The sequence below is a fragment of the Aythya marila genome (assembly GCF_965140915.1).
Source record: "Aythya marila genome assembly, chromosome: 1".
NCBI lineage: Eukaryota > Metazoa > Chordata > Aves > Anseriformes > Anatidae > Aythya > Aythya marila.
The window spans coordinates 81442371-81575267 of NC_139042.1; the positions used below are offsets into that span (position 1 = coordinate 81442371).

General features: G+C 41.0%; 2 protein-coding genes across 3 annotated transcripts; both read right to left on the reverse strand.

Annotated features, from left to right (window-relative positions):
* Nucleotides 1-1059: 1059 nt before the first annotated feature.
* Nucleotides 1060-35479, reverse strand: BCLAF3 (BCLAF1 and THRAP3 family member 3). 2 transcript variants are annotated; one of them, XM_082781908.1, is made up of 13 exons: nt 35360-35467; nt 35025-35076; nt 27319-27392; nt 24767-25345; nt 23755-24423; nt 21368-21546; nt 20667-20781; nt 20404-20467; nt 19445-19563; nt 17508-17622; nt 11816-11911; nt 7633-7788; nt 1060-6168 (listed from the first exon to the last, which is right to left on the reverse strand). In XM_082781908.1, the coding sequence occupies exons 3-13, from the start codon at nt 27357-27359 to the stop codon at nt 6139-6141; spliced, it is 2163 nt and encodes a 720-aa protein (XP_082638034.1). In that variant the 5' UTR covers nt 27360-27392; nt 35025-35076; nt 35360-35467; the 3' UTR covers nt 1060-6138. The 2 variants fall into 2 exon arrangements, with proteins under 2 accessions (XP_082638034.1, XP_082638033.1); XM_082781907.1 differs by lacking the exon at nt 35025-35076 and having other exon boundaries at nt 35360-35479.
* A 7647-nt stretch (nt 35480-43126) lies between these two features.
* MAP7D2 (MAP7 domain containing 2) lies at nt 43127-118788 on the reverse strand. The gene is made up of 17 exons (XM_082757363.1): nt 118654-118788; nt 79864-79941; nt 76571-76734; nt 68795-68909; nt 65977-66087; nt 64520-64642; nt 61633-61781; nt 60446-60573; nt 52565-52797; nt 52053-52179; nt 50569-50773; nt 50338-50442; nt 49027-49080; nt 48129-48207; nt 47218-47404; nt 45334-45613; nt 43127-44730 (listed from the first exon to the last, which is right to left on the reverse strand). Exons 1-16 carry the CDS (start codon nt 118694-118696, stop codon nt 45364-45366), a joined length of 2151 nt encoding a protein of 716 aa, XP_082613489.1. The 5' UTR covers nt 118697-118788; the 3' UTR covers nt 43127-44730; nt 45334-45363.
* Nucleotides 118789-132897: the final 14109 nt, after the last annotated feature.

Consider the following 132897-nt stretch of genomic DNA (forward strand, 5'->3'; position numbering starts at 1 on the left):
AGTGAAGTCCTGTCCTGGAAACCAGAGGAAAAGAAAATCAAGACAACTTCCCATTGTTCCCAAGCCAGAGAATTTCTACAGGACCTTGTGTTCCTATGAAGTCTGCACCAATAATGGGCACCCCTCAGTCAGGACAGGACATCAAAGTAACATTAGAGATGATTTCAGTACCTTATCCTTGTGGGAGAAGAGAGGTGAGTGAATACGCTGCAGAGATAGAGACATTTAGAAAAGGAATGGATCTTAGAGAAGATGGAAGTTGCAAATTTTCATCAATATCACTTTTAAAATAACTACCTAACCTGAAATCCTTTACAGGTCACGATCAGGCACGTGCATTTTTGAAGACTAGAGTCTAATGGTTGGGAAGCATCACTATTACATCCCCCAAGCATTACTGGGATTTTTGCTTTGCTGTTTTGTCAAGGATAGTAGGATTAGGAGTTGTTAAAAAAAAAAAAAAAAAAAAAAAGGTGACTTACATACAGTGAAGGCTAATATTATTTATATTACACCAAGTTTATGTGAGCAATGGGGGGTGGAGGAGTTAATATTTCCTTAATAAAACCTCATTCCTGCTTCTCTTTGTTAGCGAATCCTAGCATTAAGAGACAACATTGTTATTCTTACCTACTACCAATGATATTTATGTATTACAGAAATTCTTAAAAAATGTGCACTGGTTTATTAAACGCAAAATTTGGTAAAGTCCACCAAGTGTGTGCTTTCACCCATACTGCCCCTTTACTGGACATGAATCAAACTTTGACAGAGGTGCTAAGGGTTTTGAATGCCATTGAGAAAGAGAGAGATGTAACTGCTTTCAGAGCTTTTTTTTCCCCTCCTTCCTTAAATAACATTTATTTTTGTGGTAGCCCTAAAGGGAGATTCATGTTTTATGTCCACAAATAGGGAGCTTCTTTTAGGCAAAAAGATGTACATAGGAAGTGGATCAAAGCTTCAAACTCAAGCAGCAAGTTATATAAATAACCTTCCAACAGCTACACACATCAAGTAAAACACTGAAAATGATGCCAAGTACTAAACAACTACTGAATCAAATCATTGAATGTATTTATAAGTAAAAATCTTGTTACAACATTTATTGTCTGTAGAAACAAAATTTACAATGATTTTATAGAAACTATGTTAAACATACATATAAACATACCTACATCTTAATATATACTTATTAACATGAGACTTTTAGGTATGGGATAACATTGTCAAAAGCACCATTGTGGACTCCGAGGACTACAGACTTGAAATGCTTTTGCATTTAACTCCATCTTCAGTAGTTTAAAAATGTTACTTTTCATCCACATTTAGAAATAATTACATTAAAGGTTGCTAATCATGTTGTGTATATGCGTGTGTACATTCATGTGCACATACACTCAGAATCCTTGTGGAAAAGAAAACTACAGAATAAATAAAGTGAATATTAATATATTTCTTAGAAATGGACATTAGCCCACATCCTCATTCAATTGTTAAAAACTGTCCTGCTATTCTTAAAACAAAACAATGAGACTTTTTTTATTCCATGAAGAGTGTACTAAAAACAACTGTTTCCACCCTGTCTCTTCCTTCAACAATAAAGACATAAGAGGAGCCAGTCACAAAATAAAAGCCATCTACTGCATTATTTACAGAAAATGAAATATTAAAAAGACAACATGAGATTTAGACAAAATTCAGAGCAGCGAACAGAAGAAAACCACGTTAAAGTGGTAGGCAACATAAAACTATTAAACCACGTCTAAATGCCTACTCAAAAAACCCTCCACCAACAAAAAACTACTGGGGCAGGGAAGGGGGCAAGGAAGGGGTTTATGGACAATGGTTTTCTCAAACCTAACACTGAAAATGTATGCCCACCAAGCTTAAAACAGAACACATCTAAGTGTTCATTGCTGTCCTTGATGTCAAGGGAGCCAAGTGTTACAAGTAGGCTTTCAAAGATCTCGAAATGGCTTTCTATTGCATTTCCCCTTTGTATGGAGAGCCTCCGATCTTCAAATCCTGCAGCAGGGGAACGAAGTCTGTCAAGGGCCAGATATGTGCGGAAACATCCAGTTCTGGCAGATTCATTAGGATGCAAGCCTGAAGTCCTTCCTTCAGAGAGCTCTCCTGTAGTGAACTTTGCAGATGGCTGTTCAGATGCTTAAAGAAAGGCAAGAGGCATGTTTCTACAGTGTACGGGAAGAGATTTCTTCAGAGAAAGCAAGGAAGCTGAAAATCTCCCTCTGTTTACAGTCTTCTGAAGTGACTACTGAGAAATCAAGTCTCCATAGCTTAATCTTTGCTATAATCATTAATCATCTTCTCCAAGCAACTCTATCAATTTCTAAGACATGACAGAAAAATGACTTTCTAAAGCACAAAAAGCACTTTTGAAAACCCAGCCTTTTTTAATGCCCAGAAGCATAATCTTGTTTTGTTTTTTTTTGAAGCAAGTTCATACAAAGAAAATTCAGCATTTCGTACCGAGGCTGTGGGAGAGAAGGCAGCAGGTTCAGATAGCCAGACAACTGGCTATCAGCTGGATTTACTCCCACCCCCTGCTATTAGTTACCTGAGCAGAGATGGTCACACTGAGGTCTCGAGACCATCTAAATTCTTCAGGTAAGGTGACTTGAAACATTTAAGTCACTATTAGAGTTAAGGCAGACTTGTATATACCTTGCAAAAGTGTTGCTTCTTACTAGCCCCAGAACTGTTAACCCTGTGAACTTGATCATTACATTAAAAGCTGCGAATCATAAGATGAGGCTTCTAACCCAATCAATTAATCAATTTAGAGATTAAACTGATCAGCAATGTAGGTGCTAACATCACAACTTATTACTTCAGACACTTAAGGAAGACTCTATTAAACAATTGCATTTTGGATATCAATAAAAAAGTTTCACATGTGAACAACTGCGTTGTTCACATACAAACAACGAGATTTAGCAGTCATTTCAAGTTGATTAACAGAAAGGCAATTCACATTTACAGAAGTATAAAACAAAAGCTAACTAGCTCTTAGATAATCCCATTCTTAACTTGCCCTTCCAATGCAAACGCAGTGACAGGCTTTACTAATACAAGGAACACTGTTTCCCTTTGGAGCTGAGGATGACCCATATCCTTAAAGCAAGCAGTTATATTAAACAACTGTACCCAAGTCCATGCTCCTGTTGGAAACAATGCAACAATTAGAGTATTACTTAAGTCTTCGTACAGAGGGCATTTTATACAATGCAGTCACAATATAGAAAGGCACAAAGTTATTTAAGTAAACTGACCTTTCTTCTGCTTAATACTATTTTTCTCATCTCATGTCTTCATGAGCCATCAGTAACTTCAATATATTATTCTCAACTAAACACTCTATATCCTTAAAATATTCTGTGCAGAAAAAATAAATGGGCTGATTTGTGTATGAGTATACAGACATAAGCCTGCAATTAAAAGAAGATACAAAGCAGAGTAAAGTCACACACTAGATAGACTAGATAGTTTGGCTGTCTCTACCACTTAACTCAGGCACAGAACTAATTTTCTGTACGAAATTTATGTGAAATAGGAAGTTTTGTCATGACAAAATCCTGAATTAGTAAAGCAATGTTATAGGTAAAGAATGTAATTGGGGCAGATGGAATCTCCTCAGAAAAAAGCTAAAGCAACTGCAACGGGGGCTACATTTCATCATATGGCATTTATCTTGGGACCAATGATGGGCTGGGGAAGGGGAGGGTGTCAGTAAACTTGCCAAAAATACCATGTTTGCAATACGTTGCTCACATTTACAGAAATAATTAAGCTAAACTGTTAAGGTAACAAAACCATAGTGAAGCTAATTGTGCATGAGTAAAATAAAGCACAAAATCAGGAGCCATTCACATTTCCAAAGCTGCTTTTCAATAGAAGATAAAAATGGAAGAGCAGCATTAACTGGCTGAAGTCAGGCTACTTCAGTTACTTCCACACAACGTTAGCAAAACTGGCATGTCAGAAGTTTCTTCACATATCTTTTCCCATTTCCTCAACAGCGAGTTCTCTTCCAAGCTTTAATAAGAACACTGCAGGAAGCTTACAGAAACAGTAACATCCTGTTGAGTGAGACAATCAGTAGTTTGTCCTATACCATGTACGGTTTCACCTGTGTTTTACAATGCTTTAGCACATTCAGGAGCAATGTAATAGAGCCTGTCAGCTTTAGGAAGAACCTGCCCCAACCTGCAGGGGCACACGCAATGCTCCTCTGACAACGGATTGCCTAACCATGGCTACTCCACGTTCACTTTGTGTTGACTCAATCTCTTGCTTCAATTCCTTATTTCCACCTCCCAGTAAATCTACACAGCGAAATTTTGCCAGATTCATCACCAACAGCATAATTTCTTAACTGCAGAATGTTAGCTGCATTTGACCAGGGAATCTCCTTCCTTTAGCTTCCCATTTTGTGTATGTATGGGAAAAAGTTACTGAAAAACTAGTTGAATCATTTAGTAATTACTTCAGTTGAAAACCTGGGTTTTAGAAACTTAAGCCATCTGGTGTTATTGTTGAATCACCGTAAAAATCAATGAATCTGGCACGCTTCCTGCCTACTTATTTCCTCTGAACACTAAGCAGTACACCCCATGAATTGAAGATTAAGTGACACTATTTTAGCAGTTCTGAGCCATACTTACAGTTCCAATAGACAGTCCCTCTACTGATGGTATTTTAGGAAAAAAAAAAAAAACAAACATGAGAAAAGCATGCAAAAAAAAAAAAAAAAATCACATCCTGACTTTCCACCAAAACCAAATTTCATATCTCTGCACTTACCTCTACCCACTACCAGAGCTCTGATCGGTTACCCACAACAGAGATTAGCCTGCATTCTCTACGGCTAACACTCAGATTGTGAAAAAAAAAACGTTTCTTAAAACAAATAAGAACATTTTTTTCCTTTGAAAACTACTTGTTATGCATCTTTAATTTACCTGGAATAAGAAGTCTTAAATCTGTAAGACACAGACAAAACCCTACTATACACTATATATTAAGGCAAAAGCTATAAACAGGAAATAAGCACAATATTGTTTATAGCTGCTTAGAAAAACACGGCAAGCTATTTGAGTTCTGTGTACAGTGTAACAATATGCTCTTCTCTGAAGTATGGTGACCCAGAGAATTACTGGGATTTTGAACAAAGTTACAAACTATCTGCATTTAAAGCAGTTTCAATTACAAACAGCGTTGTTAGAATACATGCTTATAAAAACTTACATTTTTTGCCCTTTTTTTTTCTTCTTGCAACTAAATATTTCAGGCCCCAATTTCAGAATCCACAAAACCACCAAATCATTTATGACCAAAAAAAAAGATTAGAAAACATGTGGCTTGGTTAAGAATGTCACACACAGAAAAATATAATGGGACAGAATAACTCTGAACACAGACCAACTAATCCTCTAACAAACCCAAGCATGCTTTCAGTGCAGTTATAAGCTACTGCTACAACACATTACATACCTGCCTGCTCGTTCATTTTAATCAAATACTGAAAACTGTCTCAACATCCTAACAATTCACTAGTGTATATACACATCAGAAACCCAATAATATTATTAAATTAAAATGAAGTAATACAAAACACTTTTACGGAAACGACTGAACAGAGGTGTAAGATCTACTGCACAACCTAAAAGGTCATTACTTGGAAAATCCTGAGCTAATGTGCTATTACCAAACAATTCAGGCACTTTTTTCTCCTTTTTCTTTTATTACATAAGCAATAAACTTCCAACATATAAACTTCTGGGTATAACAACTCAAGTTCCATCTGTAACATCATGCTTAGAAGAAAAGGTATTCAATAAATAAAGACTCCCTTCAATGACTTCTTTACTTGAGGCCGGTATGCAAAAGGAACTAAAGGTACAATGTTTCATTCAAATACTGTAATTTAAAAGCAATTATTAAAACTGTAAAAAAAGTTCCGCAGCATTCCACTACTGAAAAATAAAGTTATTTTTAATCAAGAAAGTTACAGGGTTAGTTCCTTTATCCTATTGTAGGTCTTGACAAAGTTGCAAAAAATGAACAGGTGTTCCCTTTGCTGTGTTAGGTGTTTCAACTTCAGGATCAGAGCTCAGTTCAGGTTTCTGTCCCAATATTTAAATTTCCCTACAGAGAAAAGTAAAACAATCATTACCATCAAGTAGTAACAATAAAAAAAAAAAGCAAGCTCCCAACCTTCCTGCAGGTACTGTATTATTGTATGTAACAAATTCTTTCAATTACAGATTGGAACAGCAGAACTGTAAAGACTGCAAGTGACTACACAATTATTTCAGAATGGTGAAGTAAACCATGAAGGTGTTCTGACCAGTTTAACAAATCTTAAGGACATAGTTATTATACTACACAAAATAAAGGAAATGCTAGAATCTAAGGAATATTTGGGTTTTAAACAGTTAACTTAACGAGCAATCACTATGCTATTAAGATAATGGCTGTCCTTATTCTTCAAGATTCTACCTCAACTCAACAATACTCAATTTCTTCATTGGTCAAAAATCAATATTCAGATCTTATTATGCTTCTCTAATTCAAATCGTGATCTCCAGGAGCCAGATTTTGTTAAGATTGTTTTAGTAAGTTCCAGACAAAACCTTAATATCCAATTAAAGGAACAGCATCGGAAATTAATGGGGGAAAAGCTCACTACAACAGAATTACATTATGGCACTTGATGCCCATTTTCCTGGTTTGTTATTTTTGGAAAAAAGCCCTTCTCCATCTATTTTCCACTAATTCCAATTCTGTTCACCCTTCAGAGATCAAGCTTCTTGGAGTCCATACAAATTTAAAAGCAATTCACTTGTATACTTGAGCAAGATGCAACCTGTTTAGCAGGTAGGGGGCTGTGTAGGTCACCTAATCCAATTCTCTGATGTCCAAGAAACCCCACACAACTTTGATCATACTTAAAACAAATCCTTTATTAGAACTGATCAACTGCTTGTCCTCCCATAAGCTGTAACATTTCATGCTGTTCGAAACTTCTTCTGCACCTTAACACTATCACCATCCCATGCACACCCCAAACCAGAAGGTGTAGGACAGATGTGCCTAATTGCTTCAGCTTGAGCTTAAACCATTTTACACAGACAGCACGTACTGCAGGATGCTTTATTCAGAACAGTACTCCAAGTGTGTAATTCAAAGCACATGATGAACTCTTAAGGCAACAGAACAAGAGATGAAATACAGACCTAATCAGAAAGTGTATTAATATCCTTCAAGTTAATTTAAAACTGTAGCCTGAGAGGATGTAATGTTTCTACAGAGGGCCACTTTCTCTTATCAGTAACAGATCAAGGAGAAAATACTAGAACAGAAGTAACTACAGAATCTCGGAGGCTACCTCTGATTTGCAACTATCCAAAACAGATTTCAGCAAGTTCCTATGGCATAATCATGAAGAAAATAAGTGCAAAATCAAGTTTGCCTGTGAAAGTGCAAAGAGACAACACTCCAAGAAATCCCCTCCAAGTTATTCCATGGGGATTTAAAAACTGGAGCAGATCAACTGAATATTCACATTTTCTAAAAGGACTTAGTGAAAAATAAATTAAGCCAACTCACCTTTTCTTTCCTCAAAAATCCATCTCTGAATTTATTAGTGGTAAATCCCCTTACACCAACAGAACGTAACCGCTGGTACTTAGCTTGAATATATAAACCCTTCTGTACTAAGCCTGATTTATAATGGGATTGCAAACGACCATCTGCAAAGTTGCTCTGTAAGGATAGGGAGAAAAAAAATGCACAAAATGAGGGCACCGAAACTCAATAGTTTATATTTACAGTTATATACACATGTAAAACCTACAGTTCTGAGCAAGAATCCACATTTGCAAGTGCTGAGCCTCTATTTTCAATTTTCTGTTCTTCAGATTACTAGCTACTATGTGGATCACAGAGCTGCCACATTGTATTTACTGTTTAAAACATATGAAACCATCTTCCTCATTGAAAATGAAAAGCATTAAAGCATTGTACAATCTATTTACTAACATCACTTGCTACTAAATTCACTGATGTTAGACTGCAGCAAGCAAACCTGTTGAGCCAAAAACAGTTATGCTAAACAGAAGTCAGTAGGGCTATTTTTCATACAGTTCTACATTATCTTATGGTCTGAACATAAATTACTCCGTGCTGTTATCACTTCCAGACTGAAATAGTGTACATCAACCTAGCATGGGAATAGGAATGAAGACCAGAGGTAACAAAAAGCTTGCAGGTGAGTGGCATTACACATACACAGAAAGAATAATATTGCAAGACCTACACTGATAGTTATAGTTATAAAAATGTTTCTGTCCTTAGGCACTCAGACCTCCAACAAAACACACTGTGAAAAACTTTAGCACAAGAAACCCCCCGTTCATCATCATTTCACTTAGTTTTCCAGTAACACAGGTCAGTTTTCAAATACAGTACTGACAGAAAAATTTCCCATATGCACTCATTCTTGAAATTTAAAAAAAAAATTAAATTAAAGACAACCAAACAATGGTCTTTTAGATACAGAAAAGAGGAAACATTCTGGCAACATAGAATACTTGTCAGGTTTTACAAACAGCTTTGACATATAGAAGAGAAAAAGAGAGCCCTTTCTGAGCACGACACAATTACTCTGGTGAAATCTGTGTCCTTTTAACAGAGTAAGGATCACTTCAAGAAAAAAAAAATCATGTACTCTTAGGCTGTGGTAAGTTTGGTACCAGTTTTTCCACTGCTTTCCACTGTGTGGAAGATGTACAGCTAAGAAGGGACTGTACAGAACAGAGGCTCCTTTATGCACAGTTCCTGTTATTTCAAAAATCATTTCACCCACCTACTGCATAGGAGCTAACTGAGAAGCTGTCCCCATCAGTTCCCCAGGGTTACTCTTAAGAGTGTTTGTGGGCAGAGGACATACTTGCAAAAGGCCACTAAATGCTAACTAGCTCCTCTGCTCAAAAGGTACCTGAGTCTCAGCACAACACAATTAGGTGCAAGTCAATTCCTTAAGTAGATATAAGCCTACCACAGGGAGAGCCGAAGGGCATTTCTAATGCTATATTAAGCCAGTGAACGCAGTTAACATTAGAAGTTCTCGTTTCTCCCACAACTGCTGTGGTTCTCTGCTCTGACGTAGGTGGAGGCCTTAGTGGTCTGTCTCTGCATTTGTGCAGCAACAAGCGAAGGAGCAGACAATGGGAAAGGGAGAAAATGTACAAGATACTGAAAGTGAGATTATACACGCACTTTAGTTTCAACTCCAGTATCTGCATAAGCAGGAAGAGAAATCGAGGTATTATTAACACAGCAGAATCAGCTGTAGAGGAAGTTAACAGGCCATACATTTGGTATGTAGGTACTGCAGTCACACACAGGTCAGAGGAATATGAGGTAGTCTAAGGTGTGTGAGAAAACAGTTCACTTAGAGTCTAAAAATATGCTAGAGTGACATCTATTTTTACATTAAGACTATTTTACAAATAACGCTAATCCCAGTGCCTAAGAACTGATGGCTTCCAGCTCTGTAAGAGCAAACATACACCAACGTACTGCTGGGGTGGAGTCAATGTTCTTCATAGCAGCCTACATGGTGCTGTATTTTGGATTTGTGACTACAACAGCACTGCCACCACACCAGTGTTTTGGCTAAAAACTAAGGGAAGGGAGCTCTTGCTTGGGCACTGGCTGGGCAGTCAGTTTGTGGGAGGTGGTGAGCAGCTGTCCTTGCATCATTTCTTTATTTATCCTCTTTCCTTTCCTTAACTCTCTTCATCTCATCCCATGAGTTTCTTGCTTCTGCTCCCCCTATTCTCTTGCTCCCACCTCCAAAAGGACCAGGGAAGAGGAGAGAGAGCTACATGGTACCATGTGCTTGCTCTCCACAGCCATTAATACACCAAACCATGCAAAACAGAACAAAAGTTTAGTTCAAAAAGATAACCACGCACATACCACTTAAATGTGGCTTAGTGATTCATTTCAAAGTGTTACTACAAAAAAGACCTTTTAAGTTTTATAAGATTTGTCCAGATCTTTTATGAAACTGCTGCTCTAAAAATATTTTTGTACTATGTTAAACTCTTGAAAAACATATGGTCTTGCAAAAATAATCTAAATAAACCCCTGCTTTTGCTTATTCAGCTAGAACTCCTCCGTTTTATGTATCCGGAAGGAGCATATTTATTTGTTTTTAATAATCAGTGGAAAGCTCTTGAGTATAGAGGAATCAAATTGCCTTCCTCGAGCAGGTTTTAGCAACAGAAAGGGTTTTCCCCTCCCATGATGTTATGCGGGAGGAAACTCAATGTGAGAACTTGATGAAACTAATGTCAAATCAGCAGTGCTGTTTCCATGGCAGTGACAAAGGTAATGTACACATATGGAAACCGCAATACCAGTGAAAACGCTGTTTTCCCTACAAGTTTAAAACACCATGGGACAGATCACTGGATACAGCAGTGTTCAGGTTTCGTATACACAGGCAATGACAGTTTAAGCAGGCACTTTCCTGTCTGCATAATCTCCAGCAGGATTCTTGGCTGAAGTAAATTAAGGAAGCCGTTTGTTTTCTTTATATTATGAGGCAATGTAGGTAGTTGATATAATGATACAGCAGCCAGTGCTAATGATCCATCCGCCCCCTACAAACTGGCAATACAGAGGGGATACCAATTAAGAGACTGTGATGTCCTTACATGTTAAAATAGAGATATGTCAGGCTGACATTTTAAACTTACTGGTTTCAGATTGGAAAAGTCCCTCCCCCCGAACATTACCAGAATAGAGTTAGCCCTTTTTGAGACTGTTAGCTTCACTATTTGGCAGATTGACTGGCAAAGCATACCTAAACAGGAGCACCCCAAAAACTTTTTCATAACTATTTGCTTATGTTTAGTCTGAGGGAGGGGAAAGGGAGGAACCTCCTCACCCTTCAAAGTTTCATCCAGAACACCAGCTACTCAACTTACCCAAAGCCTTATTTCAATTCCCCTATCTACAAAATCAGATCACTACTTAGTCTGTGTGGTATTTTACTCCTGTTAAATAATTAGTAGGGGTACTTGTAGAGTAGAAAATGAGTATAAGTTGTGTTTTTCTGATATAAATGCGTCTAATTCAATCCATGCATAGCAATGCCACTATCAGCAGGAGAAAGTGCTTGTTTTCTGATCCCATAATACATTTTACAATTAAATGGTTTTAGGAAGAAACTGCATTATCACAGGACGCAATACACCTGTTTGCCCCTTTATCATCTTGAGACCCTGAAAATAAACTTTTACTTTTTTTTTCTCCCCAAAATGAAGATACCAACATGCAGGGTTCACAAAAGCCATTAGTTCCCCAGAAATCCCTATACGAAAAAGCAAATAAAATAATAGCATTAATACACGAATTGTACTGCTTTCAGAATATCTGAATTTCAGGAAACGTTTCAGGCTCCCATACATATTCGGAGAAGGACAGAAAGCTGCTCAGCTTGGTTTTGAACAGATGAACTTTTTAGTTGTTCTTCACTTTCTGAACTCCAAAGTTGAGAATGGGAAGTGAACTTGGCTTTCAACTGTATGGATACAATCCTGGAAAACTCATCTCTGTTGACCTTCTTACTTCCAACTAGTTCAATGGAAACAATTAGGCAATGATGCCATTATTTCCATGTCATTTAATACTTTCAAATCTGTCTCTTTACTTAACTCAGCAGGATCAAAACCTTAATTTTATTTAACAAATGCATCTGATAAAAGCTGATCTGTACCTTAAAGTGTCTTCTGATGGGTCCTGTATTTTCAAGATGTCCTCTAATGCGTCTATGAGGAAAAGTATCACTTGTTTTTGAAGAATAGTATGAATTCTAGTAGGAAAACAGACAAAGTTATTAGCTTAATGTTAAATTATGAAGGAAAACAGTCAAAACCAACAAAAGTTTCAAGATTATACTAACACACAGCAATCTTTTCAGTCTTACAGTGTTTGACACTATGACACTGTTTGAAGGCACCAGAATAGGAGAAAATGGCCTGCAGTCCAGGTTGGCTGAAGCAATGGCAGAGCCCATGGAAACCAAAGATGACACAAACCATCACGTTGGAATATCATTCTCTTGGGTCATTACCTGCTCAGATCTCTTCAATTAAGGCTCTGCACCCCTCTCCCCCCAGAACAGATGCCTCAATTTGCATGCAGCAAATTGTGTAGTGGAATAGCATTCATCCCTTGAGTCAGGAATAAGAATAGGATTAGTACTCTGGACATCCTTGGGTAGCATATGGACATCGTTGGTTTGCGCGTTTTACAGCAGACACATGCAATGCTACCACAGACACCACCAGAGCAACCAGACAACAAGTGTGTACAACATTACATCGGTCCATAGAAGATCCTACTTTTAACTTTGCATTATAGAATAGTGTTTCAGAAAACACTTGCCTGCCACAGAAACATACTGTTTTCAAAAACAAGTGGAGCAGACAAGGGGTACTGAAATTGTTTGTGTCAACGCGCCGAACAGCTGCAGTCAAACAGCCACAGTTGCATGAAACAGAGCACGCCACCCAGCCACTGTTCTACCTGGTTATTTTGGCCCTTTTCCAGCTTTTCCCACAAGAGCTACCTTGAGAAGATCCATACAGCTAGGATATGACTCTCTCCAACCACGGTATACAATTGTAAGCGTTACATTTACATACTAACAGGTACTAATGTCATCTAATGCAGACAGACCTGAACAGCTAATGAACTCTTGGCCAAATTCAATTCTTTTTGTTCCATTTAAAAGTCCTCTTGAAGAACCACAAAAATGTTCCAGTGCTGTTATTTTGTTCCCCAAATAAATTTTATTTTTCTAAATAAACTATCATTTTATAATAAAATGCAAATGCAGGCTTTGCTGTTTATAGACTTTCTGTACTATTAACAAAATATTAAACCTTTCCGGTGGCAGAAGCTTTTTGGATGTTTTCTAACACTTTGCAATTTGGGGTGGCTAATAAATGCAACAGTGCAGTATTGCAATGCAATTCAACTCTAACAGGAATTTAAGCTATCTTTTTTTTTTCTTAAAAAAGAACATTATTGCCTACAACTCAACTATTTAGCTTCTGAAAAGCACTTTGAAGAGAAGCAACTCAGCAGGAAACAAGAAAAGAGGAAGAAAGTTTATGAAGTGAGATCAAGATAGTCAAAATGGCTTTTCAAAAAAAATTAAATACCCAGAGGAAAAAGCATGTCAGGAACTTCCCAGCTCTCTTATCAGCATCTGAAGATACTCCATGAAATCAAGTTATTTCCCCATGCACTACATAATTAAATAAGGAAGCTCCCCACTGAAGTTTACTCTTCTTTAAAGCTGAGAACTCAGCAAAATTAAAAGAGAAACCATTCAAGAACATTTCTTGTTATAGTTAAAAATAGAACTTTGGGAATTAAAGAAAGCCTGTCTTCATTAAATATGGACATCCTCACTCTACACTCCCCCCCATCCCTCCCCCAGATTCAAGCACATTCATAAAAACCCCATTAGAACTACTTGATCTACACATCTCTAGCAACCTACTGTTCAGGAGTTTCCTAAGACAGACTTAATTTTAAGAAAAAAATGCAAAGTACAAGTAGGTGCTTATTCTGATCTCATATTCTTTAGCCTTTTGGTCAATAACATGCAAGGCTAGGCAGATATTTACATCTGCAAGGCAAAAGTTATTCTCAAGATTAAGCTCATCTCCCACTTATTAAATACTAACATGAGAAGCACATTCCCTTCACTGGCCTGCTGTTAAAGGTTCTGTCATACCTTGCCCTGAAAAGATATTGGTAACCAATCGAAACTGGACACTAGAAGTAGGCAATAGGAGATTTACTTGTTCAATTTGGATCCAAATATTGCCCATTTAACAAAAACCCAACAGAACCAAAATGATGTTAATATCACATTTTGATAATTTACTCTAAGTATATTTTAACAGGACTGACACAGTATCTGTCTCTACGTGAGGCAACATCCTCACATCAGATGTTGTTATCTGCTTATCAGGCTTTGAATTTAAGCAACCATCTTTTATCAGTACTGATACACACGCCTTCTTACACAACAGAGTGAAATTTCATTGTGGTTTTTCAAACAAAACCAGAAAGTCTTCGTTAGTAAATTCAGACAAAAAAATTTAAATCCTGTATTACAACTTATGATGAAGTATTTTATCCTGTCAAATACTATTTTTAAACATTTTTTTTTTTTTTAGTCTTGGCACCGTTATGTTCGTCATTGGAAGCCTGGCTCTCTGATGTACCTTCTCTCTCTATATATTCACCTGTAAGCAAGAGCAACCAAGCCTGGGAGGAGTGCTGAAGGTTAGAGTTCTTCTTGTGCATTTCCTGGTACAGGTGCAACACTTTGAAATATAAGTGGTAAGAGATGCCTGCTGCATACTTTTGCATGTGTTTTCCACACCTTTACAATTTTGCTGACACAATATGCTATCACTACATCTCTTCTGCGGCATAAGACACCTTCCCACAAAAACTGGAGAGCTCTGCTTATATTGTGGAGCTCACTGAAACGATTCCTACCCACATTTCTAAGCGTAAGCAAAACCACAGTTACTTTCTTATCCAGCAACTACTATCTTAGCTCTTGCTTACATTTCAATCCCTTCCTCAGTATTTCCACAGATTTTTGCTTCCCACAGTTTATGCTCCATTTTAGGATGTTTCCTATTTCCTAAATGTGGTTGGCCCAACATCAATATTCTGATGTTGCATCAAACCATTTCTTAAATCCAACGCACTCTTCTCTGAAGGTCACTTTTTAGTCACAGTCCCTACACTTTTCAACACATATGGCAGCATTCACATCTGAGCAACTCTATTCTAGTAGAAGACTGAATCTCAAACTCCAGACCTCTGTCCTCTTGTAAGAAACAGGAGTGAGTGGTCTTTACCTTCATTCATTGCTTTAAGGATGCTTTCAACTGCATTAATATTGCATTTCTGAATAAAGCAGCAGTGGACACAGCTCTGAATTTATTACAGAAACCCTGCTCAGTTCATAAGTTACACATGGCTGAAAATGTGACCGAACACTTAAAAACTACTCCAGTTCTCTACTCCCACAATAAATAGTAGAGCAGTGCTAGCACCTTACATACACAGAGGATACGCGGAGGTCAAGTTTGAGCTGCTGCCCAGCAGGATAAGCTCTGCTCCCATAGCACCCAGTCCTGAAGCACTGCTCCTTCAGGAAAGGACCCTACATTCTCATATAACGTGTCCGCACACCACAGGAAATGCCATGCTACTGAAGCTGGCTTGTTAGCTGAACTGTTTATATTGTCTCAGATATGAGAGTTCGGGTATTAGTGATCTGCTCTGCCTGGGAAAAGATGACTTTCTTTCTGCATTACTTCACATATTGAGCATCAGATGTAGCAGATAACAGGAAAACAAACAACGGGAGCAGCATACGAACTAAAAGCAAGAACAAAGAACAAAAACAGAAGAGAAGATGCAATTAGGAAGTGCCAATTAGCATACTCTGGACACATTTGCCAAATGCCTGTAACCCCTCTATGCCAGGTGGCAAGCATTGATTCATTTCACTTCTACTGGCACACGTGAATGGCAAACCAAAGTGTTTTAACTTCCCACTTTGTCTGAAAACTTACGCACGGCTGACATAATGAAGAGTCATCCCTTGCATTTTTAATACCTATGCTTTCACAGATAACGCTGTTCTGAGCGATACGCTGCACCGAGGAGTTATCCAATCTCCCCTAAGGAAGATAAGCTACCTAAGAACTGCATGTTTGCAGTTTGCTAGCAGATATCAAAATGCAGTCTTCAGAATCATCAGCAGATCTAATAGTAAGTCAGTTTTTATTTCAAACTAACAGCTAACACCCTGTAAGTGATACAGTCACTGCAAACAAAATGAGCAATCAGGATGTGTTTTGGGGGCTTCAATCTCAACGTCCCTCACTCTTTAAAATTGTTGTATTGCATTGTTTTGCGATGAAAGACACTTACACTTGCCAAGCAGCTACATTTCAGTGACAATCACTACTTTGACTAAATAAAAGCTACTTTTGGTGGACTTCAAAAGTTGTATGGTCTTCTGGAACCTTGTCCATTGGGTATTAACTATGATGTATAATAAGTTGTCATTCATTAGTTTCCTTGTTTTGTGCCCAGCAGAAAACAGGTTTTAGAGTTATACCATATAAATAAAGCTTTTCTAGTCCCACCAGTTGCCCAAATTAAACAAGCACAAGCACTCAGAAACAGCACTGCACTTGTTTACAAGGGATTTTCCAGAAGGGAAAAAATTATTACTACTGTACTTAATATAACTCCTTCCCATTTCAATATTAAAATACATTACAAAGAGAGCCTAAGAAAGAGTAAGTGCCCAAACTAGCTTTGATAAACTCAGTATCAACACGGACAAACTATGCCACTGTATAGCATTCCATCCTTAGGAATATAATTTCAGGCATTTCTGATTATTTCTGCAACATGTTCTTCATTTTTGCTTTTAGAATAAGAGCTTCCCATAACTTCTCTCATAAGGAGAAACATTGTTTTAATAATAATGCTGGACACAGTCCTGGAAAACCTGATTGAGGAGGGCTTTGGACCAGATGACCTCCAGAGGTCCCTTCCAACCTCAGTCACACTGTGATTCTGTGAATGCTACCTACACAAACCAAGGATTCAGACCTTCCCTTCCAGCTGCTGACAGCTAGTTTTGACAACTATTCCACGTTACCTCAGGTTATCTGCTCAGTAACAAGGCCTTCTAATTTGTGTTTAAGTATCATATTATGAACTAGGAGAAATGCAATATATAGAAACTTATATTGTTTGTAGCTTTATAAAAGAAGCTTGTACTGTCTCACAGTACAAATCAATCGCTTAATCAATTTCTGTAAGTCATTATGAATCTTAAGTTAGTTTGACCTGCTCCTGCTACTCAGTAAGAATTTGAGTGTTGCACACCTTACTTCCAGACTTTTTTCTGAAAAAATATTTTAATTCTACTGTAGTTACACCCAATATCACCAATTTCTGACAACTTCCCTGCTAGGTTATAAAAAAAAAAAAAAAAAAAAACAATAGCAAAGTGGTTTTAGAGTACTACAGAGGTGTTCTAAAGCAAAAGCACCGTTTGTTATTTTTTGTTTTAAATCAGAATTTGGTCATAAGAGTGATTTTAGCTCACTTGCATTATTCTATGCTGCAGAAGTCTAAGGAAGTACTGTTGCACTATAACTGAAATTATGACTGTTTTTATTGTTGAGCAAGTCTGAAAATAAAGCCTCACTGGGAACTTAAAGACAAGAGTTCACAGATTGTTCAAGTCACATCAGCCTAAACAGTGCAGCAGAAACCGAATCATGAATAAAGATTAAAAAAAATAATGCAGAAGCTACTACTTCTATATTTAGGCTTACCAGGTGAGGTTTCCCAATAAATTTCCTGAAAGGTGGTTTAATGAACCTCATCGGTTTTTGGAAGCCATCAAGTTGAGAGTTTTGTAATTTTGAAAGACTGCAGCTTTGCTGATTCCTGATGTGCGTGAGACAGAGAGAGAAAGAGAAAGAACAATTAAAACCCCAAACCATAATATAGCAACACCTGGTAATTTAAATTACCTTATTCTAACATCTGTACCACTTAGACGTTGTAAAGTAATGGTTTTCAAGCGATCTAAATCTAAGACACTTGAAAAATTACTAGGGCTTAGCATTAGCGTACAAGTTGCACAGTAAGCTGTATTCTCTTAGGCAATGATAATTAATGGAGATATCTGGCTTTCTCAAAAGCCTCACTATCAAATCAGGTTTCCCTGGCTCACCCAGCTACACCTGCACAGCTGGTTGTCACTGCCCTCTGCCGGTTGACCTGCTTTCTGCATTTCAGCAGTTTTGTAATGTACTATCTTTAAAAGTTGTATAAAACTCTCAATTTTGCAAAAATTCCACACCAGACAGAAGCTCTGATAAATCACTAGATGTGAACTTATGCTCATTTCATCGTCAACAAGCAGGTTTTTTGTTTTTGTTTTGTTTTGGGGGGGTGGGGATGTTTTATTTTTTACTGGGCACTTTGTTAATACAGATGTGCATAAAACCTCTAAATAAAACACATACCATGAAAAGTGATCACCAGAAATACAAATGTATAGTTCCCAAAACATACAGGAATGGTTATCACAGATGTGAAATAAATTAATAGCTGATTAAGTACTACCAGGATCTCACATGTGGACTATGAAAAAACCCTGATCTCAGGAAAATTTTCCTCCTCATCCAATTGCTGCCTTCTGCTCACAATATGCTATCCACTAGGGTTGACAGCGTAATTTTCACACTTCCCCACCCCAGGACAGCCACACTTCTTAAAGCAGCTTGAGCTTCCTTCTGTAAGTGGTGGATATGAAAGGTAGGGAAGACAGCAGCTGTGGAAATAGCAGAAGCAGCCTTCCCAGACAACTGGGCCAAACGTATACTAAAAATACAACCCCAGGCTGATAAAAGGCTATCAGCAACTGTCCAGTAATTTGGTTTATTTTCCTTTTTTTTTTCAAAAAAAAAAAAAGTATAAGATACAAGAAGTGTTTCCTTTGCAGCTTTACATGTCAGTTTTCCTAAGTACACATGTATTGCTGCTATTTGCAATTTACAGACCATATTTAAAATGAACAAACAGCAATATATTAAGAGGTATCTGCAAGTCATGACTGCAGCATAGATGCATTTCATTACACTCTGGCAAATCTTCAATCAACATTTCTAGCACTAATAAGTCAAGTCAGCCAACCTCACAACATCAAAGCAAAAAAGGATGACTGAGGTTTAGCAAACACCTCTGGGCCACCCATCTTTAATAAACCTGCTGCAGGAATTCAGAGCAGGAACAAGCAATTCCAAAAATCTAATTTTAGTTCATACAATTCTCCAAGAACCACAATTTCTGACATTCCACAACATTACAAACAACTAGAGCAGCAAAACAATGCAGTCATTCTAGAATGCTTTTATGAAAAACCGAAATATCAAGAGAATGCTGTTATATACCATGTAAAGTAGCAGAAAAATAGTAAAGCATCTTCTGATTTGGTTTTTCCCCTATTCCACTCAGGTCTGCAACTTGAGCTTGCCTTTTTTTTTTTCCCCCCTCCCTACTGCAACTTAACCTCTTTCAAGTCAATACCCCATTACATACTACATTTGCAATGTATATTGGTGGAATTTCAATCCAAATCAAATTCAGAAACTCAGTGGAAAGGAATCACAACAAATTTGAATGCACCTGTGGAAGCGTCAATACAATTAATGCATAAGAGAGACATGGACTTATGCAAACAGGATTGCTATTAGCTAATTACCTTGGAGCTGCACCATCTACATGAAACATTCTCTCATCTTCATTCTTCAATCTCTCTTTTCTTCTCCTTTCTATATCATGCCTTAGATCGTTTGGATCTTCTAAAACTCTCATAATGTTCTAGTTAAAAGCAAGGGTTGAAGCCAAGTTAGCTCATAATAGCTAAACATTAACTCGATTCTGTCCTTCACGGGTTGCATCCCATATATAATCTTGTTAATGCAGTACAACCATCTGGACATAAGACAGATGCACATCAACCCAAAAGATCCCAAATCCAAAACAGTAACAATAATTTGTCCCAAATAACTACCCTCTCTTGTGCCATCTGCCTTGTTACAAGCTTCCAAACAACATTAAACAGAACACTAGAATTTCAGCAAAACAAGTTCCTGCTGAGTTACCACAATAAAAAATATTCACAAATTCCAGTAAACCTTAATTAAGAATAGTAGATCTTAAATTGTATTTTCACATACTTGCACTATAGAAAAAAAGGGGTAACTAAACCACAGAAAATATAGCTTAGAAGTGGAACATAAAATCCCATGTTCCTTGATAAACGCATTGGATAAAACAGCATTCTGAGGACTAATCTATATGTTGGACCAATCTAACATCTGGATGGAAGAACTGTCAATGGTTTTTCCATTTTTCCAACCTCAGATGGAAATTAGGATCTATATGTCAGCCACTTATTTCGTATTTATAGAATTCAAGGACAGAGAGGGGTTTGAGGAGCAGGGATAACCACCCTCCAGCTACTCTACATATTGGCATTTTACTCAGTGAACACATACTGGCACCTTTGTGGTATGTGTCAATATACTTGTGTGCATTTCTTTAAAAATAGTCAATTTCTGATAGTCTTAAGAGAATATAGAAGTGGCTTAAGGGGAAAAGCGTTACTTACATTTATCTAATTTTCACTTAACTGTCAAAAAAAAAATTAAATAGTACCTGAGGAGATTCTGATGGCACAGTTCGCTTGTTCTGAAGTTCTGCGAGAGACATGTCAATCCTCCTGGAACAGAGAAGTTACATAAGAACAAGCACCATCAGGATAAACAGCAAGATTGCTGTTAGCCAACTACAGGATTCTTTTCAGACTACGTATGGAAAATTTAAAGTCAGTTAAAAAACACTCGGGCTATATTGTGCAATGCCTCCTGAAGATTAACCACCTTAATGCAAATAAAGTAAGGCAGAAGCACACCAATTACCTGTGAATTTCTGGATCCAAACTTATTTTAGCTTCATTTGTATTTGGAATTGGTTTGTCCTGAATTTTTGAGAACCGTTCATGCAGAGTTATGTCACAAGATGCGAAATAATTTGCTGTGAAAAGATTAAACACAAGAATATTTCTTTGTACTACTTGAAGCGTTTAGCAGAAAATTGTATATTTTAAAAGATTAACTGTTAAAGATACAAACAACTTCCTAGATTAAATTTGAAACTATTTCCACTTGCAGTTTAAGACTCTCAAGCAGGAGATTAGGTCAGCCTGACTTAGACAACCCCCTTACTAAGGAAGATTAAACTGAAGAAAGTTGACTATTTATTACCTCTCTCATGGCAACTACTGGCATCCTTCAATAGCAGAGTTCCACACTGAACATGATGCAACTGTCTAGGAACTAATCTGAAAAAGTAAAGGAACTATACATAACTAGTAAGCTGTGATTACAATAAGCTTTTCCCCCCCTCTCTCTGTCATTCCTAAACAAGCAGTTTAATCTTAAGCACTTTCAAGAAATCCTTTCTACCTTAACGCTCCACAACAAGGCCTCTGTTAAGGACTGATACTTTCTTAACATCATGCTCCACGCGCCTACTTGATATCCTCAGCCTACGTTTGTAGGTTATACAGTAGTTATAAATACATAAAGGCATACATATAAACCCCCAGTATTACAGCCACCTTTAACTTGATGGATAATTGTGATTATTTCCTGAGTAAATTCTCTTGATGGGTCGTTTTCAACATTGCGTGTTACAGATTCCATGTGCTCAAACACCGGGTGGAAGTTCTCGTTTTTCCTGCCAACAGCAACCAGATCGTGTGACATCTGTCTCTCTGTAGTATGACTAGAAGCAGCCCTAAAATAAAAAAAAAAAATGTAGATATTCACTTGAAGAGAATTCAATATTTGAAAACTTCAAACAAAAAAAGTAGAACAAAATAAAGAAGTTTGCTTTAGGAATAAGTGTCATGAAACAGAAATCTCATTTTGTTGCTTTGAATTTAAAAACAACCCAAAAATTGCAACTCTAAGGGCCATGAGGAAGGAAAGCTACAAAAATGAAAAAACAGCTATGACTACAGTCTTGGGAATCCTTGTTTCAAGAAGTATGCAATACAAAATTGGTAATTTTTAAATTTTATCTAGATTATTACATAAAATAGATAAATGAGGACTGATAGCCTTTTTAGTGTAATTCTGGGAGGCAAACTGTGTCTTTGTTTACAAAGAGCTACCAGACTGTTTTCAAGAACAGCTCACAGATGTCAAAACCACAGCATCTTTGATAACTGCATCACTTGAGCCTAGTCAAACATCTTTCCAGTGGCAGTGTGTAAACTTAAGAACGTGTTTAACGTCTTTTTTTTTTGGTCAGGTTTTACTCATTCTAAATATATTTATGCCTGAAATGGGTGCATTGCTTCCTAAGAGCTATTTTGACAAGGAAGCAAACGCTAAAATTTCTACTGCTTTATTTGCAACAAGAATGCTTGTCAGTTGTAAAGAATTTGAGGACTCAAACACTGCAGAATGGACAGTGAAGTCTTTGTCTTGAAGGTTTTATGTACAAAGTGATTAAGCACCTGTCTGTTCTGTACTTGAGAAGTAGGAGAGGAGAATTTCATGCAAAAATTGCATCAGAAACAGCCTCTAGCAGGTCCCAGAAGTCATCTATTCACCCCCAGTAACTGCATATGAGAGTGAATCCAAACAATCTCATTTTAGGCACTTGTCACAGATGATTTGAATTATCTGCCTTCTTGTGAGGTTTATAAAGAATCAGCTCAGTCATTTGATGTCACGTGTTTAAGTGCCTAAAGTACACAGCATGAATACTCCCAGTTATCAGCTTCTGCAGAATTAGTGTTTTAGCTTGCTGTATTTTTTTTAATTTTGGTTGCAAAACCAAATCTTCTACACAAAATAAACTGTAATCAATACTGTACTTTCTTCAGTCTGCAGAAAATAACCATGCCCACTGAATTACCATGTCCATTGTGCATGACTTTCGAGACCAGCAGCGAGAGAGTACTGCATACAGGAATCATCCTGTGGGCTTGCAACAGAAATCAGCAAGAATTCAGTTGTTTTCCTTACATTATCGTTTAGGAAGGTAAATGCATGTCTCAACAAAAATCCCTTTCCTTCCCTCAGTCTTTTATATTAGCCCCTTACACGCAGACAGTGACTTGTCTTTATAATTCTCAATTGCATTAGGTATTTCTGAAATAGTGAAAAAGGAAAAAAAATATATATAGATGTTGTATCAGGGAAAAAGAGGCAAAGTATTTTTAAAATGAAGGCTGATCAGCTTCCAAAAGGGATTACTGCCATTATCCAACATCTTTGCCTGTAACAGCAAGGCAACAAACCAGAAAATATCTAGACAAACCAAGCTGCTTACTCCACCACATATCCTCTACCTTGATTTTCATATTACCCCTTTTTTCCCCCCCATTAAGCTGACAACAGCAATGCTAAGGGCAACCACAAGCACTACATACAAGACAGAAACATACTCTACTACTTTTCGGTTCCGATGCCTCAGCAGATTGCCACTTCATTCCTTATGATAATAAATAACAATCCAAAAATTTTCAATTTTTTGACAGCTTTATTGGACTTGATCTTGAACATCTGAATGTGTGACTGAGACTTACGCAATTTAAAGGTTACCTGGTTTTCAAAAGAAATGAAGAACTCCTCAGGTAGCCAAAAAAAATGCCATCGCATTCCAGAACAGAGGACTAGGCATGTCTTTTTTTTTTTTTGTAATAATGTATTTGCTTACAATAAGCAACTTTTATTACAGTTTGTATCAGCCATATCTGCTCTTTCCACTCGCTACTACATCTCCATGAAATGAACTACTGTTTTATTTCTTAAATAGAAACAGGCTACGACCTTCCAGTCTGAGCAAGCCAACGTTTTAAACATAGTAAAATTAAAAAGGTACAACCTTAGTTCGTCCTCGTTACCTCCTAAGGAAACACTTGTTTCCTCTGATATTCACGAACTGTAAGCATACAGGAAGAAAGAACAACAGGTGAGGGGAAAGAAATACCTGTACTTTGTCACCATTTTCTTCATATCCACTTTGATTGTGAGATGTTCTCTCCTAGAGTTGACATCTGACATTTTCACATCTGAAACAGTGTGACTTGAATCATGCTGGCTACTGGAGGAATCTACTTTACTCCTGAGTTCCCCTTCTTTCCTTACTCTTTCCTTCTGCTTGTTTTTAAAGGGTCTCAGATCCACATCCATCTTGGAAGAGTTAACGCATGCATTGCAGCCCTTCTTTGAGCTATATTTAACGGGTACTTCAGCATGCCCTCCTTCTTCAGTCTGTCTCGCTCTTCCACCACTAAAGTAATCTAGCTCTTTGCTATTCCAGGCACCCTTAGAAGAACTGCATTTCTGGTCTTCCTGCTTCACATACTTCTGAGCTCTATCATCTGAGAAAGACTTTTCCCCATCTGGATGCCTGCGCCGTTTGTGACTGTATTCATAGGCTATCTTTGTGACAGAACCCTCCGAGTACTCCCTTTCGGCCGAGCGGTGAGACTGGGCACCCAGATTTCTTTGCTCCTCCTTTTCTTGGTAGGGTGGAAAAGAACGTTCTTGCTTCCACTTGGAATTTCTTGCTACTTCTCCACCGTCATACCTCTCCATTTCCTTAGCCCTTTTAGACGCGTGCCCATATTCTCTGTAATCGTGATCTTCAGGATACCTGTGTTGACATAAAGCAATTTACACTTGCACTAGAGAAGAAAGCGAGAACTTATATGTGAAGAATGTTGGACAGCAGAATGCGTGGCAAGTTAACCCAAAATCCCTCACGCCAAGGTACGGATGTGCAGGGGCTCTTAAGAGGGAAATAATATCCTTTCATACTCTAGCCATCAATACGATTTACTTAAAAGACAAATACTTCACTATTACCAGTCGCCCATAATTAAACTACAAAGTGGCAAACGTGTTTCAAGGTGGTTATCTTCAACTATAATGAAAACAGACTTTCACTTGAGGCTTTACACCACAATACCCAGGTTTTAATTATTTTATTCCTATACCTCTTCTGTAAAGAGCTCCTTGACGTAAATTCATCAGACACTCTTCTGGGTGACTGAACATACTTCTCTTCATGTAACCTCTGGTGCCTCAAGTCATCTTCATGCCATTTTCTTTCAAGTTTACATGAAGCCCCTAATGGTCTATGAAAAGGTTTCATTCCTTTTTCGTTTCCAGCGACGTTGTAGTGATCAAACATGTATCTGTCTTCTGTTCTGTGGTGGTAAAATGGCCGATCGTGCTCTTTATACGGCATTTCCGAGTATTTTGGTGGTAACTGGCATCTCCTATTGCCTTCAGTTCTTTCTGATGAGTGTGTTCTGTAGGGTTTATGACCGTAAGCATCTTCCATGAGAATTCTCTTCAGGTTTGGCGAGGGTGATCTACGTTCATATATTCTCTGGTGGTTATTTCCATGAGGTGCAAATCTAGAATTGCTTAGTCCGTATTTTTCATCATCTGTTCTCCAAGGCATAGGTTTCTTTGGGTCCTTACGAAAACTTTTATATTCACAGTCATAATTCATATGAGCATGCCTTTGCCTGTGGTGCTCTGGACTCCTAAATGCTGGAGATAAGGACCTAAAGCAAAAATAAATTTCACTTTAAGTAGTCCCATAAAACTGAATCAGCCTCTTAATGAGAACATCTATTCCCTAAGGACGTATAGTTCAGTACACAGTTTTCATCAACTGGTAAGAAAATTCAAGAACATGACAAGATATTCAGTGTCATTTGTCCAGCTGGAATACCAAGCTTGCTTTCAACCCTGTTGAAATGGTTAATAGGAAGAAATACCCACCCGAAATATTGGTAAGTCAGTCATTTTCCTCTGCTGACATTTTTTCATTTAAAACTAAAATTAGTCTCATGTATATGAAGTTTCCACTACACTGAAAACAACTGTTACACATTTTCACACTTCTCAAGCATTCCCTATCTTTTTTAGTGCCAAGAGAAAAAAGGGGAATGGAAAAAAGCACATGAAGAAATGCAAAAAATTTATAAAAAAAATGCCAACACACACATTTTTCAGGCTTTCTTATCATGCCAAGGGAAAAAAAAAAGGTGTTAAAAACATTATAAAAATATTCTACTTCAAATGTCACACAGGTAGACATTTTCCTGCAGAAGAGACAAAGTTTGAGAAAGACTTCGGTCTTTTTGTGGATGCGTGTGCATGTGTACCTGTATATGCATGAACATATGCACTATTCTTGCAACTTCAGCAGCTGAACTGTTAATAGCAAAGATCCACTCAGTAGCACCCTTCTCACCTTTGAACTTTGACCTACAGTTACAAAAATGAAAGCAACTTAAGCATTTTTAGCCAAAATCTCCCTAAATAAAGACAAGCAGCACAACCCACTAGCAAGAGCCTGAAAGTAATTCCAGTCCAAAACCAGATCAGTGTATTTAATTATTCAATGTACACTCTCGAATAAAAAGATTGAGAACTGGAAGTTGAAAGAATTCAAGTCACTTTCTTTGTACATTTGCAATATGTGCACAATTTGGCATAACTATTTCCTCTGTTCCTGCAAACAGGTTCAAAGCCAGAGTGACAGATCTGCATAAAACTATAGCAGCTAACTACCACTTGCACCCATGCTGGCACCCCAAAATTTTCTTGGTTGTTCTGGTTAAGGCTTGCATTTTTACGAGAGCTCAGGAATTTCGCTCTGTCCTTTGCTCCAAGGACATATTGCCAATTATCAGTCTAGTACGGAAGTAGGTGGGATTTCTCTAAAAGATTATCTCTGTTATTCAAACTCCCTTTGTCACCCCAACCTAATTATTACATCTACTTCAAAAAAAAAAAGCAACCCAAAACCATCAAAACAAAGTAAGGTTTTGAATTACATACCAATAGGTTTTGAAAACTTCAGGTCATATTCCAGCCTTCTAGCTTTAACACCTCACATTCGCATTGCAAGTCCTTAAAACTAGGCAGGTAACTTAACTGCCTGAAGTTGGCTGGATGTGCTTCTGGTGCCTTATGTCAGTGACGCACGCTTCCGTGCCGGTGTTGAAAAACAAGGCCACTAACTCCCATGCTTTTATTCTGCCTTATGCTGCACGGCGTATTTCACTGTGCTAAAGACCAATTAACTGATCAGCCCCAAAGGCTCAGAAAGCCTGAGGTATTTGAACAGAGCATTTTTAGCAATCGATCTTCTGGCCCTCCACTACGGACTAAGAGGAGGAACAGGAGCAAGCTAAAGACAGTGCGCCAGGTGGTGTTTGAGTAAAAATACATTTAACTATTTTGGTGCTTGAGTTCAGTACCTCAGGCAATTCCAAGTCTCAAAACATGCAAGTTGAAAAAGGCTCTTCACAAGAAGAAAACCTCAATATCTCCAGCTTAAAAAAATAGCAATAAAATTCTAATTTGGAAAAAAGGTTGCAGAAACAGTTTGGGAAATCAATTATTATTTTGTAAAACATGATGTTCAGACTGCAGTTCACTTTTGCACAAGTTTTAAGTCTTCATTATAAAGCCCTATACAGAGCTACATTTCAGAACACAAATGGAGTTACAGATAAATATTTACCTTTGTTTCCATCGCGGTGATCTTGATCTAGACCTTGTCATCTTCTCTCATGTGTTTATATGAATTTCTTGAAGCTGTAAAAATGATAGAATTCACTCATGTGACAACAGAATTCGCTACAGTTTGCAACAGGGACACTTGTTTTAACCAGCACAATATTAGATGCTTTAGGGCTGGGCTATGGCTTATTTTTAGCAAGTTTTATTTTTACTTCTAGCTCTCATCATAAAGCAAGTAACTTTTATCCTAATTACTGATCTTAGGAGGCAGTTTATTTTCATTATAAAGAATTTAAATATTTGGCCATTGCTCTCCCTTCTTTAATGCTGTTAACATTCAAAAACAGCAGCGAATAATCCCACAAGCTACAGCAACTGGAAATAATGCTGTATTTATTAGATGCACTGAATGCTACAGATGACAGACTGAGGAGAGACAGCCAGTTTTAAAATCAAATTTATAAGGATAAATGTTTTTTTTTTTTTCCCCCATTATCATCCATACTGAACTACAAGTTTGTAATATACATCAATACTTTTCCATCATTACAGACCTCCTGTAAGCTTTAACTGCTCCATCAAGTGTTAACTTGTATCATCACATTTCACCCTAACAAAACCACGTATTAAAGATTAATTTCTACACTTCACTTGTTATACTACACTACGTAGACACACTGCTCTTGAATCCTGGAAGTAGTTTGGGGCATCCCTTCTCATAAAAGATACAGAGGAATGAGAAAGAGATCAGTACAATCTACCTGTCTTGCTCTTCTTAGCAAAAAGTTACCAGACACTTGGAAAACAAGTAATGAAAGGCTATCCAAGCTCACCAGTAAACGTGACTGGGGGATCAGCATGGAACAGTTATTCATTATTTAGCAAACAGGAGGATTAAAACGGGGTGAGGTTATCATCAGTTAGCTAGGTAAAAGTTGGAATTTGGACCACAAACCCAAGCCTAAAACTCCTAACTACCGCAAGAAATAAATGGATGCAAAAACAAATCCATCATCAGCTCTGAAATTAATGAACAACCAGTCACTTGGAACTGGAAAAACATGCACAGGTCAGTGTCATTTTATACATGCCCTGGTATTTGCCATAAAAACTTGCTCACAGACCCTTGTGGAGGCAGAGAACTACCCTAGACTGGCCAACAAGGCCTTTTTGACACTCACAGGCACTCGGATCATTTCTCGTATAAAAATATTTTACCAGAACAACTGAAATTGAAAGGACAGGGAAAAAAACAACATGCTTTAAGGCTCGTAAGAAACACAGAGAAGTAGGCATGTGCCCACATGCCTGTTCTCTCCCACCCCACACTGATAGGTCAAATTAAATACTAGGCCTTGCTATATCTTATTTTTGTCTGATTAGATCCTGGCTAGAACAGCACTACCTTAGAAGAGAACATACAGCCTGTTTCTGATGCCTCCCACCACAGATGGATGTTAGACAAACCATCCCTAACCCACTACATTTCAGGCTGATTCTGGAAACATTCACTTCCTACTCATAAACTGAGCATAATCTAACCAGACAATTTTTTGCAAGACGTAGTAATAGCACAGTTCTAGAAAAAAAAAAAATCTAGGTTTTTTATTATTATTAAGTCTCATGTTCCGTTAGAGTATTTGCTCAGCAATGAGTCTTTCCCTGTGGCAAGGCATGAAGTTGTAAGTGCGAAGGGTTTTTTGGCTTCGCTATCTCTTGCAAAAGTACCCCAAAGACAATGTAATATTGGTTCCTTGAAATTTCAAATATGAAGGTAAGTATTGCCTCTTAGATCCTAAAGGCATGTATTTGAGGACTGTGCAGCATGAATGTACTTTAGACCCTTTGCTTACTCTGTAAGACTGTTACAGCCAAAGCTAAAAGATGCTCCAACACCAGTATTTGTATTAAATACTTTTCAAGAAGTGGTAATAGTGTGGCTGAAATAATTTCCTGTTTCTCACCAATTAAGACACACCCTATCAAACTGAGCAGAAACATGAACCCGTCAGAAACATGAAAAGACACCCCCAGCAACAGAGATACACGTCCCACAAGCTCTGAAGATTCATCGCTACTGTTTTTCCTTATAAGCTGACAGCTTTTAATATGCCAGAGTCCTGTTTTCTATCTTCCCTTCCGTTCTGAAGTTCATCCTTCATTTCAGAAGGAGCACGCAAACACCAAAAACACGCTGTGCCATTAAACCCCACCCAAAGCTTCACACAGAAACTAATATAATGCCAGGACATCATGCCACAAATCAATCAAGCTGGAAACAACAGAAGATTTCTTCTTCTTCCCAGTCCAGCTAAACAACCTCCCTAACAGCACGAGAAGTATTATGACAGCATGTCTAGGTCTCGCCTCCGGATAAACAAGATGACTCTAACTTTCAGCGAAGACACTCCTTTCCCCCAGTGGAAAGAAAGCGCTCACTTGTTTTATTGCACCTCCTAAGAAGTGACCCGGGATTATGAGATTTTCTCACAGCGAGGTTCAGAGCTGCAACACGCGGCACACGAAGGGAGCAGATGCTCAACCCCAAGCAAAACCCCCAGCATAACACCAGAATCCACACAGTGCTAAATTCAGGTTTAAATCGCCTCACCTGGATCAGCAATACAGCTCCAAGCCAAAAGAAAGCTTTCCATAGGAAGGTACCAGGCACCAAGCCTGACTACTGCAGAATGATTTGAGCCATGTGGAGGCCCTACAGCCCCCACGTCAGCCATCCAGATGCGGCCCAAAGGCCAGCTCATTTTGTGCCAGAGATGCCAGGGCCTGCTGTACTCTGGATTCTCAATTTCACAGAGTCCTCCTATCGCTCTCTGTAGGATGCTGTCACTATGAAAGCGTGACAATTTTTTTTTTTTTTTTTAAACTGTGAAGCAAGATTCCCAGGTTCCCAGTGCTCCTCACATTTGTTGCATTCTGACAATAAGTGACTCATTGAAGGAGTTATCACTAACTGTGCTTAGATGGTTTTAACATTAATAGGAAACGCCACCTTTTCCTTGACTTTCGGAATGGAAATCTGACAGCTTCTCTCTCAGGAGAAACTGCCTTAAGCCTGCTGCCAGCCCCCCTTTGATTCTACCTTTTGGAAATCAACACTTTCATGTAGTTTCAGTGACCCAGAGGAAGTATCTGTAGTGGGTTTACGTGGCAAGGTTTTGGTAGCAGGGGGCCATAGGGGTGGCGTCTGTGAGAAGGATCTAGAAGCTGCCCCATGTTTGGTAAGGGCCACACTGCTGACCAGAGCTGAGCCCAGAAGTGATGTTGTTTGTGCCTCTGTGAGAGCATATTCAAGATGGGGGGGGGGGGGGGGGGGGGGAAAAAAAAAACTGTGCTACACAGCAGCTGGGAGCGTGAGAGGAGTGAGAAGCAGCCCTGCAGCCCCCCAGGTGAGTGCAGCAGGAGGGCAGGAGGTGCTGCAGGCAGGCAGCAGCAGTTCCCCTGCAGGCTGTGCAGGGAGAGGCCCCCGGTGGAGCAGGCTGTCCCCCTGCAGCCCATGGGTCCCACACGGAGCAGATCTCCACGCTGCAGCCCCCCCATGGGTGGAGGAGCCCCCGTGGAGCAGGTGGATGTGGCCTGGAGGAGGCTGCGGCCCATGGAGAGCCCCCGCAGGAGCAGGCCCCGGGCCGGAGCTGCAGCCCGTGGAGAGGAGCCCACGCAGGAGCAGGGGTCTGGGGGGAGCTGCCGCCCACCCGTGGGGGACCCGTGCTGGAGCAGTTTGCTCCTGGGGGATGGATGGACCCCGTGGGACAGAGCCGTGTGGGAGCAGTGCTTGAAGAGCTGCTGCCTGTGGGCAGCCCCTGCAGGCTCAGTTGGGGAAGGACGGCATCCCGCGGGAGGGACCCCACAGCACAGGGAACGAGAGTAACCAAGAAGGAGCGGCAGAGAAGAAGCGCTGTAGACTGACCATAACCCTCAATCCCCCATTCCCCCACGCCACTCAGGGGGAGGAGGTGCTTTTGGTTTCTTTCCTTTGTTTCTTGCTTCTCTAGCTTGTTAGTAATAAGCAATAAATCTTACTACCTCCCTATGCTGAGTCTGTCTTGCCCGTCACAATAATTCCTGTGTGATCTCCTCATCCTTATCTCAACCCTCAAGCCCTTTTTATCGTATTTTCTCCCCCATCCTCTTTGAGGAGTGGGAGTGAGAGAGCGGTTGTGGTGGAGCTCGGCCGCCCACTCGAGTAAAACCACCACAGTATCTTGAGAGAGATAACGTGAGAACAACCAGAAATCGTTTGGGGTACATCAGCCAGAACACACATTCTTTTGGAATGGTTATCAACTTTTAAGAACTTTCTTTTCTGAATGAAACCATCTCCAACCTCTTTGGTTTTCTCAGGCAGTAAACAAAAGAGTGACCACAATCATCTAGCTGAATGAAGGGGAATCGGAGCTCTGGCTAATGCAAACAGTCCCACACCAGTGAGCCCCAGAGAGCTAAAACCTTACAGACAGAACACAGCTGGAGTAGAAATTAACTCTTCTGTAAACAGACCGCAAATGCACGGGCTGCTTTACATACTTCTGGATCCTTCCATCATCCACAATACAGATGACAGAAGAAACCCCACGCTGGAAAGGTGAAGAGCAATTTAAGGGAGACATCATCTCTTGTCCCTTTGTAAGGGACTGCCTGTCACTACAACTGCCTCCCAAACCTTTTACAAGAGGGAGGGCTAAGCAAATATTTCCTAAGTTGGGTCACACAGCAGTCACAGACAGACGCTGACCCTTGCTGCAAAACCTACCCAGCTCACCATCCTTCCTCTCTGCTCTAGGAGCAAATGGGAACCTGCAAGCTTTTCATTTGACTATCTTCTAGGCTGGGATCAAGCAGAAACTGCAAGGGACGTGCCAGAGCATGCACTGCTGCGGTGCCTGTCAAGAGAGAAACCAGGGCCTGAGAGCCAACACCAAGACAGTCAAATACCTGCCAGAAATACAATCAAATTAGAAGTCCAGCGGCAATCCAGACAGTTTAAAGAGTGCAGTACAGAAAGCCATTTATCCTATCCTCTAACAAGCATAGGACTGACAACTTTTCTAGTAAGTTACAGGAACAGAGTCAGAGCTTGTCAGATGTGAACCCCACAGCTACTGCCCGAGCAGGACATCAGCCTTGTGTGCTCCTCTTGCCTGCTGGGCTTCCAGGCAAACAAGCTCCCTTGACACTGCCTGTGAAGAAGAAGCTGAGCTGACACACAGCCCTCCTCCCCCAGGCACTGCTGCACCACGTGCCTGGCCGAGGTGCTGGGTATGCACAACCAGCTCAAAACCTTATCTGCATAAACCTCACCTCCAACACCAAGTGCCCAGGGAAGAGCGTAAGAACAGACAGACATCTCCCAGCTGCAGCTTCATGCATCCTTCAGCTCTGTGCTTCCCAGATGGCTCAGGCACCACCACCACAAGCGCTGTGCTGGGCCACAGACACTTATTTTCCCCCAGTTTCTCTGCTGAACACCTCCAACGCCCAACCCCTGATTTGTACCTGCACACACAGACACCAGGGTGTCCCAAGCTGTACCTCAGCCAGGCTGCCTCTCACTCCCTGCCTCAGATCTCTCCCCACAAGTGAAGCCAGTGGCATGGGGACATCACAGCACTGGAACAGGCTGCCTAGAGAGGCTGTGGAGTCTCCTTCCCTGGAGATATTCAAGACCTGTCTGGACGCCTACCTGGGCAGCCTGCTCTGAGGAACCTGCTTTGGCAGGGGGGTTGGACCCGATGATCTTTCAAGGTCCCTTCCAACCCCTACAGTTCTGTGATTCACCGCGTGCATGGGCAACTTGGGGATGGGGCAAAAAGGGACAAAAAAAAGGACAGCTCTGCCAGACCCTGGGGTAAGTCATGGCAGCAGCACACGTAGGGCATGCCGGTGCCACGAGCAGTCACACGCGCTGATTGAGGCAAATGAAACTTGGCTGAGGGATCTCTCAAGAGTTTACTTTTATAGGCAATGTATCTGATAACATATCTAGGCAGAAGACCTAGATACTGATTTCCACCTGCAGGCTTCACACAGGTTGATCCTTAGTATGGAGCTACGTTAACAGATGGCCGGGCCTCGTGCTAGTGCTGAAGCCATCCCATGCAAAATATTGTTCCCCTTCTACCCGCAAGGATGAAGACCTATTACTGGAAGCACAATCCCAGCTAAAGTTTAGAGGCTCATTAAGGAATATATGCATTGCAAGAAATTCCTTGAGATACAGAGGAAGTATTCCCCTGCCCCTGCGTATTTGAACAAAAGAATAAAAATAGCCGAGCAGATCTCACTGAGCATGTAACTTAAGCTCAGTGTGCTCTCATTTAAAACTAACCCATTTAATGACACTAATTAGCAGGCAATGCCTCACCTTTGTAGAAAAACAGATTACAATGCCTACTTGAAAAGACTGAGCCAGGTAAGTCTATAGCACATAATAAATTACGGATTTCAGTCTCAAATCAAAAGCAGCGTGGCCAGCAGGGCGAGGGAGGTGATTCCCCCCCCTCTGCTCTGCTCTCCTGAGACCCCACCTGGAGCCCTGCCTTCAGCTCTGGGGCCCCCAGCACAAGGAGGACATGGAAGTGTTAGAACAAGCCCAGAGGAGGCCATAAGGATGATCAGAGGGTTGGAGCACCTCTCCTGTGGGGACAAGCTGGGGGAGTTGGGGTTGTTCAGCCTGGAGAAAAGAAGCCTCTGGGAAGGCCTTCCAGTACCTAAAGTGGGCTACAGGAAAGCTGGGGAGGGACTCTTGGTCAAGGGGTGTAGGGATAGGACAAGGAGTAATGGTTTTAAACTGAAAGAGGGTAGACTTAGATATAAGGAGGAAATTCTTCACTCAGAGGGTGGTGAGACCCTGGCACAGACTACCCAGAGAAGCTGTGGATGCCCCATCCCTGGAGGTGCTCAAGGCCAGGCTGGATGGGGCTTTGGGCAGCCTGGGCTGGTGGGAGGTGTCCCTGCCCATGGTTGCAATTAGAGGGTCTGTAAGGTCCCTTCCAGCCCAAACCATTCTGTGATTCTGTAAGATAAATACCCATTTTACAAAGACAGCACGATCTATAAGCATATTGGCTAGCCTTTGCTACAGGGCATTTTAGTACAGGTCTTTAACACGTGGCTGTGACAGAGCCTTAATTTTCACAGCACCATCCCCAGCCATTTCTGCCTACCAGGTCCTAAAGAGACGCCAGAAGCAGGTTAGAAATCCATACCTGCATTGTATTAATAGGTAAGCAAAAAAAAAAAAAAAAAAAGTATTAACTTCTTGTCAATTGAATGCCATCCAACACGCACAGACCCTAACAGAGATCTTTGCTTTCTCGCCGTAAATCACGACAGGAGAAAAGCAAGAGCGATCCCCACGCTCAGAGCCACCAATGCCACCAGCAGGAGCCCTCCCGGGGCATCTCCTCCTGCCCCACGGAGCCGCTGCCACCCGGGGCAGGAGCGGGACGATGGGTGGGCACCCAGGAGGCAGGCGGCACCGCGATGGAGCCCACCTCATCTCATCTCATCTCACCTCACCATCTCCTCTCCTCTCCCCTCCCCGCAGGCGGCAGAAATACCAGTTATTTCGCCAAGGGCAGCCGTGGCGGAGGAGGGCACGGCCCCCCGTTGAGACAGCTGTTTACCACCAGGGCGTGCCGGCGAGGGAGAAGGGGGGGGGGGGGGGGGGGGAAGTTTCACGAACCTCACCTCAGCGGATTATAAAACACACCAGGAAAATCCCCACGGCTCCTCGGCAGCCCTGCGGAGCGGACAGGGGCAAAGACTTCACCACGCAGCCCTGCCCAGCCCTCCACCTTCCTCCCTCCTCCTCCTCCTCCTCCTCTTTCTCTCCCCAGCCCCAAACTTCACGGGCAGCCCCGCAGCCCCCGGCGATTTGAGGAGCCTTTGTCTCACCCCCCGCTCCCCCCCGGGCTCGGCTCAGCGCCCCCCTCCCTCTCTCCCTCTCTCCCTCCCTCCTCCCGCAGCCCCGCGGGGCCGGGCCCTGCCGGCCGCTGCCAGCACCGCGCCGCCCCGGCACTCACCGCCCGCCGAGCCCAGCCCGGCCCCGGCCCCGGCCGCTCCCGCAGCCGCCGGGCCCCCAGCAGGTGCCCGGCCCCGAGCAGGCGGGGCGGGTCCCGGCGGCCCTGCGGCCGCTGCTGCTCCCCACGGGCGCGGCGGCGGAGAGAAAGGGCGGGCGGGGAGAGAGGAGGAGCGGGCGGCCCGGAAGGGGAGGGATGGGGAGGGGCGGCCCGCGGCCTCCCCGCCGCTTAAATCGGGGCCAGGCTGAGGCTGGGGGGCTGTCAGTGCCCTGCCTTGTTCATAACCTCAGTCCTTCAGTCCTTTCCGAAGCAGCTCAAACGCAAATGTCTCCTAATGTCTGGCCCAACGCCCCCCTTGTTGCAGCTTGAGGCCGTTTCCCCTCATCTTCGACATACGTATACAATCATTCAGCTTTTAAAAGACCTCTCAGATCATCCAGTCCAACCTTTAACCTAGTGCTAAAGTCCACCTAACAGTCAGTTGTCACACGAAATAGTTCCCAGCGTCTTCAGCAAGATGCTTGGAAATTGTCATGTGAAAAGCATAACGTTATAGGATTATTTTTACATTTGGTAGTAGTCTTCCCAGTTAAATGTGAGTGCAGAAGGCTCACGGAATCACAGAATCATTGTCTAGGTTGGAAGGGACCTCATGATCGAGTCCAACCTCTGACCAAACAATACAGTCCAACACAGTCCAATATAGTCCATCGAGTCCAACCTCTGACCATACAATACAGAAATACGGTCACAACTTTCACTAAACAACTACCTCCTCTGTTCCTGGCTGGGATTTTCCTTAACAGGAGCTCGAGGTGAGAACTGGGCAGAGCAATCTTCAGGTTGAGAAAATGAGACCAATCTGGGCCAGTGCTGTTCACCCACACTTTCCCAAAGAAACCCGGGCCCCCAGGGGCTCCCACCGCCTGCAAGGCTCCGGCAGATCGAGTCTGGCACGCCTCTCATGACACACAAGGTGATGATCACTGCACAGCTTCGTTCCCAAGCCCAAGGAATGGAACTGACACAAAGCGATTTGGTTTTATTCCCTGCTGCAGCTGGCGTAATGGTTTGCCTGCTCTCTAGGTGTAGCAAGGCGAGCACAGCCCTGATACTTAAGCATAGCCAACCCACCGCTATGTGTGCATGGTAAACTTACACATGACGTGCACTGTCCAAGTACTTTGTTACTAACCCCTTGATTTGAATTCCACTCAGATGCTCATGAGCCATCATACACTGGTTGGCGTTAGATGGTCTTCAAGGTCCCTTCCAACCCAAGCCATTCTGTGATTATCCTGATGGGTAACATCAGGCATATACACAAGGGTCTCCATGGTAGGGACCATGTAGTCCAGGAAAATGGGAAATTAAACACACTTTACAAATTAAATTAATATTCAAGCCAGTGACTATTAGGAGCTCCCCAGCATTGTTATTCTCCATCCCTAAATTGTGAAGGCTATTCTATTGCACAAGGCTTGACAATTACTACTTATTAAGACTAATTATTTTAATCTATTTCCATGTTTTTTCTAATTAGGTATCATTAGAATAGAGAATAGCTTTCATATTCCTTTAATGTTTAATTTAGTAAACATTCCCTTTGGAAACAGTACGGCTGTGGTTTGCATGCTAAATGCTTGGAAATTATGGATGGAAGTAAGCTAGAATTTGAAAGCAGAAACTGGCATGAGATAGTAGATAGACCTTACCTATCTGTTCTTTCAAGCAGGCGTTTTGTTTTCCACATAAAACTTTACTATTGGAGCCAAACTTTGCTGAATGATAGGTTAATTTAGAAAAAAAAAAAAAAAAAAAAAGCAGAAATAAAACTTTCCTCGATCCTTGGAGGGTCAGGTCCAGGAACCTGGGCTTTCCCACGCTGCCGGGCTCACCACCACAGCCACCACTTCTGCATAGCTGCTCTCCGCCGAGGTGGACTAGATAAATGAAATTAAAAGCCCTTTGTAGGGAGCGGGTTAGTTTGGTTGCAGTACGCGGTTCATTTTGGTGTGTGTAGACAGAGCCCGCAGATGGTTATACCTGAAGGAGAAACAAAACATCGGAGCGGTGAGGGAGGATCTGCTGGAGCAAACATCTGCAAAGGGAAGATCCACCATCAGGAACTGTACTGATGGTTTTAGTGGCCAACCTCTCTTAATACTTAAAGGGAAATCTTTAGTTCACATTTCACTGTTTTATTATGCCTCCTGATAAGGCTTGCGTGGCCTCATTAACTTTGATCTCTGCTTTTAGAGCAGTTTCATGTTTGTGTTTTCTTTTTCACTTCTCACCTGCCCGTTCCTCAGCACAAACATTCCTTTCTTGTCCTTAAGCTATAACACAATATTTTTGCCAAACCACAAAGCACGTCTGCTGCCTTGGAAAAAAAAAAAAAAAAAGTAAGCTAAGTCTTTGCAGACACACAACACATTTGCTTCTTCCAATAAAAAAATAGGATTTCCGTCATTCAGTGGAACAAAATTAGTTAAACCTCCAAGCTCCCAGCGAAGGAGTGTCAGCTGTTTGTCTTCATAAAAACCTGAGATACCGGTGCTTAGGTCAACTCCTGAGGTTACTTGTCAAAATAACTTTAAATCTAAAACACCTCATCCAGGCAAGAATTTGGTCCAGAATAAAGTAAAAGACCAGATGTGGTGTTGTAGGAGCTTTGTTCAACAGCTTTCTGGAGAACAGTGGTATTTTTTTTCAGTCGGGGCTCAGAGCAACAGATAACAATTCCCTCTTTAACTGAGGAAACAAGCCCCACGTTGTTTAGCTCCGAAACTTAGGGAAAGCTGTCAAGCCATCGTTTAATTAAAACCTGAAGGAAGGCGAGAGGCTGACTGGCTGCACGCCTGGGCTCTGATATTATCACCAAATTACTCTGTAAAGGGAGCCTTTAGCGAGGCTGCAGCCCCACGTGTGATACTTACACGGGCCTCGCGACTTTCCTGTAAGGACACGCAGAAGCTGCGCCGTTGCCTCGGGGCGTGCAGCCTGCGTAAACCTGGCTGGATTTTTGCAACTTAGCAGTGAAAACAATCGCTACGCATGAATTAATACGGACGCGTGACACAAGTGCAGGTAACAAAACCTCAGTGCAGTGGCTTTGAACAAGGCTTAGCATCCCCATGTCGGCTGCAGATGGGCCTGGGGAGGCCACGGAGGCGCAGGGCCCAGGAAGGAGGCAGGCTGAGGAGCCCCTCTGGTGAAGCAGCCAGATGGGAAGTCTGAGGAGGGAGAAGTTTCAAAGGGTACAGCTTGACAGGAGGTTGTGGGGCTACCCATACTCACTTCTCCTAGCAGTTTTAATGATAATCACTTCGATAATACACACACATCATCCGTGCATTTCTTCAGCGACGGGACCTTCAGCCATCCCTCTTCCCTTTCCTGCCTTCCACCAACTCACTCACTAAAGCCACCAAATTTCATTTGTTACGGAGTACTTTCAGCCACAAAACATAAACTAACCTCTTAAAGATTTAGGTTAGAAATGCAGCTTGCTTGCTGAAAGAAATGCCAATGCAGTCTTCAGCTGGGGAGGTTTTATCCACATCCAACCAGGCCCGTGTGGATGAATCGCCTGTGACAGTAGAGCCTCGTTGCTGTCTCAGACACACTACTGCAGATACTCAGTCTCCAAAACAACTGATCTTTTGTCTCTCTGCTAGCGATGGTGTGGACAGTCTTTGTCCAGGAAACTGGAGCACAAACTGCTTGCAGCAGGCAACCACAAGAATTTGTATTCTCTTGTGATTATTTGTTTGAACTGATAAGAGGTTTACAAAAAGAAAAGCGAGAGTGAAAACTTCCTCGTCTAAGATCTCGCAGCAGGAAAATCAGGAGTAACTCCACAGAACTTGTTGGTATTAGACCCTCATCGCTCTGCATGTTTACCATGCTAATAATGTTATTTCAGACAATATTGCCTTCTGTATTTTAAAAGAGAGATTATTCTGAAAGGGGAGGAGTGAACATAATGTTAATATAGTGTTGTCACAGATATTACCCTGGTACTGCTTACTGTGCTGTTCATGTACTGAATTTGGTGAGTGTAGCTGTTATTTATAGAAAAAATGAGGAAATCCTGCCAGAGTAATTTCCTTGATTGTGAACATATTTCACACCCATTACATTTTTTCTCCAGCTATGTAATTGAAGGTTCTCGGGTCCATTCCTGTACAGCGTCAATCACCTACAATTGCCAGTGACTTCAAGCGATGCTAGAAGATGCAGGTGATCGTGGATAACTTGTGGTTTGTTATTCATGTAACTACTTAAAAATCTTAGAGCAAGGACTTCATAGAGAACAGCACGTTGCTTACCTTTTCTTTCTATTCAGTGAATCTCTTCTGAATAATAGTTGTTTTCTTCTCTGGAAATCATTAAGGCTTGATTTCAGGAGGGATACACTTCTATTTTTGTAAAGCTCCCAAGTGAACACCACGCACTAGTTTCCAGAGCATTTATTTTGATCCTGAGAACTGCAGGCGCCAAGTAATCACGCAGCCCACTAGTTCAAAAACATTGCTATCTCAGTCTTGAATCATTAGAAATACTATAAACTGTGTTATTGTACTTTAGTACTACAAGCTGGAGAACGAACAAGGTAACTGAGATGAAAACAAGAGTCAAAAATTACTCAGGTGGTCAAGAAACCATTTTCTTGTATTTTAGGTAATTATTTTAAAAGCTGAAGCATCCTTCCTCTTAGTGTTTCTGCCTGCAATTTTAAGGGCTTTTACACTTAACATGTTGCTACAGTAGATGAATTAAATTGGCCAACTGAGTGAACAATAGCACCTAATTTTCAACTGTGAGAAGTAATAGCAATAAGATAAATGATGGGATAAAGAACTGGGGAGAGAAGAACATTGTGGCTTGCAGTGTCCTGGACTGATTGCTGCCACTAAAAGCATAACAAAAAAGCATTTGAGTATCTTCAGGTTCAGATTATTTTAAAGTGTATGTATATATATATGTATATATTTTGGAAAGTGAATGAACCTAGAAGCTGTTTTTCTTAAGATTAAAAAAAAAGAACATTCACAATATACATTCTCCAGATTTTAGCATAGTGGCTCAGCGGTAATATATTATTCAAAACGTAGTATTAACACTTCAAATCAGCGTCCCAAAGTGTCAGGTAACTAACATTTATATAGGCAGCAGAGGTCAACAACCACTCTTCACATTGGTTTTGGAGGCAACCAACAGCTTGAGCAGCATTCCTCTAAAATGGGAGCAGAGGTGGACAGCTCTTCAGTCTCTGCGTTGTTCTTGCAGAGGGAGGGAGACAGGAGAAGGATGAAGTCCCACGCTTTGCTGTAGCAGGTCAAGCAGCGTGTCCCCACCGATCCCTTTGTGTGCTGCTCAAATGAGAGTCTTGCTCTTGTTTTTCCAGTGTAGGATTTGGGCAGTGGCTTAAAGAAAACAAGAAATAGACCTCACAGAGTAAATCGCTGGCTCCTAAGTATGAAACTGCTTGCATTTTAATACCCTTTCAAGGGGTAAGGAACAAGTAGGTAGTCACAGGAGTGACCTTAGAGGTGCTACTGGCAAACCCTGCTTAGCAGACACCACTGGAAGAGACCAGGGTCCCTTCACCACAGGGTACCTTCTTACCTGCTGTCCTGAGAGCACAGAGCTCCTTCTGGATGTCAGTTAGCTTAACGAGAAGGTACCTACTAGGGATATATTTCACGTTTTGGGTTTGGAAGGGCTTTGGCTGAGATGTGGAAGGGACTGCAGCTTAAGCCCTTGACAAAAGTACATCTGCTGGGGCTTCCAGGCTGCTTCACAGCTCCAGAGCTGCCCTGGCATCCCACGCTCCTCTGACCAGCCATGGCTGATCACTGATCAAAGGCTGCCAACGCCACCTCAGGCACGCAGGTTTGTGGAGAAGCAAAAGAGCTGCAGTGCTGATGCTGTAAATACGAGCCTGGTGGTGGCAGGGGCGCCTGGAGTGGCCAGCCACCCAAAGAAGCTGCATACAGCTAATGAGGCTGGGAGCTAACGAGCAAAGAGTCGCTTTTTGAGAGGTGGCAAAGGGAAGACCAACATCCCGCCAGCCGGAGTAGCAGTCTGTGCTATTCCTGTTGCTTTCTCCAGACTTACCTGTACAATTACAGGCGAGCAGATGATTCCCCCATCCTAGCCCAGTATCACTAGATGAAAATGCAGCCTCGGGGTCCGGATCCACCCATCACTGATGCCGCTTCATTTTGAAGTGAACACACGTGGAAGCCAGGAGGGCTGCTTGAGGCCTTTGCCAAGGCCTGAGACAAGCTTTGGGTGGTGTTTCCCAGAGCAATACCAAGGAAAATGCTCATCCTAATCAGGGAGTTACTGCAATGCCCAATTACCTTACCTTTATTTCTGCTTTAATAGTTATACAAGTTATTGAAAATAAATCTGGGAAAGACAGTAGCAGTGTCAGATTCTTCTTGGTGCTTGAGATAGCTACATTTGTGTTATTTCATCATACTGTATCAGCTCTACACATTACCAGAAAATATTACATGCTAGCCTAACTTTGTTAACAACTTATGTTTTCATTATAATACATAGTTTTAGTGTTTTAGTCTTAATTCTGTTTTGGTTGTTCTCTGACACGCACTCCTGTTTTGCAAATCACTTTTATTAAAGTATACTGAAAGAAAAATCCTTTCATCCATTCATGAAAATCGGTTTAAGGATCATTGCTGTAGTCTTTTTTTCTTGCTGCTTCTTAGAGCTTGATCCTCAAATGCTTTACAGCAGCAAAACTCTACAAAGGACGTGGATGAATCACCAGTGATCTTCCAGCACAGTTCCAAGGCCACCAACAAATTAAAAATAAAGCTCTCTGGGCAGATTTGAATTACAGCAGCAAATATTAATATTGATACAAAGGATTTGTATCACCTAAAGCAAAAGGTGGGAGCAATTTAAACCCCTCAACTAACAGTACTTGCTCCAGATATTCAAACGATTCTTTAAGCTTTCATTTGAAAGCAGATATAAAAGAAAATACACATGGCCTTTCTTTATAACTACAGACCTAGCACACATCCTTTAATCCTAGTAAACAACTGAGTGGGCAGATCACATGAATGATTCAACAGTTAATAAGAGCAAGATGAACTGTCACTATGGAAAATATTAATATACTTCATTATAAAGTACATTTTTTAATTTTTTAAATTTTCACCAAAGTTATGATTTTAAAAAACGTATCTGCAGAATGTTTTCCCTCATGTTTCACAAGAATACTGCAACTCCAAGCAGGTCGCTTTCCAGGTAGCAGCACGTGCATTTAGCTTGGAGAGAAGATGAGCATTTATGTTACAGGTAGGTTACAGAACACATCTCACACACTCAGCAGAACAGTGTCTACTGGCCATGGCTCAAGTTCTCTTTTCCTCATTTTCTTTCTCTTTGCCAAGTAATACCCCAGAGAGCCGAGGCCACACACTGGTTTGTATGCCGTCACTAGTGTTTTGGATGTCATAGTCTGGAAGCACTCACCTTATGGCTTTTCTACCACTGGCCTACATTTCTTCTATGTATTGGCAAGACCTCAGAAAGCGCATTAGTGTATGGCAAAGGAAGCAATGGTGAAATGTTTTAAGGCTCTGAGAATTCCTTTGTTCACTATTTCCGAAGAAGCCTGTAAACATCTCAGCACAAATTAACACACAGGTACTTTTAAAATTAGGCTTATTTTTTTTGCTAGGATTAAAAAAAGCTAAGAAACAAAAGTTAAATTCAGAAATGAAAATGTATTTCACCTTTATACATGCTATACATGTCATGCAAATAAAGAAATCTACAGGTTATACAATGACACCATAAAATATCATGTGACGTTTGTCAAATACAATGTATCACAGCAAACCAATTGGTTTTGTTTGTTTATCGTTTAAGAAATAAATGTAGGACTAATTTGGAAGACACAGTACCATGCTACAGCTTACTGCACAGTCAAAAGAAATTATTTTTCTGAAGTACACCAACATAAATAACTGGATTGCTGTAGGTATGCTTCCTGTATACATCGCACATAATTTCATTGGTTACATCCCCACTGCTGGCTTTAAAGAGCGCAAGAATGGGTCTACAATTGAGCTCAAGCTACATTTTGAACTCCCTTGCACAAGAAAAAAAAAAAAAAAAAACAACAAAAAAACAAGTTTTCACTTCTTTTCATGTTAGTTTCCAAAGAGAGATGTATTTATAATTTATTTTTTATAAGGAACTGGACAAAAGCGTCCTCAAAGCAGCACAGAGTCTAGCATAAAGTTATCATAGTTTACCAACAGAAATAAAGTTAACGCTGTATGACACGTAATGTCTACACATTATACATCTTGATGTGAATTCTTCCATACAGATGCTTACAGGATATTAAGTAGGCTAGCAGTGTTCACCGTGTGTCTCCCAGCCTTTGTATTTCTGCTGCAATGTTTGAATATTATTTTGCTGCTGACTGTACCTTGTTTTGTTGAGCCTCTAAGGAAGACAAAATGCTTCTCCACATGACAGCAAGCCTGCTGGTATTTATCAAATGTCCACATCCTCAAAGGTTAACATGTTATCTGCCCCCCGACATACTCATTTGCATCTACTACAGTTATACTATATGTATTAAAGGATTATACTAGGCATTTTGCCTATGTCGTTCACAGGTGTTACACAAGAATGTTTTTAAACACAACTGATAGTTGCTCCAGGACTATACGTTTTGACCAACAAGTGCCACTAGTGACTAAAACTGCCAACATAACCGCAACGTGATAACTTCCACACTCCACAGTCAGTAAGAAGGCTCTTTCAATTCCAGTAATTCTGTATTTTTCAAGCCTTTTCACTTATAGATTTGAATTATACACCTGCATAAATGTTGCCAGTAATTCCTTATTAAAAAGGAAACAAAAAAAGATAGGCACAAAACTAAAGTACAGTAGATTATTTCATTTCAATGCACCGTGGGCAAATTTCTTCACTATTTACAAGAAAAAGACATCTAAATATACGTATGATAAAATTAAGGAAGAATGATTTTAAAATAAAATGCACAAGTAAAAATCACAGTGAAGTGTTCAGATGGATTTTAAATTAAAAGAAATTTTAAGTGCTTTACTAGCAGCTAAAGCTCAGATTCTAATGCATAGTCTTCCCTGAAACCATCAAGGTTCTAGATCACTGTGTGCCACCAAAAGCAGACAGTTATTCAACATATTCCCTGGGAAGACGAAGTTCTATTCAGCTCCGATTATTTGAGATCCAGTGTTCAAGGACTGCAGAAGCTTTTCCAAGTGACAAGCTCATATTTTACCCTCAGTAGCATCACAGGGATATATATCCTCCACAGATCACTACCTCTGTCAATTAAGAAACAAAAGACGAAAATCAAGTCAGCTATGCAAGTTATATGACCTCAGTTCTGTAATTTAGAACATACACTTAATAAAATTAGCTGTGGAAACGTACTTTGAAATTGCCATTAAAGCCTGCCATTTTTTTTCCCCCATGTAGTTTGTCAGCTTTCCAGGATAAGTGACTCTACACCATGCTGCAAGTCTTTACAGCAGCAGAAAAAAGCAAGCAGCAACAATAACTACTATTTTCTAGGTTGGCCACACTTTTAACTGTTTTCTTTTTGCTAATGTGCTCCGAAGACTTACAGGAAAGGTATTTTATTAATGTTGAAAACGAGCAGCTCTTTTCACACTACATTCTGAATGGAAAAAGGGAAATGTTTCAATTTACCAGATACTTTCAGTTGCTATGATACATGCAGTTTACATATGATGCCCATTTAAAAAGAGCTGCAAATGTGAAAGATTATGCTACATTTAAGTATCTCAGAGACCATATGTGAAGAGAGGAAGAAAGCTGGTGTTTACAACTGCTCTATCTTCTGGGAAGCTCATAAGTAATCACAGCAATTTATCACATCTAAGTTGTTTATCACAATACTGTACCTTTTTTTGTTCTGCTGAAAAGCGAGGTTGTCAACAGATGGAATTAAGTGTATTTTCCTGTCCTGGGCTGTTAAACCCCTCAATCAAGTTTTTGTTACAGTCATCTAGGCTAATGGTATCACTGGACGTCTTGGAGTAAGTAGCTTGGCCTGTGAAATCCAAGAGATCTTCAAGAGCCTTGGCATTACTTGTCCCGTTTTGGTCCAAAGAAACACCGGGCATGAGTTCATTCATGGGTGAATATTCAGGGATAGAGATAAGTTCTTCTTTTGAAACCGGGCTATAGAAAAGATATATGAAAAGGTGATGCAGAATAACAGCTGTGTAAATTTTCATTAAGCAACAAATTAATCTTCTGACCATCTAAAACCTACTACTAATCTTAGGGCCAGCTGCAGTAAGCCTTTACCTAGAATATGTCCCAATCCAAACAAAAAGAGATTATCCTGTTCAGGAAGAAAGGTCACACTTAATTTACACTCCTTAAAGATTAAGGTTTGTGGTACCTGTGGGACATGAACATTCATCCCAAAAAAACACATCTCTGGTAGTTTACTGAACCGAGTTTACTGACCGCTCATTACAGCACCTGCACCCTTTCATTACCTAAATATTAATCACATCTTGCAAATTACTGTCCCGCCCCTGCAAGTATTTACCTAAAGCAATTCACAATTTAAATAAAAGGATATTTCTTAATACTTTATGACATAGGTCAGACATAGAAATGACAATTTAATTTAAGCAGCATTGCAATCAGCTGATGCTTTACAGAGACTACAACAGCAAGTACCTTCCAGTTCAGAGAAGAAAAGGCAGAACTTCTGTGCATCAGGTTCAGTAACACCAAATCTAGGTGGTGCTCAATGATACTGGTAAGAGACTGGGTTTAACACAGCTCAAAGAATATAATTTACCTCAGAGGGACTGAGCTGTAGAATTTGCTGCCAGATGAGGTCATGGAAGCAAATATTATTAGCAGGTTGAAAAAGGAGTTAGATAAACACGAGGAACAGACTGATCTGTTGATATTAAGCATGGCAACACAGACTTCTACCCTCCAGCATCCCTAATATAATACTTCTGTGTGGTATTGGATTGCAGGAAGTGGTTTAGGCTCAGGTGCTCTCCCTAACTAGATTTTCCTATTCATACTTGCTCAGACAGAACAATGGCTTAGGTGGACTTTTGGTCTGACCCAGTAGGGCACTTATGTACTTATGCAGATTTGCTGGAAATATGTAAACTGTATGAGAGGTTAATTTACCTGGTTGGTTAATGAAATGTAGTAAAATTTTAATGTTTAAAATTCAGAGCTAGCTTTCTCATAACAACCTTAAAATTACCAACTTCCTTCTTTCCTGACTCCTTCAACCAAAATCCAACAGAATTTAATACATAGGAACTTACTTACTCATTCTGATAGGTTTGTTCCAATAAAGTACTTAAAACTCTGAATTCATAAATTTACTTTATTCTGTTTGTATGAACAGAGAAAAGCTTGTACTATTCAGTCTTGATACAAATAAAAGAGTAATGGTGGCATCTGAATATTATTTATAGTATCCACTTTCACAGTAAAACATTCTGGGTTCTGGGATCTATCTGAAAGGTTTGGGAAAATTTGTATGGAATCCATACAGAATGATACAAAGGTTTTGAAGTTCCCCTACCCCCAAATATGTGAGAGTGAGATGAGGGTCAGACTCTTGTCTGAAACAACCAATTTGAATCTCGACAGAAGTGGAATATGCCACAGCAGACACCACTATCCTGATGCACTGTGGAGTAGGTGAGAAGTAAAGGAGTAAGTACTAACAAATGAAACAGGAAACTGTGTCTAATATGAATTTCACAAATTCTATTTGTAGATATGGTCTGTACCTCACGTCCATAGACTGAACCTCATCTGTTGAGTCTTCCATGCTGTTAGACTTCCCATCAACAGCTTCCAGCTGAATAAGTCCTGGAACTGACTTTAGTCCATTAGCAACTACATCTTGGGAAGGGACTACAGAGGCAGCACTTTCTAAGCTTTTATTTTTTAGGCAGGTTGCCAGTCCATTGATCTCTATAAAAGAAAGTTAGAAATTATGACAATAGCAATATTTTATTATTATTATTATTTAATCAGAAATGCTTTTAAGTTACAGAGTAGAAAGGAGAACTGACAATGAAGGAGGGACTCAAGTTCATCTATGATTCACACTACACTTTCAATCCTCCTTTCCACTCTAAAATTGTGCTTTATGTTACAACTTTTAATGAAACAGGAAGAGGATGCATCATCTTTTATGCCATTTACTAAAAGCCCTTAACATAGGAAAGTAAACAAAACACAGATAAATGCCACAGCTATTTTTTTTAAAAAAATTAATTCTTAAAAATACGTGTTGTTTTCAACAAGTCAAATTAAATCTTACTTTCATCAAGACTCTGAGCAATGCTATAAAAAGCTTGCAAGCCTGGTTGCGTGCTGAAATTTTTTATTTATTTTTTTACCAACAAAACTCCAACGTAGGTTGCAGCAGCCAAACCAACTAGCAGACTGGAACTTTTCATTTACAGAAATGCTATGTCAGATACTAAATGGAGAAGAAACTTTCTTCTGCTTCTGTTTACGTGGCTAAACAAGGGTGAGTTCCCAGTCTCTAACATTTGTGACTGACATAAACCTAGCTATTCTTTTTGAGATAAAAAGAACGAACCTGTGGTAATACACAGCGTTATGTCTGAGAAAAACTCTGAAAAGAAACAGTTATTAAAAGAGGTCAGAAAAATACAGCAAGCCTCACCTGGCTGGTTGAGAACAAGGACTTTTGGTTGCTTTTCCACATTCAAAGTTGATGGTATCTCCAGTTTTGGCTCTTCCTTCTGTAATCAAGTAACAAATCAACTGTATTAGACAACGTAGTGTAATCTTCATGGAACTGATTGTGTTCCAAACCTGTGGGAGTACCCCCAGGACCAGGGGGTGGTCAAAGTTCATCAACAGTATTAGAGAAGTTTTTTTTTTTCTTTTAATATTGGGCTTTTTTTTAAAAAAAAAAAACACTAAATATTTTAAATATTAAAAAATATTCACAAATATTTATTATAAATATTTATTTAAAATATTTAATATATTTAAAATAGTTAAATATTTTAAATATTAAATATTTTAAAATATTTAAATTATTTATTAATAATATTTAATAATAAATAATAATAAATAATATTTACAAAACAAAAAAAACCTTCAAACATTCTCTGAAAGTAACTGAACAAATTATTTTCTTAGTAGAAAGTTTACATTTTAAGTGAAAACTTAACTGTTCATAACTTTCTAGCTGCACGCACCTGCCTTGTTCTCAAAAACTACATTCCTGATAGGCTTAACATGGAGAGCTTAATAACTAATTCACTGGCTGATACAAAGCAGAAGATACAACACATCAGCAAACACTACAGCTCCAGCATTCAGTACTACCTCCAAGGGATGGGTTCTTCCCACCTCACTAGGAGGTACAACACTTGCATAAAGCTGTGTCTCTGTTGCAGTGGCACAACAGTAAGTCATTCTCAATTCTAAAATGCAACTAAAATTTGGGTGTAGGGCATATCTAAGTATACTTAGTATAAAAGAACAATGCTAGGGTTTAATTTTCACATGAGTTATAAACCAAAACAAATCCTGAAAAAATAATTTCATACCTTTATTTCTGGTGTTTCACTCCTCCTTGTTCTCTTCATTATTTCATCTATTCTCTAGAAATCAAAATAAAATGGTGTATGAGAAGGCAGGCAGAATATTTAACACAAGAGACAAAGGAAGAAAAGAAGATAAAAAGTTGTGTCGTTTCATGATTTCATCCCTGCCTCTTCTGAAAAAGGGAGGATAAATAAGTAAATAAAAGATAGAAAGCAGCTGGTAGCTGGCTTTCACATACCAGAGCTAACAAAACAGGACTTTCTCACTAGATGGAATCTATAGGCAGACAGATATTTTAAATACAAGGTGTTCGTAGTTTTGAGTTATGCTCAGCTTTGGACAAAGAGATTTATTTTAAAACAACAGCTATTATTTTAATCTAGTTGCTTTTCCTATTTCCAAATAGTTGCTTTAAAAATAGTTAGGGTTTTTGGAATGGAGTAAAATGAAACATCTTAAGTTATTCTTGCTAGGAATGTGCAAGTAGCTACCCTAAAACCTCTTTTTCTTCTCTTTTCATTAAAAATAATGAAAACCCACACAACAACAACTCCCAGCAAGCCTTGTTTCTTTACACTACTGTGAAAGGAAACTATTTCAGATGTAAAGACATTTTGCTTTGGTATTCTAATCTGCAACTGCAACATGCCTCCAGCTCAGTGGTAAACTGTTAAAAATAACATATTGGAATAACGTATATGGAAAGAAGGCCTTCTATAATCAGAAAGAGGCTCAGCAGCTCTGCAGCTGTTGTCTCTTGCCACAGAGCTGTAGGTAAAGCTAAGCTATGCAGTTCCAGCCTTGCTTGTGCAAAAACAGTTGCGGAAGACAGCACTGCTGCCTCTGCATAATGTAACCAGAGACAAGGCAGGTGGGAAGAAACCTGTTTATCCTATTAGCTTTCTCAATTAAGAACACAGAGCTTTTGTTGAGTAAGTTTTAAAACAAAGTCACTCATGTTCCTCAATAGTCTGTGATGTCCTGGGCTGGGTGGCAATCAACATTTGCCTTGGCATGCCATTCCCTGTTTGTCTCAGGCATTTAATTTTGTGGGTTGAGGCTAATTCTGTGTTTGTTCACTACTTAGAGGAAAGTCATTTCTTCTAAATTGCCTTAGGCAGCTCCACTTTGTTACATATGCTGATGCAGACATTCCCCTAACCTGTAAGAAGAGAATACTAAATTAAGCATAAACACTAATCTGTAATCCCTCCCCCCCCCAGTGTTATTTCTGGATTCTACTGGATACTTCCCAGGTTATATATTTAAACAAGACCTGAAATAAGCATCTTAAATGAGACACAAATACCTACCTTCTTCCGCTCCAGTCTTTCTTGCTCAATTTGCTGCATGATTTGCTCCCTTTCAAGACGAAGCTGTTCAGCTGCCTCACGGGCTTTGATTTCCGCTTCTTCCCTCTAATCAAAATGTGCAAAACACGATAGGTCCACTATTTATTTCAGGATGATTAGTGGATAGTGTAAAATATTTTATTTCTATGTATATATAAATATATGTATACATATCTGTGTTTGAGATTATACCTGTTTCTCAATTTTGGCCTGGAGCTCTTTTTCTTGCTTTTCTTTCAGCATTTGTTCTTCCTCAGCTCTTCTCTTGGCTTCCTCTTCTGCCTTTTTTCTAGCTGCTTCTTCTTCACGTCTTCTCTCCTCCTCTTTCTTACGAGCCTCCTCCTCGAGACGAAGTCTTTCTTCTTCTGCCTTTCTTTTCTGTTCTTCTCTTTCAAGCCTGCAAATATACATGAGTACATTTAAAAGGTTTCATCTTGTTTAGCATGAATCTTGTGGTATGTATGGCGTACAGTCATCATTAGCTGTCTCTGCATTGGTGGACATCTTCTTGAAAAATACCAAGAATACAAGAAAGAGGTTGAGCACGTGCCCAGAATATCAAAGGTTTATTCCAACCTTAAATATAATAAATATATTAAATATAATGTCTCATAGAAATTATGTTTTTTTTTTTTAAGGGGAAATAAACAGGTTTGATCAAAGAAAAAACAAATCATTTCCATTCTAGTTTCCAATGGAATATAAAGAAATAATGTTCTGTAAGCTTCAATAATAAAAGACATCCTTCTTCCCCAGTACTTCACTTAGCTCCCAGAACACTGGTATCTATACACAAGCATGTATTTCTGTCCTTCATTTTAGCTAAACACATTGGATCAGTAGCAGCAAACAAAATCCACTGACCAGTGATATGCTCAAAAGAGTGGGTCTAAATATTCCACCTGTGTTGTTCACTGGCCCACTCAAGGACAGCATGTTCCTTCACCATCACAATCAAGAGCTGTTTTAAGAACTGAACAATCTTATCCCTGCATATTGGGGATATGGGAAGTATTTCCGCTGGGCCAAACTGGCAGACACTAGTGATTTTTTTCCCCAAACATTCTCAATAAGAACAGGCACAGTTGCATTTAGACATGTAGAGAGAGTTAGAGATTTAGTATTAGGGAAGGAAGGCATGATTAGTTGACATATGCAAAGAGCGTCCAGTATGGAGAACAACCCAAAAACTTGCTCCAGGAACAGAGCCAGAAATCCACTGTTTAGCCACAACAATGTTCATTGTGCCCACACTCTTAAAGCCCTCAAGTGTACTGGGCAGGGAGATGAACTTCAGGTAATTTTTTTGAATATAAGCCTTGCAGTTTAAGGCATAAACTGTTACCACATGGCGATTTCTTCTACATGAACTAGCTCATTTAAAAACTGCCTCAGATGTTTTTACAAGGTACTGCACACTGCAGTGTGGACACACCTGAAGTATTTGGATGAGTGAGTTTCTTCATGCTTCTTGAAGGGGCAAAATTGCTATTTTCTAACTTCACTAGTCATAAAGACTGCATAAAGACACTAATGAATTATGGATCCAAATTTAAATAAATTAACACTTAAATGTAAGCTTCTGCCTTGACTCTAAAAACACCACAGTTTCAAGCACCTTCAGTGATACAAGTCAAATTATTAGCTAATAAATTTTCACAGATCAGCAGTGATACCTTTCCCGTTCTTCTCTTTCCTGTCTCTCCCTTTCTTCTTGTTCTTTTTGCAGTCGGGCCTGTCGTCTTTTTTCAGCTAGAATTTTTGCAGCTTCTTCTGCATCAGTTGTTCCTGCTGTGATCTTCCCTGGAAGAAGACCAAGGGTGGAAATCAAAAAGGGAACTGAGAGAGTGCCCAGTGCTTCCTCACTGGCACAGCAGCTAAAATGGGCCAGGTTCACACTGTTATGCCACCTTTGCTTTTCAAAGCACACATCAGCGTTTTCTGAAGATAGAATATGAGACAGGTAAGGGCATCCCTGTATTGCAACATTTTCACATTCGTGTTAACAGACATTTTTCATACAGGGGCAACCCTGGTGAAAATTATACATTACTGGTTCCAGCACGTACTTTTACACTTATTCATAAACCCATAGCCAAATACCTTCACAAGAACAGTTCTTCACTGCTTGAACGCCCGCCCCATGGACCCGCAATACCTTGCAATGTGTTCTTGCAGTAAAACTCACCTTCACTGCTTTCAGTCTTCGCTGCAGAAGGCACGTGCTTTTCAGAAGCCACTTGGCCTGCCTCATCGGGGCGTGCTCCTGGGGATTTTTGATGACTGGCATTTTCTTTCTCTTTATCTGCTTTCTTTTTAGGAGTTTCCTGGTTGAGATTAGAAGTGGCACGATGCTTCACAGGAGAAGCTGGATATTGTTTGGCATTTTTAGGAGACTGAGGATAAGTCTTTGCAACTGTCCTGATGAGGAAAGACAAAAATCAAAAACTGTCCACAAATTGTGCAACTTCAAATCAAGTTCCATCTTTACACAGATCATTCTTCCTTCTTCTTGGCTCTGGTTACATAGGAGTATCAGCTGTTTTGCACAATGCTGCATAGAAATTACCTGGATGCAAGCAATCAGAACCTGAAATGCAGGGAATTGGCAAGCAAGTGCAAATGACTACAGACTCCTTTAGTAAGACCAGTAATACTGTCTGAGTTGTAGGAAAGCAACCACAGACTACCTAAAAACAATTATTTTCATAATTCCATAATCATTTTGTCAACACTACTGTATTCAAGAGCCTACCTCAACATCTAAAATGAAGCTATGACTACTTTCTGTCTGCAGCAATGATGATGAGCCGCAACGTGCTGCTTTCCTCAGAATACAGCCTTCTCAAACACCACCTTTCACTAAGTAGTATCTTTAAAATGCTTTTTTAAATAGCACCAAATATTATTATATACCAAGGTAAAGCCAGGCAGTGCAAGAGAGACAGAACTGACCAAACCATTCCACAGCCCGTTCCACTATTTCAGCTGGTGCTTTCTTCAGCACCAAAAAGCAGGACTCAAGGCTCAAAGCCCAGACCGTGTAACCTGCTAGATGGCCACACTTGTGGAGATGGGATGGCACAGCAGCAGTGCTGCCAATGGATAGCTCATTTGGCTGCTGCATGCCTTAGATTACCTGATAACCCTGAAGTCAGTTCCAGGAAAATGAAAGGGCAAGGATGCACATTTTCAGTAAATAAGAGAAGAAATTACGAGGAAACAGAACTACACAAAAGAATCGTTCATTATTTATCTAACAGCAGTAACTAGCACTAAACACTTCTAACATTCAGAAAAGCTGGGCTGTGTGGCTAAGTGTTATGGAAGTAATGAGATTCCAATCTTAAAAAATGATTTACGCAAGCCCCATTAGAGGAAGCACTCCTATATTAAAGCAAGCATTACACAAGCAGTTTTAACCTTCCTTATGGATATATACAATTACGATATAAACACATTATCCTCTATCACTTTTTTTAATCTGCACAGTATACAGTTTCATATAGTACAGCCTATTTTCTGTACTATATACTCATTCTGGCAGACCACAGGCATGAAGAGCATGGGCAATGCCTTAAAATTAATGGACTAGAGTGCAAAGCTTTGTATAAACTTAACTATAGTATTGCGTGGCCAGAGACTGTTACAACTGGAACAGGATTTGCATTACAGAGCAGATGATAAAAATTACAAGTCTTTCAACTCCCCCTCAATTTGTGAATTCAGGAAAAGAAATTTATGTTGCACTTGAAAAAGGCTGAGCTACCAGAACACAGGGAGCTCACTTAAAGTTGCCCAGTTTATGAGGGAAACACTGTAGAGCACTGCCTGTACACTCTTGTTCCCATGAAGAGCCACTGCAGACTGCAAAAGCCCTTGGGCTAGCGGAACAGTAGCACCCAACTAAATTTGAAGTTCAGCTCAGGTACCCTCTGCCCTCGGGCCCAGGAACTCCCTGTAAGCTCAGCTCCTTGACCTTGCTCCTCCCGTGAGCTAAGCTGCACAACTGCGCCCAGCCTCCTACCCTGATGATCCTGATGTCCTGGTTTGTCCTTAGACCTGAGTAATTATTAAGGCCTTTGCTGTCCGTCACTGGACTCCTAGCTGACTGGTCACCAACACCTGACATGCCCCGGTCACCTTTTTTGGGTGCTGTGGGATGGGGCCCTGTGAGTGAGCTCCCTGACCCTCCCTGTCCTGCTGCCACCCACAGCTCCTGGATCACTTGCCCTGCAGTGCAGCCCGCTCCTGCTGCTGCTGGACAGAAACGGGCATTGGAAGATGCAGAGAGGCAAGTCAGCATTTCCATCCCTTGCAATAAAGAGCAATGGAAAAAGGTGATTAACATTGGTTCTTGTTAGTCTAGTCTGTTTTTATCATTGCCTTTAGTTTTCTCTTCATGATACAAATGCAATTCCCAAAGAGATGTCAAAGTCCCTACCTACTTACAAACAGTCTCAAAGAAGCGCCTCACCATTACACCATTTTATTTCATAAAAATATAATGTGTAAGTAGAAAGCAAACAACCTTTATGTTTCTCCAGAGCACAGAGGATGCTTCTTGCCAATCAGACACTGTTTCAAAGCACAGCCCCATCTTGCTGTCTTACATTTGACTTTGCCACGTATTTCCTGCAAGGCTTTCTATTTAACTTGTTTTGACAGGAGCAGCAAAACAGTCATAACTAAGGCTGAGTCATTTTCAGTATTAGCACAGAAATAAGTAATTGTTCTCTAATAAAGACGTGACAATCAAATTAAAGAGGCTGGTAGGAAGGAGTCTACTCATGACAGCTACGTATCTTGGACTGCATAGGAATTAGTGCAAACTGACTGTACAACTTACCTGTTGGACTAGAAACGTGCCCTAAATGTATGAAGTAAAACATCTTGAACTTTAAGACCTACAAGATTTTTCCATATAACTGTTTGGCCAAAAGAACACCTATGGCTTCACTTGTTTTAAAAGAAACTAAAAGGGAGAAGCATATAAAAGCCAGATTACTGTAAGGACAATAAGAGCGTACTGTGAGGAGTGAAAAGCTGAGAAAGCCCATCAGGAACAAAAAATCTTTTTTTTTTCCAGAAGCTTAAGATCATTTATTTGATGCCAGAATAAATTATTAAATATAGTTTTTCCCCCTTGTATTTAAACACTGTCAAGTTAGCATTTTTAACATTTCTAAGCACAGGCAGAACTGTTAACGTGTAAAGCTTTCCTACTACTAGTATTTAGATTGATGCCACTCTTTTTTTTTTTCCTCCACCAGAAAGGGACAAACTGATTGTGAAGACAGAGAACAGGATCATTAAGACAAACAGATCAATGCTTGCGCTGGGGTCTGCCCAGGTTTAAAAAACGTTCACTTTTTTTTTGCCTTGGGAGAAAAGGAAGGGAATGGAATGAAATGCTGGTAAGACTGTGGGAGCACAGGAAGCATACCAGGTGAAGATTAATTAATTAAATAGACTCCTGAAAATCCAAGAAGTGGTAACACATCAGTTGTGTAGAAGTTAGCTTATCTAAGCCACAAGATTTTACAGGTGAATGCAAAAGCACAAGAAGCATCTTCCTGCCTCCATGAAGCCTTACCCTTCTCCTCTTGCCCCCATGTTGACGCAGGGGAAGCCATTTGCACCATGACCCTTATGTGCACTGCAAGAATCTCTACTGGGCCTGAGAACCCACTGGTGCTTATGTTACAGGGGCCCTTATTTCAGTTAAAGAGAAGTAGTAGCAGCCTGTAATGCAGAATAATGTCCCATGAACAAGTAAGCCCAGCAGAGGAGTTCTGACCTTATTCTGGCTAAGCACAGAAAACAAAGTACATGTAGCACATGAGTCAGAGGTCACAACCAATTTTGTCCATAAGAGGCATGAGAAAGAACAGCATGCTTTCTTTAAAAGCCAGGTACATGGCAGGTCATCGGTTACGGTAGTTAAGGAGGATATCTTTAAATCAGAGATCAGCAGAGATCAATGCCAGTGCTACTTTTTTTTTTTTTTTTCCTCTCCTATCTCCCTATTAACTCAACAAAAGCTCTGCTGGAACCATACCAAGGACTTTCATGTTCTCAAACTTTTCTTCTTAGATTACTCTGATCAAACACTGTTCCTGGGTTCTGACATTTTTGCTCTATCATTTGCAATGCTTTCTCAAAAGTATTTCCTTTTTACTCTTAATTTTGATCTTTTCTAGCCACAGACAGATTTATTTCTCTTAGGTTCCTTAAAAGAGCATGAACTCAGCATAGGTCTATTAAATATTGCTGTTTGATAGCTGCATTATTACCAGTTTTCAAAACCTTCAGCTGGCCCATCCTTTAGGCTAGCTGCCGAAAAAAGAGCTCCGAATAATCTCAATCCAACGTTTTAACAATTATTTTCATCTTTGCAATGCAAACCAAAGATTGATACAAACATAGTAGGTATTAAATAAATTTAGATCTAGGTTAGCGGGGTCATAGAAGCTACTTCTATAAGGAATTCACCACAAAACAAATATCTTGCTAATGGGCCATTTTAAAAACTTTTAAAAGTCTGGGCATTTTTGTACTACCATACATTCATATTTAATCACTTTTCCGTAATTTGATTGCACAGATGTATTTCTTTAGTCACAGCGATGTCCCAGTGGCTGCAATGGGATGTCACTTACCCGAAAGAACCACCAAGTTACAGGTTCAGTTAGTGAAACTCTCAGCAAAGGGTAGTGGTACAAACAGAGCTGGAAACTAACAAGAATGACTAGCAGGGTTGCATTCCTGTTTCCCTCCCCCCTCCCCTTTTTTCTCCTTCTCACATGAGATAAGGGTTTGGCATAGTGATCTAATGTAGGGGCCTGTCAGAGCTTTCCATTTTTATTTGCTATGGCTTATCTGAAGGCACTTAAAACTAAAACCTACTTCCTCGATTCAGTCAAGTCCCATTGATTTTGAAGGGACTATTTACCCAAAGACATGCGAAGGACACAAGCATTATTGCTTTGCCAATCTATAAGATGGGACACTTACCAATTCTCTGAGGGACGCTGCAAGAATAAACTGATTAATGTATAGATCTTTGAAGATGAAACAACCCGGGGGAAAAAAACACTCTAAAATCCTGGTATTATTGAACTTGTGAATAGATCTGAAGAATAGAAGCATTTTACACAATTGTGTATTCAATAGCAATTGTAAAAATTAAAGATCATTTATCTATTTTCCTAGCTCTCTAATGCATTAACTGTCATCTTTGTCAGCTGATCTACATTGGATTCAAAGCAATAGTTTTGTGTTTCTTTCTTGTGTGGCGCCTCTTAATATCTTTATTAAAGATAAGTTTCTCAAATTTATTTAAAGATAAATTTGTCAAATTTCTCCATCCTTTGAAGTCCTTCCTTGCTTGTAATTATTCTTCACCATATACCTTTTTCTTTCTTTCCTCTTTTTATGTCTGTACTTGTTTACTCATTTTTTCTTGTGTATTATTTTTTGATTTCATCTTTTTTTGCACCTTCACAAACATTTTTATTTTATTTATGCAATTACTGCAAATCCATTCTGCCAATCACTCTCTCTGTTCAAGTTACAGTTTTACTGTCTCGTTTGAGCCTATTTCAGTTACTCTACCACGACAAAGAAAGCTGTTTAATTAATAAATAATGAAACAAGATATCAAGAAGAGAAGACAGGCAACAACCACTCCCGAACCAAGATGACAACTGTAAAGAGCTAACAACTAGCACAATACCAAGTAAACTGGAACGTCAAGTCACATGTTTTTGAGAAGAAAAATGCCTACATCTAATTATCACCTAAATCACTGGCCGTTCTTGATTCTTTACTCAATAACTTTCAAAGTTAAGGTGCTATACAGGATCACTAACTACTAATGCTGTTGAAAACATTCTTGTTTCTTCCACACGTAGCTTTTGGCCATGTGGTGTGCTGGATGGAAAAAGATTAAACTTGTAAAAGTTTTCAACAAGAATGAGTATTTGTCTACATACTTATATTAAAATCATTCTTAAGCTCCACAGTTAGCTTTAAAGGAAAAGCTAACATTATACAATCTAAAAGAAGCTTCCTATGCTTAAATCTGCTGACTAGCCAGATCATCTGGTACTTGAGTTGCATGAAGAACTGCATATCTTTATATAATACTACAATATGCTGAATGGGATACTTTGTTTTGTTTTGTTTTTTAATTTCTGAAGGGACAGTTCAAGAGCACTGAAGCACAACTGTCTTTCTGCAATCAGTAACAAACAGATTTAAACTCTATTTGCTGCATCTCTCGTAAGGTCAAGAAGGGTGTTCAAACTGGGCCATGCTGAGATTAAACTCTCTGTAATACATTGGTAGCAGTGATCAAAATCAGATTCTCTTGAAGAAGAGAGAAAAAAAAAAAAAAAAGGGTAACTATCTGGGGCTTACAATCACAGAGAAACCCACTAGAAGGCATCTTAATTCCTCATATGGCACCTGCTTCTTCCTTTAAACAGCAGAGTCTATATTCCTTATAGGAAAAAAATATTTTCCTATAAAAAAGTTCTCATAATTTGCATTTGCATATCTGAGGAAAAAAAATAAAACACCTTAAATCTTTGCCTAACTTTTTATGGAAGCTAGTTCTACAAATTAAGACTGGATATATTCTTTTCATGGAGAACGAAGCACCTGTTTCACAAAACCTCTTCCCCACCTCCATGTCTCTAGAACGAGCTGTACCAGCCTTTTCAGTATCTGCCCATCACGACACGCTTCACACTCAGCAACCCATTTTCTGCAAATCATTTTAACTACACATGTTTCTTGGTATGTCTTTCATACTGGTTATCCAAACTGAAAAACGCATTCTGAAGAGAAAATATCAGCAACCTCTAGAATAATATACATTTTTAGTGTGACCTTTCATCTGTACATTTTTGAGTGCCAACCGTAGCATGATCTGCTCAAAATTTTACTGAAAAAGCCATTCACCATTAACATTTGCTACCAATTCTTTACAAAATTATATAGTTCAGAATGTGATGATATTCTAGATATAATATTGAAAGTTTGAGCATTTGTGGCCCATAATATGAACCAAGAATTGTAATTTCACATTGCATGCAAGGGGATATCTGAAACAGAAAGAACGTCCATAGTCTGATGATTTCCTGCATTTTGTTTAACACCAGATGCACACACAAAATCTTTTCTCCATTAAATGACTGTGCACACCAAGATGAAGCAGAGAAGGAATGCTAGCTAGCTCTTGAAGCAGAAGAAATTTGTCAGAAAGATCACCAAGAGTGGTCCAGAACATAGCCAGGTTCAGATAGAAAAAATATTTATAACCAGACCTAAGGAGATCATTTCCAACACAGGACCCATGAACAGGGTCTAGAACAGAAAAAAACAGACAACTACTGCTGACGGTTAGGCCTTAGAGACAATTTCTGCATTTGAGCCAGACTTAATATCTTGTTCAAAGAAAGCTGAAGAGACATTTGGTAAGACCTGGGAGTTGTGAGCTGTACGCACAGACTACAGTTTTGAGAGTGTGCAAAAAGAGGACTAAGAAAAGCAACTCAGTTGGCAGTAAGGCCACACATGCCATAGGCCTACAGCTCTGCATGGTGCAGGGTGGGGGAAAGAGGTATGTAAGTAAACAAAGATTAAAACTGATGGTTTAGATGACACACAGTTAAGTATATTGATGGATCCAGATGGTAATGCCAGCAATAGGAAACATTTTAAATGCTGAAATTTCTAGTTAGTAATTGTGCTCTATGCATTTGCTCAAAATCATATAAAACAAAAAGCATTCTTAAAAACAAACGTTTAGTAAAATTTCACAGGAACTATGAATTGGACAAGGATAATTTGAAATGACTGCGAAAAGGCAGAATATCTCCAGTGACCACTAACACAATTTCACATATATTGTATCTGCTCATCTACTTCTCTCTACATAGCAATATATATGGATAAAATTAACTGGATTATATACAATACTACAAAGGAAGTTCCTCAGGAATCTGTCTTTTTTATAGGTAAAAAGAAACTCAAAGTGTATTAGACCAGAGAGGCATACTTAGGTGTTGCAGGTGACGCAGATCTCCTGGACATGGCAGCGGGAGAATCAGACCTTCTCAGAGGAGATCCCATACCAGATGAAGAACTGGGTGTGGAGGGTCGCTTCTCTTTCTTTATTTTCTCAGTCTAGAAACACCATTCATTTTAGTTTCCATAATTATGAGCAACATTTCAAGAACGTATTTGATAGATATAGTAAAAAGATGGCATAAACAGATTTTTGTAACATACATAAGTTTTTTAAACAGCAACTCACAATTGACATGATTTTTTTCCCCATATACAGAAAAAATAATCATGTCTTTTATGGACATAGTATTCAAGTTGCAAATACAAAAAATCATATCAGAGCACTGTGTCTCCAGGAGTTCCTGAGGGTAGAGGGTCTAAACCAAAATCAGACTGCAAGCTCTCTTAGACATGGTCAGTAGTATGACCACATAAATGGTGCTGGATGTAACACTGTGACTTGCACCTAAGTCAGACTACACAAAACTTCAGCTCCCAGCTCTGGTCCCCTCACTTGCACCCAATTCAGACAGCATAAAACCCCTTCCCATTTGATATTAACTATTCCAAGACACAGGATCTTATAAAACACAAATTTACAGCCCTAGCGTAAGTTTTCTAGAATGTGTCTTATGTTGTGTAAACTGAGTGAAGGAGAAGGATTTATTTGCCTTTGGTTTTCTGGAAACTAGAGTGGATCAATAATGCAACTTTTAAGCAAACAGCATCTGAAATGTCTACAAGAGCAACGTGAATAAAAGACAGGCATGGCCAATACTTCTGGCAAGTTACCAAAATATGTGAAGCTTGCTAATTAACCAGCAAGACTGGACTGACTTATAGTCAGTCATATGCAGTAGAGAGATCCTGTTTGTCATCCCCATTTTCAGAGGTTAAAGGCAATTCTAGATGTATGCACTTCAGCGCCAGAAATCTCACTCCCCTGAAAATAAAGGTGTTGTTCCAAATACCATTGTTTAACATTGACTCCCATGAAGAGGAAAACATTAAAATGTAACTAAGCAGGAATGTGAAAACAGCAATGTGAAAACATGCAAGACTTACTTTCTTACAAAAAGGGGCATCACTTTATTTTTATGAACATAAAGTAAAAGCCAACAAGCAGAAGCCACGTCAGTTTACCCAGAAGTGAAATCAAGAACGTTCTAAACCCACCTGAGTAGCTTCAGCTGCAGCCGCCCCTTTCATGGCATCCGAAGTGGAGGGTGAAGTTGCCTTCTTTCTGTCTGTGCTTCGGGTGGGGGAAGGCTTGTAGGGAGATTTAAGAGGACTAGCTGGTGCTACACGAGGACAGATATGGAATACTAAAGAGTTATAGTACAATAGCAAGAGTAAAAGGGAGCACAGACAGAGGAGGCAAGGGAGAGGAGAAAACAGCATACTTCTATGTTATAATATTCAAAGGTTGTTTTAAAGTTTTTAAAAAAGCATTTACAAACATCACATTATGTAACACATTCAACATAGCCCCGTATTTGCTAAAAATGCCTCAACTAAAAGTAACATTCTGTAAGACTTTTAAAAAAAAAATAAAAATATCTGTAACATACCACTCTCATATACTTTTTGAATCACTGTACTGTGACTATGATTCTTTTCTCTTTTGAAAACTCTGGCTTCCTGTCAATATGATAAAAAAGTGTAATAAAATAATTCTAGCTGGGTTGCTTTTGAACAAATACTGTGAAACAGGAAAGGGGATAAAAGAATAAAGTTTTTTTGTTTGTTTGTTTTTTTTTTGTATTTTTAAAAAGCCTAAACGTGGCCAAGGCTCCTGAACACCTCAGTTGCTCTTCAGAATAATACTTAAATTATTTAAATAAATTCTAAATAAATGCTGCTGTAGGTATTTCAGTTATTGTCATTAGTGGCAAATATGAGGTTTGAATAGGACACATGCACTGCAGTTTACAAGGCAACTCTTTCTGGATATTTCTTTTTTACCTGCAATATGAACAGGGTTTTAAAAAAAATGAGATATTTTACTCTTTTTTTCATTCATATTGCTTTCTAAGATGAAGCTTTCACAGACATATAGAACAATCAACAGTCACATGTAACCACGTGACAGTGTTTACAGCCTTACTTTATTCCACTGAGGTCACGAAGGATATTGACTTTGGAAAAATGTTAATTACACACAAATTTTAAGGAGAGCACTTTTTTTTCAAATATCGAGGACATTCCTATATCATCTCTTCTGATGCCTTTTTGCGTGCTTTCAAGTTTAACAGGGCTGTGTTTTCCTTGACTGACTTTCCAACAACTGGACAAAAACTTTGTTAGATGTTAATAAAAATGTTCAGAAACTTGATTGCTGCTTAAGGTATTCCTACTTCAACCATTAAAAAAATGAATTATTATAATCTTCCAATAAAAACTGTTTGCCTGAATATCTTGAGTTATGGTAATAATGCTTTGCCTTAAAGAAAGAGTCTTAAAAGTGAGAACCCTCATTTCTAAACTTATAGAAAATGCAGGAGCAGAGTAATTTTGACCCAAACATGATCTCAGAGGCATGGTATCCACTATGAAAAATAAAGACCCTATTCCCTGTTCTGGAAGTTACTTCTGTTGAGAGAAGTACGCCTCAAATAAGAGATCCTCCTTCACCCTTTTTGCTGACAACTACTGTCAAAACCATCAATGGACACTGGGTATCGATGTTCTTTGCAATCTGTGCTACAGGTCGATCGCCTTGCAAAGAAATGACAAAAGGACGCTGGTTCAGAGTTATTCCCAGAATCAGCGTTCTAATTTCAGCTCAGGGAAAAGGCGATCTGCAGGCCAAATTGCATCCTTGTCAGACATGCCAGCATGCTACTTTAAAAACTCTGTGATGACGAGGGAGATAAGGCTGAGAGTTTACAAACAAAATGACTGGAGAAGGACAAAGAAAGTCCCTATTGATTTCTTCAATATCAAACAACATAGAAAACATCCAAGCAATAGATGGTCCAAGCAATTCACCTGAAAGTTTCCAGCAGACTATTCTGATCTAGTTTTGAGTAGGCTTTTTTTTTTTTTCTTCAGTCTTGGCAGTAGTTGCTCCCTGAATAGTAAGTAAACTGGGAATTTTCTCATGGGCAAAGTACCGTATGACAACATTTCTGCTCCTAGCAGGTGCTACCTTTAATTTAAAACTGAGGGAAGTAATTTCCAGGTCATTCAAAACCAACATCCTTATGCACTACAACAAGAAGTAACGCACAAAGGAAAGTACAATTACTCTGTAATTAATTTTTAAAATGTTTTGTATTAAAAAAAATCACAGATGTAGGACCTGAGCCTACTGCAATTACAACAAATGAAAATATAGAACATGAAAATGGTAATCTATCTACTGTCTAACCAGTTTCATCCTTAAAAAGTTTCCTTTGGCAGACAGCTGTTTTTTTTTTGGTTGCTTTTCTGCTTTTGAATAAAAGTGTGGGAAAAGCTATTAAACCTTTTTCCTTGTTTCTGTGAACACTATGACAGCAGGCATAACTTTTTAACTAGGAATTACTCAAAGTCAGGCCTGTGCCTAAGTATTAGCAGGACCAGAAACATTAATTTTTCATGTTTGCAAAATAAGGATTTTATTAAGACCGCCATTTACAAACAGGAACAGTAATTATCTTCCTCAACTTCTAGTTTCTTAAAGAGGAATATTTTCTAGAACTTACACCTTCCAAATCAATGTGTCTACGTTTTTTCCTTTAAGCAAATATAATTTACTATGTGTATTTGTATGTATATACATACATACAAAAATAATAGACATACACACGGAGTTAAAGACAAAAAGTGATTTAACAGCAAAGAGCTGTAATCCTGATAAAAATAGTAAAGACTCAAATGGTACACTGGGAACTTTGTTCTGCATACTAGTTGGATGTAAAAGATGACAACACTACTAACAAGAACAGCTTAGTTAATAGTCTATTTTGTGCTACCATACAAAATTGTCATTTGGTTCATAGTACTCCACTTTCTTTAGACAACTACTCAAATGCAACCCAAAACACACCTTAATGGTTTCAAAAATTCACATTTTTACCTGGATTATTGTACTGCTCAGAAAGCACTAATGTACTTCTGCTTCTGGCTAAAGACGACTGTGTGGGAGTCAGCAGCCGAGAAACAATAAAGTTTTCCATTGGACTAAGATGCATGCGGTGAGCTGAAGGATGGGAGCAAATAAAATAAAATTTAAAATGCAACAAAACAAAAACTATGTTAAAGTAACAGAAACAAAACAATGAAATGATTAAATGAAATGAAAGTCTTGAAGTGTTTGAGATTTTACGTATTTAAAGGTAATTCTCATTCCCTCTGAAAAGGGGATTCTTGTTTCTCCACCACTTTAAATTATTTTTCAACCTGTACAATAAATACAGTAAGGTTAAGGCTATGTAGCATTTTGTTCTCACACAGAGCAGTGTTCCATTCCACAAAATGGTGGCTTTCGTGACTCAGCATGAGAAACACTTGCTTTCTTCCCCAGTAGAAAGGTGAAATAGTTGGTGTAACAGCGCAGCTACGCTCTAGTGTGCCAACCATACTGGAATGCATTTAAAATTTGCAGTCTCACTGCATTATATAAATCTTACTTATACAATATGCCTGCATTCCCTTCTACCCTCTAAATATAAGCACCAACTATATAAGAACGATATTTATAGATGTTCTTATTGCATGCATACGTAAAGCCACATATCACAATAATCTCAAAGCTATTGATGAGTTTTCACTAAGCAATTCAGAAACGAAAGCAAATTTATTTTCTCTTTTCATTCTAGAAATGAGCCTTTACTGTCTTTTATTTCAGTCAGCATTTTGTTTCTGAATTAAAAAAAGGCCAGAGAAAAGGTGGGAAGAGAAAAAAAAAAAAGACACACAAAACAAAACAGAAAAAATCCAAACAGTTCAGAGGGATAAATCCTTCAGTCCCCTAGTCAGTGTTCAGCAACCACTAATCCTGCAAGATGATCATCTTTTGCTGAGTGTCTCATGGATCAGGGCTTCAAACCAAATTAAAGGGCTCTGAAACTCTGGTCACCAGGCTGAGGTCTCCCAAGTGACTCATCGTAGGTACTTCTGCCAATAGTATCTATTGTCCAGCTTTGTTTGCTTTGCTTTGTTTTTCATTACTTGGCTAAAAGATTACAAGCTGTAGAGTTATGGGAAATCGCTGCAGTCACAGCATGTACAATCTCGTTTGCTACAGTATCAAAAGTTGAAAAAAGAATCTGTAAACAAAAAAAGAACACCAAAAAAAGCCAAGACCACAGCATTTGTCCCTGGCCTAGGATCTCCAGCAAGGTAGCATAGTCTTGGGACAGGCTATCGAACTGTTTTATTGTATTCCATATCAATAGTTAACTTACAGCCCCCCAAGCGTTTAATGGCTTTTGAATCATAGACATAAGAGAGCTGCATAGATATATGGACAGAAAGAATTGCTTTAAGCAGAAGGAGAGTTTATGCTGGCAGGAGACCAGCATTTTCACTTGCCTCTGTCGGGGGAATGTGTTATTGCCGCTGTGGAAGAGGAGAGGCGCTTACTGATTGGCGATTCCATTTGCTTTGGCAGGTTCATTGTAGAAGCTGAAAGTTTGTCACATGCTGCAGAGAGACGCATTGAAGATATTTGTATTTTTATCACAGCGTTGATAAACTCCCCAAATTAACCTTGCATTTGTACTCATGGCCCTTGCCACTGATCACAGCGCTGGATGACTAAGGCATGAGGTATGCTTCGTCTGACTGCCAAATGACCAGCGTCTTTTAAGACATGCTTTGGGATGCAACTTTTCTGCTTGTGAATTTAACATTTCAGGTACGTAACAGCCTGTGTTTTACAGTGCCACAGGCAAATAGCTATGTATCAGATCTGAATGAGGGAAGCCATTCTGACACAAGATAATCAGTATCAGCACAAGCAGAAAGTTACCTAAAGAGAGGGGGGAAGAACTTTTTGGTTCTTCCAAGTGTGTGTGTGTTTTTTTTTTTTCCTGTTACTTCTTCTCACTGCTTGACAGAGCTTGTTTGAGCACATCCCTTTTCCTACCTTGCCATTTATTCAGCAGAATGACTGGAAAATGCTGTTCAACAAATATTATTACCAGAGTGCACTCCTCTATGATGATCACTGCATGGTGCTCAGAAGCACAGCAAAGCACAAATGCTTTGCCCTTTAAATTTAAATAATTTCTTTCAGAAACAAAAACTTTCAACTAAAGACATATATGTGGCCCCAATCTGCAGCACCTCAATTACTGCATTCCCTATAACATCCCCAGAAACCCCCTCAGTGGGGTCTGCAAGATTTGCCTCCACTTATTACAGTAAACTACAATTCTCTACATTTACAAAGCAGACAATGCTTTGTAAAGCAGGTAGCACACACCAGCTGCACATCCAAATCTTTGTGCATGAACAACGATTAGTACAAAAATTCAAATGTTTGTGCAGAAATAGTTCTGCAAGAGCATGGGCACAGCAATCAATAGGCTGCATTCTGCAGAAGGAATAGTCAATCCTCGCTCCTCCTCCTGGGGGAGAGAAGGAACAGAGCTCTTAAAGCACTGGCTGCATTACATTTTCAAAATGTCATGCACATTTTAAATCAAAATTAGAAGTCCTATACATAATTCGTTCTTAATCTCGGAGTGCTGTCCTTTAATGGGGAATACTTAAAAATACTAAGATAGATAAAATTGAAAGGCACAAAAGAAAACAAAAAGTGATTGCCTAAACACAAAGTCAACTATTGGAGTTTGTTACAAATACCAGCATGGCCAAAACCTACTTCAAGAGGCTGAAAACATAGCATGGCTGTTTATACCATGTGTGCTTTATACCATGAGTGTGCTCATTCTGAAAATACTGCAGAAAAAGGCCCTTGAGATTTGAAAAGAGGACTGCTCTGACGAAACGCTGACTCCGTAACACGTTTTCTCCTACTGATTTTTTTCAAAACAGCACCTGCACACATACATTTGAACTGTAATATATGCATATTTACATTTACACACACACAAAAACACAGAGGACCCACAGAATTAACAGAGATGAGAATCTGGGCTGTAGAAGTCTACAGTTAGTGCGAAAATCATGAAATGCCTCTACTGTGTCGGAATGTGAGGCATGCACTGCTCCACATGAGAAAATTAAAAGGAAATTAAAAAAGACACTTGGTCCACATCACTAAGGGTAATGCTGGAGAGTATCAGACTGAAATAATAAGAAAACAGTGGTTAGGGAGGACAAGATCAGTGGATGGGTTACGGTGATTAGAACAGTTATAAACGAGACACGATGGTACTGTGATTCTCTGAAATACCATTGAAGGAATCAGCAGGAGCGGTAGAGGTCACAGGGTCTGGAGGAAGGGTGTTGGCAGCTAAACCTAGAACAGGGGGTGGGGTATTTTCTGATTCACCTACACAGCAGAAAAATCAGAGCAAAAAGAGGTGAAAGAAATTACTGAATAAGTTGGGGGAGGTGGAAGTAAGCATAAACTGCATCACAAAGACAAATCGGATTCTTTCTCAGAGTATGAAAGACTTTTTATTATCATGTATATTTAATTTCCTGGCTTTTTTGATGGCATTCCATGAAAATTAAGACATGAAACAGTTTGCCATTTTAGAGTTAATTATACTTACACACTGTTTTAAAAAAAGGTCATTGCCACGCAAACATGGATATGTTTCCCTATAACTACAATTTACTAAAACCTGGCAAATTAAAATAAATTATGATTTAAAACAGAAAACATGCATATTTTCAAAATATAAAAGCAGTACATGACTGATCATGAAAAAAAAGTATTTTTTCTGAAGTCAAATCAAAAAGAGCGACAGCAAAAGTATGCGGGAGAAAAAAAAATTGAACTGAAGATGCTGCATAGTCATCTAGAAATTCCCGTTAGGTTTTTAGAAGTACCAAACAATGACAGATCGTCTTTTGCAAGGCTTGGACAGCACTTAGTCCTTTAGTGAATATTAGATTTGCTAACTGTATGCGTGGGAAGAAAACAAGGGAGAAAGAGCACTAATTTTGATTTTAGCATCTGTCATCCTCAAAACAGATTCTGATTACTCTATTAAAAAAGATTTGCATTCCTAAAGTTAGGAGTGACCTTTTTTCCCCAGCAAGTGTTAGAGAGAGGGAACCTGGCGAGCAATTACAAAGCATTTATTCACGCCCCGAGGCAGTAGCCCCTGCAGCACCACACGAACTATAAAACGCACCCTCCCTACCATCTCCAGCACCTCATGCATTTTGCACTTCAGGATCTGCAATGCAGGCAGCCTGTTTCCCTTACCGTCTCTCCCTCCTGAGCCTGCAGCCAGTGCTCCTCCCCACGACCATCGCTTCTGCTTCTGTTCCAGCTGCTGGCTGCGTTCAAGGGACCGCCGCATCATGGCTTCTAAACGTTCCTGGGTACAATTGCACAAAAACAGAGAAAAACTGAAATCAGTTCTTTCAGGGCTTTTTTTTTTTTTTTTAGTTCCTGTTCCGAAACCATGCTAAAAATAAGCTGTTCCTCTGATGCTCGATGGAGGATGTTTGCAGGAGCTTGTTTCCAACAGGAGAAAAAGGGCTGAATAAAGCAGGTATCAGCATGCTACCTACCTCCAGATATGTGTATCCTTTGTCTGCAAGCCACTGAGGTCACTACAGAGGCCTAAGTAAATAACACAGGTTGCATCACTGCCTAGCATCTGCTCCTGCTGGTGATGCTGCTGCTGTGCCCTGGACTTAATTTGTATAAGAATAATGCTCGACAAGCATTAACTCCTTCTTGTCTATGCAGAACTCGGGATTTCTCCCATCCCCTTTCTGAGTACAGCTAAATTGCTGCAATGCCAGTGGCTCCTCCTAGCCACGCGGATAAATGATCCCTTCAAACCCAAAGTAGGTTACTTTGCAGGATGGCCAATTTATTTATTTATTTTGGGGAACACTCCCTCTTTTCTTCCACTATCTTCTTTACAGTCTAGCTGCAGGCATTTAAAAGCTGCTTCTTTTTTCTCCCGTGTATTTTTTTAGTACATGCCCAGATCACCCTGTTCTGAGCTATCTTTTTTCATGAACCTCCATATTCCTCTCCAAGGCTTGATGAGTTAGGATTTTCAGATGGGAAAGAACAAGAAGTCTCCTTCCCTCTCCAAATCCTGCTCTACCTTTAACCAACAGCTAGGTATGGTTTTGTTTCAACTCCACCACCTCCTAACTCTCATGGACCTCTACTCAGTTTTGTTGCCACCTCCTCTCCCTACTAGATTCTCCATGACTTTTTGGGGCAACTCTCTCTGCACCTGTCTTCCTCCTTTCAAGCCCATAAAACCTGGGTCTTCCCCACCCACCCACCATTCCATCACCTACCACCTTCCTTCCTTCCTCCTCCTGGTACCTTGCTCACTTCTGGCAACCTCTTCTTTCTCCTGGTCCAGGAGCAGTCTTTACTCGTGCCTCCAGCTCCTGCCCCAATCATTTTTAACCCTTTGATGCTATTAGTAGTTCCCGTCCTATTGCTTACTTACTACCTTTGCTATGTCCTTCCCATCCTGTATAAAACTCCCATTCTATTTACTTCAAGCTCTCTCTTGCAGGCTTCTCACCCCAGAAACACAGTTTCTGTGGTTACATCACAGCCCCTTCCATTTCTACCAATCCCCTGCGCCACCTCCTGCATCTTTTGATAGCTCAGCCCAACTGCACTGAAAGCCTTTCTGCATCTCTTGGCCAGATTATTTCTTCTCACTGACTCGTGACTTTGGTCTAGGTCTCCTATACCCTTCCCTGACATATTTTAATGACAAAATCTCAGTCATTGTTCAAGCACATCTCCTTCAGTCTGTACAAAAGCCCTGTATTCTCCAACAGACCAGACATCAACACCAGGCACCTCCAGTAACTAGCGTGTTGGGAACCTTTATGTACACCATCCATAAACTTTGTTACCTTCCTGCAATCACCTGTAGTCACTGACTTTCAGTAACAGCTGATACCCCAAAGCTGTTGGGCGTGTATCTGCAACAGCCTTTGTCTCTTCCACGTGTTTGAGGAATCTCTTCTACCACCACGACTTCCAGTATTTTATTTCTGACCAGGATTTCCCACCTCAGCCAACCCCACTACCAACTACCCACTGATTCCAACAACCAACCGCTACCTTTTCGTCCTCAAGTTCTCTTAATTTTCTCACCTATCACTTACACCATAAATTCCATCACAGATTCCTCCAGACAAGGAATGAAAAGAGGCACTCAGCTCTCTGTTACCTTTTGGCCAGTTGACCCACCCTGCTTTTACCATTTCTGGTGCCATCTCCAGGAAAACAATCTTCTGGTCCCCTGTTCCGAACTCACTTTTTTACCTTCCTTCCATATCTTTAGCTTATGGTGTATCAGGTAGAAAGAAAGCAGCTGCTTCCTCCTTTACACCCCCTTTTTTTCTTTCCTCCTATCCAGTCAGTGGCATCAGTGTTCAGGTAGGCAGGAATGCAAATCATTGTCCTTCCTCCCTCCCTCCCTTTTTTTTTTTTTAAACCCCCTTAAGAGAACATGCACGAAGCATCACAAAGCTCAAGCACAGACCTTTCTATAATAGCATAGGAAAAAAAAGAAGAAAACACGCATGGCTTTGAATGCTCTATCACTTCTTGTCCATAGTTTGGACACGTAAAGAAAGTAATCTCCCAGTCTTAGAAAACCAAAGTCACTGCCCTGTAGCACAATCTTTCCTTCCTTGCTACTTAATGATTCAATTTTCACATTTAAAATGTGTGCTGGCTCACTATTTCAACTTCATATTTTCCACTTTTAACTACACACCCTTCAACATTAATTTCATTCTATTTCAGGCCCTTTTCTGTACTCTTTTCAAACCTGTTATTTCAGTACCTGTTCTCTGCAATTCACTTTTTTTTCATTACTTTTTTTTCTACTATGGCTCTTACCCCAAAATACGTTTCTAGCAACAAAATAAAACAACCCTCCCACTCCTTTCCTATTAAAGCATACAATTCTACAGAATCTTCTTTCTTTCCATATCTAATTAATATCATTGCACATTAATAAAAGAGATGGTGTGAAAGCAGACAAGCTTCAATTATCTGGGTGATTTATGACCTTTTTAAATGCTGCTCAGAGCAAAGCCCAGCACTATGTTCCAGCTTGGAAACCACCGAATACACTTACACCACCTACCATGAGGGCATTGTTCTAAGAATCAAACAATGTATATGATGAAATAATATAAAGAAAATAAATGATTTTTCATTTCATACGTATATGAAAGCTCAAACCACACACATCCTGAGGTTGAAATCTTCAATTACTCAACGTGGAGAAGCCATCATTTATTCTCATTTGCAAAGAGCCTTTCATTAAAGTGCTGCAGAACATAATGATTAAGCCACATGAAACCCTGCAGATATATCTTAGATAAAGAACAATATGAAGGCCTTCTGCACAAAGAAAGGTCTGTTATTAAAAAGCATTAAGTTAGCACAAGGCTGAATGCTAAAATTAAGAAGCCAAACAAAGCCAAAAAGACAAAGAGAACAACCGAGATGCACAGAAGCATAGCATAAACAGCTCATACATTAATAATCTTTTTGCGACAAAAACTAAACAGCAAGACAAAGCGTTTCTTCATCAGCAAACACTGTGGAAAACCCCTCCTATGTTATAGACACGGTACCTTCTTAATGACATACCCAACTGTCTGACCCTTGTTTGGGAATTCTAATTGCTATAGATTGAGAAAAATCTCTGCACTGGGTATATAGTTAACTTCCACTAAAAAACATGTAATGTACAAGCTTCACACGTGGGTTAACTTAAGAATGAGTAAAAGCATAAAAAGAGAGCCATCTACTGCTGGTAACTAAACAAACATGTTGCTTTCCAAAGCCCATATAGTTATTCATGCGTGTTTTTCTCAGACTAAACAACAGAATAAACATTTGGGCTGCCTGAATTAAAACACAAAACAAAAAAACCTGAACTGTGAATACAAATAATTTGACTGAAGTACTTTCCTTTTACTTATGTAAAACATGACGCAGATGCGAAAACAAAGAAAAAATAATTTTACAAGTATTATGACTCATTTTGTGCAAACAATTCTAAACCAATCTCCCTTAAACCTGCAATAAAACATCTAAAAGACCCAAATGTAAGATTAGAGAGGAAAAACTCTTCCCTTTCTTTTCTGTATTCATCAGTGCAGTATGTAAGTAGCTGTCTCCTGATCTTATCAGTTGGCCTCATCTTCTATTAGAGAGGCTCCTCCACATAACAACAAAAAAGCTATTGTTTTCTACTTAAAGAAAGGAAATAGATTTTAAAAAATCATTTTTTAACTACCCCTTCTGAATATAACTCATTTCTACCCCCAGCAATTTAAAATTATGGGTGTGTATAAAGAGAAGACTTACACAGAAAAAGGGCGTGTGCATCAGAGAATAAAAGGACGGGACAAATGAAGGCTCTGCGTTACTGTACGTACGTGTGGAGCTAGAGCAGCAATAATGGCAGAGGGAGAGCACACAGCAGCAGAGAGGATGCTCATTATTACACAGAGGACTAAATTCTCCTCATGCCCACTGCAGAGCAATCAAGAGACTGCTTGCATAGCAATCTCAACCAGCTTGCAGCAAAATTTCTGTGTTACTTGTGCAACTGAATTCCACTTGTTATATGAGCTGCTACCAGATGTTTGAAAGGTGTTTATTAATTACATATATTATAATTAGAAAAGTAAGTAATTGTCACTATACCATCCACCTTGGTTTTTCCACCTTGTGTTTAAGTGCATACTTTTTTTCAAATGTAACAAGCACTGGACATACGCCAAAACAAACATCTAACTAAAAAAAATCTTCCCGGTGCTGTAGGATGTTCTTTTCCTTTTAACATTGATCTGTTTAAGTTGGCATGCTGGCCTAGATTTGATGCTGTCTAGCTCTTTACTAGTAGCTGTTCATTTAAACATTAGTATATTGGTAGGATCGGTCCAACATGTTATCAGTTCCCTTCTTAACAATATTTGATTGTTTTATTAAAAACTAATTTTGGGTGCTATATGGGTGCTCTCACTCCTATTCACACTACTACCCTTAACAAACATCACTTGTATGGGCCATGTATTGTTTCATGGACTACATGAGCAGAAGAACACTGCTTCTAAAGAGACTTCCCAATATACTACATGTAGGAAGGCTTTTATTTACAGTGTACTTCCAAAGCACATGGAAGCTTCAAGGTGGGAAAAGGGGAAAAATTAACCAAATGAGGACCAGTTTGCTTTTATTCAGCTGGCTGAACTCCAACTGGCTGCTTGCTGTTTGAAGTAAATCATTGATACCTCCAGTTGAACACCACCACTCTTCTTTCCTCAAGGCTCAGGGATTGCTTACACTAAGGAGAAGGCAGCTTTAAAAAGAACGTGGAGGGAGCAGCACTGCTACTGAGTACCTCTCCAGATATGAAAGTTGCAGTAAATGTAGAGCAAGGACTTTCAGCAAGGATTTTCAGGCACATTTATTCACTTTCTGCCTGAGGAATTGGAAACACTTCCATCTTACTCTGAGGGAGCTCCAGTTGCCCTGGAGAATAACTCTGCTAGAACACCTCTCTTTCCATTAATACAAAATTGCCACCTCTTATCTGGCAGTGGAGAGGGAAAAAAAGCAAAATAAATCAAGTTTTGGTCACCTCCTCTTTGACAAGGCCTTTGCATACAAAGCAGCTGAGCATAGAAAGCTCTAATGTACAAAATGAACCAGAGCCATTCACTTCTCAAGCTCTTACAGACACAACAATATTTTTAGAGTGAGATTTATATAACCTGTTCCTGTCACAGATATGCGCTGCCTTCTGCTGTGCTAAAAAGCCAAAAAAAAAAAAAAAACAACACCCAAGGAAGATATGAAGGATAACCAATAAGGCAGACAGCAAGGAACAAAATCTCTCTATTGGGCACTTCAGACACCTGATGGGCAGGTAACATCAGTGCTCCAGTCCCCACCCAAGTAAACCAGTCTTAAAAGAAGAAACACCAAGCACATGCTGTAGTGTGCTGGCTCACTGGCCAGGTCACAAACCCACAGGGTGTGGGAAATACAGGCTCCAAGCTCTTCCAGTAAAGACAACCTCAAATGTCCAGAATGATTCAGGTGCAGTGAGTGATCTGCAATGCCCATGGAGCTGTGACTTCATCACCGTCCTTACTCAGACCTCCACTACTACTGCATATATGGGATTAGAGGGGAGAAACCCGTGGCTCATCAGAGCTGGGGGGTGGCTTTGGCAGATCCTTTAGTAAAATTCAAGTTTGAGAAATGAAAGAGTGACAAGTAGCTGTGAAGCAATACCAGGATGCGGTGGTGTCTCCTCTTCCCGATCCCTTTCTTCCCTCAACCTCCTCTTCTCTACAGATTATTACTCCATGTACCCTTCCCTCCTTCAGAAACTCCTGGATCTTCCCATCCATCAGGGATAATCCAACCCCAAACACGCACCCACCCTCTCCTGTCCTCCTGCCCCCAGTAGCCCTTCCTCAGCTTCCTCAGCCCATGCAAGGCGTTGGACAGTTTAAGCTTGAAGGATGGGCTGAATCGAGCAGATCTTTGAGCGTTGGTATTCATTCAATGATCACAGACTTGGAGGCAACAACCCTTTCTTCAGTCAATAAAGAAGTCTCCCAGTATGGGAGCTCTCATGTTTCACAACCCACCCTTCCATTTCTCCAGCGTGGGTAAATCATGCAGGCAGGCAAAGCAGGCAAGTTGCTCACTTTGCCCACACCCCTCCCCTTCCCTGCCCCCCTCCAGTGCAATTTTTGAGGACAGGGATTTGGAAGTGTTTGTACTTGCCACTTTCCTCTACATCCCCCATGACGGAGATCGATTTTGCTTAGCTGCAAAAGGTTATCACAGCTGGAAGTACTGGGGAAGGAGAACATCAGGTCAATGATGTTACTGTGGAAGGAGATAGATCTCCTAAGCCTTTGTTTCTGTTTTTGTCATCCTTCATAACAAAATTTTAAACTATTCACATGACAAAACATTTCAAAATGAATTCTCAGCTAATTATGCAGAAGCCAGAAACAGTATGTTACAGTTGAAAGAGGAATGGCAGGATATAATTTACTGTAACCTGAAAAGAAAATTTAAAGAAGAATCAAACACAGGAGGAAAAAAAATACACACTCAAAGAAGCCTGTTATTCTGATCCCACGTGGAAGTGTTTCATCTCTTTTGCAAAGACACTTGATCAAAATGTGTGGGGGGGAAGGCTAATAACTGCAGATTTCTAGGGCATTTTTTCTACAGAAACTAAGGAAATACCTTCTCTTGCTTTTTTTTTTTCCCCTAAACCACTGTCCCCTTTTCCTAAAATCATTAATTCTTTATCAGTTGCAGTCGCAGTGCTGATGTTTTCTACAGAATGTGGTGAAGGCAGAGACACACACACACACTGCAACCAGAGATCAGCATCAGAAATTGGACTCACTGGAGCACAAAAAAAAAAAAAAAAAAAAAAAAAAGGACCTTAAATGATCTCAGTGGAGAGAATAGAAGAGAGGTATTATGATTATTTCTGTTCTACAAATTTAAGTCAGACTAGATTCTTCACTACTTTAAGAATTTCTCATTATATGTTACCGGGGAAAGAAAAATACTAACTTCTTTACACTGCCCATGCAACTGAAATTGCATTTATGGAAGTGTAAACAAAATCGTGCCAATTTATGGAAACTCATCTTTAAAAGCTACCTTCCAGAATGTTGCTGCTTTACCACCTGCCAATCAGAATCCCAGATATATTAGTGTAAGTAGATGACTGTTTTGTGAGATCAGACAAAAATCAAGGGACAAAAAAAGCTTGGGAAAATGTTTTCGATGTACAAGCAGTAGAAGAGTATTTATGGCTGTGGTGATACATGGGTGCAGTTCACAAAGTAATGTCCATACGTCTCTGGGACAAGAAAAAAAGAAAGAAACCTGCTGTGCATGTCAATATTCTGCTATCTGTAATGCTAACAGATACAGTTGCTCTGTTGTATGAATCCCAGCGGACCTTACCTCCTCCTCTTTAAGCTTTTGCCTCCTCTTTTCTTCAACAGCTGCTCTCTTCTGCTCCTCTCTCTGCCTCTGTTCCTCCAGTCTTCTCCATCGTTCCTCCACATGCTTTTCATATTGAAGTTTTGCTCTCCTCTCCTTCTCCAGTATCTGCTGCTCCCTAGCAGCTTAGGCAGAAAAAAAAAACACGTGTTTCACTTAATGCAAATTTTCTCCTACTTTAAAATTACTTGATAGTGTGACACAATAGAGTAAAAATAACAAACACAAGTACACAGGCTCTTTTAGTGCACTAAGATCAAAAGTACAGTACACAGAAATGCTTGAATGATTAATAAATTCAACTGATATACTATTTAATATGGAAGCCCTTTGTACATAGGTGACAGTTTGTCCCCCCACTTGTGTAAAAACAGCGTGCAGAATAGTTAACGATTCTTTTATCTATATAAATATATATAAATCCTTCTAATCCCTCTGTAGCTTAAAACCATATTTTTTTTCCAGACATAACAAATGCTCCCACTAGATTTTGAGGTGAGTCAATTTCTTATGTTGAAGCAAAAGCCCTTGGAATTTCTTTAAGACTATGTTTCTCTTTACAGGGCTACCTTCAAAATAAATACATAAAAATAGAAGCTAAACTTTCCATGAAGCTTTGAAAATACACCATTCTGCTCATAATTTGATGCTATGCTGTTATAGGCTCCAAGCAGTAAAAGAAAACATTTTTATTATTGAAAGTTTGTTCAGTTGCTTCTTCGAACTGGAGTCATAATCCTCTTGAGACATTACCTTGTTGTTACAGAAATTCAGACTGCAACATTACACACAGGACTGTTGCTTCAGGTTTACACAGGGGGCCTAAGTAACAGAAGTTAATGTGACAAATGGTGAAGAAAAACCCAGTTCTCATGCAAGTGCATTCCATAAAAGGCATGAAAGAGGTCAGTAAGCATGCCTTCATACACGCTGACCTGTAACATCATACCAACATACATACAGCCACTGTGTAAGAGAGCACAGCTGCCAGGCTAAGAACTTGAAAGTTATGGAAATCCTGAATTAGCATGATTTATACAAGAGCTGGTCCTTCACTCTACTCACCTGTTCAGCCCCAGTCAACTTTTTCAGTCACTGCTTCCCTGTCCAGCAAATTATCACCCTTCAAGCATTCTCACTTTTAGCTTCTTCCCATTAGTCCTAGGCTCTTACTGAGCTATCTCAATTCCCTCTTCATAGATCAGCCTTTTCTCCTCAGCTCCTTGCCTCCCAGCTCTTTAACCACAGCTGTGGCCTTCAGTACCTTCTAGTATCGCTCTGTCACCAAGCCAGAGTCCCACATAACACCAGATGCTTTCCCAACAGATGCATTTCTTCCTCTTGAATACCAGACCCTTATAAGATACTTCCTCCAGGTGTCCAACCTGCTTTACAGAATGCCTCCTGCCTTATTCCTGTTAGTATTATGGTTGGTGCTGTCTTCCCCTTTTGTCTTGGGAGAACTCACTATTTTTCTTCCACTGCAGGGCAGGTCAATGTGAGAGGGGTGTTAGTGCTGTAGGTGAGCCTGGACTCTTAAGAATGAAGGCTTGGATTTTTCAACAAGTAGTTACCGCAGAGACGGTGGAAAACAAGTGACCGGTCACTAATTATTGATGACTACTAGCCACGTTATGTAGAACACGTGAAAAGAGCATGCTGGAGTTGATAGAAAACCAAAAACAGAGTGAGATGTCTGGAGATGGTGCTAAAATTACCTTTTGATTACGTAGCTGAAACCTGGGACAGATTCTGGACAGAGAAGCAAACCATTCTGTCATCACGGACATAAATACAATTCTTTTTTTTTTCTTGATTTAGGGATACTAAGCCACTACTTAATGAATTTTGGCTTTAATGAGAAGGTTATTCTATATTTGTTTTACATGTATTTGTCCTTCTGGGGAACTCAATGTGTTTTCTTTCTGAATTTCTGAAATAAACCTGCTGCAAGACAAAGAGCTACTGAGGCCAAAATCCAGAGCTCCCTAATCTAGGAATGGTCCCTCTCTCTATATATATAGGTTAATATATATATATATACATACACACACACCTTTCCAGAAGGCACGTACCGATATACAGTGTCTGGATGTAAGAACCACAACCAACACCTTTCAAATGCCCTACACCAGCCACTCCCAGATTCTCCAGTTTTCAGTTTTCCTCCCATCTTCTCTTCCGCTTTTTAATCCAAGTCCTTTCCAATCTACTACTCATATCGCTTACTCAGGAGCCAGCAAAGCAGGGATAATAAAGAAGAAAGAAGAGGTAGTTGGGACTGAATATAGCTATAGGAGATAAAACCTTAGGCTGGTGCATTCCCCATGTGGACAAAACCTCCGGGGAGATTAACTACTAAAACCTAAGTCCTCACTAAGCAGATTTGCACAGGAACTACAAAAAGAAACCTTGCTCACCAAGCTCTCTGAACTAAAAAACATCAAATCTCAGGCCTCTGGTTTTACCAAAAAATTGTCAATAGTTTAGTTACTTACTGCAAAGAAAACAGTAATTTCCTGTGATTCTTTCCACAGGTGTCCACAGTATTTCAGTTACCATTGCCTTGAAATATATGGCAAACCTAAATTTTACAAAATCAAAACGCTGGCAATTCCCTTTGAGAGGTAGTGTCAGGTAACCTTAAGGAACAGTGCTACTGGCCTTTCTGGTTACTGCACTGAGGAAAATCTTTTTAAAACTTTATATATGCACACACACATTAAAAAAGTTTAAGCAGTTCATTTTTCTCTCTTACAAAATTTCCCTGACATTCTCTTGGAGGTGTTAGTACATTAAAAAACACTGATGCTTTAAAACACAATGAATTGATAGATTTTTTCATTCCCTTGAAAGAAGATTTATCCTTTTAAAACTGACAGAAAAATATTCAGCTTTATGCCACACTGAACAGCTCCATATCATCTTTTAATGTCTAAAACTTAATAGACTAAAACTGAGGCTGTTTCAGCAAATCATCCTACATATTATCATAAATACTACACAAGAATTATTTGTTTTGTTTTGTGTTTTTTTTTTCTTTTACAAATGAGAAATCTAACAGTTAGTATCTTGCATGTTAACCTTAGAATGGAAATCAAAGAAGGCATGGACTAGTTTTGAAGAAGTAATACAAGCAATAAAGACTAGCAATAGGCAGCGTTTAGAATTCAGAATAGACAAAATGTCGCATAAGTAACTTAAGCCTATTAGCACATATACATAAATAATACATGCACCTCCTGCCATCTTACCAAGGTATTTTTCCCTTTCTTCTCTTCTCTCCTTTGCGAGTCTTTGTCTCTCGTCAGTTTTTAGAAATCCATCAATGGCTGAAATCAGAAAGAGAACAAAAGTGTTAATCAAATTAAAGCACACAAGAGAACTCAAAAAAAACACCAAATTAAATCTAATGCATTTAACAACCCAAACAAAAATGCGATTTTGCACTTGGCAGGGGGTGAGGGGGGCAACAAATTGGGATTTGGATACATCCAGAGCAGTCTCCTACCTACTGCTGAAGTCCAAGTACGGCTCATCCGTGTAAATACCTGACTCCTCTCCTCAGAGCGAACAAGCATGCTGCTAGTGCTTGTTTAAAAGTTTGTAACTTTCTTGGGAAACACCATAAGGATGCAATTAGTATCTATTCAGCCTTGTTAATAAGCTCATTTTCAAGTTTTCGGCTAAAAGAAGAGGTGGTTCAGGCAAGCAGTAAAAGCGGTACACAGCTCTCTCATAGTTCAATGCTTTGTGGAAGTCCCAGCCTTCGTATTTATGGCTTAACCCAGGCACACAACTTCCCTGCCCACAGGAAACCACAAGCACCAGCTCACTGCAACAACCAGTAATTAGCGCTGGATGAGGCTAGGGAGGCAGCTGCCCTCCTACCCCCTTCTCCAGGTAGGAAACACAGTTTCCTCCTGCAGTCGGTACCTAAAAACAGGTTACCTGCTTGGGAGGAGGTCGCCTAAGGATGTTTTGCACCGGGATGCAGACACCGCAGCTCTTTGTGCGGCCTGATCCACTGAACAGTGTGATTTAACCAGGCAGATGGAGCGAGACACACAGGGCACCCGGGAGTTACCTGCCTTCCTCCGTGCCCTGTGATGGGCAGACGGCTGAACCCGTGCAGGCTCCTCCACCTGCACAGCAGCCCCTGCTTTCTGGGCAGGCTTCAGCTGCTGACTTGAGAGATGCTAGAGGATGGGAGCCTTGTGCAACAGCCTACAGGGTGCAAAAACGGTGCCCTCGTTTCTCCCTCTGCGCTTTCAGGATCTCCTGGGGTCTTCGCAGGGCTGCAGCACAAACAGGCACCGGGTTTCACATCCTTAACAATCATCATTTGGGCTCCTCTGTCTCTTGTGGCCAGGGAAAATGCAGCTCTCAGCTGCTCTGCATTGGAGTAACAGCTTGCTTTTACCCACACAGCACCTTCCAGCTCCATCTCCGAGCCTCCCCTGCCGACACACGCAGACAGAGACTCCCCGATGGCAGCCAGGCCCCTGGAAAATTGCGACGACAGCTGCCGGCTGGTTAATTACACCCAAAAGTTGTGGGTCAGATAAACAGCTATTTATTACCAAAGACTCATCCACTTGTTTGTTCACTCGGTGAACATTTACGGTCAGATCGGGCAAGCAGTGGGAACAGCAAGCGGCTCGGTAATGCAGCTGTGGCAGTGCTGTGCGACTGCTTTGAAAGGTCCTGCAGGAAGGAGCTAGGAAGGAAGTTCCTGTTGTCAGCACGGTTAAATTACAGCTCCCATCCATGGCAAGTTTTTCAGGGATCTGAAAGTCAAAACGGCTTGAAAGCTACAATGGGACTCTGTGATTCAGACTCGAGGTAGCAGAGGTTAAATCAAGACTGGAACAAGAGCCTGAGGAAGGAAGAGTGGGCTTGGGAGCACACAGGGGCTTAAACAACGAAGGAAGCAAGCTGAGGCAGAAACTGAGGGCTTCTGAGGCAAGGATGGAGCTGGGATGGAGAAGTGGCACTTATGAAATGGAAACCATGATGGAGATAAGCTGGAAGGATTGTAAGAGCCCCTCGATCGTGTTCACAAAACCCTGTACTGCCTTTCATCACTCTCTTGCATTTATCTCTGAAACTCACTGTCAAATATATGTCCCGCAATGATCGCCAATAAAATTAGAGTGAATTTATCTCTACCTTGACTGCTTTATGAATGCAGCTGGCAGAAGTGGATCTGCAAGCTCTGGCCTTGCTTACAGCTGCCATAGCTGTTCAAAGCTGAGGTATGATGAGATGGGATGAAATTTCTGGTGTTTTAGGCTGGCTTTCTCAAGACTTCAGGCGTCTCAATCTCATCCAGGTAATACAAAAAGAATACAAAGATTGTAATGCCAGATACTTCAGAAATGCAGATGTATCAGAATTGAAGCAGTCCGTGTGATCCTTGTTTCTCTTCCATCCACACACACATTAAGCATTCTTTCCTTTTACGTCCCTTATGTAGCACATCGGATGAAGCTCCTCAAGGGGTGAACCAAGTTCACAGCAAAACAACTGTGACTTATGCTTCCTGCTTCATTTCCTTCTGAAACTGGGAAGTGGTTAGAAAGAGAAAGGTCTGTCATCTGAAGGCTGCCTTGGAGAAGAGCGCTCCAGAGGTGGCTACGTCACAGGGGAAACAAGTGCATAGGATGACTGCTCATTACGTGTGCAACATTAAAAAAAAAAAAAAAAAACCTACGTGGAGGAAAATATCATGCAATCTAATTAAGTACAGACATCATAAATGCATGTGCATGCAGCAGGGGTAGCATTAAAGTTGCACAGGCATCCTCAGTAGCAGCATTTCTTAACTCAAACACTTGACTTCATGAATCAGCTTGCCTGCAAAAAAAACAGAAATTTGCTTGCCTTCTGACAGTAAACATGGCTTTGAAGGATGGAATAACCATTCCTTGGATAACAACTTGTACTCTGTACACTAAGGCCAAAATTAGTGCATTTACTACACATCTTCATGCAGTACACATTATAAAAGCAATGGGCGCAGCAGTAACCTGTGGTGAAAATTTTGATTAATGAATTAATGATAGGAATTCAAATTCTGTTTCATAAAGCAGACTACAAGCAGCAAGCCAGCACAGACAACTCTACCATTAAAGTAACGTAACGTCATTTCCATCTCCTACTATGAACTACCGACAGAGGGCAGATCAAGGTTTGAATGAAAAAGAAAACCCCACAGTGAAAAAACAGCTTTCACTGTGACGTGGGAAGTGACCTCAGGTTAATATCTTGTACGCCCAGCTTTATCCTGAGCTTTCCTCGTATTTACAACCACACAAGGCTAAAAAGCTCTGCAGCAGTCAGTGCAACGTTTAAGAGTCAGGACATCAACACAGAGTGGTTGTGCCTTCTGCCAACCAGGATAATAAATACAAAGAAGCACCGGCAGAGAATTCTCTTACAGTCTTTTATTCCCAGTCTTGGGGAATAAGGAAAATGCCCAATTAACAACAACAAAGATTTTATTGCAAGGAAACCACCCTCCTCGCCCTCCCAACTACTACTTACATTTCATTTCCCTGCCCTCCTCCAAAAAAACTTTTCCAAGGAGTCCCCACTCTCAGAGAAGTGAGTCTGACCGCTGGGCTAATCCCTTGAGATCATGCCTCATTTTTTGACTGAGCAGGGCCTGCTGCTCCTCTGGGGCTTGGTTACAACAAGCACTTCCACAGAAGAAGAAGGTGACTTAAACCAGTGATAGTGTCGGTGGTCCTGCAGCAGTCACCTATCACCTTATGCTGAAGGACTCCTCCGACACCTTGTTACTCTGAAATAAATACATAGAGAACTGAAAGCTGGCATGTTAATCGCGGCTTTGACCCTTTTAGATGGGCAACACAGATCTACTTTTACAGATGAAAGAGGCTCAGACCACGTGCACAAACTCTGCACCATGTACTGTTGCATAAACATCTCGGCTCCTGCTGAAGATGGAAAGGAAGGTCGCTGCGTCCTGACCTGCAAGGCCAGCTCTGTCTTGTGAAACCCATACCCTGCTTTGGGTTGAGAAAATGAGCACTCGAGCAGGGCAATCGGGTTACTGGAAGCTGAGAGTATGCTTTGTTAGGATCACACAGCTGCTTGAACACCTCTTCTGAAATTTGCACTTGAGTAGCTGCCGGCAGGTAGCACCTACATCCATTTTTTTTTTCCTTATTTTGTTTTTAAACCCATGTACTCTTCTGAGCTCTGTAACATCCTGTGGTGTTTGGTTTCACAGCGTGTTTTTGTGTAGTAGATACCCAGCCCTTTGACAGCAGGCATCCCAATGGAGACGAAGAGTCAGCCGGGGCTCCAAGGCCAGCTCTACAAAACCACGTCCAACACATTCAGACCTTTGGCCAGCCTACACGGCCGTGTTCAATGCCTTCAGACCTTTGCCCACTCTGCACAACCACGGTCAACGTTATTTAGACCTTTGCCACAGTGCGTGTGCCCTAAAGTGACGTTGCTGCATTGGTGAAATTCCTGGTCCAGGTGCAGTTCTGTCAGTGGGAAAGCATTTTTTTTCCATGTTGTTTACAGTGATCAAGGAGACAACACAGCTGAACGCTCATAAAATAGACATTTGCCAGCACGGAGGTGGAGAGAAGGTCTGTAGAGAAGACCAGACAGAGGCATCACTGCACTTACCACCCACCCTTCTGCTGGCAGTCACCCTCGTTTCAAATGATATAATCCCAGTCCATAAAATCAATGTTTTACTCCCTGGAATCTAATTTCTGTCCTTTGAGGCTGTTCTTGGAAATAATAAAGAATACACTCTTCCACCTGCCGCTGCTTCCCTCTGGGTACTGCTGAATGAAGAAATGTTATATTCTTCAAGTTTTCAGGGACTGACTACACTCTGAAAGGAAAAATGGTTTAAGACTGCATGGGACTGGACCTGGATGACTGTTTACATCAAGGAAAAGTGCTTTTCCTAAACGTTAATTACAGGGTATTGCTGAGAGGCTTTCAGGTAAAGTCAACAAGCAAACAGCAGACAGGCTTTGCAGATATATTCAATAAAATCCAGTGAATCTGCTTCGTCTTTGATAATTGCCTTTTCAGAAGTTTTCTTTAATTAATAAAAGCTTGCAGCTACTTAATTTTATTGTTATGTTTGCCAGGCTGGATGTCAAATATCACTATAAGAAAAAAAAAAGGTACTTTCTATTATGCCTAATTAAGATACCAGGATAGGTATCTGTTGTTATAAAGACGTTAAGCAGATGAAGTCATTAAGGGCAGACTCAGCTGCCAGACACAGGGGCATTTCAGACACCCTGGGCTAATTGTCTAAGACGTGGCCTGGCAGATAGCAGAGAGAGCCTGCCAGGGACCTGCACACTCCAGTTAAACAGCTGGGACACTGGGACACGCAGTGTCACAAGCTGCCAGCCTTCTGCTCCTGACCCCTACCCGAAATGTTCAAGTTACTCGTGTAAATCAAGAGCTCCAGCTGCATCCCATATTCACACCAAAGTGTCAGTAGCAAGGTATATCCTACTGGTATGTTTACTTAAGATAAAATGATCCCAAGGTGCTGGCCAAATAGCTTTTAAAAGATACATAAAGTATCAGGTTGTTTGCTGATCATCTTCAATCTTAAAAATATCTTAATTACTGTACTGGAAAGAAAAAAAAATTGCTAGAACAGAAAAGGCAGATCTCTGCGGTTCTGCCTGAGCCCACAGACACCTCATCATCACTGACCAGAGCAGCCACAGCTCTATGGCTAGCTCCAGGGCAGAGCTGCAGCTGGGGGCTTGACCATGCACTCATTCCACTTCTGCTCCCCTTGAGAATTTTATCTTTCGCACAATTTGCAGTACGTCTAAGCAATTTCTGGAGCTGTTTTATCAAAAAAGAGGACATTATACAGTATCAAAATTGCAAGCGTGAATGATTTTTAACACGTCTTAAAACAACTTAAGCAGTTTGTAATTTTGTTGTTTATTTAAAACAGAACTTGCTTCTTAAAGAAAGAAGCAAGTTCTTTTTTTTTTCTTAAAGAAAGAAGCAAGTTTTTTTTCCTTCTACTAAACGTAGAAATTTTCAGTGTAAAAGAGAATCAAACTTGAAGATGCTCTGACTGTGATGTGGGAAAATTGGTCTCTTTAAAATTAATCCAGTCACAACTTTTTCTTATGATTGAGAAGGTACCATAATTAAAATTCTCAAGAATATTAACCAAAAATGATAATGTAGCCCTTTCCCCCCTTCAGTGAGCTAACTATGCAGAGGGTCTAGAGTAAGAAGCAGAACAGAAGATGACTATAATCCCAAAGGAGTTTTTGCATTCCTGACACTACCTTGATAGCAGTTTCATTCTGTGCACACTGTGTCCAAGGAGAAGTCATCCTTCCCAAACCTGCTCCCTGGGCAACTAAATAATCTTAAAATTCTGTGCGCAGTTACGTGCCACTCTTTCAGCACACCTGATGAATGGAAAAAAAAAAGTCCTTCTGGAAAGAAAAAAATGCATTCTGGAATGGATTAAAAAAAGGGAGAAAAACATAAATACTACTTCTAATTCACAATTAATATTTTTAACATAAGCAATGGTAGAGTTCACTAAGGAATAATTGTTGGTACCAGCTGGAAATAGGCTAAAACAGCAAACCAACCCCCAAACCCAGATTCATAAACATTAAAACTGTAGCATTTTTCCCCTCTTTTATGAAGGCTTTTTTTTTTTTTCTTCCACTGCATTTCTCTTTAATTAGCAATAATCCTGGCACATATTTAGTAGTCTCAATGCATTTGCTAACTTGCACAGACAAGTTTCACTGAGCCCAGCAGAATGGCTCTGTTAGAACAGGTGGAAATACCTCATCGGGGAGCACTCACGTACTCCACCCAAGGCTGCAAGAGGCCCCATCACTCATGTGCTGCCATAATTAATAACCTGATGAAAAAAATACAGTTACTGGAAAGAGCTTCTATAAATACCCAAATACCGCTTGGCTAGTTGACTTCATCTCCCAGTCTTTACAAGAAAAACCATTCTCATAGGACGGTAAGCCTATGAGTCAGAGTCATTTTCTCAAATTATCTAAGAGAAATGCTCTAGCATTATACCCAGCTGTTTATCAATCTCAGTGACTTCGGCCTAAACAGCAGCATTTCAGGAACATGCACATCAATGCAAAAGAAATTCAAGTCTCTTTCCAGAAACTTTTGTCCTTTTTTTTTTTTTTTTTTTTCAGCCAGGTATCACTCGTGATTACTCACTGGAATAAACCAGAAACAAAAGCTTTGCATTTGCAGTGTAGTTTAATACACTGCTACTCCTCATTAAAAGTTGGTTTCTGGACGTGTGGTACACATTTATATGCCAACACCTGCAGGTGTTATGTACTTATTATTATGCATTAGACTACCTGAGCCGAGCGAAAGCCAGCATTGCACTGAGACACGCTGGTATTTTAAGCATCAGCAAAGGAGATGGAAAGGGTACACATCCATTTCCCCCACCTCCAGTTAGCATCTAATCCCCGAGCGCACATTAAAACCCACTTCCTAGTCAAGTTAATTGGCTTTCTTGGTGGGTAGCACTGAGCGGTGATCTCATGCTTTAACTGTTTTACAGTTTTCATTGCTGTGTTGTGCTCTCAGATGACAGCTGAAGTGCATGAAGACAGCACAAGCGAAGGGAGAGCACAGACCTGCTTTTCTAGGTCCAGATACCAGGAGCTTTAGCGGTGTCCTTGCAGCCAGCGCAGTCTTGCATAGCCCCCACGTGGACAAGGAGCTGATCTGCAGCTGGAGCTCCATCCCTGCTGCTTCAGTGTTTTTTTTTGTTTTGTTTTTTTGGTTTTTTTTTTTTTTTTCCTTTGCTGACGATGACAACACTCACTCAAACCTTCACAGCAACTTCCAACGCTGTAATTTAAAACCAAGGGGTGCAGGGATCTGCAAAGATGGTTATTTGGAGAAAACTGCTAGCTTTTCCCACACGAGCACCTGGAAAAGTTACTGCATCCTGCTTCCCAGCAAAGAGAAAAGGTGAGGTGATTTTCCCACCATGGCAATAGCCTGAAGTGTGGGTCAAGATGCAGGGGCAGAGCAGACTCCTGTAGCCCTCTGTAGCACAGCAAATGCTTACAGCTGGTAGGGATTAAAAGAAAAAAAAAAAAAAGGTCCTATAATCTAACTCCTGATTAACCTCCATGTCAAGGTACCCACACAAAAGCTTGACACAGCAAAACCAGCTTGCTCCTAAACCAACTAAGCCAGAGGGCATCCTTCTGGAGCCTTGAGTAAAAATGACAACACAGATTTGTTTTCTCATTAGCCATCATTAAAAAAAGATAGTCACTGATGAAATGATAAAATAATGTTTTGATCTATGGACAAAGGGAAGTAGTCGCCCAGGGGAGATAGAGGCTTGGTGAATGAATATATAAGCCATGGTAATTTGTGCAATGTAACACTGACCTTAAACAATCCACTCCACACGTATGTATTAGGATAACTCTCAAATCCTTAAACTAACATTTATTCATTTCAAGTCTAGTTTTCTTGAGACTGCAACTATGGTTTGGGATTTTATGAGTTTTAGAAACAGTGTATTTACAGAATCAAGAATATATATTTAACTTCCAACAACACTTACAAAAAGGCTGTTATCAGCGTGCCTTTCATTCCCAAGATACTTTTTCTTTTTTTTTTTTTGCTAGACAATACAGTTCACTTCTGAATATTACCTTCATTTTTCATAATACCCTGTCCTTCATCATTAAGTCAGCAATGACTGAAGATTTGGAGAAGACTTCAGAGTCATCCTCTTCTTTTCTTTGTGGTGAGTAAAATGAATATGAAGCATTTCAAAGAAGAATCTGTTTGCCATTTGCCATTTATACATCATCCCATAAAAAACTACACAAAGTGCTGATGACTTACTAACATGGCACGCTCCCATCAATGACTAATCCACATGATTTCCACTTTCCTATGCCCCAGGCTGATGCAATGCTGAAACTTCATGTTATTCCCCACAGAAGAAACTAATGTTTCCCAACAGAGAAAATATATTTTCCCCGTGATTTGGCAAAAGCTTCAAAAAAGAAGCAAAGCTGATTAATCCAGAGTGGATATTATCAAGTGAACTTTATCCTCTGAGGACTTGACTACGATTTAGGAGCAGGAATTAAAGCGTTGCTTTTACCGGGCTTCACACTAATAATAATTCCCACAGATTTATTTAAGGGAAAGGAAGAGCATCCACCGACATACCACAACCAAAACAATGCATTCTAGGAACAAGCACGGCCAATACTCACAGGGAAGACAAGCTTACATGATTTGACATCTTGCTTTACCCTTTCCTCTTGCATTCTGGTAGGTGTATTTGGCCAATATACTTCACCATGGGAGATGATCAGTCTCACCCATCTTGCCTAAATCCTGCTCCATTTTTATGGAAAGACGTTACCATTTTGCAAAAACAGCCAAAAAGCATTAGATATATTCTATTATTATTTAGAAGAACGTTTTTCAAGGATAAGACACAGTATGTAGACAGAGTCACTAACTCAAATAAAGGTGAAAAAAAATTACGTGAACCTATTTTCTTAAATACTAATTTCAGTAGAATTTTTGCACTTGAAATAGCGTTAAAAAGATTAAGTCTACCTTGTTACCGCTGCAAAAGATAAATCTTCCTTTAATCTGTAATTTCTCAGAGGATTATTCACTGAGTTTCCGCTGTAAATCTTCTTATCTGTTTACGTAAATTCAGAACACTAGGCACATTATACATGAGCTCTTAACCTGCGGAATAAGTAAGATATTTTACCACAACAAAACTTTTCTACACAGGAGAGAAGGGCGGATTGTGCTTCCACAGAGTTTTCGAGTCTTAAAAAGAGGAAGTTTTATTTCAGGGTAAGAATTTGGAACTTTCAAGGGGATTTAAAAAGCTGTGAAACACTAAAGGATGAAACAGAAATGAAAGCTATCTGCAGAAAGTGACTTAACAAGAAGTGATTAAATTATGTGCAAAGATGAGCACGCATACACTGAATCCAGAATTCATGGCACACATGCCAACAGAAAAAAGCCAATTAAAACACAGTGGGTCCCCAAACTCTGCAGCAAGTAGCACTTAGCACAGTAACAAGGTCCTGTATTCAGCACCTTCTGTCAAAGTTCATCTCAGCCTCCAGACACCCAAGGAAAGCAGTGATATGCAGCAAAACTGCTTAGGATGGAGAGACTCCAGTTGGCACGTGCATCCCCTACACTCTTTAGTGATGGTTACAGGCTAAGGAGAAAGAAGTTGGGCGAGGTACCCAAATCAGTAATGTGCAATTTTCATGCTTTGCAGGCTACAGGCAGAGCACTTGCTTTTTGAGTATTACACAAATTGACTTCAGAGATCTCAGACACTGGCATAAAACATTATTTTTAAGAAAATACGAACATACCCATGAAATGCCATTCTTTATTATTTGTGTATGAATACTGATGACAGGACAGAAGGTTGGACAGACAGGTGGGTGACAACTGAAATCTTGAAACTGGAGCCAGACACTTAAGACCCAAATTAAAGTCCTTATTCCTTTGCACACCCTGAGAGAGTGAACAAGGACACTACACCACTCAGGGTCTTCTGCCTCCAAGGTCCCAGCTACTCACACAGGATGACCTTGGAAGAAAAGAACACCCATGACAACTTAGGAAAATCTATCATAAGTTACGCAAGTTGCTGAAAACAACAAACACCAAAACCTTTATGTTCTTTTTATATAATCAAGTTTCAGAAGAATATCGATACCTCTTCTGCACATTATTTTCTTAGTAATATATGAAATAACAGTACTGGAAAAAAAAAAAAAAAAAAAAAAAAAAAAAAAACTTCTATTAGCCAAAAAGAGCTGTGAAATTTAAAACAGTTTAAATATTCTAGGAAACAAACGTGTGATATTACACTGTACTGATTTTCAGAGCGTTTATTTCCCTGCCACACTGAAACTGGCAAGTTTAAAGGAAGGCAGGGGGCAACAGATGAAATGAGCACTTTGAAAGAAGTTTAATCCAGCGTCATGACATTAAATTGCCCACATAAATTGACCAACAATAATGGAAGAATAACTTCCAGTGGAAACTTTTTTGCTTATTTATAAAAAGCAGAATGAGAAACTGTTAATGCTTGCACTTTATCAAAACAGCACTGTCTGCTAAAAACTGGATGGTAACAGATGAGCTTAAATGTTTTGTGCCAAGCAAAACAAGCTCTAAATGGAAACAAAGATAATTATTTGCACAAGTAAACAGTGACACTAACTGGCACTAAGACTGAAAAGTGAATTCACACTCATTTTTTTTCCTGTGAGAGATGCCACACTAAGTATATGGTAATCATGCAGTCATATTTCTTTTTTTTTCTTTGTGTAAAGATCAGCCTAGTAGCACATGGTACGCATGTGTTCTGAAATAAAAAAAAGCTCTTCAATAAAGATAAACGCATGGTGAATACAAGAAATTAAAGGTCACGCATGCTTGGCACGTGATACCTTGTTCTAATTGATTTTGGAAAAACTTGAATGGCGAGTTAGCAGTTAAAGGACCTACTTACAGCACAATGTAATTGTACATTTCGGAAGACAAACACTAGTGAGCTCAACTTCTTAGATTTTTCTCTGTAAGCCTGTGATGAGCCTCTATGTGGATTAAGAGGTATTTTCTACTTAAAATTTCCTTTGCAATTTTCTCTGGTTCATTGTTCCTCCCTCTCCCTTCTCTTCTGATGTGTCACAATTTTGGCTTTACTAAAACAATTTCTTGGCAGGAAATTCAACCTGGCTGACCCTGCAAATAAAACAAACATAGCTTTATTTGGCCCCACAGTGTAGGTGTTTGAAGTCAAAAGCTCAGGATCCACCTTGCACCAAGAAGATGGCACAATAATCCTGTTTTAAGGATTAAAACAACTGCTGTGTCATTGTTTCCCCCTCCTCCCCAATCTCAACACTAAGTCTCAAACTAAGTTTATTTCCTACTCAATTACTTGTATGCCACCAAACCAGTAGGACAGAAATGTCTAGTTTTATGGAGTCCTTCAGTTATGATGACACTTGTACCAATAAAACTTCCTCTCCGGTCATGCTGTAACTTAATATCTGTTTACATTTCCTTCCTTATCTATGTTAATATCTCCCTGAGGTTTCTACTGAGACAACCAGACTGTCCGCCTTGCACGGGCTGCCAAGAGCTCGCATTACGGCTATCGAGCAGAGACAGATACGCAACTTTTCCTGTTCCAACACTGTCAGCTATGTCAATACAGAATTCCTACGCTGGAAAAATAAAAACTGAAAACTATAAAACTATAAAACTGAACAGGTTTTCACGAAAAAGCATCCTCTCAGCAATACTGCGGGCACAAACTGGCAGACCAGCAGCCTGACAAGCACAACTGCACAACACAATTATAGAAATACCACAAAATTATCAGTGGATTTTTTCATCTTCCAACAGGCAACCAATTTCAACACATGCATAGATTCAAATCAGGATGTCTTTTCATCACCCTTCTTTTGGTTTGCTATAAAGTTATTGAGGATCAACCATATATACAAAAACACCTCCTACTGCTGGGGGGGCAAAAACTGCTATGATCTATGTCAGAGTGACTGGACTCTAACAGAAGATGGGTTTCATAGGGTTGTTTGAAATAATTTTGCATGAATTATGCAATATCAACCACATTACAAATGATAAAGAATTGCTAGAAATATTGATTGGAACCCTTAATTAAAAATTTGCCCTGTTTACAAACTGTGCAGACGCAGAGCAACAGAAAGGGCTAATCCAAAGAAGGCAAAACCTAAAACACTATTTAATGACCTCAGTAGTCTCCACAGCAGCCAAGGTCCAAGCACTCATCTGCGTAGTAAAAGACCTACTGGACAGCATGAGAAGTTTTGGGCAAACAGTGAAACTACCCTGTAACCACCTGCCCTTTCTGTTTCACCAGTGAACTCGTTTATTTTAGAGGGTTTACACAGGAGACTGCCCCCTTAAAAAGACATCTCTGGCACAGCAGAGGGACTAATGCCATACTGGTAGGTTTTTTTTTGTTGTTTGGGTTTTTGATTGTTTGGTTTTTGGTAAATTTTAAGTTGGAGTATTGGGTAAGTGTAAGCTGTAACTGCTCAGCAGCCCTCCACAACTCACCGTGTATCCCTCGCCAGCAGCAAAGCCACCCAGAGCTGCTGGTTGCCCTGAGCAGCCTGGAAGACATTACTAATTTGTTTCACGTGGAAGAACCAAAGTGCTCAGCCCTGTGTGGCTGGTTATCTGCAACCCACAGGCTGCTGCAGCTGTGTATGGACAGCACTACTCGTGCATTGGAACCACATTATTTACAGGGAGGCTTATAAACTGTTAAGTGCATTCGACAAAAATAAATAAATAAATAAAAATCAAGTGTTCAAAGCTGGCAGTGTTATACTCTTCTGTTTTAGTCCTAAAAAAAACACACATGCCTCACTACCCAGGTATATGATCATGCTAGGCCAAATGCTCTATACATAAAAGATGCTCACAATAAATGATTCATTTAATGTTCAGAAACAACTGCTGGTGCACAGACAACCAGAAGCCACCAAACCACCCATGTGCTGACTGCACAGAGGGCTGTCAGCTGCTCAGAGAGAGGGAGGAAAAGCTGCTCTGGAGACCCCTCCCTGGAGAAGCCAGCAGCCACCTCCCGCCCAATGAGTGACAAGCCAGGAGGAGTTAAATGAAAGCTTAATTAGAAGTTAAATAAGGCTCTGGGGGAAAGAAAAAGATTAATACCTACACCAAAGCAATATTTGTTCCCCCGATCTCATGTTAATTAACCTTTCTTCTCCCTAAATTGTAGGATGTACTGCTAATGAACCTGTCCTCAGACCAATGGCTACAAGGACAACTAATGTCATTAGGTATTGAGTGCTGAAATTGAAGCATTTTTGTTTTGAGACCTTAAAAAACAAGTCTTAGAAGGAAGGGCATCTGAAAAGCACACTCACTGAAGAGGAGACTCCTACTGCCTGTGATCCATCAGGGCAGTTCAACAAGGTCAGGGCTATTTGCATATTTGCATATCCTGCAACTCAAAAGGACCAAGGTGAATTGTTTACTAAAGCCCCCTTAAAGAAAATTCACATAATTTAAAATAAATAAGGAGATAAGCAAGACCCCATACATACATATAGCACAACTGCAGCAAGTTCTGAAATTGATAAAAGTAGACCCGGGAGGAAAAATCACTAAGTTTCAATTTGAAAAAAGGAAGTTTTCAAGATGAAAACAACTAACTAATTTGCCTGCTGTGCCAACAGCTTTTGATTATTAATACTATCTATATCTAGACAGATAGGAGACAATATCTTGCATGGTGCAGCTGCCATCACCAGCAGTAAAATCATTCTTTTAAACTGCAATACCACAGCTAATTCCAGAAGTTATTTTCAGAAAATATTCTGTAGGGTTTCTGTAGTGTTGGTTTTTTTTTTTTTTTTGGAAATAGTGCAAAGTGCTCTATTGAACACTAGAGAAGAGAGAATAACTCCCCCCCCTTTAGAAATATTAAAAATATAGCTAAATAGGTCATTCAATTTCACTCTCAAAATGACTCTGCCAAAGACATCTACCAGATGATGCAAGAAACTGAGCTTCCTTCCTCTCACTGGAAGAAGATCCAGGCTTTTTCTAAGGACTTTTCATCTTTTAAGGGTATAAAAAAAGTAATAGGTCTACTACTGTAGTTTATGCAAAGCTAACTTCTACAGGAAGATCAGTGCACAGAGCTCTGTTAGTACTGTCTTTTTAAACACAAATACACAACACTTTACACAGTGATTACATTGTTATTTCAAGATTACATTTCTTGCTGGCAAAGAGTTCAGTTGGAAGTGTTGTTTATTGTATGAACAATCAAAGATTGGATTAGTCTTTACATTTTTGCGTGTGTGTTTTGTTTAGACCATGTTAGACTGATTTGTAGGATTAAAAATGCGCAGTAAGATTTAGGAAAAAAATATATTTCTGTGTATAGATATATGCCCCCTCAAATATATACGGCAGAATGGGGGAGGGCAGGAAATGAAAACAAGATGTAAAAATGTGTCCCAGTTTTCACAAGCAGAGTGATAAACAGTAGCACCTTTCAAAACAATGCAAGATTGTACTGCAGGCTTTATCTTTTTTGACCTTAACACCATTCCCAAGCCATGATGCTCACCATTTTACAAGGTTATCTCACAGATTAGCAGGAAAACTGCTGCTACAGCTTCCATATGCAGGGCAGACCAGGAACGATCACATCAAAACCCGTTTCCCTAACACAGCAGTGTCCTGGCAGTTCTCACCTCAGGACCAGGATCTCTGCCCAGAGGCAGAGTTACAGCCAAGCGAACAGCTTTGTGGTGTGAAGGACAATACGCAAGTTATGCTTCACTGGTGACAGATGTTACACAATGTTGATTCTTACACTGTATTTACCAAAGAAAACAAGCTGTATTTATACATACCTGGGTAATAGGGGTGTATAGATAACACTGCCAAGATGACACGTGATGACAGTGTGATTAGGCTAATTACCTGTTTCTACCTTAGCAGACTACTGCTACAGAGAGGATCAGTACCCCAGGCTCCATTTCTCCTGATCTCATGCAGTTTTCCTCACTCAATTTATTTAAAGGAGAACAAATGGTTATGGGAACCTTCCCTGCTTTTTTCTGGAATAATTCAGCTTCCACCTAAAATGAAGCCCTGCTGTTGGGCCCTGCCTGTGCGTGCATGCCCTTCTTTGGCCCGCCCTACAGGTCCTCACCTGCCTTCCCACTTCTTGGACTTGATCCACATGAACTCTTTTCCCTCAAAACCTCACAGCTGAAAATAAAACCGTTTTGGTCACATCCCACGTGCCTTGCTGCCACAGCCCCAAGGCTTCCAGTACAAGCACCCTGCGCCCCACCGCTATGCCCACTTCCCCAGTGTGTGTGATCAGCCAGAGGAGGCTCCTGAGTTGCCACAGGGCTCTCTGGCAGGACACACAGACAAGTTTTACTTATGCAACCATGTTACGTCTCAGCCCCAAAAATTTGTCTGGGCTGAACAAACAGATAGACAGCACCACAACAGGCGGGGATGAGCTCAAGTGAGAGGCGAGCCTCGGCTGCCTCACAACATGGCGGCACAGGCCTGCAGCACGCCAGGCACAACCACCCAGTGAGCCACATTACCTGAGGCGAGGCTGAGAATTACAGGGAGCCCAGACTGCTCACATTTTCATTTTTCAGTCATTAAGGTAGAACAGACTTAAAACCACCATAAAGAAGAACATTTGTTGCCTTGCTGTAGCTGACTGGTATTTTTCTTCTCATGAACTATTTAGAAGAGTTGCAAGGTCATAAAGCAGCACTTACTGCAGTACACCTTACAGTAAAAGTTCCTCTCACTTCCAGTTGTAGTAAAAAAGAGAATCAATGCAAATCAAACGGGTTACTAAAATAGAAATATTTCAAAGTTGACATCTTCTTTTATAGAACTTTACCTAGGGGCTCTCTGACAAAAAAAAAAAAGAAATATGCTTTGTATTCAATTTACTGTTGAAACAGGTCTACTCCATCTCTTTTTTCAAGGAATTTTGTCCAGAAATATCTGAAATATTTGATGAGAAATGACATTGTAGTTCTTAATCAGTATCAATATACTGCCAATATACCACTTTCAGAACAACTTTAATAACACAATAGTAATAGCACAACTTTAATTAGAGATGGAATATGAAACCTCAAGTGATCTGTTCCTCTTACAAGGAGTTTAAAAGTTGTTCAACTTTCCCCTTTCTTTCCTCTGAATTATCTGAATAGTGTTTGGCATATACGAGTATCCTTGCAAGTGACCTGACCCAAACTAAACAAGGTCAGCGGGGTTTTTATCTGAAAGGATTCAAGGATCCAAGTGCGAGATTCAGTGCGTCCACACTGATATGGCTGATACATGCAATGACAATGCATATGGCATCTTTGTTGTTATGTCTAAAGTTAGCTTAACTTGTGCTAATACTCTGAAAGCTCAATTTTTGGTGCATTTTCTGTAAGAGGTGGAAAGGTGCAGAGACAGATCTGGTTTAAAAGAAATGTAACATCACTTAGAGTTGGATCCTCCCAAGTTTGCTTGCCCCCACCCATGACAGAAGGATACTCAGCTTATTTTTAGCTACACAATCAGCATTATCAATATCTTTTTATGACACATTTTTCTATTACAAAAAATACACAATCACTGACAAAAATTCCTAGTGTAAACAGTTATGTTTACATGGCAGATTCAGAAATATTCAAGCAAGGACAAACCATTAAGTCTGTAACAAAGAAACACTGAAAAATCTCATCCTTAGCTAAAATTTTGGCCCAGCAGCCTCAGAACATCCTGTAAGGAACATTTCTTCCATTTCCATCCCCACAAATACCTGTCTACAAAGATGTAGATTTCCGCAGAACTACCATTTCTGAATCCTCAGACAAATCTCTCTGCTTTAAAGACTTATTTGCCACATTTTAAATAACAGCATCTTGTCACACTACTCAGATCAAGCAATCACAATTTGTTTGATATACCACTTCTCAAAATAAGTCTTTGGGTTCCACAGACACTTCAATGCGACGCTCAGAAACTGATGAGGGCAAAGGTCTGAGTGCAAAAGCACTGTATAGATGTAAAAAAACTTCAAGTGATGACAAATAGGGAAGGGTGAAGGTGATGGCTCAGTCTTCAAGGGCAGGCTGGGGGCACTATAGGCTTTTCTTGTCAGCTGTGGGAATTCAGTGAGCAGAACAATTTTGGAAGCTTGTTACTGGTTCAGTGAGCAAAGGAAGCTAACGAACACTTAGCGCAGCCCCATGTTACCAGCCAATTAAAAGCTTTACGTTATCGCACCACCTCACTGAAAGCAATAGGCAGGAACATCATCAGCTTCACAGATCTGCTCCCTCTTTATAAAAAAGACCAGACAAAGAAAAAAAAAAAATACACGAGTCTATGCAGTCATTCTTCCCGCAGCTATCATTGCAGCACAAACGGAGGCATGTCCCCGAGCAGCTGTACTCAAAACATAGGCTGTTTTTATTTGGTGAATACTGTGATTACCTTAATATAACTAATTTGGGGTGAGCCTGTACACAATTCTTTAAAAAGAAAATTGCCTCTTTGCTAAGTAATGTTTTCATACCACTAAGTAGCCAATTTCCACACAACCTCCGTTTTGCAGAGAGTAGTACTATGCTCTCATCTATTATACATAATTATAGCAGAGAAGATCTCTTGGATACTAGCACTTCTATACTATAACAGCTCTGAATTCAGTGACAAAAATAGCTGCCTAAAATACTCAGGGCATTATTTTCCCATGGTAATAATGCAATTAAAGCCAAGCACATTTAAGTATTAATAATCAACACAACTATATATGCGGTTAGCATCATAGCTGGGTGAGTAGCAGTTGCATCGTGATCATTTCTTGAGAATCCAAGCAGGGGGAGATGAACTGGGCCAGCTTACAACAGCTGAACAAGGTTGTATTTTTGATAACTGCCTTCTGGTGCTGCAGAATCTAATTTCCATACAGGAAAAAAAAAAAAAAAAGTTTTTTGGCAAATGGAAAATATCTCTAATTTTCTACATACGCCTCAGTCAATGGGCTTGAGGACGTGTGGATCGCACCTGTTGTTTCACGAGCTGTGGAGTACTGATTTAGGCACGAGGAGCCTGCTTTGTTCTTCCACCCCCAATCAAACAAACAAAAAACAAGAAATCTCCTCCAATTCTTCCATTATTCATTACATCAGAAATAAGCAGCTTGACATAAATAAATTCCCTAACAGCTTGAATGCCTTATTTGTAAATGGCAAACAAATCTCTGTCTCAGTATAACAGCTTTTCCTGGGGAGTCAGTTTATTTTAAAAATAAATTCAGACATTATCATACCAAGACATAATTACGGGATTTCATGTCTGAAGTACCAAAGCTGTGCAATTAGACTTCTGTAGCAAAAAAAAAAAAAAAAAAAAAAAATCAATAAATTAACAGTTACATTGGAGGCCCTATCAGATTTGCTTCTAGGAGTGGAAGAATCCTTATACTGCACCACTGTACACCTTGATCCTGCTATGGATACGTACACCTACGTTCCCCATACCAATAGTTTATACCAGTGGCTGTGTCCACAGGCAGAAATCCATCAGTGGCCACCAGCACAGCTGTGTCTTGGAGAAGACAGGCTTTTTGAGGCAGCACAGCTAGAAGTACCTCTACATTGCTGCAACAATGCTCCCATTAAGATTGCCCTCGTGAAAGGTAGTTCGATGAATTCACCCATTTGATCTAGGGTTTCAGCATTATGCACACACACTATTGGCACCACAGAAATGAGGAACAGCATGAGGCATCGCAGTCTCCAAGGACAAAGTCCACATATCTAAGACTACCTATGACCGAGTGCTTTGGTGCCAAGGCGATGGATGTTATACAGAGACCTGAGGGAGATTACTCACCCAGCAAGTCTCTCACACACTCAAGTGGGGTATTTGAAAACATGATTTTTTGTTTCCTAATTACTTTTTAAGGCTTATCAAGGAAATTTCATCCTACTCACTATACCAAAATAACAAGAAGTAACACCAGAAGATGCCTAACCAAAACATCTCCAACCTCCAGGCAGCAGATTACATTTGGGGATTTCTGTTCCAACGCGCACTCGAGCACAGCACATCTCTCACCTTTTCCACCTACCCAGCACATGAGACCATGCACTGGCTTGCAAGGGTGTAGGGGGACCACTCCATGCAGTGGGAAAACAGGGATAGCAGGGGAATGCTTTGAAGGCAGGACACCCAGCTCCACCACAGCTTGGCACCATCACCTCTCCCACGCCACGACTGCTGAATAAAACGTGGGGAGTCTGGCAGAGTGCAGCTTGAGCAGGCAGCTACGTCTGGCAGGTGGGAGGTGACAGCACAGCTCTTTAAAGCTAGTGGCAGGTGCTGACCTGCCTGAACGAGGGAATTTCATGCTTTATCTGCACAACCTGATGGGTCTGACTTTGGATTTTGACTAGCACTTGAATTTTTTCCAAAATACAGTACTGTGTCTGAGCATGACAACCAGCTTCTTTCAAAGTATTCTGACTGTAGCTATCTAAATACACACTTGCTTACAAAGGTCATTAGGTAAATCAAAATCAAGGGCTTGCATGACACCACAAGGCAAGGAAGAAGGGCTTTCATTTGAGATCCACTTTATTTTACACGCTTATCTTTTTTGTAAAGATAATCCAGGCAATGTTTGAGGACATGGGGGAGCATGATAATACAACATACAGAAGCATCCTCTGACATCTGCGCACACAAAAGCAGACTAAGCTAAATATTTTGACATAGGGAACCCAGGGAAGAAACAGCATCACTTTGATAGTCTCCAGAGGCAAAAAAAGCTTTTAAAAAGGAAAACAGCCGCAAATAGTCTGTGTGGGAAGACTGAGTTAAGGCATTACGAAGGTTTAACTACAGGCTCTTAAAATTTTTGTTTTTATTCTCTGCAATCGCTCAAGCCCTAGTTCAGAATATTTTACCAAGCAAGTCAATCTTTCAGAGCAGTACAGTGAAAATTCCCTTAATGTGCACATCTCAGAGCCCTGAAGGGCTTCAGAGAGCTGTGACCCTGCTTAAGGGTGAAAACTTCACTTCTTTTATATGGCTACACTCTTAAATGTGTTTTTAACAGTGATTCTTTGGTAGCTTAAAAAAAAAAAAAAAAAAAAGTTCAAGAAATAGTCTGCAGCATCATAAAAGAAGCCTGATTTAGCCAAGGAGAAAGCACACAGCTCCAGACTACTAGGATCAGTCCAAACTCAGACCAGGGCTGGGCAGGCGGCTTTCTCAGGGCTGCAAAGCGAGACAAATGGGATACCCCACAAGGAGGGTGTGAAAGGTGGCCATCTGAGATGTGGCAAAGCAGGGAAGGGATCCCCCTTGCTCCTCATCTTGCCTGAGCAGACGTTCCCAAACCAAACCAGGACCACCACCAGGGACCCTTGCACTTCAGGCTATGTTTTCCAGCCCTATCCGATGGACAGACCTGCTAGAAGGTAACTTCTGTACATCACGGGGATATCGGAAGGAAAAACAGGAGCTTGGTCTAATCTATGTAAACATGAGATTTCACTAAGAAATCACCTCGTGAAACAAAGGTCAGAATTTAAAGAGGGCAATACATTCGCAACACAGCGTGCTCCTGGTTTAAACTGGAAACCAACAGAGCCAAGCTTGGACGTTGTATGTGTACACTGGTCTCCTTTGCAGAGACCAGTTCTGAACAACTAGGTCATATTAAAACAGCATAGAGAGGAGATAAAGATGTGGATATTTTTGAAAAAGATGGAAAACAAGCAACTGCAATAATGCCAATGCATTCCTGAAGGCGTTATCTTATAATCTTAAAGATAAAAAAAATCATATTAGGACATGATGATCTTGAGGTCTCTTCCAACCTAGAAATTCTGTGATTCTGTGATGTCTGTGAGTTTACATACAGCAAACATGGTAAGATCCGCAATGAAAAACTAGAACGCTTTTGGTGGTGTTACATTTTCAATCGCCTTACCCTGGAACTTGGTAAGAAGTGGACCATTTACAATAAAACCCATGATATTTGAACCCCATCAGAAACACTGCTTGCCTTATTTGATTTATAAAGGCAACATAGTAAGAATAAATGGCCTTCCGAAATGAAAGCAGGAGCCAAGAACTCTGAATTTGCTTTGGGAGCAGACTGTTGCTGTGTTCACGCACACAAGGCCCACTGCTGAACTAGAGGACAAATGTCATGCTTATCTGCTCAGGAGCATCAGACAACTTTGTTTCAGAAACAGCATTACTGTAGGTGCTTTGAGATAAGACTATTAATAGGAACAACAGCAACATCCTCAAAATCAAACAATTTCCTAGCTTCTGAGTACTTTCTAACTTCATATCCTTATCTTGATTAAACCACTCTAGGATTTTAAAGGACAACCTATGAAGTTCCTTTGATCAAAAGACAACAGTAAGTAATGATTTTGCTGTGGAGGACGACGTGTATCTGATTAAAACGTAAAGCTCAGAGCAAGGAATAAGACAGCAGTCTCTATACAACTAAATTTTCATTCTGAAGATTACTGCTAGTTTTCATGGAGAACTGAAAAATCTCCTCAAGTCTACATTATGGTTATGTACTTATGAAACTGGATGATTAACCTCAAACAGGTAAAAAAGCACAAAAATACACAGCAGTCTTGTAGATTTTACAAAGGCAGTAGAGTTGGCAATGTTTTCCTTGCTGCATATTTTCTGCAGAAAGTTCAGTTTCAAACAGAATTGGGACTTCACAGTGCAAATATCTGATAATGGCATTGAGAAACAGCAGCTCATTCCACATATGCCAAATTGTGGACAGCACTGAAGTTTCTTAAAATATTTGAAATTATCATTAATACTTCTAACATGAACCATACACTTATTTTCCACATACTACACATAATTTAATAGACAAACCGCAAGTAGCCAGCCTCTGAATGACCATTAAGATGGCCAATCAATTAGAAAAAAAGACTGTCACATCTCCAGACAGCAACATGGCCCTCTGAAGGGCACAAGGGGCACGGGGCTGCTTGCTTAGCCCACCCTGGCCAGAGCCAGCAGCTTAGGGGCGTCCTGCACAGACATCCCTAATAAGAAAATACCCCCCCACCCCATTAGACATGCCATACGGGTCCGTCCTCTACAAACTGTCACTCTTACACTTTCAACATCAACAAGACCATGTGACTGTAAATTCTACAATTTTCCTTATAATGCCTTCTGGAAAGGCATTTTTTTTTCGTTTTTATATCACGCCTCCTGCCTGATTTTTCTTTCTGTGGCACTTTCCAGTTCTTGTCTAGTAAGACCCACTGAAGAATGGTGCCCCAACCCATTGCCCACATTCATACCCCTGACTTTTAAGTTTGCTCATTAGTCAAGCTGTAAATCAAACTCATTTTATCTGCACCCTGTGACTTTTTAGTTCAGTTTTTTGGACGCTGACTAGAAGTGCACATACAACTTCCCAGTTCACATACAAAGCACATAATTTGCAACAGAGCAATGTCCTTCCCAAATCTTACTTAATGATGCAGCTCACTTCTCTTGACCACTGATGTTTGAGTACACCTTGCAATCCAAAGACTACCTTCCTTTATGCTAACAGCTAACCCCAAACACCTCCCTGCTTACGCTTGCCTCCTGCAGACATCATTCCCCACAGACATTTGCACCTAGTGAGGATGTAATTCTGTCTGCCTTTCTATTGCTCAATTACTCAGTATAATTTTTCTAATAAACTTCAGTAAATGACAACTCTGCCTGACTGTTCTTAGCACCTTATCAACACAAACCACCATTGCTGTATTCACACTTTTCCCACATCATTTATGAATTTAGCAGGTAGTGCAGGGCTTTCTTTATGTTTAGCATCTGATGAAGAATACTGCTACCACCTTTTAGAAAATCCAAGTATACCTCTTCATCTGGACCACTTCACGTATCTGATGACCTCCTGTGAGAAGGCCAATTACTATAAGATATGCAGGTAGAATATATATAACTTTTCCATAGACTTTTTCCAGTATATGTTGTCTATTAAGTTTTATGCTTGAAAACTTAGATTTGCCGCTCTTCGGTTCTCTGCATCACTTTGAAGTCTTTGTATGGAGGATAATTTCCTCTGGCATCAAAAATAATTTCAGGAATAGATTAAACTATATTCCACTGCAAGAAAAACTTCGATAAGAAACATCCCTTACGCTCTTCCACACTGAACACTGATTCAAATAAGTAAACTTGAATGGTACAGCCTTATGTTTCTCGACTGTTCCCTTCACACATGCACCATTTAGCCACCTGCCACAAAGTCTGGCAGGCTTGGTGTGATGGGGGGGGGCAGAGAGGGGGCTACGTTCACAGTCCTTTTTATGTCTTTATTGGTTTGCTCCTCAAAAACATCCATCTTGTAATGCTATCCTTTTAACTTCCCAAAGATCATGCTTTCTTCCATATTCTCATTTGGATATATTTTCCCTCCTGTACTTTTATTTCCAGCATCTTCCTTCCTTTATTCTGCTGCTTAACCGTGCTTTGTGTGTCCATGGAGAAAGAACGAACTATTTTTAGGTGCATAGAGTGGCTGTCCCATGCCTAGACAGGCCATCTCCTGCCACACAGGACAGCCGTCAGCACAGTGAGGAAGATGAGAGCTGAAAGCAAACTGCCACTGCTCTAACAAGTCTTGTTGGCTTCATGAGGGCAGCTACGGTGCCTCTAACTTGCCAGGGAGGTCGAGACCCATCTGAACTTCAGTGGTCCTATTTAGACACCTACCTCTGGGTAGTGGCTCTTGGCTTCTCTCTTACCCACCTTCTGGAGAGAGCAAGGTGCTTTTGGGAGCAGCCACCTCCTCCTGAGGCAGGAAGCATTTAATGGTGACTTCCCAGCTAGGGATCAAAGGCTCCTAACAGAACATGCTGAACTTGGCGTTTCCAAGAGATTAGACGAGAGCTCATATTTTTCAATTTCATTACATAAAACCACATCCTACATCATCAGCCTTTGCAGTCTTGAACCAAGGCTGCATTTCTTCACTGCAAGAGAAACAGACCTTGAGGCAAAGACGGTATCAAAGCTTTGAAAAGAATGGAAGAAAAGCCAGTTAAAGCACCCCAGCTTAAGGAGGAACTAAAATATTAGGCACTTAATTTCATAATTATCTCCTTGGACTGGCAAAGAGATAAAAACATTGCCTCAAAACCAATTTCAGCAAAACTGAAGCATTTAAGAAAGTAGAATGCCCAAAACAGATGAAGGGAACCTAGCTCTTGATGTAATGTTGACAAGTCCACATTTGATGACATTTCCGCCTGGCAAACCTGTGTAAATGCTCATTAGAAGGTATCATTTCCCAGGAAAGTGTCTCTTAACAAGAAATTAGCACAACAGTAGTACCAGCCTTCCACTATATAGTTTCAGGTTCAGGACATGCTCAAGCTGAATGCTCAGAGCAGCATGAAATAAAGAGCACAAGCGCTCTGTTAACTTTAGAGATAAGAAATAAACCCAAGGAGACCTCAGAGTTTTCACAGTTAAATGAAAGCACAGCAAGAATGATTATTGAAAAAGGTCACTGGGAAACAACAGCAGTGCAGTGATGCTAACGTAAAATAAGACCTTTATTTAATCTTAATCCCATTAGCCTTTTTCTCCATCACAGAAATAAATCCCACTCACAGCAAAAGGGATGCATAGCATGCTTTTTTCTTCCTGTGACTGGCTGTAAAAGAACTTGAAGGAAAGCACAGGTTGCTTCCAAAGATGACTTACAAAATATGTATGTATCTGATGCACAAAATCTGCAATAATTAAATCCATTATAAGAGAATGAAAAAGAATAAACAGTAAGAATAAAGCAATAACCTCACTGAACTGCATTTTTCTTTCTATTTATATGCAGGATGACAGATTTTAAAATCCACATATCTAGCAGATGTTCCGGTACACAGCCTCACACATTGATTTCCTTGCAGGGTCATCCATCAGGAGCAAGATGCTCCTTAAAAAAGTCTTTAATCAGATCTCTTCTTTTGTGAAAGAAATCAATGCACAAAACCCTTACCTGTTTCCACATTTATAAATGCATGTGTAACAGGACCATGAGGAAAATCAATGAGTTCCTCTCTAATGTAATGATGTTTCTTCACAGAATACAAATATAGGGAGACTATTTATTCTTTAATTAGCTTGTCATTCTTTCTTAAGCCTGTTTTTACTCTGTTTTAGCCAAGTGTCTAGAACGCAATATCCAATTCTGTAAAAGAAAAATATTAACAACAATAGTGTTGATATCTTCTGCTAAGAAACACATTAGAAAAAGCAGAAAGAGAGGGGAAAAAAAGCAATTTTGTCAGAGGAAGAGAATTCCCACATTCTGTACTATTCATCAGAGTTAAGTATGTCCATGCCCAAGTGCTTCCAAGATGAATTTCTTTGTTCTACGTGGAAGGCTGCATTCTGTCTTCATAATAAACTAAATGGTAGGAAGAACAAACCGTAGAAAACAAAAGAACTTGTAAAAAGAAACGTTGTGAGGGCAGTTTTCACTGCAGATCTTTTGTCCCTGACCTGAAAAACAGGGAACAGGAACACCTTCTCACCATCTTCCCTTTGGTCTTCAGCTCACACGTGACATAGATGAAGTGAAACGTATTGATCAAAGTTATCTTCCTCAACATTTTTCCCATGCCAACTACAGCTAAACCTTGAAAGAAATTCAATCCTTCTGACAGCAAAGGAGGCAAACTTCTGAGACCGGAAGAAATTGTATTAGTTTCTCCAAATGAACAACCTACGTGTTTTATATTGTACTCAGTCTTTTAAAAGCACTATAAAATTGATAATTTCAACTTGAGAAACTGGTTTTGCAACAGTTGAGGGAAGAAGGGAGGAAAGATGCAGAAACGGCACAGAGGTGAGATTAACGTTTGAGAAATTCAGGCTTATACTGCCATGTTTCACCCCTGATATCACACTATCTTAACAAGATAGCTATGCGCAGATGTATATTCTTAATTCGGGTGCAAGAAGCATGGCAGATAAGCGCTATGAAATGTTAACGCTTTCACTGCTTATGCATTCCTCCACAATTTTGCAGAGCTTGGACATTGAAAATTATGAGCTTCATTCTCACTTTTTAATCAACAACTTAAAAACAGATAAATCCATCTACTCTCCAAATCCTTCCCCTGCTGCTTATTTATTTATTTTAATTCAAGCTATTTGAAAATCTTGTATTTCTGTCCTTCTACAGGAGTCAAGTCATGGTCACTGATTAACAAATATATCTTCTTTGCAAAACGCAAGCCTCACTAAGTAACCTAAGCGGTAACACCAGTACCAGAACATCAGAGCAAATGCTATGAGTCAGTGACTTCCAATAGTAATGAACTTTCACAGTACTCAAGCTGGGTGAAAAAATGTCAGTGTACCGTAGGAAGCTCTAAGGAAAGCAATGCAATTGCTCATTACTGGTAATACAAATGACTAAAGCCATGTCCTAGTAGCATCAGCTAAATAAAAGAAAATACTAATGCAAATAAGCGTTCCAGTGTGCGCAGTTTCACACAAAACCCAGCAGCGTGAGCTTCCTACCACCTTCATTCACTGCCACTGCTCCTCAGGGAACATGCAGCTGTACAGAAAAAAAATAAATTGCTAAACGATCTACCAGAACTTGTCCATCTGTATCTGAAGCACAGACTTCGTTGCTTGTTTTCAGGACCTAAAAGCTCCTACAGAAGAAAGCAGAACAAATGGATTTCTTCCTCACTTCTGAACTTGAAGCTGCCAATGCCATGCGTGTTTCATGTTGGCTCATCCGTGGCATGCATGAAGTTAAAATAGCGTTAACACTGGCATATGGAGAAGTACCACTCACGTGTAATATGAAATAGCTCAAATACAGAGAAAGCTTTTAAAGATACCAGTTTTCCATGAGCTGCCTCCCTGAAGCCAGGCCCACTGCAATATAAGTGGGTGATGCTCTGCATCCCAGCCCTGAACTGCGGTAGTCCACCTCATCACCTCCCTGAAGTCAAGCCTAAAATGTGCCTTTGATACAGCTAAACTGTCTCCATTTATCTCCTTCCACGAGCAATCGGGACTCTGAGGGAGGTGTCAGCTACCTTCAGCTTTAGGATCCTTTCAGAGGAAGGGAAAAGAAAAAGGACAGTTTGCTATTACTACCTTTTATACCTATACCTAGCTACTATACCTATTATTTCCACCTCCTCTAAAATAAAGCAGACTGCTTTCACTGTCCTTGTCAATACACACCTCTTTGGCATAACTTTTGGTCCATCCCTGCCTCTACACACACATACAAGGTCACAATTTAAAAGACTTCTGCAGACCTCTCCCCACTGCCCACATTTCTCTGCTACCGTTACCAACTTACAAGACACGAAAGCAGTAAGGGAAGTGTCCACCTTTCTCAGCAGCTTACCCTGTCCTCCTGGATCAGCTTCCCACCTCCTCCACGTGTCTGTGCTGCACACAAGCCTTCTCGCTCCTCCTGGCTGCGATTTACTGTTCTGCCAAACATTTTTAAAAAGCACATGCCCTCACACTGCAAGCACGGTGCTAAGAGAGCTGCTACTTCTCTAGACCTAGCAAGCAATCTGTGTAGGAGATGAAAACACACACCATTTTCAAAGGCAAAAAGCTTTGAAGGATATCCTACACAACATTCATGGCAGGATCTTAACTTTCTATTTTTAATTTTCACTCACCTGAGCTTTTTGTCACTAGGAACAAAGCAAGGTTAAAATGAAGAACAATCTTATAATAACTTGGAAAGCTCTTAAATCCGAAACTAACTAGTTGTACATGGCCTCATATATTCACTTCCCTTCAAGTGAAGTGGAAAAAAAAATCACCCTCAGGCACCAAAGGTTTTGACAGTGGGTCCCGGTTACGGCTCCTGATGAGAAGCACAGCTCGGCTAAATAAGAGAGAAGGTGGCCTTCCAGCTAACTGTGCAGGTCCCTAATATCTTAACAACTGGAGCCCTTAAACGCTGAAGGACAGCACGTAGGCATGAGGGACAGAGCTGGTGTTTGGCACGAGGGCGAGCCCCGGTGTTTGGTGATGCCGTAGCTGGCAGCAGGATCTCTTCTGCTCTCTCCTAACCCTAACCCCTTCCATAAAAGCCTTATGGAGAACCAGCAAAGCTCCTGCTGAACTCCTTGCTGCTAAATGAGTGTCCAAAGCCTGTGCTGGCCGAACCCCTGGGCATACCTGCAGCACGGGGCCTACCACAGCCCTGACAAAAAATACAAAATAAACAAAAAAAACCAACAGCACTATTGATGATGCTTTTGCCAGCCAGGACACACCTGACATTTATTCCTTGACAAAGGGAGCTGCCTAAGCAAGGCAAGTGGAGGCTGTGTCATGCTTTCCATGGAAGCTCTCCAGCAGCGTCATTTGTATCTTCACGCACTGCACAGTGCAAAGAGGTGAAAACCCGAGGTAACAAATTACCTGCCGGACACAAAACATGAGCCCTACCTGCTTAAATACACTTACTGGATTTAGAAATTGGTAAATATTTAGCAGTCAGTGCAAGAGAGGAAATATGCTTGCTGCAGCATTATTTACAACAAGAATCCAAAAAACGCATGCATACAGCAATGGTGCAAGTCAGTGCTTCTCTCGTTTCCACTACCCTACCAAAAAAAATAAATCACAAAAATGTGTCCTGGACAAGAAGAGTATGTCAAAAACCTATGTTTGCACCAGTTCTACTTTCCTTTGCTAATCTAGAATTGCACCAATTAAAGTGTAGTTAACAAACCTACTAATCAGGGTTGCTACAGCAGGCAGAAGTGAACAAGAGCGGCGGTAGTTTGGGCGTAAGCACAAAAGAAGAAAAACAAAACAAAAAACACAACAACAAACATCTCGGGTAATAGCAGAGCAGCAGCAGCTGCTTATGCCACACTTTGATCTGCACCCCCAGGGGCTTGGCTTGGCTTCCCCTCGCTGCTACCTCGTGAAGCGTAATGGCAACACCCGCCCTGCAAATCCGGAACGCCTTCCAAAATAAATGTCACACCTCAACTCCAGTTCCCTCTCCCTCGATCAGCTCTTACCTGCAGCCTGCCCTGAGCTGGGCACGGCCGCCCTGCCGCAGCACAGCCCCGTGCAAAAGCCCGGGGCACGGCATCCCGTGCCTTGGCAGGGAGCCTCGAGGCTCCTGCACCCACCTGCTCTGTGATTTTGGCCTCCGGACGCTCCCATGTGCCACGAACCGGGATGCAGTTGCTCCTTTTCCAGGGGAGGAAGCTGCTTGTTTATGCTACAATTCACGGGTGCAATAAAACGAGAGCGCCTGCCCACCAGCTGTGCCTCGCTGGAAAGGCAGGCTCAGCAAAGCAGAGGAAGGAGCAGCCTTGGCAGAGGGCAGCTGCCTCGCCAGGAGCGATTAGGCTCAGGTGAGGACATTCAGAGCAAAGTTCAGGACGCACCTGCACACGGAGAGGCTGCCGTGCGCCCGTGCCAACAGGACGGGGCTCTGCCCAACGCAGCACCATGCACCGAGCTCACGGGGGGACCCGCACGTGCTCCTCCAGCAACGCAGGAGGATGTCCCTTCTGCACGCCCAAACTGGCAGCAGCAAGAGGGACCGGTCTGTCTGGGACAGCAGGTGAGGCGACAAGAAGGCAGAGGCAGGTAAGACACACAGCCGACCATTTGGACCTCCTCCGCCTCTCTAGGGTTGGTGCCACCAAAGAGTTAGCAGCAAAACTTGGCACCCAAGCTTGTTACACGGGAACCTAACAGCCAGACTCGATGGTCTTTGAGGTCTTTGCCAACCTAAAAACTAAGTGTTTGAAGACTCGGGGCAAACTCCTTCAGCACAACGTGCACGGCCAAACCTGGAACCAGGAGCCCAGTCCCACACCACCCTGTGTACGCTGTGCTGGCTGACACACACCAGGAAAGGTTTTTGCTCTGCAAAGCTGACACGATGAGCCCTTACAAGCTTCCTTAAGCTACGCCAAACCCAGCTCCCAAAGACTGCAGGCTGCGTGCTAAATGGCAGCCCTTCAAATCCACCTACATATTCTGCTCTACCCCAACCTCTACCTACACAGAAGAAGGATAAATTGGGTTTATTCTGGCAAGACATAAAATAACGGAGTAGATTATCTAGCTGGAAACAAAAGACTGGAGTTGAGCGCATTCAAATCTAGTTGGAAGTAGAGCTGGCTTTTGGCGGCTGAACAGTGAGCTCTTCCCGATTCCTTCAAAGGTTTTCTTTCTTGGGACCTTTTCAGCTGCCTGATTTTATGAAGGACTGCACAATACAATCTGCCTGAAACGCTGCTGCTTCGAACCAGCTCCAGCAGCTCTCGGCCAGCAGGGCTGGAGGCCAAAATCTACGAATTACGTCTTCCACGAGCTACGCAGCCCGTAGTAGTTTTGACTGGAGCTCCTCGAGAAGCGTGCATCACCAGGAGCTATCTGGATGAATTTCAGTGCCAAATTGCCATTCAAATACCGTGTGGAGGACTCCTCCCTCTCCTCCTCCCAGCCTCTAACTCCAGGAGACACCTCATACCGCAACTTTGGGTAGCTGACAGCTGCTCTGAAGGCTAGGGAAACATTCCTCAGCCTGCATGCTGTTTGCTACCTTTGATTTTCAAAGGGTTCTTTGATATGGTGATTCTCCATTTTTGAGCTGTGATGCCTGGAGCAGGGGGTTAGATAGCAAGGAATGTGATTTCTTTCCCTTTCTGCCCAGCCTCCTCGCCTCCCCTGCAGCTGCCACAAGTCAAAATGAAGAGGGACTTCAGCCCTGTGGGCTCCTGCTGCTGAAAGGCAGGTGGGCTGGCAAGAGGTCAGCTCCTACCAGAGGCCACCCGATGGGCTCAGCCTCCTCCTCGGCCTCACACTTACTGCTCCCAAGGCTGGGTGGTGTGGAGTCAGCTCCACGGTAGCACAAGAATGAATTAATGCGCTGGGTACAGCTATGGAGCCAGAGAGAGGAGCAGGACAGAGGATGGGAATGTATCCAAGTCCTCTGGATGTGTCTCCAGCTCCAGGGCTGCAATCTGTGGGACACTAGGAAGAATATCGTGTGCTTGCTGCGATCTTACCCTCTGCCCTCAGCGTCATCTTCTGGCCACCAGGGAAGAGAGCAGTGAGGGAGACACCTGCTCTGACTAAGCCTGTCCGTCCTTACAACCCTGTAGGCAGGGGTGAATGGATCAGAATGGGGAAGGAAGCAAGGATCATTAAATAGAGAGGAAAAAGAGCCATCCTACAAGAAGCTCAGGAGTTAACCCAGTAGGATGTCGGTTTATCAATAGCATGGGTGCACCAGCACCTACCTTGGCAGCAGAAGATTCGAATGCTGCAGAGGTTTTACCTAAACGGAGAGCTCTTCTGAGTTGCTACAGGGCCTGGGAGCCTGTCAGCATGCTTCAGGGAGCACCCATCTCGAGGGGCGCTGGCTGCACGGAGACTTTCCTTACACTCTTCGGTTTGTCTTCAGTGACAAAAATTGGATTTGAAAGTGGATGTGCTCATACTGCGTAACGTGACTTTCAGCTCCACTCACACATCATTTAGGCAACTTCATCACAGGCTAAACGTATTAGGATTCACAGACAGGCTGCCTATTCTTTTTGAGACACCCTTCAGCAATGTGAGACTTAAAGGGGATAGTCAGCGACTGTGGTGTAAGAAAAAAAAAAAAAGAAAGAGTACTTTTGGGCAGGGGGGGATCATGATACAGGGAAAACATACCACAAGGGGCAATGCAAACCTGCCCTTTGATTCCAAAAGGTACCATGAAAAAACAAACCCTTCCTTTTATTTGTAAATAACTGCAGAGATCACATGAGGCATTTCTGTTTCCCTTTTGTTCAGTTCTATAACTTGTCAGTGTCCTAAAATCTGTCCTCCCTGCAAAATGCCTTCTCTAAACAGCATCTCCCCGTGCATCGCTCAGGCATTTTCACTCAGTGCCATAACCTGGCCTCTGAGAGCCGCAGCCCTGAGACCCTGCAGCCCGGTGCCCTCTTCCACAACCAGCCCCTTCAGTCACGGGAAGGTCACCCCTTTATTCACTGCACCATTAAACCGCTTCCCATGGCTGCTGAAAATTGCTCTGTTTACGTGTAACCACAGCACTTAGTGTTACTAAACCCGGGAAGCATAATGGAAATACTTCCATCTATGAATAGGCCATTAAGGGTAAGGGAAAAGATGCCCGCTGGCTGGAGCACAATACTTAAAGTCAAGGAACTAAGAATAAAAGTCAGGCCCGACTCCCACTCCCCTTTAGGACAGGGAGAGGAGAACCGGTCCATCTACCATTTATTTTGGAAACAGTAATCGGCCTATCTTTTTGATCAAGATCTCAAGAACCCCAGCAACACGTCTCCAGCCCTCTCCCCGAGGTTGCTGCCTGCACGCACGCAGAGGCGAGTGCCAGGCTCCACACAAACAAGGGCGAGAGCAATGCGGGCCTCCAGGAGGGAGGGAGAAGGAGGGGACCGCAGGAAGGGAAATGAAAAGCCTTGCTCCAAGTAGGTAGAAATCACAGCAGTGATTTATTCCAATTAAATAACTGAGGCAAGCCTACTGACACTGGTGCGTGCTTGGTTATCTGCTGCAGCCACGAAGCAGCAGTGCTCTCCCTGCCTGTGCAGGGGAAGACCACTTGGGCGCTCCTTCTGTAGCCAGCAAACCCAGGCTTGCTGCACAGCCATCAGCAACATTTGTCTCTCTCTTTCACGATCAAAGCCACATGACGAAGTGCAGTCCTCCACCACGCCTGCAACCCAAATTAATTGCAAACCAGAAACATTTCAATGAGCGCTTTGCTGAAATAAAGAATAGCTCTGCGAGCTTCTGCTCGGCATGAGACGAGTAATTTGATAATTCGTAGGGATTGAACCAAGCAAGGCATCCTTCCAGGTCCTACCTAATTGAAACATAACCACAACATGCCCTCCAGCATCTGGCAGTACAACAGACAAAACAATCAGGTATGCTAATGTTACTATCATTTTCCTGGATATTTCTAAGGTGCTTTTGCAGAGGTATCCACAGACTGATACACGCTTCCCAGATATTTTTGTTCAACACTTCCTATCCCACCCCATCAAGGCCTCAGGTATTAATGATTAATAAATACAATGGGGTTCTAGAGTGTAGGTCGATGTAAGGAAAGAGGAATTTGCAAAAGAAACCTTTCAACAAACAAAGGTAAGCAGATTCATGAAAGTGCCTCAGACTAAGGAGCCCCTCATACAAAACCAAGTTAACGTGTATTTACCTCTTGGAAGGCGAATGCAAACACAAGGGATGACTTTACAAAACACAGAATTATTAGTAAAGGGGCTGACTTCAAAGGTTTGACCGGTTTCATCTATTTCCGTACTCTGTGCACAGAGAAAAGAGCATTTACAGGTTTCCAGCACACTGAAAAAAAACAAAAACAAAAAAAGATCTTATTGCCTAGGACAGCTCCAAACATGTGGTTACACTTGTAATAGAAAAAAAAGTTCAAAAAAGGTAAATACTGTGCTGCAGAAGAAACGATCTCTTCTGTTGAATCATTACAAGAAATTTGGCTTGACACTACAGCTTTTAAATGATCCCAACTGGTAGAAGCACGTACGCATAACACTGGAGTACAAGAAGCTGCACTTCCCATATCGTAAAGGAATTAATTTAACCCAAGCAAAGACATCAGTAGGAGATGTTTGCTAGTGGCACCCTATTTACACCAACAAAACAACCCGCAAGCAGTGAAAGGAGAAAATTTGGCACACGGAGAAGCGCTCGCGTTGCTCTCGCCGAGAGAGCGTGACACAGAGGTGAGCCCGCCCCTTGTGCAACCAAAGCTCAAGCAAAGGTCACGGGAAGGCTTTATCGATCGCCACAAAGCCAACGTTTGGCTGCGGCACCGTAACTGCACGAGGCGGATCGGCGTCCTGCTGGGCAGGGAAGAGCCAACACGTACTCACGAGGAAGCCTCCAGGTGCTCGGGGGCAAACCAGAAACCCACGTCCCAGCGTTTGGTCCAAACACTTCCACGCGGGTTGATCTCGGCGTTCAGTGAGCACACGTGGCACGTGCAAACAGTGCGGTAAGTGAAACCAAGCACCTGCTTCACAAGATTTCATATCACAGAGGGGATAAATCGTTTGGGAGAAGTGGATCGTTCATTTAAGACAAGAACTGCGTATTATTTGAATGACAGGCACGAAGTCTGTCAGGTGTTGCAGTATTTTAACTAGTAAAACAGCAATCCTGATTTTCCTTTTTTTTTTTCAGCTTAATGGTAAGATAGATTCCCACTGTGTGAAAACCACTTGCCTCCTGTCTATACACCCCCACACATCAGCATTGCTCATCATCATTAAGGAAATAAAGCACAGCAAAAGGTATTTGCACATCTCCCATCTAAAGTCAGTCCCAGGTAATACTGCGTGGTAAAATAAATCTTCGATTAGTCCAGATTTCATGTCACCTTCTCCATCAATTTGATAAGCAGACCACTACACGACCTACGCAGCACTAATTCACCAGCTAAGCTGTCTGAACACCAGTAGGAAATAAAACACACGACATACTCTTACACGCACTGCTTTCAATCAGAGGAAACACAGGGGTAATATAACAAGTTGTGACAGAAATACCAAACAAGCCAATTACAGCAAAATAACTCAGAAATTATCTACACATCATAAACTATGTAGGTTTAAAAAAAAAATAAAAAATCCACTGCAGTACTGCAAGGACTTTGTTTTTTATGACTGCAATAACCTTAACTAGTTACAGCATTATTTAGAAGTGCTACTCATATTTTTCTCCCAGCCAGTATGAGAGATTTACAGCAAAATTAAGCTTGGGTGTGCAACACAAACAAGTGTATTTAAGAGACTTACTGGCCCATGTCACAGTACCACAGGACACAAGAGATGAATTGCAAAAGGTCCCAGCATTAAACAAGACCTAGAAGATGCATAAACCTCCCAAAACCTGAGGTTACCAGGTGAGAACAACTGAAAGAGCCAACTAAAGGAGGAAGATGGTAAACAGGGAGGAGGTGACTCGAGTAGGTCATTACTCAATGCAGTTCGCATTCCCACAATTTGCATTAGTTTCCTGATCAGCTGTGTTCCTTTCCCCATGTTGTAACATCCATTTATTTATAGAAATCCCATGCAAACAATACTTTTTTCTTTTTTTATTGTCTGAACCCTATTAGAACAATTCAGAATTAAAAGACTTGCTCTTACTTTTCTGTAGCTTTAAAATGCATGAGGCAATGAATGACAGATAAGAGTAAGATATTAAAAGCATTTCCCCTGCTGGTTTTTCTCCACACACATTAAAAGACTAATAACTAAGAAAGTTATAATTGTATTTTATTTATTCATGAGAGGCAAGAAGGCTTTACTTCATAAATCTTCATACAATACCAACACGCAGGATGTGTAGTTTCATTTACATGAAATATGTATACGCTCCCTCAATTAGCATACCTAGAAATGATTACTTCATACAAAAAAAGCATCCCTGATGCATTTCCACCAGCCACCAAAGCACAGGGAGGTATGTGGCACTACACAACAGCATCTTGCAAGCACTCTGAAATTTTTGGGAGTTTCACCTTCCTACCACTCATGTTTCAAGGCATCGATATGCCTTCCCTTTAATTCTCCAGTCTTGTAATTCCAAGGTAAGTTGTTCTTTCTCTTACAATTTAACAAAAATTATTTGGAGAAGGCTCTGACCTTTTTTTTTTTTTTTTTTTTGAAACAGAGGCAAAGCCTGCAAGAAAGATGCTGTTTAAAAAATTAAATAATACCTTGAAAGCATGCAGAGTATTCAACTCCTTTGAACTAAAACCAATACTTGCAAATAGTAAACATCACACAGAGAGCAGCACAGCAATTAAACCTGAGGGTAAACAACCTTAAACATCCATACGTGAGAAAAAATGATGTAATACAACAGGAATATACTAATGACTTAGAGAAATCAGTTGGAAAAACACTGCTAAGAAGAAGAAAAACACACAGTATTTTGAAAGAAATACATGTTTGTTTGTTTTTTTTGTTTTTGTTTTTTTTTTCCTGATATGCAGTCTAGGTTGATTTAACATGCAATTTTATCTTAAACCCTCTTGGTCTGAAGTCCAAAGCGTTCAATATTTCAGTCTCTCAGAACATACATTAAGCCAATTTAACTAGGTATCAAACAGGAAGATGAGTGATCCAATACTGAGCAGCTTGTCCTTCAAATGCTATTTAGTCATTACTGTTACTACAGATGGTAGCAGCAATAACGCCTACATTTTGGTCACCCAGCGCTTTCCCTTACAAAAAAGATTCCTGCAACATCTCAGGTTGCAGCATCTCTGTTTGCTGCATGGGCTTAGGTTTTCAGCAAAGAAAAACAGCTGAGCTCCGCAACTATTAATTGCTTGAGCCCCAGAATTTCGCTCCTTTTTGCAGTATTATATACCACTGATCTCTTCCCTAGCAGCCAAGAGATGCCAACAGCCTCCCGTACTGCAGGCTTGTTTGTTCAGCTCGATCTTGGCAGAGCCTGAAGTGATGGACGGCTAAATCTGGCGCCTCACTTTCGCTTCCATCCCAGCAGCATCCTCAGCACTGGAGGGGCCTAGGGAGCAAGACTTGGATGCTGCCAGAGCACCTCCCAGTTTGGGGAGGAGGACCAGGCTGCCGCCACCACCTGTGACAGGACAGCACCCCGCTGGGAACAGCTCCCGGGAGCAGCATTTTGCTTTGGGATACAGAGGCAGGACCCTCCCCGTCCCTGTGAACTGGAGGAGGACTCCAGGAGCTGACGTACACACAAACGTGTGAATTAAGAGAGGATGAGCTCTGTGCTCCCTCCCAGTGATTTGTGTGAGTAGCTGTTCCCACTGCCACAGAATTGGTTGAGTCCCAGAGAAGTGTCTTGTTCTCTGCTGCAACAGATGCAAGCCCCATCCACGCTGCTGTCTGTAAAACACATCATGCACACATCCACAACCTCCTCCCAGCACACTGTGTTATTTTCTACCAGTTTACTCAAACAAAACAACGCATTTGGCTGAGAGCACTCCACACCGCGGTGCTCAGGCACTGGTGCTCAAATGCCAGCGCCTGGCCACTCATGGTGACGCCTGCCCGTGCCTGTCCTGCGTGTGCCCTGTTTAATACTATCTTTAATTACACCACATGCTGCATTTTCTATTGATTCTCACGAAAAATGGTGAAGCTCTTTTGCAATGTTCATCTCTGAAGTTAAAGGGTAGAAAACAGGAAAACGCCAGAAGAAAAAACTCCGTTAACAGGGCACATGAATACCGGGCAGACTTTCTTCGGTTTCAGAGCGGGGGAAGAAATCAGAAATATGAATTCTCAGCATCAGTTGTTTTTCTCCCATGTGAGACATGGGGAATTGGAGACCCAAGAACCAGAAGCGCACGACTTCTCGGCTGCAACAGATTACAGGAGGAGCTGTGGCTGCCGAGCACAGGAGAGCGAGGGGCAGAACAAACAGAGACGCTCCTGGCTCCGTCCCTGGCTGCTGACACGGTGCAACCCTGGGGTGAATCCAGAGGCTTGGATTCACCTTCCCACTCCCCAAGTTTGGGAGAATAACACATATCCCCCAGAGCAACTGTAAAGCTACTCTCAGAAGTTACAGCAGCCTAGGACAAAAAGGAAATCAGCTCTTCTAACGCCTGGGCTGCGGACAGATTGCTCGCCACAACGCCAAGGCCCCGTATCAGGCGGTGGAGGTAAAAGTACAACGAGGAGCTCGTTCCTCAGTCCCCACTCACCTCAGGCGTCGGACGGGGGAAGAGGTCGGGCGAGGCGCGAGCAGAGCCACGGTGGCCACCAGCCAAGCGCGAAGGCGGTGACCCCACCACCGACACCCCGCGCTGCCGGGGGTCCCTGCCCCACATTTTCGAGGGGAGCGGTGCGGAGGCACCCACCCCACCCCCATGAAGGCTCGGCACCAGCTCAACCAGTTCGCCTGGCAGCGCAGGCAGGCCCGGGCAGGGCACGGCACAGACCCAGGCTCACCCACAGCCCCGCTCCACTGCAGGGCAGCCCCGAGCTGCCTCCCTGCCTGCCTGCCGGCACCGCCGCCGGCCGCGGATTTCACCGCAGCCCCGAGATGGCGGCGGGCACCTGCCGGGCGGGCAGCGACCCTCACCGGGGGGCGAGGCGGGACGGGGACGGGACGGCTGCTGCTGGAGGCTGTGGCACCGCCATCCCGTCTCATTTCATCCCGTCCCGTCCCGTCCCGTCTCATTTCATCCCGTCCCATCCCGTCCCGGCTCCCACCTGCCGCCCTCGGGGAGCCGCGCGCAGCCCCCGGCTCCGCCATCTTCTCGCTCTCGCCGCCGCCGCCGGTTCTCCGCCAGCCCGGCCCTGCCCTACCCGGCCCCGCTCCGTTCCGCTCCGCTCCCCTCCGCTCCTGGGCGGCCGCACAGGCGCACTGCCCGCCCCGCGGCACCTGACGCCGGGCGGGGAGGAGCGGGGCCGCGGATACCGGCAGCCCCCAGCGGCTCCCGGCCCGCCAGGTGCTGCCGCCCCGCTCCGCCCCGCCCCGCCCCGCAGGCACCGGCTCTGAGGGGCAGCCGGGGGTCCTTTGTTTGGGGCTGGGGGAGACGGGGAAGCGAGGAGACGCCAGCTTGCTGTCCCTTAAATGTCTGCATGCTAAGCACAAAACGGAACAATGCAACTTGTGGCACGCGTTTTGGTCCCCCCCATCCCGTTTCGGCAGGGTCTGGGTGGTGTGGGGGTGCCTGTCCGCATGTGGCGATGTGAGGGGCCTCGGGCACGGAGCTCCGCTTGCTCCCACTCCACCGCCCCAAAGCCTCGGTAGAACTGATGCTACAGCCACAGACCGCCTCACCTCCCATCCCACTTCACCAAAACTGGTGTTTAAGACCTATTCAATCCTCCTACTTCCCTTTCTTGGTCTTTCTGTTCTGTTCTTTTTGCCTGGCAATGTTGTCCCCATTACATTCTCTCATTAGCTGAAAATTCAGACCAAAATCAATGCAAGGTGGTGGAGAAATAACCTTCCCTTCCCTTCCCTTCCCTTCCCTTCCCTTCCCTTCCCTTCCCTTCCCTTCCCTTCCCTTCCCTTCCCTTCCCTTCCCTTCCCTTCCCTTCCCTTCCCTTCCCTTCCCTTCCCTTCCCTTCCCTTCCCTTCCCTTCCCTTCCCTTCCCTTCCCTTCCCTTCCCTTCCCTTCCCTTCCCTTCCCTTCCCTTCCCTTCCCTTCCCTTCCCTTCCCTTCCCTTCCCTTCCCTTCCCTTCCCTTCCCTTCCCTTCCCTTCCCTTCCCTTCCCTTCCCCATTGGTTTTCCTTCTGCGTCTCCCAAGCAAATTGAAGTTTCTTACTACTTGCAAATTACACTGTCGGGAGGCTCGCTGGTCAACACTTTGCCTTTCATCTGTACATTCAAATGCTGTCCTCATGTTTGGGTTTGCACACCGCGATAGAATGTTTAACGAGGCAGATTTAGTTTTTGTTGGTGCATAAAGCACCGACTATTCCTAATGCCGCCTTATCGGTTTCAGACTTTACTGATGTTCATAACTCTGCCAAATTTAAGCAATTTCAATTGACATTTTCACACCAGCTGTTTCTCAGGCTAGACTTTTATCCAGGGGTTTCCCTTACAGTGATTCTACCCATCTAGGGATGACATTGTTGTGTTCAACTGTTGTGTTCATGTTACAAAACAATTTTCTTACATGTCTTATTGTAGCAGTGCCTCCTACTTTCCAGGGGCTCCTTTGGCAATGCCACCAGAAGAAAGAAGACTCTCTGGTAATCTCAGTTTGTCTCCACCCTAGTGGTGTCTGACAAACACACAGGAAGAAATATCTGGTCTCGGTGTGAGTTACATGGGCTTGAGAGAGAGGAACCAGAGGGTCTGGAACTGGGAGAACAGGGCATGGATAAGGGGGATACAAAGGCACGGGAAAAGATGGGGGAGTGTAGCCAGAAGCTGGAAACAGGGATATGAAGGTGATATGATATTTGGGCAGGAGCTGGGGACTGGGTGGAAAAGGACAGACAGGACCACAGGAGAATGTCTCCTGGGGAGCGTGAGCCAGCTCGTGCTGGATCCCAAGTGGCTGTGAAGTCCTTCAGCATAGTACATCCCATGGAAAAATAACTACTCTCCTACCACTGTAATATCCTGTGAGAGATGGCTCACAACCTGACTAGTATTCAGCCTGGGAGTCATGCGATGAAAATAGTTTTTAAACTAAATGTAAGGAAACTGTACTGAAAACACTAAGGATCCAAAGACAAAAAGCTCCCCTTTGGTACTGTATGTAGCATGTAATATGATTCCATCTTTAAATCACTTTCAGAGTATTTTTTCTGCAAGACTCCTGCCTCATTCAATGCAAAGGATAGTGTTTAATTAATGTATAGTTCTTCAATGTTTGTCTTCATTTTCATCATGTAAAGTGGAACCTTTCATGTCATATTTACCGTACATTCTTCAAACCCTGCCTTGAAGACAGGTTAATTAATTTCCACAATGGCTTTTCTGTGATACTCTCATTGTACCATCTTAACTCCTTCAAACATTAATAAATTTAACTTTATAACATCCTTCTAAGTTGAAGTAGTACTATTATCATATTTTATGCATGTGGAAGAAATTAGAGAAGGTAATGGATCTGGGGTTGCCAGTAGATGCTTGTTAAATCCTTTACGTGCTAAAGGCTGACAGGTTGTTTTAAAGCAGGGAATTTAACACAGCAAGCACTTAGCAGCACCTAAAAGACAAGACCATAAACATCCCTGCTCAGGTTTTACTTTGAATACTTTACAGATCTTTAAGTACCAAACCTAGGGCAAATTACAACTTACAAGCTTTGCTATGTATTGAACACCCAGGAGTCAGGAGCTGGTTTCAGATGCATTTGTGTATCCCTCTTTATGACAGGTAGAGGAACCCTGGGGAATTTTTTGATCTTGAACTTTTAAAAAGGAAATTATGAACTGTTAAATTTTGCCCGTACTTTACAGAACAAGATGATTTTATTCACTGTAGCAGCCAAACTGCTGGCTCCTCCAGCTGTGCCAGGACTACAGTCGGTGCTTGCAAGCACCAAGCTGGGGGTGTCACCTCACTAGAGCACCATGTCCCTCTCAAACTCTTCGTACCCCACCTAGGTCTAGTCTCTCTTCACATCACACTGAAAAAAAAACCATCCTAGAGGAGGCACGTCACCAGTTGCAATGCAAGGCTCTGCTTCTGTCTGAGAGGAGAAGGACTATATCATCCCACAGCCCCCGGGGAGCTGAGGGATGGGATCAGGAAGCTTCTCCTTGTCCCAAGGGTCAGAAGCTCAGTGACCACAGCACTGCCAGTGAGGGCAGGGAGATGGACAGAGAGGAGCTGTGTGTGTACCAGTCTGCAGCCAGCCTCTTGCCATCAGCTCTCCAGCAGTGCAGGAACTGTCCCTAGCGTGGTTTCGTCTACCCCAGGGACACTATGTTGGGCCCTCTGACTGGAAGAGCCTCTTTGCAGGTAGTTTGGGTATTCTGCTTTCGTAGTCTGATGCCCAGTTTGTCTTTCCATGACTGAAATTCTGGTAACACTTGTTCCAGATCATTGTATTTTAAAGCATTTTTCTTTCTTTTTTTTTTTTTTTTAAATGTTGTATCATGTTCTTTCCATTAAAATCAATAATATGTTGGGTTTCTTTTGTGGAATACATTTTTGCCTCTTACCACAAGTTTTCAGCAGGTGCTGTTAATGGGCTTGTCCGGATATTCATACATGAGCTGCAATGAGTATAGATCAATGTAGGGCTGGGAAAATCTCAGAGGTAAATCTGCAGAGAGGTAGTGGAAAAGTCCTAAAGTCTGCTCAGGATGTAGGCAGGAAGAAGCTGGCAGGACTGCCAATTTTGCCACGTTAACAGACTTTAAAGTAAAAATTGTCAAAAGCATAAACTAGTTTTGAAAAGCTTGGCTTGGCTTTTCAGTGGTTTTTTTTTTTTTGTATCTATGCAACAAAAGCCATCAATCTATTCCTGGGAGTGCTGCTAAGGGGACACAGAATCACCAGCCCTGAGCAAAACAGCCACATCTATTACACAATGCGTCTCCTGAGTTCCTGCTCTGTTCTGCCATTTTGAATAAAGTGGCCTAGCATCATTCAAACACTGCATGTCAGACACGTAAAATCCAGTTTTCTAAAGCAGTTCTTGCCTGCTCTAGCTTCAAAATTATCCTTTCCTTTCTAGCACTCCTGGAAGTCCAATGCCTCATTTGTAACGCTTTGTGCCTTATAACTTCTGAATAAAATTGAGTGTTTGCAACAAAGTGTTATTGCAGACAATATAAATTCACTTGAAGACAATCACTTCTCTTCATTGGATAAGTTAGTGTCCTCTGAGAGACAAAACATGACTGGGAAGCTAAAAAGAGTGTTGTAACACTTACATCAAAAACTGAAGAAAGGTGGCAGGTATAGCTAATTATAGTTATCCCTGACTGTTGAATGATCAATTAACTTAGATGCAGTATGATAATAGAGAAAAACTTTTTTTTTTTTTTTTCAGTTGCTTGAAATCTTTCTATAAAATGTGCTGATTGTGTCAGTCTTGAAGCTACATATCAACAGGAAAATAGCATTCTGTTTCAAAAATGGCTTTGAAATCAAAAGTCACAGTGGTATTTCTAAAGGACCTTTACCTTTTAGTTGTGAATATTAAAAACCAAACCAAAACAAAAACAGTCATATATGCCCTGGCGAAATGGCTTCTAATTATATTTGTCTCTCATTGCCTGAGAAACCAAGGGCAGAATATCTGCAGGAATTAAACTATCTTTTAAGTTCCCTTGGTTGAAGAGCAGGACCAGGGTGTAACTCAGTCTGGTGAAGACTGAACTGCATCTGCCTGCTTTATTTTTAAGTACTTACATAGCTAGGAAGTGCCATTCAATGAATAATATCAGCCTAATGTTAAAATAATTTTTAGGATGAATCATAATAGATTGCTTTTGTATTTGGCATGCAAAAAGTATATTAGTTCTTCTCCACATAAAAATATATATTTGAAAGACTACATTATGCTAATCATGGATCTTCTACCCTAATATCCTATGCCATGTGTGATTTTTCTTTATGCTCCCGGAATGCCTCATCCTAGGGGCAAGTTCTCACACATTTATGGTACCTTTTGAAGTTCAGTTGAAGCTATTTGACTTGGATCAGGCTGACAGTACTGGTGTTGTCTTCACAAAAATAAGTGAAAGCACAGAGAAAGAGACAACTTCCCTCATCACCTCGTCCTGCGTTATTTACTGTTGGCACAGGCATTTTAAGTCATGTACAAACACAGAACTGCCTACACACCCTGCTTTCCTGAGCTCAGCAGTGGGAGAAACAGTGGTGGAATGCAGCACAAACCTATTTCACACCTGATTTAAACTGAATATTTTTTCATCAATGTTTCATTAAAAGGGTGATATATGTTATTCCTCCAGTTCTCCCATAAACAAGCCCATCCTTATTTACCACCAAACACGTGTTCTTCTCCTCCAGATTCAAAACCTTGTGAGCCATGAATTACAAGAGCTCTGTTATTTATTGTTTTGCATATTACTGGCCAGGAATCACTTGAGGGAGGAAAGGGGGGTGAACAAGTGAGATTTTGATGAATTTTGGATTACTTTTGATTGTGGGATTAAACTAAAGGTTATTAACTGCACTATTAGGCAAAGAAAAGGCAAAAGCTCTGTTTGCTTTTCATGCTTTAACAGGATGTGACACAGTCATCGCATTTGCTGGGAGAGGCAAGAGTAGATAAGACTTGCCGAGGAAGGAAAGAATGTCTGCCCTGCAGCCATAGAAACGCTTTTTATTTTTTACATTTCTCTTCACCACCTGCCGAAGTGATTGATATTTGCCTGTAGTTATTTGTAGTATTTTTGTTTAACTGCACCAGTGTACTTTGCCAGGAATAGGAGCACTCTGTCCCCAGCTGTACATCTATTCATTTAGAGGAAGACTGTGCATGGACAAGAACAGATCTTCTCCAGTTTGACATGTTCTCAAGGTTATGGAATACCAAATGCTAAGATACTTCAGCTCTGATTGAATGCCCAAAATAGCATTAAACTAATTAAGTTTTGTTATCATTGAATAATAATTATACTGCATTGAATGGCAGTCAGTAGAGAATTCATTTTTGTTTGACTTTTTTGATTAAACTAGCATCCTGTCTAAGAGAAAGTAAATCATCTTGGAGGGAAGTCATGGCTACAGTGGGGACGCAAACCTCTCAGACATAGACCAGGTATGTCCATGAGATAAATTCATGAGCTGTACAGCATGTGCAGGGAGAGCTCTGCCTTGCACCCACAGTGAGACCATCTGCATTCTCCAGGGGAACTTCTCTGCATACAGCAAGTAAGTCTAGTATCTCGTCCTTTCTGAGCAGTGTCAATAAGGTATAGATATAATAAAAAGAGGAGACAAGGCAGAATAGTTTAGGTACGCTTTCAGAACTATGGAATTTTTACCATATGAGTCTATGACAGAGCCAGATGCATTGAGAGAAAGATCAGTGACTTGCAGATACACATGCACAGCGTAGGGAAACAGAATTTGAATTCTGAGTGCTTTTGCTGGAAGAGAGGGAAAGAATATTGCAAAAGATGAGGATTTCATTTACTTTCATGATCAATTCTCATTCTTCCTTAACTTCCACAGACCAGGATGTTTATTCATCCACGTGACTTGGTGCACTCAAACATAAAGACCATGACACTGGTCACAGTGCTTCTGCGGTTGCTTCAAAGCACGATAAATCAGGATATGCCTATAGATACAGTCTAAAGGTCTCCTGATGATTAAAATGAGATCAGTAATTTTAAAGCAAGCAGTGTTTGAAAAAAGGTAGCTGAGCCTCAAATCAATGGGTATGAAATATTATAGAGAACGTTTTAACACAAAAGGGGGAGGTTTCTATTGACAAAACTTGTTCATCAGGAATGAAATAGATCCTCAGGCTGAGCTCCACTAACTTCAGCCTGGTTACAACAAATTACACAATCCACCTCTGAACAGAAAACTCAGATACTTTGTTTTATAATGTATAAATGATCAACAAAGAAATCTGAAATATATATGCTAAAAAAAGTCTAATAATTTTACATGCTTCACAGAAATGTATTTAGGTAGTTGTACATCTCAAAATTTGAGTAAACATCAGAGGTTAATCAAACATTAACTTAATTCCACAGGTGAAAGATCACTCTCATATACAATTAGGCATCGTATACAATCCTTGCTGAAAAGCAGCAATTCATGGAACATGTCACTTCCACTAGCTTTGAATTATATAGGAGTTATAGCTAAGCAAACATAGCGAATGCAGTGTGTAAATGTTTATGAACACAATTCAAGACCTCTCTAGCTAACATAAAAGAGATCAAAATATAAAAAGATCTGGTAATTTGTACCGAGTTAAAATAGGTATTACAGATTCTGTGTAAATAATGCAAAGAACTCTATACCAAATCCATAACGTTTTATTTTGCAGTCACTTAGTATATTTTCTGAATTCTAGATCTTGGATAATTTAGTGTTTTTTGTTTGTTTTTGTCTTGAACTTGTATTGTCATTAAATGAGCCTTTCCCAGCTTTGTTCCCTACTTGTAATTTTAAGCTCTTATCAAATTAGCCTTAATCCCAGTCCAGAACTCAAACTATTTGTCGCATGATCCTCTTCCCCGAATGGCAGACCAACCCAATACCTTCATGTAGGATGATCTGTTGGATCTTCATTGTCCAGTTGCATTTTTCCTCTAATTTGTCAAAGTCCAGGTGAATTTCATTCCATTTTTATTGATATTTTTATTAATCACAGTTAAATTGTGTTGTAATTAGACATCTTTTTCGTGTCTTCCTACTGGCACACAATTGCTTCTGCAATTGGAGAAATTTGTCCATGTTCATTCATGAGTTCTGTTCAGATGCCCCGTAAAAGTGGGCAATAGTTAGAAAGACTATCTACTATGCAATTTAGATAATCAAAAGTAGATAAAACTATTGTATTATCTTAAGTAAACCACTATGACTTGACAGACATCACTTAAATAGGCAGAAATAGAAGAACGAGGAAGAATTTTGGCTAAGGCACATGTATTGTATCAAGAACTGCATCCCTTTCATGAGAAGTAGCAAGAGAGCAGGCAATGGATACAGGCAACACCATACTGAAATATACATTTCTGATAACAATTTGTAAAGGGTATTGGATTGTTTTTTCCATTTTTCTTTAGTCAGCAGAAGTTACATGAAGTAGAAACTTTTGCCTCTAAAAATCTTGTTCCTTTTAATGATTCTTACACTACAGGGACCGCTTTTTGTAGTAAGCCTCTCTGAAAACTACTGTCACTGAGGAAAGATAAAGGAGTATGTGTGCAGAAGAGGGAGTGAAGCTGCACAGCACAGTCATAATTTATTACCTCTGAAGACTCACAGTGAATTCCAGCTACAGACATATTTTAAAAGTTTTCTCCAGAAGCTAAAAATATAATGAACTCAGTTTACAGCTTTCTCACCCTCATGTGAAACTTGAAACTATATATCCATACTTCCAGTCAAAACTAGAAAGTGCATTGCTTCTATTTATTGCTTTAAAAGCTCCTTACCCATTGTAAGTACAAAGAAGGCTCTCAGCTGAAGGTGATGTGTCTGAGAAGATGTGCCAGAAGCTGGGGTTGAAAGGAAGGGCTGGAAGGTGAGCAGCAGAGTGGGGACCCTGGGCTTTGGAGAAGCAAACGGGGCCTTGCTCACGCATTGCAAGGCAGGATCCCCCGTGGAGCTGCTGTGAAGGGGAATGATGCCCAAGGGAGTTTCCAGGGAGAGATTTACTGAGAGCCTGGTAATGAACCATCTAGTAATGCATGAAGCCTGGGCACTTCAGGAGAAGGCCTGCATGGCTGCAAGGGGAGTTTCTTGGTGAACTAGCACAAAAGAGGGAGTGGAGAAGAGTCAAAACCAAGAACAGGCAGCAAACAGGAGTATAAAAGCAGTGCTAGGTACTTTGTGTCAAAATCAAGAAGGACAAAGCCCAGCTGGAGCTGGGACTGCCCAGGGGCACTGATGAGAACAAGACAGAATCTGTAGGCATGCTATTTAGAAAAGCAAGTTCAAGGAAAACAGGGCTCAGCTTCTTTTTCCTGCTGCCTTCACAACTATAAGCTTGCTCCCATACTGCCTGTATGAGCACAGCAGGGAAGGGGAAAGGGCAACCAGCAATGGAGGACCAAGTTAGAGGCTAAGTAGAGAAACTGAGTCTATTAAGACCCATTAGGTTTCCTTTACAAGCTGCTGGAAGGTCTTCCTTGTCTTGTGGGCATGACTGTGAGGCCATTATCAATCTTTAAAAAAGGCCAGGAGGATGACTCAGGGAACTCTGCAGCAGTCAACTTCACCTCAATCAATACAAAGGTCACGGAGCACAACCAGTCATAGTCAGCCCAGTACAGCAAATCATGTGTGACCTGCTTGGTATGATAGAGTGACTGGCTTTGTGGGCAAGGGCAGAGCTGAGGGCATAATACACCTTGATTAGAGTATGGCTGTTGACAGAACCTCCAACGTCCTGCAGCCTTCCCCTCTGAAAACTGAAAAAGGATGGACTGGACAAATAGATTGTTAGAGGGACTGAAAACCGTCCAGACCATCAGGTTGTAAGGGGAGTGGTCAATAACTCAAAATTTGGCTGATAAACAGCAGAACATCCTGGGGTCAGTATTGGCACCCATGCTCACTGCCTTCATCAACAACGTGGCTGCTACACAGAATTAATTCTCAGCAGATCTGCAGATAATGCTCAATTAGGGGAAGTGGCTGATGGTTCAACCCAGAAGGACCCTGAGAAACTTAAGGATTGGTCACAGGCCTCATGATCTCTATGAAGTTCCGCACCTGGGACAGCTGGAATAACCCCCTTGGATGGGTACAGGCTGGGAAGAGACTGACTGGGTTACGGTGGTCCTGAGGGGGCCGGTGCACCCTGGGTTGAATGTGAATGTGCAGCAAGCTCTCGTAAAAGAAGCTGCATGCTGGGTTAGGTTAGAAGCGTGGCCAACACATCCAGAGAGCTTTGCTGATAATCTCTACTTGGTACTGGTGAGGCCACACCTGTAATACCAATACTGTGCTCAGGTTTGGATACCTCTGGTCGAGAGGGACATGGAGAAATTGGAGAGAGTTCAGTGAAGGACTTGTAAGAAGGCTATGGAGGAGAGGCTGAAGGAGACAGACTTAATTAGTTTGCTAAAAGGGAAGCTAAGAAATGATAATAACATCAGTTTACAACTGTTTGAAGGATTATTATGGAAGCAACAGGGCCAAATTCTTCTTTCAGCTAGCTAATCTAAGAAAGCAATTGCCACAATTTACAGCTCAGGGGGTTCAGGCTGGATATCAGAAAACAAAATCAACATGAGAGTAGCCGGGCACTAGAACGGAGAGGTGGTGGAACCTCTGTCACTGGGCCTTTTCAAGATTCAGACAAAGCCACGAGGAACATAATCCGGTGTTGAGCTAGTCCAATTCAAAGATATCCTCCAGAGGTGTCTTCCAACAAACATTTTTATGATCTTGCAGCAGGCCTTAGGTCTTCACAATGCCTTGTTATTAAAACCCTATTATTAAAATAATCTGTTTATTAACTTGTTTGGTTTCATGAGTGCTGGTAGAAGATTGTCACCTAGCCTGTTTGCAGAGAGATGATTTTACGGAAGGGAAACACCTTGGTGAGTTATGTAACTGAGACAACACCTCTCATCAACCCACTTTATGGAGATGGTAGAAGCATAGTCAGAAACTTCAGCTAAGGAACAGCATTAAATCCACATCCCTCACTCCCTTGCCACGGCACCCATTCATCTTTCTGGCTTAGTCCTATACTTCATTAAAATGTGAATCTAGACTCAGTCATTCCTTCTGTCATGTCTGAAGCATAACCTAAATTACTAATTAGTCTGGCCTTCTGTTTGCAAAGCATTATCCCCCTTCTTTGCTGTGTGGGAAATGCTTTGGTATAAATAGACACATTTTTCTGTGAACTATATTGATTCTATAACATTTCAGCCCCATAATTTCCCATGCTGCATGATACAGAAAACAAGTCTCTCAACTGCATTATATTTTTCTTGCTCTGTAAGGAAATATTGAAGATTATAATTTGCCTGTAAATCCGTGGACTGTCATAGCCTTTATCACTTAGGAATGAGGTACATAGGAACGACAATCCCTCCTGAATAAAATATAATTTTTCCATATTTTTCAATACAGCTTGACACGATGGAGCAGATGAAATTGGAACAGTGCATTTGATGCTTAAATCTCAACAAAATAACATTAAAAAAAAAGATTCTATCCTCATTAAACTGGAGTTATAGATCATCCTCTGAAGCAGAGGAAATTGAAGCAACTAGACCTATGACAGATGACAGAATCCTGGTCCTACCACTATGACACTCTAAGAGGCTGCAGACTTTGTTCTAGCAATGCCGGATGGTGCAGAAGAGAAAGCTGGACCTGCATACTTTGGATCTACAAAGTGGACTTAATACTTGCAAGAAGCAAGTTGCCATGCTAATGAGAGTCCACGTGATTTCTATAATCTTAGGCAAGTGACAATAAGGTCATTTATACTCAACAGGATTTTCATGTGTCACCTTTTCAGGTGTCACAGGTAGAACTTGTTTTACCATATTCAGGGGAACACTGTAATTTGCTAGTCTCTTGACTAGAGGTGTGGGGTGGTTGGTTTTTTCTTACCAAAAAAAATAAATCTCCAGAGAGGGTAATATATATGCATATATCCTACACATATAAATTCTTCTTTTTGTTTTGGATTTGGCTTTAGATCCAGTATTCTAGGTTTCCATGGAGAAATGGTAGGGCATAGCATGTCCCTAGGAGAGGAGCAAAGCAGCCATGCTAGGAGAAATTAGAACCAGAAGACACATGATGAGATGCACCTTACACACTCCCAAGTTCTGAGGCACCTGGCTGATGTCATTGTGAGGCCACTCTCGTTAATCTCTGAAGGATGACAGCCACCATGGCAGGTTCCTGAGGAGTGGGAAAAAGCACATGTCGTTCCTATTGTCAAGAAAGCCAAAAAGGAAGATTCAACAAACTACAGGGCAGGTGGCCTCACCTCAGTCCCAGCGAAGGTGGTATTGCAAATCCTCCTAGAAATGATTTCCAGACATAATAAGAATGAGAAGGTGTTTGGGAGTAGTCAGAACTGGTATACAAAGTGGAGATCCTGCCTACCCTGTGACAAGGTGATATGAGCGGCTTGGTGGAGGAAAGGAGAGCAGTAGGTGTGGTTTATGTTGACTTGAACAAGACTTTCAGTGTTGTCTCTCATAACATCCTCAGACAAGATGATGAAATATAGACTACATAAATGGACAGTAGTGTGGACTGCAAACCAACTGAGCTGCCAGGCTCAAAGGGTTGTGATCAGTGGCACGAGGTCCAGCTGGAGGCCAGTCACTAGTGGTGTACAGAAGTCAGTATCGCTCAACATCTTCACCAGTGACCTGGATGATGTGACAGAGTGTACTCTGAGCAAGTCTGCAAGATGACAAAACTGGGAGGAGTAGTTGACACCTCAGATGGGTGTGCTGCCATTAAAGGGGACCTTCACAAGCTGGAGAAATGGGTCAACAGAATCCTCATGAAGGTCAGCAAGGGGAAACGCCAAGCGCTGCATCTGGGGAGTAATAAACCCACGCACCAGTACAGGTGTTGGGGCTTGACCTGGCAGGCAGCTAAGCACCACATGATCTTACAGAATGAACACTCGAACTGATTATATACTTAAGAATAATGCTCTCTATAAACACAAACTTAAAACTAATTCCAAACAAACCTCAAACAAGTGTAAGTGTACCTGTGAAGGCCATTCTGGTATGAGAACTCTTTCCTACCCTCTGTACTTTTACTTTTAGTCTTACTTTTCTCAGCTGGGATTCAGTAGATTCCAAACTGATCATTGAACCTTACCCCGAGTTAACAAACTGAAATCACTGAAATAACAGATAAAAGCCTTTCCACATTCATGCTATGCAGCCAATCCCTTTTGGCAAGCATGTAGTTCTGAAAGAAAACAAAATGAAAAACAAAAAAACCCAACACTTTAATAGATTGAGCTGAACCTTGACAACTTAAAGTTGAAAAAATCTTAGAAGCATAGCCTCGAGACAAAATAACTTGAATTTAACAAAAGTCCCAATCTAAGCTCAAGACATGGGTGCATCTAAGAACTGTCTTCTTGTGGAAGATGTACTTGTTTCAGAAATCCACAGTGACAGTCTGAATCTCATTTATTCTCCCAAGTCAATGGCTATTAACAAAACCAGCTTTAAGAGCACACAATTGAAAACTTTTTCACAAATAATTCACAGGGAATCATTGAAACATGAGAATTGTTTTATTTTCCCAAAGGTTTTCAGGTCTATGTGACTGTGGATATGAGAGTAACCAATACTGCAGTCTGTGGTGCACTTTTCACCAAAGATAGAGGCACATCTGGTTGCACCAAAGATGAAAGGTAGCCTCAAAAAAAAAAAAAAAAAAAAAGTGAATCTATACACTTATTCTGCAGTATCTACCAATCATATTTTTTTTCACTTCACACAACTCCTCCGCTGAGACAGAGTCCCTCAGTTACCTTCTCTAACAGGGAGGTCAGTCAGGAGTTCTCTTATTCTTGGAGTCAAGTTTATGTCCTGTGTTTCAGAGCCAGCAAGCACTCCAAGGGCTCAACAGTGGACAAGCCTTCCAGGGAAACCTGAGACTTGACTCCTGAACATAAAGGCAATCTGTACAGAAGAATGAGCAAGCTAGAGAACAGTGAATGCTTTAGAAACTTCAGGCACTGGTAACACTTAGCCAATACAAATGCAGCTGACTGAAGTTATACTCCCTTTGGTAAAACAAAGTATTAGATTGATAATAAGCTTCAAAGAAACATATTCATTTTCAAATGAAGTTATTGTTAGCCAGAGTAAATATGGAGCAATGCTGCAGGGAGCAGAGCAGAAAGCTAGTTGCCTACTAGATCAGCAGGCAGATGGAAATGAACGTAGCGTTCAGTGCATCTGAACGTGAGACTGGTGAGTCCTGCCAGTACTTCTGGTTTTGTGAGATCCACAGGTCTTCTGAAGCAAGACAAGAAAAGAAAGTACCATACAGTATGATATTACAATTAAAGGGAGAATAATTACCAGCACGCTTTAAAATCATACACCAGATGCTTGTTTCAGACTGCAGTGAAGAATGTTGTTACACTGAAACTGCATCTAAAACACCACGTCCGTTTTTGGGCACACAAACACCCGCTTCATAAAGTGCCCAATATTCAACTCTATACTAATCAATGGAAAAGTGGCCTTCAGCACCATTAAGGGAATAGTTTCACAGTAGAACTACAGTGGGGGAAGTTTAGTTGAAAAGACTCCTGTGCCAACACTAATTCAGCTCAGCTCAAGAAAGA

Bases quoted from the DNA above. Each gene is read 5' to 3' on its own strand.
- BCLAF3 (XM_082781907.1), bottom strand. From the start codon at position 27,359: ATGACAAGGTCTAGATCAAGATCACCGCGATGGAAACAAAG. The intron at 24,424-24,766 runs GTATAGGAATAA...ATGTCAACACAG, and splicing joins AGGAGCTCTTTACAGAAGAG to GTATCCTGAAGATCACGATT. The intron at 20,468-20,666 runs GTAATTGGTGTG...TCTCTGTTCCAG, and splicing joins TTGGATCCAGAAATTCACAG to GAGGATTGACATGTCTCTCG.
- MAP7D2 (XM_082757363.1), bottom strand. From the start codon at position 118,696: ATGGCGGAGCCGGGGGCTGCGCGCGGCTCCCCGAGGGCGGCAG. The intron at 50,443-50,568 runs GTATAATCTCAA...CATTTTGATTAG, and splicing joins AGGCCAAAATTGAGAAACAG to AGGGAAGAAGCGGAAATCAA. The intron at 47,405-48,128 runs GTGAGGCTTGCT...TTTCTTTTATAG, and splicing joins CCTTGTTCTCAACCAGCCAG to AGATCAATGGACTGGCAACC.